A 126,153-nucleotide genomic window follows, 5' to 3' on the forward strand; every position below is an offset into this window, starting at 1 on the left:
CCTAATCAGGAGGAAGCCGATCCACAGTTGTCTCTAACTACATCACTGCCGTCTGTCGGTCGGTCACATTTTTCTCAAGCAAAATTTTTTACGGCCATCTACAAAAGACAAGAGAGAACCACGAGGCACTTGTTTGGGAACTGTTGATCGTGTTTTGCTGTGTGCGCTTGGAACTTGTGCGCGCAATTTTTTTTTTTTAAACGTGCGCGACTGAACGTACGACTGTCGAATGCCGTCAATGTGCGCAGAGGGTTCGGACGGAGAAAGTCGGGTGTCGCCTCGCGACGAAGACCTCCCTTTGCGCAAAGCGCCTACACCTCCACGTACATCCGCTCGTGCCGAGCCTTGGCCCAAAAAGAAAGGCGGGCGGGCCGACGCGACGCGACTTCAGTCTGATGACTTACAACTTTCGTGACTGCAGGAATTCATATTCTGTGGTTCTTTCGGTAAAGTCACGTAGAAGGGAAATAATAAAATAAAATATATATAAAACAATAAAATTCTCACGACGTTTCGATTGCGACACAAGCAATTTCTAATCACTTTATTTTTTCTAACTACGTGACTTTACCGAAAGAACCGTAGAATATTCATTCTGATGCGTAATTCCCACGATCGCGCCAAGAGTTGGACACATTGCGCCGAGGGCAATTTCGAGCGAAACGACATTGCGGGTGCGTGGCGGCGTCCTAGGAACGTCGATGGGGTTGCAACTGGTGAAGTAAAACCCGTCGCGAGCGCTCGCCACCCCCGCGCCGCGACTCAACACTTGCCGACAGAGTAACGCGAATGAATACTTTGTGAAGGTCAATGGGACTCTCTCGCTGCTCATTGCGAAAAGTGGCTTTCCGATGCAGCGCTGCAGCGCGACTTACAGAGGCTGCGTTTACAGGAAGAAACCGAAAACCCACATCTGCCAAGGATATCTGACAGAATGCTACCGGGAAGATTTTGAGGACCAGTCCTGAGGTTGATTTGTCTCGCTCTGAAGGTGTTTTACTTTTCGAGGTGAACAGGTCGATACGTTTGGCAACTGTCGCAGGCAAAGCGTGGGAGTTAATGGAGTTTGAATGTGGGAGCGCCGAGCGAAATTAGGTCCGGACATTTCACCGATTCGTGTTCGGGCTCACGACTTGCCGACCCACCCTGAATAATGACCAACCGAGACGACACAGCGGAGCGCAGTCGTCTCGGCGAAGGAAACGCGAGTGCGCGCGCGATGCAAATCTGTCCCGGATACGATTTCGCGGCACCGGCTGCGTTCGAAAGCCCTCGGAACGTTCGGTGGCACGCGCCTTGGCTGCATTTGCAGCCAGAAGAGCGTTTCCACGTTGCGTTGCAGCGGGCGCGCGGACGCACAACTCGCGGCCACAACCGGGCAAGACGATCGCGACCCGAGGGCAGCTGCTTGGAATGCCAATTCAGCGACCTCTTGAGAATCCGGGCGCCTTGCTCAGGGCTGAGACATTTGATCACGTGGCCAAACGTATTGTGTTTCAAGATACTTCCATGTATTAATATTATTACTTGCATACTCATTAAAGCCTCATTACTTTTTTTCAGGAGGGTCCTGACAAGGATTTGCAGTGGGTAGGGGGGGGGCGATGATTGTTGTGTAATTCCTATACGAGTAATTTGCGGGCAAATGTGGAGCATGACGGCAACACACAACGGCCTGCTCTTCTCGAACGACGTCACAGGATTAACCAGGGTGGCCGCTGCATTCAAACTGTACAAAAACCTCTGCACCGCGCGGCGAAAGAGCTACCGTCAGGCCGCGTCGCTCGATCACAAATGACGTTTTTATTAAAGTCACCTTGCAGGACACAAATTTGAAACGACGTGAATGATAAAATGCATCTGGAGTACAAACTTCCAGATGAAAATGGGTCATGTAGCTGCTTTCCTGATGTTCTGGCACATTGGGAGAATTAATAAAAATATATATTTGCCTTTTGTGTGAAAGCTTTGTGCGTTCCACCCCTCCCAATGTTCCCATCTCTCTCTCTCTCTCTTCAAACGATTAGAAACGACCGCGACAGCATTGCTCTTGAAAAACTTCAGTCCGCTGGCGCTGAAGCGTTAAAAGCATGCTCCGTAATCACGGCCGGGATGACACGTGCTGATAGCTGGTACAATTATTTTTGCAGAACAGCCCAGTGGTAAACAAAAGGTTGAAAAATCGGTGGTGGGGGAGGGACGGAAAAAATTGCTCAAATTGTTGACACTTTGAGAACTAATTACACCGTGAAAACCGTCTAAAAATGCTCTATTTTGTTGATTTTTTATATATATATATAAATCGTGAAACAAAATTCAACGCCCACTTGCGCACGAGAACGCGGTCTCGTTGCCTCCATCGGGAGCCAGAGCCACGGATCGGCTGTTGTAATTCTTGGCACAATCGACGACTCGCAACGTCATCGCGGAGGCAAATGAAACGCGACGATCGCAGAAAGCTGTAAAAGGCGCACGAGCGACGGGATCGCCAGCGACTGAACGGCACACACAACCGTGACGGGCAGCCGATCGACGAATACATCGAGTTTCGTTCGGCTGCCAGACTCCATGACCGATGGATCGCGAGCAAAGTTGGCGCAGTCGGAACGGTCGGAGCGCGAGGCGTTGAGGGCGCCATGGGCAGAGTGTGCGGCATTCAGAACGGCAGGTCCGCAGGCTAATTAAGCGGCACGCTTTACAACTCCCCGCTCTGATTCTATCGTCAGGGAACTCCACAAGAACGTGGCAGAGAATGGAAAGAGGCAAGAGAGTGTGAAGAAATATGCGCGCGATGATGCGCGCAGTGTGAGAGAGGCAAGAATCTTACTCAGAGCCGAGTTTTAACTTTGAACTATTTTTTATTTTACCAGGTAAGGCTCACCGAGCTCCATAGCTCTTTTTCAGAAGTGACCTGGCCACAATTCATAGCTCAACGAAGCGGCTGATCACGTGGAAATATATAGCAGCCAAATATTATAAACGCGCGTTTCTAAATGTGGAGGGAAAAACTGGACGACCCGGAGAAAAACCCACGTGAGCACGGGGAGAACATGCAAACTCCAAACATACATACGCCAGGGTCGGGATCGAACCCATGCCCTCGTCCTGTATACCAGGCGAGGTAGTCAACATCTCGCCACCACGGAGCCCTCACAACAACCCCGACCAAACATTCTCAAAGACACCTTGCGTGAAGACGACACTTTGCTGTCTCCGTGTGATCGTGCTTAAACAACGGTTAGCAACCAGACAGGGGGCTTCCAATTGACGCGAGCTCACCAGGCTTTTGTCTTGGACCTCGGAGGTTTATTTCGTCATCTGAGCCACGCGGACACAGACAATCACGCGCAAGCGAACTCCCCTCGGGAGTCCGGCTCAAGCACCGAGATGTTCGTCATTCGTGGGTTTAATATAAAGTGACAGCCACTCCACGACGAGGGCAGCCCAAGTTGGTTTCTCTTGAAGGACACGTCTCTGCAATTTCACCCTTTCCCAGACGTCTGCAAGTCGCAGGGTGGGTGGTCCCGTTCACCGCTGAATCTCGTGACGCGCAAGCAGTTAGCGTACATTTTATATAGAGGGGTGTAGTGCCGTAGTTTTTAAAGACATTGTACTCACCGCAGAGAACTGTCGTGATATGATAGCTGGTGCCAAACTGTGACACGCGCCCTCCCGCATGGCCTTTTGGGAGCCTCGGTCCCGATAAAAGTTATTTTAGTTTAGTTTTCATTCCGGCTCCGTTCCGATGATATACACGTAGGTAGACGTACGTGCACGTGCGTCATCGGAATGGAATCGGGAAGAAAAAAAACTGATGACGTACACCGTCGGAATGGAAAAAGGTTAAGGAGAGCTCCTTGTCTTGGTGAGAGCGACACGCAACAAGTGAGAGTGTGCTCGTGAGGATGAGATAGAAGCCTTAAAACACGGGGGCCCACATCCGTGTGAAGATAAAATGTATCTCGAGGTGGTGCCGCAATGATTAAAATGTGACTCACAATATACACTTACACAAACGAGTACGATTCGACGTTTTGATTTTCTCAGCGGTGAAAGGTCAACAACAACAACTACCGGGGCAAGACGAACTCACACGTTCTTCTAAGAGCTATGTACAAATAAAATGGGCGGATAGACGTTGGAAGGTCAATGCTGTCTCTCGGCCTCACGAGACCCGACGACGAAAGAATCAGAAGGAATTACGATTAACACGCATTTAAAAAAACATTAATATGCGATAGTAAAACTCTGTAAACACAACTTGCAATATACACTCGCGCCGACGCACGCGCTTGAACCAGCTCATCGTCCCGCACCAGTTTGCTTTGCCCCCCTTTTGCGAACAGCGGACGCGACACTTCATTTGGACGTAACAAAAAATTATTAACGACGACACTCGGCGTACGTGGAACTGAATTAGGGACGTTAAAGGATTGCAGCGTTGGCGTTCCGCCGCCAATTCCCGACACGCGTCAAGACATTGAGATCTCAATTTTCCACGGTGGCAAATTTCTGCGGCAGAATCGCACGTTTCCATTTGACATCGGACAGATTGAGCTTGCACCTCTCAGCCCCGCCGGCAACTGGAAATTAAGCTCCACCAAATCCCTCCTGCCGTAAATTACATTTTCGGGATCATTAATTTCTCGTCGAAAGTCTCCCCCCGCCCCCCCCCCCCCCCCCCCCCCCCACTTGGCTCCGGAGATGGCTTCTTTGTGACGATGGCTGCGTGGCGTTGCGCGTGCACGGAGGAGGATGGAGAGGGCGGCGAAGACGGGAGGCCGGGGTCGGGAGGGGTCGTCGTCGTCGTCGTAGCGCCTCACGACATGGCCGGAGGTTTCCTCGCCGCCGCTGCACTTCTCTCCGTCAAGAAGTCATAGTCGTACTGTCGGCGTGGGCAAGACGGGAAAAGGCGGCATTCATGTTAGACTAGCCACGGGGGCAGGGGAACATTTTACTCACCGAGGAGGTCGAAGCAGGACTCGCAAACACGAAACAAAAGTAATGGTAGCTCAACGGAGTGGCTCACGACGTGGGAATGTATTGCAACCAAATGCTCTAAACGCGTGATGTTTATTATTATTAATGCGGAGGGGAAAAACCAGAAGACCCGGAGAAACATCCACACGACCACGGGGAGAACATGCAAACTGCAAAAAGAGCTCATAGCCAAGCACGCTGTACCTGGTAAATAAAAAAAAGAATACATGAATACTAACAATTAGATTCGAAACAACGTCAAATTTCGCGATTTTTTTTTTATTCACCCTCTGGACCTTCAGAAATCCTCGCCGCGTTGCAGCAGCCCTGCCACACAAGTGCGCCATCTCAGCCTGAAGATAGCAGCGTCTAGACCACAGCGAGTCTACACCCATCTATGAAGTGTTATAATTCTTCGTGAGACATTACACCATTTGCTTGTGAATTCGTGTTGTTAATTCGTTCCATTTTATTGCAAAATGTCCACGCGGTGTGTATTATTAATTGCTTGCGTTTGCCTACGGAGCCGACCGTTGGCAAGGCAACCTTGACAATGAGACAGTGAATCTCCAGGGTTTAACCCTGGTTAAATAAAGATTAACAATAACAATGATAGCACGGTTGGAAAATTTCGTGGTAAATTGTGGAGTACAGAGAGGGAGAGAGAGCTCGGAGAGAGCAGAGAGGCACACGAGGACTCGGTGGGGCGGGGAGGAGAGCGGTGTTTGAGGAGGCAGTAGGAGCTAGGCCATGGGGCCATGAGGGATGGTTCACAACGGGTTTATGCTGGTTAAATAAACATTTACACGGTGAATATCGCTACCTAACCACGTCTGTTCACACAACGTTAAATAAATAATCGGGTTTCTTTTTGTACACCACCCGTCGTCACACCGCCCTTGTGAAATTAATTTCTCAGCAGCGATAGTTTCAATAAGGTGAACTCGGTAGCGGTTTCGACTTTCGGCCGTCTCATCGGCAGAGTCGTTGCCCTGCTTCAACCAATCAATGCTGGTGGACCACCACCTGATGTTTGTTAGCAAGGACCATTGCTGTAAAAGAAAAAAACGGGGCTTGGTTCGAAGCAAAACTGTGTGTGTGTTGTATAGATAAAATAACCACGTGAGTGTCGCTGAGCGGAATGTTAAGGGAGGCTTCCTTCCCATTGAATTGGCGTCACGGTGGCGAGATGTTAACTACCTCGCCTGGTATAAAGGAGGTCGTGGGTTCGATCCCGACCATGAAGCCTGTTGTATATTCGGAGTTAGCTTGTTCTCTTTCCCAGTGGTCACGTGGATTTTTCTCCGGGTCCTCCGGTTCTTCCCTCCACATTTTAGAATCAACGTCACGCGCTTAGAGTATTTGGCTGCTATAAACGTCCACTTCGTGTGAAGCTATCATTCGCGATGGCCAGCTGGCTTCTGAAAACGAGCTATACAGCTCAGTTGCCCTTACCTGGTTAAAATGAAAACCGTTATAGCCGAGTAATAGAATAACACAAAGGCATGCTGGATATAAAAAAACACACAGCAGTGGATCTCGCACACAGCAGCGAGCGTTTCACCAGAGGGCGCCAGACAACTGCCGCTTGGCAGCACCAGCCGCGCTCAACCCTCAGTCTTGCTGCGTTCTCTGTGGCGCTTCGTGTCGACGGAGGTGACGGCGGCGGTGGTGGTGGTGGTGATGATGATGATGCATCATCAAAGGCACGGGAGAGCAGAGCGCCGCGCCGGCAATTACTGCGATCGTAAATTTCTGACACTTGAACACTCTCACTTTCATTGCCCTCAACAGGCCAATTCCTTTTCTATCACACCGAGATTATGGCGTGCTCGCAGACCGCCCGCCCGCCCGCGCCCCAGGTAGGTGCGTGGGTAGGCGCCTTTGTGCGTGTGTGTGTGAAGGCATATTCTGACGTGTGTGTGCGTGAGCATTCACGTTTTTGTGTTTGTACATGTCAGTGTGTGCGCAAGTTAGTGTGTGGGTATGCATATACGCGTGTGCGTGAGTGTGCATGATAGTGGAGAGCGGTAGTGCAGTGGTTAGCGATACGCTGCGCTACGAACCTGGCGACCCGGGTTCGATTCCCGCTCACGGCCAACACCGGTGACGGTTATCCGAACCGGTCCTGGGCCTCCCCTAGGTCGACTCAGCCTCAAAATTATTATCAGGTGCGGCGTGTAAACATCGCTACTAGGGAGACAAAGGCGGCCGGGCGTGGTGCTGGCCACCCACCTCCCTCGTGTGCTTCGGTGCCGGCCTTCAAAGGTGCTACTCGCTAAACAGCGCTTGCCCCAACAGTCTGCTAAGGATCACCCACCTCGGACTCAATCTCTTTGAAGGACTTGAGCTGGATGTGTGGGATCTCGTACTGTCGGCGCACACGGGGAGAGAGGTGGGGGGGGGGGGCACAGGGTGGGGGTGGGGAGGCACTTCAATTAACTGCACCGCTCCCAATCCTCGCCGTGCGCTTACTCCGCCACGCAGCGCCGCAGACGCCGTTGCTGCAACTGCTGGTGGTGGCGGCGGTGAGATGTTAACTACCTTGCCTGGCAGACAGGAGGTCGTGGGTTCCATCTCAACCCCGACGCCTGTATATTACGAGTTTGCGTGTCTCTCTCCCCGTGGTCGTGTGGATTTTTCTCCAGGTCCTCCGGTTTTTGCTCTCCACATTTAGAATCGACATCACGCATTGAGAGTATTTGGCTGCTTTAAATTTCCACGTGATAAGCCACTTCATTGGGATATCATTTGTAGCCAGGTCACTTCTGAAAGAAAGCTAAATAGCTCAGTGGGCCTTACCTAGTTATAAAAAAAAAAGTGTTAAGTTTAGTTCTAGAATGCCACGCGCCCGCGACCCATTGCGAGTGCGGTCGGTGGATCACGCAGGTAGGCTTTCACGACCAATATTATCCATAATACAGATTTTTTATTGGGTTAGAAATACCACTCAGATTATAAATGTTGTGGATTTGCTCTCCAACACACCGATGTGCCGTACTAGTAACGAATTGGCACGCTCTGTTAACGTGACAAACCTTACTCATTGGCTGTGTCGGGTGGTGGCGGGTTTAACGACACATTTATATTTACGCGATCTAACCCAAAAAAAACCTATTATGGGTCACTCGTCTTCACATGCAGCAGCAGCAGCAGCGTGAACCTCAACTCACAGGGCTACGGACTGGGGAGGGGGCAGGAGGTAGAGTAAGGAGGCAATACAGCAAGCATGTTGTTAGCGCATTCGCGTGCATTTCTCAGCGTTATCTCCTGGAATAGGGTTGGCGTTCTCCGGCCCCCGTGGCTATCTGGCCCCCCACAACGCTCGGCCCCGTCCGAAACAAACGTCCGTCAACTTCGCTGGGTAATCGGAGGTGGCGATTATGCTGCTTTGCAGCTTCCGGTGTAAATAAAGACTGCCGTCGTGCAGAGGTAGGTGCGTGGAGCCGTGAGCGCATTCCCTCCGGCCGGGCCGTCGAAAGCGCGGGCAATGTTGCACCCGTGGCTACGTCACACCGACTGCCGAGAAAATCCTGCGAAACGAACTGAAAATCTTGATTTGAAGCTTTAGTGACTGCAGGAATCCATACTCTTTGGTTCTTTCGGTAAAGTCACATAGGTAGAAAATTAAATAAAATATTTTATTTTATAAAATATTATATTTTATTTTATAAAATATTATATTTTATTTTAAATTAAATACTCTTTGGTTCTTTTGGTAAAATCACGAAGGTAGAAAATAAAATAAAATATTTTATTTTATAAAATACAATATTTAATTTTTTTATAAAATAAAATATTTTTATAAAATAAAATATATATTTTTTATGAAATAAAATAAATTTTATTAAATAAAATATTTTAATAAAATAAAATATATATTTGTATAAAATAAAATGTATAAAATAAAATAAATTTTATAAAAGAAAATATTTTATTTCATTTTATACCTACATGACTTTACCGAAAGAACCAAAGAGTACGAAATGAAAATGTTATTCCTGCCGGAACACTGTTTCACGAAGCTGAAAGAAGACATTTGAACGTGAGTAAAATAGAGGTGTGAGGGAGTGGTGGTGGTTGTGCAGCTACTTGCACTAAGAACCAATTTGAGAGTTGGATTCCCAGTCACGGTGAACATCAATGGGTGAGTCGATATCCGTATCGGCTCTCCCAGTTGCCAAACGGATCACAGCGTGGTGAAGCCTGGTCAAACACTCCCCCACCCACCACCCCCATAACTGACACGGTGGTACGGAAGGACCATCCTACACACAGTGGTTTGAAATTACAAACTTTATATAGCTGTATTATTATTATCATCATCATATAAATTGCTTCACTGCCGCTAAAATTAATAAACATTTAAACTTAATTGAAAATGCTAAATGTAATGCCCTTCGCTCCAAACAATTAATGCTTTACCAACAACACCAACAACAAAAACCCCGCGTCAATTACATTTTCCAAGTCATAACAGCGCAGTGTTTCCATCGCACCGTTCACAGAAGAAGGTGCTCGCTTTTTTGAGAAAATCGATGTTTGATCCGATTCGAGTCTTTGTGCCTTTCGCTGCGTGTATGTGATGTTGAACTTCTTTCGCGCCATACGTAGCGCGCGCCTGTGTGTGCGTAACAGCAGCACTTGCCCCAGCGGTCTGTGAAAGCTATACGGGAGGCGGGGCAGGGGGGGGTCTTTGTCTTTTGTACAAAACAAATGCGCTCACCACCTACAGAACGTTTTTTCTTCGCGTCGGGAAAAACCGCAAAGGGCCCTCGCCACAACGGACGTCACGAGCGCGCGCGCGGCCGGGATTTAGTTTTGGAAGTAATGGAATATTAAATGACCCCGGCGAATTAAACAACGGAATCCCCCTCCCCCCCACCCCACCCCACCCCACACAACCCACACACAGTCAATGGGACTTGATGAACGTCAGCGATTTCAGTTGTGCAACGCAACTTGTCCGTACGCGTCCAAACTTTCGCGCTGTACGACATCCACGTTGCATGTTTATTTACCCTACCAGGTAAGGCCCACTGAGCTGTATAGCTACTTGGTTCAGAAGCGACCTGGCCACAAATGATAGCTCAACGAAGTGGCTTATCGCGTCGAAATGTATCGCGGTCAAATACTCTAAAGGCACGTTTCTAAATGTGAAGGGAAAAACCGAAGGATCCGGATAAAAATCCACGCGACCACGGGGAGAACGTGGAAACTCCAAATATACAGACATCAGGGTCGGAATCAAACGCACGACCTCCTGTATGCCAGGCGAAGTAGTTCACATCTCGCGCCCCACGTGCTCGCCACGGAGGTATTCGCGACCGCGCAGCGGAGCTCGGGCTCGGGATGCGCCGCGTGTCGCTCGGTACGTCTCACTCTGGTGTGCGGAGTGAAACGTCTGACATCGCATGTAAATATATAGACAAAAACAAAGATCCCCGGTGTAGCCTTTAACAGACGCTTGCGGCAAGAGCTGTCAGCGAGCACCGACGTAAACCCGGCAAGGCACCACGCCCGGCCTCCTTTGTCTCCCCAGTGGTGATGTTTACACACCGCACCAGGTACTCATTGAAGGCTGAGTCGACCTAGGGGAGGCGCCAGGATCGGTTCAGGTATTCGTCAGTGTTGGTGATCACGAGCGGGCCGTACATACTTCACCACGCTGGTCAGTGCGGATTGGGGAATGCAGCGAGTCCAGAGGACCATCTCGAAGTTGACACTCGCCGCCGTCGTTAGCCATGGACCGGGAATCAACACCCGGGGTCACAAACCTGACGGTGCGGTAATGGCTACCTACTACGTACATTGCACACGCACGTATAAATGCCACATTTCCACACGACACACATATACATACGCAGCGCGTGTATAAAAACTGCAGAGCGATCTACAGTATTCATAACGCGTTACAGATCAAGAACGCGTACAGGGTTCCTCCGTGCACTCGCCGGAATGCGGAGGAGCCTTCACCGAGGGATAAAGCGATGGATATTTACATATTTATTTGGAAGACTCTGCATTATTCATTTCAATACGAAGCATGTAATCGTGCCATGCCCGAGTGAAGCCTTATTTAAAATCGTATGCATAATCATTTCGTGAAGGTAGGCCCCCCTCGGAAAAAATATAAATACGCGTCCGGAGCGAATTCCTTTCATAATGTCATTTATTAACACGTCAATCTCTACCCCCCCGCCCACCCCACGCGTCCGGCCAGAGGGCCCCCTCCCATCTCACTTCCAAAGAAACCATCCTCGTCGTTTATCCGCCCCGAACTTCCGCAGAGGGTTCCGGCGCCGCACGGCGGCCGAAGGGACGCTCACCTGAAAGCCGCCGTTCAATAATGGACGCGGGATGAATGTTTAACGGCACGGAGGATTAATATTAATGTACGCACAACGCGGCGGTCGCAATTAGCCGGGGTAGCGCCGCGTCCACGCGGAGGCGGCGAGGAGCGAACGACGCCGGCAACGTCGACGATAAGGGGGTGCCACCCCCAACCCCCGACCCCGTGCGTTCGGGACACGGGGAACGAACGAGACCCGTCGGTAAAGAAATTTGACAACGGACAAGAACGGGAAGGGCGCTGCCGAAAGAGAGGACGCGGGCGTGCCAACGTGAAGCGACGCTCCGCCTGCTACGTGCCGGGTGCAGCGGTGAATCGGGGTTCGGTGGTGGGCGCCGCGCTGCTCCGTATTCATTTTGGTGGCAAATGTTTCCGGATGCATTTTGTCTCGCCATTTACAAGTGTTTGTGGCGGGACGTGCTCAACGCTCGTTGTGTTGTTCTGCCGAAAAAACACACGCGTAGAAAGTGACTCTCGACGACTTGTTTTTTTCGGATTGCACTTTTTATGAATGTTGGTAATTTGAATGTTTCTGTATTTATGCAGGAATTTAACCCGCGCCGCTCGGATTTCAGGGAACCGTGCTGACCGCTTCGCCATCGTTGGGCCCTCTTGAGATTTCACAACCAGTGAATTGATTCACGTACGATCAATACATACGTAAAAGGACATCATGTACAAAGATTCCCCATACAACCTCTCCAGGCTGTTTGGGCAAGTGCTGTTAGCGAGCACCTATAAAGACCGACAACACACCAGGGGGCGGTGTGGCCAGCACTGCACCAGGGATCCAGGGGAGACCCAGGACTGGTTCAAATATATGCCACCGATATTGGCCACGAGCAGGAATCGAACCGGGCTCGCTGGGTTCGTGGCATAGCACCGTCAACCGCCACGCCACCGCTCACCGCATAAACAGGATACGCGAGGGTACGCGTAACGCACACGCGGCACGTAAAAAAACATACGCGCAAGATGTACACGCATACAGACACACACTCACGCGCACTCGACTGGAGGTGATGAAAGAACCCTTTTGGAGGAGGAAAGAACCGAAGATGAGAGCTCGGCGCTGGTGTCAAATGCCAAGCCAGGCATCGGAAGCATCCGTACCAACAAAGGGAACGTCTATTTGACAACGATCGGCACAAGCAACATCGTATGATCAAAGCCGCCGCGCGAAGAGAAAACGTACGGAGCGTGGCACCAATTAAACGGAAGGGCAATGTATTAAATTGCGAGAAGGCAGCAGTGCTGCTTGCATAAATGAATTTGTGGCGGGTAAACTTAGCAGAAGAAAAAAGAAGAGCTGTGAATTAAATGTATTTACTCACATTGTTACTGTCTGTCGCGTATCGTTCGTGCAGCACAAAGGGTACGCCTTCCATCGCTGGAGGGGGATGGGGGGGGAAAACACACGCACGCACACGCGCGCAGACACACGCACACAAAATCCCTGCTTAGATTTGCCAGGTCACAACACAGTTCTTCCATTAAAAAGCTTTTAACATTCCTCGACAAAAGGCGGCGTACAACCTTTCGCTTCTCCGGAGTGTTTCTTTTTTCTTGGGAGAAAAACAAGGACGGCCATCGACCGCACACTTGCATCAGTCTCATTTCACCATCATCACCACCATCACCATCATCGTCGTCGTCATTATCATCGTCGTCGTTAAGTAAGAGCAAACAAAACATCTGTGCGGCATTGCACCGATTTCTACTGCTATTGGCCCCGTTGCAGTAACTTTATTATGTTTGTTTATATTTGGTGGCAAAGGGTGAGCACCACAGTGGTTGTGAGTGAGGGTCAACGCCTCGCTGGGTGGTGGTGAGTAGTGGTGGTGAGTGAGGGTGAGCACCTGTGCTGAGTGGTGGTGAGTTGTGGTGGTGAGTGAGGGTGAGCACCTGATGGAGTGGTGGTGAGTAGTGGTGGTGAGTGAGGGTGAGCACCTGATAGAGTGGTGGTGAGTAGTGGTGGTGAGTGAGGGTGAGCACCTGATAAGAGTGGTGGTGAGTAGTGGTGGTGAGTGAGGGTGAGCACCTGATAGAGTGGTGGTGTTTAGTGGTGGTGAGTGAGGGTGAGCACCTGATAAGAGTGGTGGTGAGTAGTGGTGGTGAGTGAGGGCGAGCACCTGTGCTGAGTGGTGGTAAGCATTGCAGTGGTCATTGCACTGCACGACAAAATCCGGTGAGCAGAGTTAGATTCCAGGCCACAGCTAAGGTCGGTGGGCCCGAGTGATATTTGAACCGGTGCTGACTCTGTCTGCCCCCTTAACCAACCTGGATTGAACAGCGTGGTGAAGCATGGTCAAATGACTATCCATGATCAACACGGCATGGGCAGGCATTCGTTCAGCGGTGGATTGACAAAGGGCTGAAAATTGTATTGTTATGTTCATTGATAACAAAGAAGCAAAGGCATGTACAATACAAATGTTTTCTAAAGTCAGGACACATGAGGTTATTTTAACACCAGCATTAAAGGGTTTAAATTGTTTATTCTTTAAGTCGACATTCTATTATCTATTATCAGTATTGATCTCTCTTTCTTCTTCCTTTGCAGATGACATTTACAAAACTCGATCAAGAACCCTGAATGAATTGAGACACAAACATAATTGATGAATGTTCAAAGATTACAGCTGTCATCTTAAAAGAAAGTCCTAATTCAATTTCAAAAGAGAATTCATGCATGCATTCACGTTAATGGAAGTCACATTGAAACATTTGTTATAATAAATGACATAACCCTAAGTAAGACCCAAAGAATATAACCCTAAGTGATTTATAAAAATAAATGTAATAACCCTGTATGTCTTGACTTTCGGGCCACTTGGATTATTTAATATCACACATATCTAATGTGACACTGCCATGGAGTTACAGCGGTGAGGAAGAACACATCCAGACTGCGGGGCCCGTGAAAGTTACAGCCACGCCTGCCGTCCCCTCTCTCTACCCAAATGAAAGTCATCGCCTCTACCATTGTTGTCTCAAATGCCCAGGAATTACCACGTCCCCGTCGCCGCCCCATCCGTCCACGAATATTTCACACATTCTCACGAAAACTACAAAGCCCTTGTATACCGATCGCTGCGAAACTTACGACGACAACTCGCCAATACCAATGGCACGACCCGTATCGATTTTGGGGCAAGAATAGCAGCTCAACACTTGAATGTGCGCAGCGCTTTCAGCGCAGCGTGCCTCAGAATGCGTAAACCGTTCACTCGTGGGGCACCGGGCAGGGCAGTCGAGTGAGTCGCGCAAAAGGGCAGCGGGCAGAGGGGCAAGGTGAGCGGGGGAAGGGATGCTGGGATGGAAGTCTCCAAGGTACCGTGGGGGCGCCGCAGTGGCGAGATGTTAACTACCTCGCCTGGCACACAGGAGGTTGTGGGTTCCATCCCGATTTTCTGGATGTCTGTATGTTTGGAGTTTTCGTGTTCTCCCTGTGGCCGTGTTGATTTTTACCCGGGTCCTCCGATTTTCCCCTCCAAATTTAGAAACATGCATGTATGCAGAACATCTTTCGCACTGTGCACAGCCAACCGTGCTAATCGGAGGTGCGGGGGAAGGATAACAAACTAAACACAAAAAGCTGTTCTAAAGAAATGAGTTTCCAATCTATTTCCACGTGATAAGCCACTCCATTGAGCGATAATTTGTGGCCAGGTCGCTTCTGAAGAAGAGCTCTATAGCTCAGTGGGCCTTAGCTGGTAAAATAAACATTGTTGAGTTTCGTTTTAGACATTGAGGGTGGGGTTCAAGATGAGCAGCAGGAAGAACAAAGGAGCGCCGGGAAGGAACAGGAGGAGGGGAAGAAGGAACTGCCGGGCAGAGATGTCCGGGATAATGAGATGGTGGTGAAGATGATGATAGTAGCAGAGGGAACAGAGAGAGAAGAGAGACGGAAGGACGGAGGAGCAGCGTCTGTTTTCAGAGGGGGTGGCGGGGAGACGGGGAGGGATTCAAAGTGGGTGTGGCCACACGGAAGTCACATGATCTGCAGGAGGGGTGGGTGCGTCTGTGCGTTTCCGCGAGCGTGTTAATTCGCACTAATTAAATTGTGTGGATTTGCTTATCCGGGCTCTTCTCAAGTTTCGTGACAGCGTGGGCAGGCGGGAGACCTGGGGGAACGAGTTCCACGGTGGCCAAGTTCACATTTCAAAACGTCGCAGCGGGCAAACAAAAACCCCAAGCGTGGGCGTGCACCGTACTGCCAGTGTAAACATTCAAGCACAGCTCAGAGCGATGCGCTTTACGCGAGCATGTTTTGCTTACGCGCGCGCGATTAGCGACGAGGGATGCGCACGACCCGAAGCTCCCGGAACGCGCCCGATCCTTACGGCGGAGACCTCGGAAGCCAAAGCAGACACGGAGCTCCGGGACGGTGCTTGGATCGGAGACCACCGGGCGCAAAACACCGGGTGCGGTCGCCGCTGCCGGCGGCAGTTGACTCGCGGTGCAAACTCCACCGTCCTTCTTCCTGTGCAACCGCATACCTTCAACTCATTTCTATTGAACCGCTTTTTTGCGTTGGGTTTTGTTGTCGTCCTTCCGCCGCACCACCACCAACGAGTACGGTCGGCTCCGCGCAGTGCGCGCGAAAGAAAGTTCAACGTACGTCGTACGGACGCGCACGTGCGCATACAAGCCGTGCCGAACGGCATGGTGAAGTACGGGGAGTAGCAAATGCGGCGTACGCATTGTGCGTCGACGAGGATCGATAGGGGGCTGGTTGCGGACGCGCGTGGTTCGATGCGGTGCTCCGCGACCCGGAGCGTTGCGTGCGCGCGTATCGGGCGTCGGTGTCACCGACCCCACGGTTACAACGGCGCAGGCTAAGGGACACATTAACGTAATGATCCTTCGATAATTAATTAAGGGCTCGCGCTACACAGCCGCAGGGCCCTGCTCCACCAACAGCGGAGGAGAGGAGCAGAAAGGATGACATCATCTGCTGCTGCTGCTGTGGGGTGTTCGCCGCACAGCCCAAGAAGTGATTGATTGGGAAACGGACACTAATGAACGCCGTTGCACACAAGCACGCGGTGGTACATGCATGTACACGTACAGAAACACTCGTCACGATATATCGGCAGGCGAAAGCACCACTAACAGAGGATATCCCGGCAAATCATGCGAGTATTGAGCATGCGTGTTTCACTAATTAACTGCAAGCATACCAAATACGCAGACAGCAGGCCTCCTTCCTAAATCTATCCCTCTACATAAAGGAGTACTAGCATTTTTCTTTAGACAACTCAACAGCAACACAACTTTATGGGAGTTCATAATATCATCAGCTGCATATTTGGCAGGAATGATTCACTCCACTTCTTTATAATTCCTTTTTTCTTCTTGGTTCTTTCGGTAAAGTCACGTAGAAGGGAAATAATAAAATAATAACAATTAAACATAATAAAATAAAATTCTCACGACGTTTCGGCCACAACGCAAGCAGCCGTCCTTAGGTGAAGAACAGGGCTGTCGAAAAGACAGATGCTGAAACGTCGTGAGAATTTAATTTCATTATGTTTAATTGTTATTATTTTATTATTTCTCTTCTACGTGACTATACCGAAAGAACCAAAAAGATGAATCCCTGCAGTCACGAAAGCTTTAATTCGAAATATAATTCCTTTGTTTAGTTTGTTGTCCTTCCCCAGCACCTCAAATTCGAACGGTTGACTACGTAGTTCAACAAACCTACTTACATCTTTCATCGAATGCCCATTTTAAGGTTGATGATATGACCGAGTCGATAGGTTGTATGTATGTTGAACTACTTTTGCACCGTTCGTAGCCAACCGTGCTAATCGAAGGTGTGGGGGAAGGACGAACAAACTGAAACACAAAAAGGAATTAGAAAGAAAAGTGCATATCTCCTTAATATCCGAAAGAAGAGCGTTCCAGGTGGCTGGAGAAGTGCATCTGAAAGCGCGCGATGCAGTGGCCATCTTTGTCCGATGGTTCACGCACCAACTGCCGATTGTGTGCACACACACACAATTAATATCAGTCCTCTACTCACCCAGCTCAGCCTTGATTTGACCACGTGATTATTGACGAAAGAATGTACCCAATGTACAAGGAGACACCACTTTAAATTGCACACGGGTAGGTCAGCAACCTACTTGCTTCGCTGCCTTACACGGGAACCTACCCTCGCCCGTGCCCATGCAAGGACGTCGCACACCGCAATAAGTCTCGATGCCGCATGACCGCGACGGTTTAGATCCGGGGTCGGCAGCGCCGCGGCTCCGGAGCCTGCGTGCGGCTCGTTGAGGACTGCTGCTTCGTCGTTTATTAAGGACGACCACCGTCTCGTGTTCACGTGCATTGCGGGCTCTTGAAACATTGACTATGGGAATCCATATTCTTGGTTCTTTTCGGTAAAGTCACGTAGAAGGGAAACAATAAAATATTAAAAATGAAAAACAATACAATTCTCACGACGTTTTGACTGCAACACAAGCAATCATCATCAGGTGTGAAAAACACAGCAAGAAAGTTTGAAAAAAGTGTGATCATTTTATTGTTTTATCATTTTATTGTTTCCCTTCTACGTGACTTTACCGAAAAAAACAAGAATAGGAATCCCTGCAGTCGCGAAAGCTTTAAATCAAAATTTATGGGAATCAAGTTCACCGTGGGAGTCCAGTTCACCATGGAAGTCCAGTTCACCATGGAAGTCCAGTTCACCATGGAAGTCCAGTTCACCATGGGAGTCCAGTTTACCATGGAAGTCTAGCTCACCATGGTAGTCCAGTTTACCTTGGAAGTCCAGTTCACCATGGAAGTCCAGTTTACCACGGAAGTCCAGTTTACCACGGAAGTCCAGTTCACCATGAAAATCCAGTTCACCATGGAAGTCCAGTTCACCATGGAAATCCAGTTCACCATGGAAGTCCAGTTTACCATGGAAGTCCAGTTCACCATGGAAGTCCAGTTCACCATGGAAGTCCAGTTTACCATGGAAGTCCAGTTTACCATGGAAGTCCAGTTCACCATGGAAGTCCAGTTCACCATGGAAGTCCAGTTCACCATGGTAGTCCAGTTCACCATGGAAGTCCAGTTCTCCATGGTAGTCAAGATTACCATGGGCAGGGTTTGGCAACCTGCTGCTTCGTGACGTCATTTATTAGGGACCACCGTCTCGTATTCACCACGGTGCATTGTGGCTCTTGAAATACCGTAATGTTTAACTGAATGTTGAAAAAATTGTTTTTTTCTTGTTATTTACATTTGCCGACCGCTGGTTTCGATTAAAACCAAGGTCAGGAGGTGACCACGGCCAATGTTGTTGATGCCAGCACTCACTGCCATCGATTCCTTTTGGCAAATCCTACAACTCTTGAAACAATCGACACCAAACCCTCCAAGATCCAGCTTCAGGTCTTCCCATTTTTACAATGGGCGAGACCTGTCTTCAAGGACCGATCCTACAGCCTCATCATCGTCACCACCACCACCACCAACCAGCACCACCAACCACCACCACCACAATCTGGGTTTGGCTCTTCACGTTGTTCACTCCCCCTTGGGTGGTGCGCCAATGCCCATCTCGGTAACCTGCCCTCCACCACCCTGCACATGTATCCCACCCATCACAACCTCCTCGTCCCGTGATATGCTCTGCAGAGATATTCTGCAATGTTCTGTTCTGAGCTGGCATGTCGCGTACCCTATCCTGTGCCGAGTATCCACGTACACGGGTGCTTACACCCACAGATGTGTCAGCTTCTACGCTCATATTTCAATACGTTGTATGTTTTCATATATCAAATTGTTCATATATCAATTCAAAACTGTTCATGTGGACTTCCTTCAAAGGTCTTAGAACATGACAGTGTAAAGTGTGATCTCCAGCTATGAATCTCTCTGGGCACTCTCTCTCTCTCCGTACTCTGATGAAGAGCCATTACTCACAATGCTGGACTCATATATACGGGTTTGTTGTAAGGCAGTGTAGGCAGGGAGGGGGCAGAGCAGTGGTGCAATTGTTAGCGCGCTGCACTACGAAACCGGCAACCCGATTTCCATTCCAGGACACGGCTAACATCAGTGGCTGGCGAGCGAGCGACATCTGATCCGATCCGCTCCACTAACCCAGCAACGGCCGACACGGTGCAGAGAATCCTTCATCGGGCAGCAGACCGACAGAGAGTACCGTACATTATTAACGTTCAAAAGGCGGCGTTAATGACGATCGCGGCAGAATTGTTTCATACTCGTGGCTGCGAGTTTAATTTAGACGCCTGTGCCCTGGGTCGAGAGAAGCAGCTCCGTACCGGCAGTGGCAGCGGAGGATGCGGAGGATGAGGAGGATGAGGTTAATGTGCGCGCGTGCGTACGTGCGTGCGTGCGCGCGCACACGTACGGACGGACGGGCGTATTACTCGCGCCGACGCCTGGCCCGCTCGCTGGAAATGACGGGCCAGCCGCTAATTGTGTTCGCACGAGAACGCGTCTCGTGCCAAGGACATCAAACCACGATATTAAAATCTTGGGGGTTTTCAATTCCGCCCGGCGTTTTAACGAGGCCTGCCAGCGCGGATAACGGTCTCGCCCGTTTCATCAAGCCTTCATAAATAATTATCTGGCTCCTTTTGAAAACTTCAGGCCCACAGCTCGGGAAGAAAGCCAGCTCACCGAAATTGTCTGTTCTGTAAAATTGCTGTCTTCTAACTAGGTCTCTCGTACACAATGCGTCTGTATGTATATATGTAGGTCAGGGTTTTCCGAAACTCCAGTCTTCATGACCCACCGACCACCACCACTCTACCCCGCGTTTACCAATTTACTCCTCCCCATTCAAATACAAACGTGCACACTGCACGTTGAACGCAGCACGCTGCACGCCCCCGATGATAGTTAAACGCATCCCCCGCGCGCCACGGCAAGGCCATTAATGCTGTCTGCGTTAATGGAGCCGATTGCTATTGAGGTCTCGGAGAGTGCGGTTTTTCTTTTCTTTTCTAGACGAGCTAGAACAATTCCTAAAAATGATTGCAGCTCAGGGACAACTCAGTAATTTCCTTAAAGGGCTTTCTCAGAGGTCGCCCCGATTTGAAATCAACTAAATTTATCGCCGGAGGAAGGGTCTCTCTGCACTTGAATATTTGCGACAGGCCTGTCCATTGCAGAGAAAACCCCGGAACACAAGCTCCAGCTTCACCCCCACCCCTCCCATCCGGCCGGCAACACCAGACAAGATTCCAGCAACCCAGCCCCAGCTAGAAACGTTATGGCCATGTCCTTAATTGGCTAAAACTTTTAAAAGATACATTTTATAGTAACGTAGAAGGGAAATAATAAAATAATAAACATAAAACATGACCTTAGGTTTTTTCGGTTGATTCACGTAGGTAAAAATAAATAATAAAAATAATATTAATAATATAAATAAAATAATAAATCACGACGTTTCGGAGGCAGCACAAGTCTCCGTCATCAGGTGGGACAGTCACAGCTAAATTTACTGTATCAACTGTATCACTTGATACAGTACATTTAGCTGTGACGGTCCCACCTGATGACGGAGACTTGTACGTCGTCATTTATTCTTAAATTTCTATTATTTTTATTATTAATTTTTACCTACGTGACTTTACCGAAAAAACCTAAGAGTATGAATCCTTGCAGTCACGAAAGCTTCAAATCTAGAATAAAACGTGATTTTACCGAAAGAACCAAGAAGATGAATCCCTGCAGTCACGAAAGCTTTAAATCGAAAAAGAAATTTTATATTTGAAATTATATGCTTTCTTAACTTTTTTCATTCATTTTTATTATTCGTTTATTTTTCTCTGACGTGTTACGTCTGACACGGAAACGGTGTGCGGTTTTTATTGACTAAACCCGACTTAAGAGCTCCTGAGCTCACAGGGTGCTGCAAAATAAATGGAAAATGATCGCGACGAGTGAGAGAGACCCTCACTACTTGGATAAAACTCGCCAACGCACCGCCGCAAGACATTCACGTCAGCAGCGGGGGGGGGGGGGTTGAAACAAGATGATAAAATACTACGTGCGAATATTTATCTTTTTGTGTGTGTTTGTGTTACACTTTTCATATGTATCGTGAAACTAACTATTCGGTGAAATGCATATTCCCGAGAGGAAGAAAGTTTAGTAGGAAGGGGGAGCGGCGAGCTCTGGGATGAGCAGGGCGACACGTCACCGTACCCGTAAAGGGTCTCTTCCCATGGACTTCTTGCGTTCCGCTCTCATTTTTTGCAAAGTTTGAATGCACCGCACGACTGCTGCTGCTGCTGCGGTCGGATAATTAAATAATTGATTGTGCTTTCTATCAATTAAGGAGACCAAGCACGCTCTCTGCACGTTGTCCTCCCAAGCCTAGGGGACACAAGCGCTCGGAAACAGCAGCAGCAGAAAGTGTTCGTACAAAACTTTTTTAAAATGTTAAATTTTAAAAAATCTCATTATACGCTGGCCTGCTGTGGTTTTACGTCCGCAGTATTGTTCTCGCTCGTACCGTGTGTGCAGCTGATTGCAGGTTGTTCCCTGCACCTTTGGTTTTGTTATTTACCCCCAACCCACCGCCCCCCCCTCCCCAAGGGTCTCTCTTTTACAGAGGAGACGAACGAGCGGCCCCCACGAGGTGCACGTCCGTTCACCAACCGCCACCAAGTTTCGCAGCCTGTTTCTTTTTAAATCACCGCATTGCATGCATAATTCTGTCTCTGGCCTACGCGGCAACGTACACAAGGCAATTACACAAAAGGAGTTGGCCCTACGTGGCGTCTGAATGTGAAAACTCAAAGACGCCGCGCAGAACCGGCGGGCCTATTTGTATGCACGCGTGTACCTTGAACTGCCTCCGCACCGTACGCAGCCAGCCGTGCTGATCGGAGGCATTTATTTTGTCGGCAGAGGCGGTCGGGCAAAGGCAGAGGGGTAAAGAGGAGCTCTTGAGCCGTGGACTTGAAGGTGAGGTAAAAGGGGGGGACACAGGGAGTCAACAGCACAGATGGCTGGGGGAAGGGAGTTCCGGACTACGAGGGCACAGCAGAGCCGAATGAATATTCTCCTCTGCTGGCTGACCTCTTTCTGTCGCAACAACGATTGGGCATTGCTTCAACCGTCGCCTCAATGTGTGATCCGCTGTACGAGTTTATACGACAAGTCAGCGTCGACACCCAGGTGCGGTGGGCACACCCGAAATCCGGCGCGTTGGAAGAGGGGTTGCTGGATCAAGCAGAGATTGCGTGTGATATTTTAAACCCACACCATTGGAACCTCCTTTGCCAGTAGAAAAATATGATAATTAGTTTTTTACCCTTTTATCTGGCAACAAAACTGACACCCAAAGAAGGTGTCAGTTTTGTTGCCAGATAAAAGGGTCAAAAACAAATTATCATTTTAAACCCACGAGGCTATAAGGTGGGCAGTAGATGGCAGTACAACAAGCGGGTTGCCGAAGCATACGTGTGAAAATGTTAGTTTCCAATCCATATGTACGGCTTTTCCACACATACACTGGTAAAAAAAACAAAAAAACTTGGTGAAAACATCGAGTGCTGCGTCAACCACAGGGGTTTGGTTGGGGATATTTTGCCGCGATGGTTCGTGGGGGTTGGCGAACGGTGACCCAGCGTCGTTTCAGACACACGTCGCAAGCGACCGACACCACCCCCCACCTCCCGTGCCACACACAAAGGTGATGCTGTGTGACCTGCGCGCATTTTTCTTTGCCCCCCCCTCCTCTTCACGATCGTAGATGTCACCTCAAAATAATATGAAGAAACGGCCACAAACTCATATTCTTTGGTTCTTTCGGTAAAGTCATGTAGGTATAAAATAAAATATAAAACAGTCTGCATCAGCAGCAGACCATGCTTTCCCGCCTGATGACAGACGCTTGTGTTGTGCCCGAAACGTCGTGATATATTTTATTTTATTTTATACCTACGTGACTTTACCGAAAGAACCAAAGAATATGGATTCCTGCCGTCACGAAAGCTTCAAATCAAGCTTGGGCCACAAAACTCCTCGAGCTAAAACTAACGCTTGTAAAGGACGCCTACGATTTAGTAGAAAGTAAAATAATAAATCCCACACACGGAGAGCAGCGGAGAACGGAGACGCTCCGGCCAGCCGGGCCACTCTCCGTCACCCCTCCCAGCCGCCGCTCGTCTCTAATCGGATATCGACGCACATTCCTGCTGCATCTGCTCCGCTGTTCGCGTTAAGAAGCATCAACGTACGGGGGAGACTCCATTTGCGCCCATAATTACGGTTTTCAATCGTCTTAAGCCACACGCTCCTGCGAACGAGGAAGGTGGGGGGGGGGGTCTGGGCGGGCGGGCGGGGCGACTGATGGCAATTACCCGTGGAGAGAAGTTACCAATACGGCTTCTGGGTTCGTGACAATCACGCGCGGCGCGTTGACAAGGTTTAAATATCGCACAGAGGGCTCAGGAAATTTCATTAAAAAAAAAATTCGATTGCAGCTTTTTTATTTACCTCCCTCCCGCCGACGCCCACGTTTTATTTTTAGGTCTCGCTCGCTTAGGGCAGATGGCAGTTAATAATTTTTAACACGGGGTGGAACGAACATATGCCGCGCAAGCGCAAATTTACCTATCGACGGCATCTACAGATGTAGCAAGACCGTGCGTGAGCGCCGATGTGTACGCGCGTATAGTCTATGCGTGTGCGCACGCGCGCGAAAACCCATGTAGAAATACATCCAGCATATCCCTCCTCAACGTAACGCCTACGAGACCGCCATGAGTCAAAGTGACATTCATTTACGCGTCAAATATATTACATTGTTTCTAGATTTGAAGCTTTCGTGACTGCAAGGATTCATACTCTTAGTTTTTTTGGTAAAGTCACGTAGGTAAAAAATGAAATTAAATTTAATTAAAATAAAATAATAAAAATGAAATAAAAAGTAATAATAATAAAATAATAATAATTAATATTTTATTTTATTTTAATTTAATTTCATTTTTTACCTACGTGACTTTAACCAAAAGAAACAAACCGTTCTATGCCGTACGCATGCATACACACACTTTGTTGCATTTCGTCAAGTTTAGCCTTCCCTGATATTTTGCTGCGGGGTAATATTGCTAACGATGAAACGATTTAAGCACCGACGCTTTTACGTTCCTGTTAAAAATAATGCTCAAGGGTTCGTAACGTTTCACGCATTCTCACGAGGCTACGAAGATCACACACGCACACACAAGTGTGTTTATACAGCACCCATGACAAACGAAGGGTAACTGCATTTGCCAAGGATGAAGTTCTCATACCTGCGCGTTCTCTCGCGACAGTAGAAATACGAATCTTTAAATAGAGCCCAATGAATATCTGATATGACAGAAGCAAAACCTACAGGGAAATCCCATTTTACGTCTGTTTATTTCTTATTAATCACATTTAATTAGTGTGAACGCACACACGCGCGCACGCACGCATCCAGCTAATGCGGTAAACAAGGGCATGTTTGGCAATCCGAAGCGAAGCGGTCGTGCACTACGGATCGCCGAGTTCAAACCCTGACCACGGGGCAAACACCGGCGGAGGGCGATGTCCTGAGCCGGGCTCGCGCTCCAGCTGGGCTCGTTAAGGCCCCGTCGAGCCGAGCAGTTCTAATAATAATAATAGTTCAATTTGTAACGCGCGCAAATTTGCAGACGTAGTGGCCGCAACTCAGAGGCATGGAGCCAAGCTCAGATTCGCTCGAAAGCATGATTATAGAGGTGAGTATTTAAGCCTTTCTTGAAGGAGGCGATTGAGGTGATGCTGCGAATGTGCAGAGGGATATCGTTCCTGACTGTTGGGGCTGCCACCGAGAAGCGGCGCATAGACATGACCATCCTGAATCTTGTTATCAAGAGGAGGTCGTGAGTTGCGCTGCGCAGGCATCTGCCGTGTGCTGAGCTGCAAGTTGTCAATAATGAAGAAAGGTACGGCGGGCAGGCAGATATGAAGGCATTGTGGCAGAGGCAGGCGGTCTTGTATGTGACCCTACTGGCGATGGGGAGCCAGTTGAGAGCACGGAGATAGGCTAGTGAGTCGAGACGGGGATGAGTGTGGGCAATGACGACGCGTGCTAGGTTGTTTTGTACTCTTTGAAGTTTCTTTAGTTCTCTCGCAGGGACGACCGTCGGCCACGGCCACGCCCCGACCACGGCCATCGACAGTGGTGGCAGAGGCAGGACCGTGCACACCCGCAAGCCTTCAAAAACCCGCATTGACCAGCGTGGTGACGTATGGTCAAACGATCCCCCGTGACCGACGGTGGTGTCGGCCGCGGGCAACCAACTCGCCGTACATCGGCAACCCGCTTGCTGTGCTTCCTCCGCCGATCGGCAAACCTCGCGGCGGGTGTCTCGTAAACAAAACAAAACAGGCGATGCGATCTTTCACTCACGTTAACTATAAATAATGAGAGTGATGCACGGACAGATTCAATGGACTCGTCGTCACGGTTCGGGGCGACACCCAAGACTCGCTGATTGACTTTTTTGTAATTTTGTAGCGTGCAGAATCCGTACGAGCTGACCTCCTTAAAACTACCACAGCGACACGACACAACACAATCCATCGTGGTCACACTTTGTACAAACTTTTCCCATGTACAGCCCCAGGTCAATCCACTGCTTGATGAGGGCCTCCCCAGCCTGTGCAGGTCATGTGGAGTTGAAGAAGGGAGGAAGGGAGAGTGAGCACAGACGTGGGAGCAATTAAGTACGGTACATGTATGGATGTTGCTGTGCCACACGCCACGTGCCGTGTATGTACAATGCTAAGCAGCGCGGATCATAAACAATCGATTCACATTCGCAAGCTTCTGCGCAGGCAATCGCCAGAGCGAGCATCGACTTTAATCGTTCGATCCTGGCCAGAAAAACACGCAAAAAACTGACGAACTCATTCAGACCGGGTCTCTGCAAACTTATATTAGCATGTGCAATTACGTCAAGGCAGCTACTGTTAGTTTCAAGACCGCTTGGCCATGCATCAGCGGGCAATGTATTATACGCGACACAAATAAAGACAATGATCCCCCGTTGAGCCCAGGCTGACTTCATGGGCAAGTGCTGTGAGCGAGCACCTATGAAGGCCGACACGGCACACAACGTGGGGGGGGGGGGGTGGCCAACACCACGCCCGACTCCATTTGTTTCCCCATTGGCGATGTTCACACATGGCAAAAGGTACATTTGAGGCCGAGTAAACCTAGGGGAGGCCCAGGACCGGTTCAGATAATCGTCACTGGTGTTGGTGGCTGTGAGCGGAAACCGAACTCGGGTCATAGCCGTTAACCGCTAAGCAAACACTCCCCATTACACCGGACAGAGATCCCCCGTACAGCCTTAACAAACTGTAGGAGAAAGTGCTGTTAGCGAGCGCCTATTATACCCGACACACACACACACACACAGTCCCATCGCCGGCAACGTAGCAACAGCACAGCGTATGACTTCACATTCCCCCTGCAAGCACAAAGGTGGGCGCTCCACTGCACTCTTTGTTCTTGATACCAATTAATGTGTCCTGCTCCCCCAAGCCCGGTTTGACTGCATTAAGAACAAGCGCCGATTGTCTTCGTGATGGGGCCTTTTGTACAATCGCCAGTGACTAGGCCAAGAGCATGAAACACGCTCCGAATGATAATTCGTTTAGCCCCGGCGATGACCCGGGGACTTGAACCCAGGAGTCTCGAGGGTGCTGGTTCAGTACTCGGACAAGGGCTTCAACCCCACGGCCACCTTGTCTTGGGCAATTTTTCAAAATAAGCATAATATATGCTAAACGCGGTTCATTTTCTGGACGGCAAAAAAAAAAAAACCCCTTCGAATGCTCTTTACGACCCTCTTTGTTCTGCAAACGCGCGCGAGCACGCACAGGCATACGTGTGCGTTTACCCGTCCACAAATACGCACGCACATATACTCGCATACATATATATACATACGCGCAAGCATGAAAATATAAATGACAAATATCCCCGGTTTAGCCTTTAACAGATTCTTGGGGCAAGTGCTGTTAGCGAGCACCTATGAAGGCCGACACGGCGCACGAGGGGGGTGCTGATGTGGCCAGCGCCACGCCCGGCCGCCTTTGTTTCCCCAATACTGTTTAGACACCGCAGCAGGTACTCATTTAAGGTTGAGTCCAGGAGCGTTTTAAATATGCGCGCAGATGTGCGTACACACACCGAGCCAAGAATGTCTGTGTGTCCCGCATGTGACGTCACTCCACGTCGGCCAGCCCCCCCTCATTAATACTCATAAGCAGGTGACGTCACTCCACATGTAGCACCCCCAACCCCCTAATTAATAATCATGAGCAGGTGACGTCACTCCACATGAAACAGCCCCCTCATTAATAATCGTCCTCCAAATGGACAACCCCCCTCCCCCATTAATAATAATTAGCGGGTGACGTCACTCCACATGGGGGGGGGCGAGGCGCCTCCTCCCCCCTCCTCGGCGTCAACTCACAACCCTCACTACACGTCACGCGATCTCTGTAACGCTGTTGAGACATCGAAGTAAAAAGGACGTCATGATGAACAAGGGATTATAACCTTTAAAATGAAATAAGTCTGTGTCACCGCGGCCTTACAACCTGCACACGCATTGATGCAACGAATATCACGTCGCGGTCTGCTTTTCGCTTGCAAGTTTCAGATTTACTGCAATACACCCGTCCTTAGACGGGCAAAAGGCTAGCTACTGAAGAGCTGCCCTCTTACAGGACGGTAAGTCGTGACAGGAGACCAATGCACAGTCGACCCATGAGGACGCAGCAAAGGGACTCTCTCACCGTGCTCGTGTTTACGCTCTTCGCCACGGCGTGTTGGGAACGCTAAAAATGTACCCGATGGCCCGGCCAATGAGTCGACGTTCCACAGCTTAAGGAAATGTGGTCGCGATCGGGCTGCATGGGCGCCACGCCGAGGCTCGTTTATACGGTCAGGATACAATTCTGAAATGTGCTATCCCACACGCGCATGTGCTGCGCAAGAGGGCGGGGGGGGCTAAACCCTTTGTAATAGACACCCACTGAGCATCAGACCACGCGATGGATTAGGTCGGCTCGGCCGTGACGCAGAGAGTTCAAATCCTGGCTGGGGGTAGACTCTGCCCATCATCTCTCTGGCAGTCGATAAAGTGAGTACCGCTTTCTGGGATTGAAAACCAATTTCTTTAGAACTGCTTTTGTGTTTAGTTTGTTGACCTTCCCCCCGCACCTCCGATTAGCACGGTTGACTATGTACAGTGCGAAAGAAGTTCAACATAAATAAAACAATGGTTGCCTCGCGCCCGCCATAGGAACGTGGAATTTACACCACTTGGCTCAGGGCTGTAAACGGGAGATGGTCACCGCCTCGATGATCGTTTCAGTTGGGAATCACCTTGACTTTGTTACCGATTCACAAAGTCGATTAAAATCGATTCTAGCGCTCACGATACATGCACTCGAATGGTGCGCATGTAAGATTGATTTGTTTACAGTGTATGCAAATGATACGCGAATCATATGCCGATGTGTTTTTAGCCAAATAGACTGAACACCACTGAAAGGACGACACAGACAGTGCGAATGAGACGGAACAAAAAAATATATATATATATATATTTTTGGCCATATATATGCTGAACTTCTTTCGCACCGTACGTAGCTAACCGCGCTGATCGGAGTTGCCGTGCTCTAACCACTGCTGGATGAGGGCCCTCCCCAGGCAAGTCACCATCTATCGCGGTCTCGCAACGCAACGTGACACACAGCTCCGGCACACGGGCCGACTTCATCGCTCCATCTCCTCGGTGGACGCTATGCTCGACCACCGGTCACCATCCCCCCCCCCCTCCTTTCAGCGTAACCACTACGGTACACTTGCGACGATTCAGAGCATGCCTGGCAGGTGGTTGCAAAGCATTACACGCCCGCGCAAAACACAGGTCTGCGGAGCACTCCGGATACATTTCAAATACACGCCGATGCACGTCCACAGCGCTGCACGCATTCATACCGCACCACGTGCACAGGTGAATGCAACGTTGATGTGTCAAACGCGCAATTCCACACCTGAGGCATTGCATGTATATGCATGCAGGTGAACACGGCCGTACACACACACACATATATTAAATACACACAGAGTATATTAAATACACACAGAGCATATTAAATACACACAGAGTATATTCCAATGTATGATCCTGAACATTGACACGCATTGACGCACGTATAATATATTACACATTCATCAAGTGCCGTGTTAGTGTGTAAGCATGTACACACTAACGGTGCGGTGGTGTAGCGGATAGCGCGCTGCGCTACGAACCCAGCCGCCAGAGTTCTATTCCTGCTCACTGCCAACACGAGTGACGAATATCTGGGCCTCCCCTAGATCGACTCGGCCTCAAATGAGTACCTGGTGCGATGTATAAACATCACCACTTGGGAGACAAAGGTAGCCATGCGTGGTCCTGGCCACATCACCCTCTCTTGTGCTGCTCCAGCCTTCATAGGTGCTCACTAACAGCACTTGTACCAACAATGCTTTTTTTTGCACATAAACCACAGGCCTGGATTCCCTTCATACAGACACACAAGCTGTTGGGGAAAGTGCTGTTAAAGAGGGACTGGAGTGGCCAGCACCATGCCCGTCTTCTCAGTGCAGATGTTCACACACTGTACCAGGCTCTCATTTGAGTCCGAGTTGACCTCGGGGATGCCCTGTGACAGGTTCAGATATCGCTTGTCCGACACTATCCACATCCCGGCATTGATCGTGGAGATTTTAGCACCACGAGCGGATCGCTCTCACCACCACCACCACTTCTTCCCGCACAATTGTTGCGCTACGACAAACCGCACGCGGGTTGACACACGAACATAAAAGTGCAGTCGAGTAAACACGTTTTTCATTTCTTTTCCCCCTTTCCTCAAATCTCTCCTTAAAAAACTTTTTTTTTTCTTTTATTAACGCGAGCGCGCGCGCGCGCTCGCTCTCACGCAGACGCCCGCTCGCCCCTTCTCGGGCGCCGTGTAATTTTCAGCAATCCACCAGCGAAAAAATGCAAAGGCATAACACCCGGCTACATTAATACTGTGACATTCACATAATGCGGGGCTCTCGGCACAAGGTGAGCGCGCGCGGGAGAGGCGAGCATGAATTAATGCATATTTAATGAAGCCGGGGAGGCCTCGACAGACTGGGCTGAATAAATAATGAAAGGAGCGCTTTTTCATATATCTGCTTATCCTCCGACATAATTTGTGCGAGCCCGTGTGCTTAGCTGGGCTCGTTAACCCGTTCCGCGGCCGTGGGACGGCCCTTGCTGCCGCCAGATTCTCTCTCCGTCTCTCTCGGCGGGCCGCCGATAATGAAGCCCGGGCGAGAGAGAAAAAAAACACGCACACACACATACACAGGGCTCCCGTTGTCGAATGATCGCTGGGTCGCGGGCGCTACCGCACCTGCAAATCCGGCCCATTGCAAGGCAGGGGTTGGGCAGAGGTAGTTGCGTACGAGATGCCCACCGCAGCACGTGTATGGTGCAGGGAGCAGTCGTGCAGCGGTTAGCGTGCTACGAGTCCGGCCACACGAGTTCGATTCCGGCTCACGGCCAGCACCAGCGACAAATATCTGAACCGGTCCTGGGCCTCCCCTAGGTGGACTCAGCCTCAAATGAGTACTTGGTGCGGTGTGTAAACATCGCCACTGGGAAGACAAAGGCGGTCCGGCGTGGTGCTGGCCACCCACCCCGTCGTGTGCCGTGCCGACCTTCATAGGCGCTCACTAACAGCACTTGCCCAAGTCGGTTGAGGCTACACGGGGGATCTTTGTGTTTTGTCTTTGTTTGGTGCAATCAGGTCCCCCATTAAAAAATGAACACTCATTGCCCAATGGGTTTCACTTGCGCCAACATAATCCTAGGAAATAAACCTCACAAAACATTCGGTATGAGGTCAATGTGGCGGTGGCTGCATGCAGATTTCCACGCAGCCTGCAGGGATTTTTTTGTAATTGTAGTCGGATGGTATTCATGGGTTTTTTTTCTCCAACATCCTCGCACAAGCTGAAAGACTAAGATAGGAACGAGTCTCGAGACTCACGTGTATTTCCTAGAAAAACAAGGGGCTTTGCTGCTGCTGCTGCTGCTGTTGTTGTTATTGCAAATATATTTTGACTACATTTATCCCCCCCAAAACTGCGGTCTAAAACCAAGGTGCCCTTGCAGGGAACATTCGTTAGAGCGATTCGCAAAAAACCCTCTTCTTTATTTTATCTTGTAAGGGGTGTAGGATGTGCGTGCCGCAGCATTACTCGTCGCTGTGCCATTGACAGATATGTCCGTCAGACAAAATGTAGATTGAACTCGTGCCGACGAGTCTGGTACCGTCTATCCATTATAATACAATTCCCGTACGATAATGGAACTCGTAGGATTTTAAATGAAAGGCGTCGTCACAGTTTCAGATGTGTCTGCACCGTCGCCCGGGCGCCGTCGTCGCGAGCTCGGGGGCCGGGCAAAATAACAGGGGATGGCGCCCCATTAAAATTTCAGGTGCGTCGCTCGCACACAAAGACAGGAGGAGGCCCACACGCACACGTGAACGGGCGCGCGCGCGCGCGCCCCGGGTTCTCCTGCAACGCGGCCGCCCTTAAGAGCGCGGCTGAATTTATTAATTGTGACAGCACTTATCTGTTGCCCACACCGCAGTGACGCAATTATCATCAATCACGGCGGTATTGTATCAGCCGCCGATGAGCGAGGCCCGGGCGCGAGTTCCGAGGGGCACGCGGTTCTGCTTTGCGCTATTAAGCGGCGGAGTGTAAAAATGAGAGACGCAGAAACGGCGAGCAGGAACGACATGTATACGTACGTTTTCAAATATCTCCCATACTGCTCCGCTCTATTAGAAATATATGTTTGTTGAGTAAAATACTTTTGGGGAAAAAAGTATATAACGACATTTTCTGTGACATAGGAAAAAATCATAATGCTGGCTTTGCCCAAAATGGTGTTGGGGGGGGGAGGGTAAATCCTCACATTGAGTTCAAAGGATGAGGCTGGAAATGAGAGCCCCAATAAATTAATGCATTTGCATGTTTTAATGGCTGGGCTGCCACCCAATGTAATTGGCTCTTGCGGGAATTAGCAGATGAAATCCAGGCTGGTCCCAAAACTGGGCGAGCTGAGAAGTGACATTTCAGATTTTTACTGCTCTTTATTATGCGGCGGGGGGTGGCGGGGAATGTATATGTGATTTAAATAATAAAATGAACTCGGATCCTGGTTTTGATGGAGACATTTGTTGCTGTAGATTAGCAAATCGACGTGCTCAACATTGTAACCTATCAACATGAACATTTGGAGGTTGCGTGGTTGTGGGATGGCCTAAAAATCTCACTGAAAATAATTGGAAATGCTCCCATCCTGACGGGTGTATTTGTGAAAATGCTTTGCTTGTGAAGTGTGAAAGCAGTCCTAATTCTATATAAATTGAGGAATTGCAAACTCACGCATCACATGTACGTTCATATTGAAGGGTCATATTATTTTTCTCTTCGACTTTCGTTTCCACGTGATATTTTTGCGTTTACGTGGTGCGTTAGCTTCTATTCATTTCGCACGAGTCGCACGTTTTGCTACGTTGCACAATTAACATTTGTACCGCGATCTCCTGCACATGTGTTTGTCTTCTTTGCCGTTTTCCCAGATTCCCCTTTTGCAGAAAAGAAACCTGGTCGTTTCAATAGGCTCCGGCCAGGTATTTAAAAAAACAAAAACACAAAAATCATCACCAGTACAGTACTTGTATTCCTCCCCCCCCCCACCTCACCCCAGCGTCATCATCGCCGTACATAGCCAGACACCCTCATCAAGGTCAATTAACGTTAAATGACGCCGGCGAAAAAGCGCCCAGCGCTACCCGTTGCCGTCCGATTAAATATTTAAGGGCGAGCGCGATCCGCTGCTAAGCTGGGCGATGCCGGTTAACCCCCCACCCACCCACCCACCACCCTTCTCCGACGAACACCCCAAATCAAAGTTGAGCGCTCAGACACAAGCAGAGCAGAGCAACTCGCAGACCCATGCTAGGCTGAGCGGCGTAATTACAAAAACACATTAAACCGCGCCAGCAGAAGGCAGCCAGTGCTGCTGACACCATAAAAACGCAATTAAAAGAAAGGTTCCTTTCAATGAATTTGTAACTATGAAAAATGTCGCAACACTTTGACTCATACATCAAGGAGCAACTATGGGTGGCGAAATGGTCTCTGAATATTTTTGTTTTCCCCCCCGCCCACCTCCCTCAATCCCCGTTCGCCGCCTGCGAAATGCTCCGTCGAACGCTGTGCGGGGGTAAGACGATTGTTCTGCTAAATTAAACACAGCGGCCCCCGCAAGGTGCCTGCAAATAATCAGACGCAATTAGTGTCATTGCCGACGTTGCGCTCGGTGTGGATTTTTTTTCTCTCTCAACACCACCCCCAAAGTCTCTGACAAAATAATTTGTGGCTTGCAGACGACCCCAAAAGAAAATGCGGATTCCCACCACCCCCCCCGCCACCCCCTCCCCTCCTTCCACTTTAGTGTGCAAGGCGGTGGTGACGGGTGGACAGCAAACGGGAAGCGGGCGCTTATTTTTTTTACTTTCCCACCCTCCCTCCCCTCTCTCTCAACTCTAATCAATGCAGCATAATTTAACACATCTGCCTATGCGGTATTTTGAGAGCTTGATCGTTAAGCCCTCATTAGTATTAACCCATTTGCCGGCGGAGGAGCCCGGAACAATGAAATGTGCTGGCGTTCTCGCACGATCGATTTTTTTTAACCTCCCCTCCGTAAGACTCTCGCCCCCCCCCGCCGCCACCCATCGTACAACCGGGACCACCGCACGCTCCCGAAGGGAACGTGTGGGCTACGCGGGTGATGCGGGCCCTTCTCCCGCCTCTCCCATCCCGTCTCCGCATCGCTGGCCGCCGTCCGGCAAGCCGCGGATGGGAAACGCAAGATGGTTAAAACCTAGTAATTTTTTTTTATTAAATTATATTTTCACTTTCCACATCATTAAAATAGCTAAATACATTTCATCGCAAACAAAATGTACATTCCAATAATGAGCTGTCATTAAAAAGACATCTCAAACGGGCTTCCAGTCTCGTGCGGATGAATCAAGCCCCAAAAAAAAAAAAACTCCGCAACATCGCACGAGTCAATCAAATAAACATGATTCATCCACACACGCGGTAGACCCACCGCCGCGCTCTAACGAGTCTCCTTTAATTGGAGGCAGAGCCTCGAGTTACGGGAGTAAAATGGGGCATTAAGAGTGCAATCGGCATTGAAATAAACGCGCCACATCGCTTTCGGCCGAGAAAGTTTTTTGACACCACTTTCAAAAAGAAAGCCTTTTGGTATCATCACGTGGGGGGGGGCGGGGGGGGAGCTCGATCCCCCGCACCCATCCCCGATGGGGGGGGGGGGGGCGAGGGGTAGGACGGAGGGGAGCCCCTGTGCCTTAAAGTATTGTCTATTAAATCAATACATATTTTGTTAAAATACGAAATAGCGTGAGTTGGACACTGGGAGTGGTGTTCTAATGTCGATGTTCAGAGCGTGTCGGTAGCAACGGTGTGAACAAACGACGATCTACCGATTGCGTCGCACCGCCGTGCGGCCCCATCTCGGGGCTGAGGGACGCTGATTATTCAGGCGCAATTACAAATACGAGATGTTGAGATGGAGCAAAAGCAGCGCTGTGCCGACCGACTGGTGGCGGAATGGACGCTGAAGTCCGAACTTAGCGGACAAAGAAACGCAAAATAACAAAGCCGCTAACGGCAGACTCTCGCAGCGCGACGTGCGTCGAGCGGTGACGGCTTCAAATCGATCTGGTGCGTGTGTATTCTGCGATGGCGTGCTCAACACGATACGACCGCACTTCATGAATGTGCGCGCGCGTTTTGTTATCGTCCGCCATGGTCAATCCATGGACGAAGGCCCCCCCCCCCCCCAACCAGCCAGCGTCTCTCACACAATCCCTGCGATGGAATAGAACGTACGTTTAACTGTTCGTTAACGTACAAAAGACAGCGACTCTTCCGTTAGTCATACGCATCAAAGGAGGGCTGTTAGCGAGCTTCTATGAAGGCGTTGAGGTCGCAGGCAGGGGTGGGGGTATGGTCACCGGTGTCTCTCCAGCTGACGCTGGAGGTAAACTCGCTGTGCTTGCTGCCCATTTGAGGCCGACGCAGCATCGGTTAGAAGGTGCCCTGGTGCCAGACTGAGATACCAATTGGCCACACAGGGATGTGGCACCACTATCAGGAAAACCTGAACCCTGAATTCGGTTCTACGGGATCGGAGCGCAGTGCAAGATCCGCTGCACCACTTTGTGCGCACACATGCACGCACCCACACACATGCACGCACGCACACACACACGCACACAAACACGCGCACGCTCGCACACAAGCGTGTAAAAAAGTCCGACGTGCGCGCGTGTGCTTTCACAAAACGCCACGCACGTGTGCGCGCATGCACGGACGCACCCACAATGCACCACACACGTGTGCACACGCACGCAGGCTCGCAGCACAAAGCACCATGCACGCATGTGCGCACGGGTGCACACACGCGCACGCACACAAAGCACCGCGCACGTGCGCCGTGTGTATGACCAATGCAAGAATCGTTGTCTTTTGTACGTGTAAAAATCCACACGTGCACGCAGACGCCCGCACACACAGGCTCTCTCACGAAGCGCCGCGCACGTGTGTGGCATCGTGTGCGCGTGTGTCAGAGGATTATAAAAAAGTTTTCCTTTCTGTTCACATTCTTTGCAGCCCACGCCTGATACAGACAGATAATGGCTGCTGCTGCCACAGACTATTTGCGATACCGATTTTTTTTCTCTCTCCCCCCCCCCCCGTTTTCTCTGAAAAGGAAAAGCTTTTATTTTCAATTGGGCGGAACTGCCGCGATGATTACAATCATTTGTGGAAACGCAAACCACCGCATGGCATTCGGATTTTAAATGCCCTTCCAATGTCGCACGCCGTTTGCATTTGCCACTCAAAGCGGCAATGGCTGCACTTTGAACCCCATCTCAATTTTGTAAAAAAATAAAATTAAGTCTCTCGGACGAAACGGGCCCCAACACGCACAGCGCAATAACAGTGCGGATATTAACGGAGGGCAGCTCCACCAAGTTAGGCAACCTCACGATAAAACATTTTCAGAAACCCGCTAAGAACGCGCACGGGGTGTGATTTTGAAGGTAATTATCTATAGTTTTCAAAAACACACGGATTGATAATTGTTTTTTTACCCTTCTATGTGGCAACAAAACTGACACCTTTTCTACAAGGAGTCATGTTTACATAGCCCACAATACCTGCAGTCATAATGCAAACAAAAAACATAACTCTGATAATGTGCACTGTCCTTGAAGTTGATTGGTCCACACCCGAGTCAGCTTTCCTTAGAGCCTAGTCTCACATGGTCACAACATCAAGGACAGTGCACATTATCAGTTATATTTTTTGTTTGCATTATGACTGCAGGTATTGTGGTCTATGTAAACATGTCTCCTTGTAAAAAAAGGTGTCAGTTTTGTTGCCAGATAGAAGGGTAAAAAACAAATTATCATATTTGTACTGGCAATGAGGTTCCAATGGAACACACGGATTGTAAAGCGAAATAAGACAACGGTTCGACGGGTGCGTGAAGCCGAACAAACCGTCACGTACCAGTGTGGAGGAATAATCATCTGGCTGTCGCCTGGCAAAACGTCGTACTTGGATTGTAAATGTTGTGGATTTGCTCTTACACCGGTGTGCTATACCCGTAATACTAGTGACGAATTGGCACGTTCTGTTAACGTGACAACCCTTACTAATTGGCTGCGTCGGGTGGTGGTGGGTTTAACGACACACATTTATATTTACGCGATCTAACCCGAAAAACCTCTATTATCTTCTTGGTTCTTTCGGTAAAGTCACGTAGAAGGGAAATAATAAAATAATAATAAATTAAACATTATAAAATAAAATTCTCACGACGTGTCGGCCACAACACAAGCAGCCATCCTCAGGTGAAGACAGAGCTGTCTAAAAGACAGTGCTCCAACGAACACTGCTAAGCTTGGCAGCGTATTTTAAGCTGGGTGGGAGGAGAAGAGCGCCTTGACAAAGGAGTTTACATATCAACAGAAGAATTTAGCATTGAATAAGCTGTGTTAATGTGAGATAATTAGCAGGATGTTAAAGTCAGAAATTAGCATGTAACTGGGAGATTAGCATGATGTTAATGTGAGGAATTAGCATTAACTTGTCACGGAAGTGGCTATGGTAAAGTCAGAGTTTACATATCAACAGAGGCATTTAATATGTAGTATATTCACCTGAGGACGGCTGCTTGCGTTGTGGCCGAAACGTCGTGAGAATTGTATTTTATTATGTTTAATTTGTATCATTATTTTATTATTTCCCTTCTACGTGACTTTACCGAAAGAACCAAGAAGATGAATCCCTGCAGTCATGAAAGCTTTAAATCGAAACCTATATTATGTTTTCAAGTGTGTCCGACAAAGTGGCATTTATGAGCATTTCTCCCCTAATCAAGAAAGAAGGACACACAATCTTGCTATCTGAACTACGTTCTTAATTGGCGGACATGCTACACAAAACTAAAAATCCACTTAAATTATTATACAAATGATTATTCGCATTTTTGAGTGTGTCTCAAACGCACAATCGTATAACCTTTGTTGTTCACCCTGAAAAGCCTCGAACCAACTTCACACACGATCTCTTCGTGAGCCACGTCCTTTCTAAAATACATCAGCGATCGTGGTCTTCCTTCCATTGAGCTCTGTCCATGATTATGTAGATTGGATACTCCCAGGTGCGGCATCCAATTGTTCAAACTGTTTACGTCACGTAATTTGTTGTCTTCCCTGTTATTGACCCACTCAAACCATTATGTACAAAGGAAGGAAACGGATCCCAAATCTACAGCTCAAGGTTAACAACCCACTTGCTGCACGGCCGTCTGTACGACACCTCGTAGCCCAGCATGTGGGTGTCTCGGCACGTGAGTGATGATCGTGCGGAGACGCACACATGTGCATGGTGCGGTTTTTGCCCGACCGATCGCCAGAGATGAATATCCACGGGGAATAGGGACGTTAATTCAAGTCTTTTTGCATTAACGCCAATCTTACGCGAATAAAGATGAAATACTTGTAATCGGTTTGCCATAAATATGGACATGTCCAACAATAACATGGCGAGATGTTAACTACCTTGCCTGGTATACAGGAGGTTGTGGGTTTGATCCCAACCCTTACGCCTGTATATTTGGAGTTTGCATGTTCTCCCTGTGGTCGTGTGGATTTTTATCCGGGTCCTTCAGTTTTTCCCTCCACATTTAGAATCAGCATGCATTCAGAGTATTTGGCTGCTATACATTTCCAAGTGATCAACCACTTTGTTCAGCTATTGTTTGTGGCCAGGTCACTTCTGAAACACAGCTATGTAGCTCAGTGGGCCTTTTAGTTTGTTGTCCTTCTCCTGCACCTCCGATTATGACAGTTCAACATACATACATTACCTGGTAAAATAAAAACAGTGTAGTTTAATATCACTTGGGTCTTTCGGTAAAGTCATGTAGATAGGTTAAAAGAAAATAACAAAAAAAAACTACGAAGTTTCGATTGTAACACAAGCGGTCGTCATCAGGAAAAGGGGGTTATAGCTTCTAAAGGAAAACTGTTGATAAAGGTTTCAAATGAGTGTAGCCCAAATGTCAGCAGCATGGGTTGGGCAGCTAATGTAAATGTAAGTGACGGGCAGCGACCGCGATGGCGGTGGATTTCCACCAATTAAATGTCACATGAACATAGCCACCTCAGTGCACTTGTCGTGGAGGCCGCTCACCGATCTCACATTAACATGCTCATTATTTACCTGGCAGCCCTTTCATTGGTGGAAACACACCACCAATCACGGTCGCTGCCCACCACTTACATTAACGTTAGCTGCCCCACCCATCCTACTGACATTTGGGCGACACTCATTTTAAACCTTTATAAACAGTTTGCCTTTAGAAGCTAACCCTCTTTTCCTGATGACGAACACTTGTGTTGCGATCAAAACGTGGTGGTTTTTTGTTATTTTCTTTGAACCTATCTATGTGACTTTACCGAAACACCCAAAGAATATGAATTCCTGCAGTCACAAAAGCTTTAAGTCAAGATTTAGTTTAATAGTTTATAGTAAAAGTCCCGCACTGCGCGTGCCCGCTTGAATGTACCGTATGGTGACCCATGAGCCCTGCACGCTGGGGTTTTGGTGATGGACGCAGCTCACAAAAATCGCTTCCGGAACGCGCCGCGTGGATTCCAACGTTCGCGCGAGCACACTCGCCCATTGCGCGATCGACGCTCAAATTGTCACGCGTTTGACAATCGAATCTGGGACTTTGGGAATTGATTAAAAATGGATTCTGAAAATGATTACCGACAAAAAAGAAAAAAAACGTACTCTGTTTTTTTTGGTAAAGTCACGTAGGTAAAAATTCAATAAAAATAAATAAAATTACGACGTTTCAGAGGCAACACAAGCTTCCGTCTTCAGGTGGCACCATCACAGCATAATTACCATGTGACTTTACCGAAAAAACCAAAGAGTATGGACCCTTGCAGTTACAAAACTTCAAATCTAGAAAGAAAAAAAACGATGACACAACCAATGCAAAGTTGGAAATAGGCAAAAGATAAAAGTGATCACTGGCTGAGTGGACCGAGTTAACTCGGTGTTACAGAGTTGTGACTAGGAGAGAGTGCGCACACTAAATTACACTACACTGGGAGTCGACACGTTCACGGGTTTAGAAATACTTAAACAGACCACATGCATTAAGACGTATTAAACGGATTTCACAGCCAATAACCCCGCAACTCAAATTACTGAAAGAGGTGGCTCCATTTAAGTCCTTCCATGTGCGAAAAAAGTTACACTTCGAAACGAAGTTTGAACAGGCGCGTCGCGAGAATCGGCTCGGCAGGGTGAGCGAGCGGCGCACGCGGCACAGAAATAGTCGCGACGTTTCAATGCCAAAGGAGACGTAAAAGAAGAAGAACATCCACTGCTGGCAATGGTCAGCGAACTCTTCTCTCTTTCCACTGCACCAACTGAGCTGTGCCGGGTCCCTCGGCCGAGCCAGCGCAGCACGGCTCCAAAGAGGCACATATTAATGTTTTACTCCTGAAAGAGCGTCACGCGCGCAACGGACACGTCCTTAGCATCGCCCCTGGCCCCGCTTGGCCAACCAGGGGGCAGATTTAGATGCGCTCGTGAAAGCAAAGTAGCACGGTTTGGTTCCGGCTGAGCCATGGGCTCGGCAGGTCGCCAGTGGAAAAACCACCCACACCGCGAGGGACCCACGGTGGCTCTGCTTGGATGTGCTAGTGGACAAGCGGTTGTGATGGATTATAACTCGGCCGGGTGATGTCATGGTGAGAGCGCTTGACTGCCAGGTGGAAGTTAGAATCCTGGTTTGGGCGTCCTCTCAGCTCACCATTACTCTGGGGTCGATACAAAAGCACTATTTTGTGGGAAGTAACGGTGGAGTGATTCCCACCCAGCTATTCTACGAATTATCATGATGTAGGATCGCAATTTATTGTTTTAGATTGCAATGAATGTTATCGCCTTTTGTTGGCTACAGGGGAGCCAGAGGCCTGATACACACCCCACACGTACCCATGATTCGATGAGTAACATTTTTGAGCTTTAAAATAATTGTCAATCGATTAATCGGTGCGTTGTTAGAACAGCGGACATTCTTTTTAAATACGGGGGTCTCACCATGAGTATGTGGAATTTACACCATGAAATTACCCATCAGAGTACCAACAAGTAAATACGAGTGCCAGGGTCCGACTCTAAATGTCACGCTCTCTGATCGGCGACAGTGTGAATAGTAGCCGCTCTACTAAAAATGTTGTATCTTTGACGGGCAAGGTGGCAGCAACACAGCCAATCATCTCGTGGAGCCAATAAAACAGGTATTACGTTGTGGGACACGCCGACAGCGTTCTGTCGTACAGGCGGAGAAACTGTCTTCAGGTGGAAGTGAAACGCTTTAAAAGGTCGGCCTTCGCCAAACTTCCCGGGCGCGATCTTGCGAGGTTACACGCGAGAACGCAGGGGGCCCTGGACAATCGCCAACGAGCCTCGCAGCCCGGGGAGATGTGCGGGCGTTGAGTTATGGGTCGCACACGGGCTCTCGGCTGCAGATGGATTGCCCGGCCGCCCGCGCCATTTGGCTAAAGCATCTGGGCTGGGTCTCACGCGCGCACCCCCCGCGGAGGCCCAGTGAAGGTAACGGAGGATGGGGGGGGGGGAATAGGTCTCGCCAAATTAACGAGCGATGAGCTCGTAGTAATGACCAAGCGTGCAACTTTTTTGCGTTCTATCAAATTCGCCAGGGCGCGGGAGTTAGTGGATCGCGAGGACTTTAATCATTGTCGTGTTGCCACAAAGTGGCCAGGAGATGGCAGTACAGCAAGTATGTTTTGTTATCCATCGGTGTGGCCATTATGAGAACGCTGCGGTTTCTGCCCGCGCCGAGCTTAAAAACACTCATCAGAAAAGAAATGGTCAAACATTTTAACCCGGTCGAAGGGCACAGATACATGCCCATAAGCATTACGGCCAATAGTTACAGCGAAATAATGCGGCAACTGAATATCGCTGCGAGGTTTCCCGGATATGGCAGTGGAGAAAGTAGGTTCGTTTGCGAGCACGTGAGTGCGGTGTTTTTAGGGCGCCATCCCCTCTTGTGTGTGGGTTTTCTCCGGGGTAACCTCTGCACACAAAACACCCCCCGCGTTATTGTAATTAGTCAAACATACCAAAGTGGAACCATCCTGAAAAAGGTCTTGATGGTGCAAGGGTAAGGCTTTCCTTAATAAATAAAAAACACATTCCGTTACGATCATTACTGTACGTCTGCGCGTGACAGCGATGGCCTCGTGGGGCCCATAATGGCCGTGTCAGAGCACCGAGTCAGCAGCAGAGATGCTGAGTCAAATCCAGGGGGCGCGGGGACCAGCGTGGTGTGGCTTTGCTGGGGGGACTGGCATTGCGAAAACGTTGCGAATTACCGCCGTACGGCCTCATTCCTTCCATTTGCCGAAATGTAACATTAGCATCTCCATTTACATACGATTTGCATAAATCACGCACGGATCAATTCTCATGGGTATGATTTGATGCGTGTGTACAGTGATCGCAAGTATCACCTTGATGAATCGATGCTTTGCTCACAGAGCACGATGGGAATGCGAGTGCCGACATAAATGTTACAGACAAAAGCGTTTTTTTTGTAACCGTGACCTCAAAACTGTTATTTATTTAGCTTATTTAAACTTGCGTGTGGACTCCCACGCTTGCTCATCAATTGGTGACAATTAAAAGAGAAGAAGGAATTTAGAGTGGATGGCAGAAACACAAGTCAAAATAACTTCCCTGCTCATATTTAGCACTGAGGTGGTGCTGCCCATCCGTTTACAGCCTTGCAGAGCCGGTGGAGGAGATTCCACTTTCATATGGTGGGGACGAGTTCGTCCATAAAACAACCACTATTAATCTGATCTTCTCCAGAAAGTGTGACTCTTATTACCGACCCCAACAATATGTTGAGCCACGTCATCCCCCCCCCCACCACCGAACCTGGATTTGAACTCAGATTTGAACAAGTTCAAAGGGCTCGCATAATGTACTTTCATTCATTAATCCCCCCCCCTCCCCCAGTGTGGTCACCACATCTACGCCTCTGTATAAGGAACGAAACAGGTGGAATTCTCCACAAATCTGGCTATCGCCTGATGAAGCTAGTTGTAATTCCAGGCAAAACATCGTACTCAGATTCTAAATGTTGTGGCTTGGCTCTCCAACACACCGGTTAGTGCTGTACTAGTGACGAGTTGGCATGTTCTGTTTACGTGACAACCCTTACTAGTTGGCTGTGCCGGGTGGTGGCGGGTTTTAACGACACATTTATATATTTTCCCAAAAAAACCTCTATTATGGATATTGGTCGCGAAAGCCGACATGTTAAACTGATTTGAACTCAGCCTTCTGACCACGGCTACTGTCCAGCTGGCCAACGCGGCGAGGTCGGTAATCGGCGTCCGTAGCAGCGAGGCTCCAGGCCGACGCTGCCGAGGCTAACGCCAAACCACAGGTGTCTGGGCAGAACGCCGCTCACTCGCTCTCTTTACCAACACCACACGTCAATTAGCTAATCCAGCGCAAGGAGCCGCTCTCTGCCTATTAACATTAATTAGGCTAATTAGGTTAAATCCACAGTAGGATTCTGGTTCCCCCCCCCCCGCCGCCCCTGAAAGCGATCTGTACAAGCTGCAGCGCAAACGTCGTCCGCAGTGCCACCGTGCCGCTCGCACGGTGCTGCTGCTGGTGGTGGTGGTGGTGACGAAGATAATGATGGTAGGGCTCGCTGCGTATTATTGATGGGAAGCCTTGCAGGCTCAGGGCTGTCTTACAGGAGGGTCTTGCTTGGGATGCCGGACCAATTGCGTATAAATAAATGTGGCATGCGAACTGAATAACTGGTGGCTAATTTTTTTTTCATCTATTGTGGGGATGAAAGCGATTTAACGAGAAGAATTTTAATGTACGTGATATAAGCCGAAATGTTAATTCAGGGACGATGTTTGCAGCGGTGTAGTAACGCGAGATGTACATCCTCGGCTATCTTCACCATTAACGCACACCGACTAAAACTCAAAATAACCCAATGATTAGGGGAGGTATGTGGGGTGGCAGCTACGGAGGTAGATACATGCGGCTCTATGGGTCAAGCACTCAGTGAGTGGATAGATGAGTAAGTTACTGTGTGCAGGTATAAACAGTTAGGTAGGTAGCCACCCTTTACTTAAAGGTTACAGGAGCAACGTGAGCGGCAGATCGGGATGGGCTTTCCCTTGTCAAAAACCATCAACTGTTTTTATTTTACAAGGTAAGGCCCACCGAGCTGTAAAAAGCTCTTTTTCAGAAGCGACCTGGCCACAAATAACAGCTCAACGAAGTGTGGCTTCTCATGTGGAAATGTATCGCAGCCAAAAACTCAAATCGCATGTTCATTCTAAATGTGGAGGGAAAACCAGAGGAGACCCGGAGAGCAATCCACGCGACCATGGGGAAAACCACACAAAATCCAAATCAAAAATATGTGTTGGGATTGAAACCCAAGGCCTCCTGTATACCAGGCGAGGTAGTTAACATCTCCTAGCCACACCGTGGCGCCCAAAAAATAAACACAGCCTCAACGACAGATCCCCGACCTCGACAATGCAAAAAAAACATCACGATGCCTGCATCTCTCAATGGGCTGTGACCACGGAAAATAGAGGGGGGGGAGGAGGGGGGGGGCATGCCCAATTAACAGAGCACGACAGATCAGACGAGAACCGAGAGCCTTTCGTCGCGGACTGCCGATCGGTTGCGCAGGCACCACCGTGCGCATTCGTCAAATCCGGGAGTGCTGATATCATACATCGAGCGCACGCCATTATACTTAACATCCCATTACTTGCAACACGAGGCCATTACGATTAAGCCCAATTACGCCGCTAACAAATGCCGCAAGCCCGCGCTGCATATAATCATCATTAATTATGCTAATTAGCATCTAATTAGCCGCAGCCACGGGGGCCCGCTCGCTGCTTATCGGCCAATGAGAATGCGACGAGAATTCGCCTCTGACTGGCTCTAATTGCAAGGCAGCGTCCCCACAACTTTGCTTTTCATCACCTGGGAGCTGGCTCCAATTACAGAAAGCGAGAAAACAGCTATTAACCGTTCCAAAACAGCCAATTTACCAATTACCACCCTTTATTGTTGAGCTTTCCAAAGCGAGCGGCTGGGACGGCTGGCTTTGGTGAGATTAATTCACTTAACACAAGGGCGCAGACCGCAGTAAGCCTCGCTCCCATCTGATCGCGGGCACCGCGCAAGCCATTACGCTTATTACAAAGGCGAAACGGCATTCGACCGCCGTTATGAAAAACCTCTTATTACCATTCTCCCCGAACCCCCTGCTCTTTACATATTGCTATCTGCGTTTCGCAGGCTATCGAAAATTGCGCCATGGCACCGGCGTTCATTTAAATGAGAAAAGCCGATCCCTTTGAAAGGTGAAGGCCCTTGAGATGCCTTAGAAATTAGCGATTTGAACGACCTTTATTATTGTGATCATTTTTGTTGTAAAATCCGTTATCGGTTTACGCGTTATATTTTTGTTCCATTGTCAATACGCCGCTAAGCGGCGGGCCTTCCCCCCCCCCCCCACGAATCGTTTCATCATACTTCGCCACGCAGGTCAGCGTGGGTTCGCGCTCGGCAGCGGCGAGTGCACTCCCCACCGAGAAGCACCTGGAGGACCCCAGTTCGATTCCCAGCCTCAGCTAACGTCAGCGACACGTGACATCCGAACCGCTCTTGGGTTTTCCCACTTCACCACCCCGTACTGATGAGCATTATGAAGCTACGGGTTAAACCCCCCTCCCCCCCAGCCAGCCATCATCAACTCAACGTGTGCGTGTACGTACGCACGTTGAACTTCTTTCGCACCGGACGTAGCCGATCGTTCCAATCGGAGGTGCGGGGGAAGGATAACGAACTAAACATAAGAAGCAGTTCTAAAGCAATGCGTTTTCAATCGAGAAGCCTTCATCCAGCAATGGATAAACAAAGGGACGTACATAATGTATTATCTCTATTCATTATGCCTCTTACTGCAGTGCTATTATTGATAAATTATGTGTGCATTAAATGAACCGCCAGTGGCATTCATCTTGTGCAGCATCACGCGTTCGCACCGAGGCAGGAAAAACAAGTGCAGGCCCATATAATTAGCCACTACCCCCACCGTCGTCATTGCTTCCTCGGAAACCGCGGGTTGGAGGGTTAATCTCTGCTGAAGTGTAATAAGTTCGCGGGCGCCTGAGCCAGAGTTAATTTACTGGAACACGCAGCAAGCCCTGCCTGCCTTTGATTAAAGTGGGTGGCGATGATGTGCATTTGCAAAGTCTCTTCGGGCACAATTTCCTTCCCTTTTATTTTCTTCTTTTTGCCTCCCGTGACTTTCGCGGCAGCTAAGTTCCCATTATTTGATGCAAGTCGAGGCAATTCAAACATTTGCATGCACAGCGCGGCTCCGACGACGCTTACGGGCAAAGCGTCTCTCTGCTCAAACGAGTATTGGACGGTGCTCAGCTCCCGGTCCCCTTTAACAGTTAGCGGTGTGTAAATTCTACGTACATATGGCAGGGTAGCAGTCGGTTCACATTGCAACCACTGTTGATTTCGCCGCAGTGTTGGTGTTCGCTTTAAATCAGCCCCGATGAGATGATGAGCTCAATCGAAACCCCGCCGGGAGGTGGTGTCGCGACCACCTTCTTGACTGCGAGCCGGATGACTCCGATGGCCACGCGCCACCGCGCAATAACGAGAAATTGGTTTCCCGCTGACAAATATCGCTCAGCGTTTCGGCCGGCCCCCGCTAAAGCGCCAACGACGCGTCGCTCGCTCAGTTAGCGTCGATCGCTCAGTTAGGGTTTCGTGGAACAAAGCGGTCGGATCGCGAGTGCGTAAACCCCGTGACTCCTGCAACCACTAGAGGCCGCTGCATCGCCACAGCGTCAAATGAAACAAATCCATTCCTGACATCTCAACGTGACCCTGAACTGCGGCGATTCGCCGAGTACCGGCGCCGGCAGGTGATTGGCTGTCGACCCCCCAAACTTCTACAGGCTAGGCCAGGGGGGGTTGACAACCAAAGTAACAATAAGGGGCACTTTTTTCGAATTCGGTAAAAAAAACCCTCAATATTTCAAGAGCCACAATGCAATGCGAATACGAGACGGCGTCACAAAGCAGTCCTTGAAAAGCCGCATGCGGCTCCGGAGCCACAGGTTGTGCCAACCTCTGCCCGTGGTAAAATGGATTTCCATCGTAAACTAGACTGCGATGGTAAACTGAACTACCATGATCAGGGGCCAGCAACCTTTCAAAGAAGAACAGGCAGGAATGCATTGCGTCGCAAAAACGGGGACCGTAAAGTGTCACGAACCGAATAAAGTAAATTGAGTTTTGTAAACAAAAATGGCTTCCCTCAAGAGGGCAGCCAAAGAGTCGCCATGCGGCTCCGGAACTTCCGATTGCCACCCACTGGGCCAGGCCAATGGCTGAACAGTGGGGCAATCTAAAAGTTGGAGCATTACTGAGAGCGGGGGATAAAATACATTAACGTCGCTTCGGCAAAGCCACGCGAAGCGCGCTCCCGATTGCGCTGCAAATTTCACGAGCGATCGAGCGTGGTCCGGCTTTTGTCCAAGCGCCTCCGATGGCGGCACCTGGGCGCTAATTAGCAAGGCCTACGAAGACGCCAAGGTGTGAATTAACAGAAGGCGGCGCAACGCAGGAGGCGCGTGCCATCGTCGGTGGAGAGTCCAGCGGCGAATGCTTTGAGCACGAGTGCCAAACGGGCTCTCGACTGTTCACTTCGCTTTAAACAGCTCGCGCGCTCACGCGCAGCGAGGTTCCAAGTTCATTTTCCCGGCCGACGTATTATCAGCCCATCACCATCATAATCTCTCCGGGGTTAACCGAAAAAAAATACAGATTTAGGGTGAATCAAACCATTGTTGTTGTTATGCAAAGGTAAAATGGGAGGTTTATTATTGTTTATTAATTTTATTATTTTATTATTTCCCTTCTACGTGACTTTACCGAAAGAACCAAGAATATGTAAATAGGAAGTCAAGGAACTGGCACTGACAGGAGTGGGCAAGAACCAATGTAATGTAGCTCATTCATATCTAACATTCAAGGCCATTCTTTAGATTTGCCTACTCCAAAGAATTGCCATTACCTACTCTGATGAACATTTCCATCAACCAATAATCCATAGCTAATTGCATATCATTTTTAGTTCTACAATGGTATAGGAATGTGTACTTTCCACTACAGGTCCATGGGCAGCAGAGATGAGCATCTCCCAACGCACGTTTTAAACACAAAGTCAAGTGTGAGAAATTGCAAAATTTGACCATTTTGTATACATGTGAGGTGGACAAACTTCCTGATGCTACAAGTGACAAACCAAAACACGCACTGGCCAAAAGGCGCAAGACTTGTTTGCAAGCGCCGATTCGCTGCTGTGTTCTTCATTTAGAAATCCACGGGAGCACTCAAGTAGTATTCACATCTGGCTCTACTGCCTTGGGGGGGCGGGGGGGGATGGTGAGTGTCCCCTGGCCGCTTCCGCAGATTTTTCCCACTTCTCTTAAAAGTCGCATTGAAAAGTTAAACGTTAGCTGGGTCTCCACTGAGCCGCGCTCAGAAACTGGCCTGAAGCCGCACGCGTCTTGCGAACCGTGGTTTGATCGCCCCCTGCTACGAATCCGCGCCGCAGCGTGGACCGCGCCGACGATCGGCGGGACGACCGACAAGCGAAGCCCCCGGCCTCGAGGTGACCACGCCGACGATCGGCGACCGTGGCCCGCACGTCCACCACGACGCCGGCGGCGTCTGCGGGTTCCGCGCGACGCCCGAGGAACGACGAACGGCCCGTCCCGCAGTGCTGTCACGCGGCCACGACGAAAATCCATCTCGCGCTCCGTTTAAGGGGTCAAACTAAAAAGCCACCCTTCTCCCGATTCTGAGTAATCGCTCGGGCTCCTTGGATACATTGTGCGCGAGCTTAAGTGGTCCCAGAGAGCCCATTTAGGGCAATAAGAGGTCGCAGCTTAACGCTTATCATCGCGAGCGTCGTTTGTTGTTGCGTACCGACAACGTCTCCGCGGCCATCGTCAGAGGCGGGCGCGCGACGATGGCGCGCGTGCGGGACTTTGTAAAAACAAGCGCAAGGCGGCAGCGGACACAGCGTGGGTTTTACGGCGCGCTCGGGACGCTGTGGTGAAGTGAGTTAATTATCGGCTGCGGGAGAAACCAGCAACGGCGAGTTAACCTCATTTACGGCTTTCGCCACCCATCCCCCCCCCAGCCGAGCAGCCCCCACCCTCCTCCCCGCCCCGGCCGCTTCCGCAATGAACGCTCAAATTAATTTGGAGAAGTGATTTTGTCATTATGATTACAGAACCCCATACTTCCTATTATATTTCTGCTAAGGTATCACTTTAATAAGCTGTAGTTCCGTCTCATAAAGGTGTTTTTTCAATATATATACCTTAAAATTTTTTTTTCCTGCAACTTTTTCCGCTGATGAAGCAAATAAAATGTTACCTCGAAATAAAAAAAATGCGTCTAACGTCCCCATCTAACATTAACACAAACATCACTTAAATGGGGGGTTTATAAAATATATATCTATATACGAATATGAAAATACACATATATTCGTTCGGCTGTTTTTCCAGAAAAATTAACTCAATTTCGTCGATTTCAAATTCCAAAGCGAGACCAGAATCCTGAATCAGTTCACGTCACCGAGCCTAACCTTGCGATCGTCTCCGACAATGGCCGAGTGGGGGTGGGGGGGGAAGTAAAAACAACCGTGAGGACGGATTTTTTTGCACACGTACATCGAGTTTCACTCGCGCACCGATCATCGCAGAGTGTCACTTTGTCCAATTAAATCAGTCATTTCCTTCAAGGAAATTCAGTTTGAGGGGACCTTAATGCTAGGCAAAAAAAAACTACAACTAAAAAAATGTGCACCGCTCCGACCGTTTAAATGGCAAAGTGAATCATTTAACTGTCTGCCCGTGCCGGGGCACCCAACGCCGATGGAGAGAAGGGAATTGGATTAACAGTCCTCCAAATCGGCAGCCGATAAGGAACGGCGGGGAAGCGAGACGTCGCGCAGTCAATTAAAAAAGTGCTGATTGCCGTGCGAGCGGGAAATTACGCCTATTAATAGATGGACGCAGCTCCCCGGCGGCGGGGCTGACCACACTCGCCGCCGATGCCGCTACTGCGTGACGGATGGCGCAACGCTAACTTACTCCGTTGCAGTCGGTGGGGGGGAGGGGGGGAGGGGGGGAGTGCGAGAGGCCACGGTGACGGAACGGGCAGGTGCGCGCGGCAGGATCTTGCGGGGCAGGCGTTTTTTCGCCGCGTGGCGAAGGCGGCGGCGGGGGGGAGAGAAAAAAACAAACGGCGGTGTTGGCCGCGGCCCACGCTCGCCGCGCGTGGCGGGCGGGTTTTCTTTTTAATCTCCCCCAGAACGCAGCCATTACAGACACGCGCTCTCGTAAATCACCGCTCTAACAAGGCGCCCCTGCCGAAGGACGTCTTCCAGCTTTTGCCATTTTCGCTCGCAGGGCCCGCTCCGCGTCCTTGCTTGGCCGATGAGGACGGCCGAGTTGACGGTTCAGGGGGGGTGTGGGGGCAAACTGTGCACTGGGCGCATGTGCGATCACCTTCAGACACGTGCCTACGTTGAGTTACACCGGGCCGCCTGACAGAAAACCGGGGCATCGCTTCCGAGGAAAGCACCTCTATTTGATGAGCGGATTATCCCGGGGATTGTGGGGGCGGGGGGGGTGCCGCCACTAACTCACTGTGAAGTCACCGAGCAGAACGTTATTTATGTGCACGCCTGCGAATTAAAAAAAGAATGACACCTATTCGTACGTAAAAAAGATTACGAACGGCCCTCTGTCATTCCGGTGCCGGATGAAGGCCCTCCGCGCGCCGTTGGCGATGCTTGTTTCAACCGTACTTCACCACGCTGGTCTGTGCGGGTTGGTGAATCGGGAGAAGAGTGATTGAAAAACGATGATATTAGCCGTAGCCTGGAATAAAACTCGCGCAAACCACCGTGCCGCCCACCACTCCACCCTACTCCTGCATATCGCAGTGCTTCCACGCCCGGCGACACAAAAACCACAAGCAGATTGTGCAATTACGTGATGCCCGGGCAATTAGGAAGGCATTCATAATTGATATACACCGTGACAAATGCCACAATTATTTTCAATTAAAAAGCTATCCAGGTGGGGTGGGGGGGGAGGTTTCGAAAGGCTCGTTACAAACGATCGTAGCCATGAAGACAACTTCGAGAAAGCGGGAAGTCACCGGAGGGCTCTCGCTGCTTCGCTTCCCCACGATGAACGTCAAACCGTTGCGCAACTGCTCGTTGCGGCCTTAGCGACGTTTCCGCGAAACGTCGCTCACGTAAACTTTTGTTTACGGCCGCCGTCTTCAATGCGGGGACCCCAAATGCAGAAGTTCATCAGTGACCGTCTCTCCACTGCTGGATGAAGGCCCTCCCGCAAGCCGGCCGCTACCGCCGCACGGTCCTGCAATGCCGCAATCCGTCTTGCTCATGCCCAGTGTACACACGCGTAGTATAAGTCAACGACTGCAGTGTGACAACAGCAGTTGCACCATAGATACTTGATCGGCAGGCTGCGTGCAGTGGGGTAAATCGTGGGTACTGCCCGCTCTTCCAAGACGTTTGACTGGCGTGGAAGAGTAGGCCAAAACTACCCACTAGAGGGGCTCTCGAGAGCTCCTTCTAGTGGAGGCCCTTCCGCCAACAGCGGCGTGAACAGGCAATTGCAGGGCTGCCCCATTATACTTTTGCTACAAGAATAAGAATACAAACACAGGTCATGTTTATGCAGGAAAGCCTCACCGATTCTCAAGACTCTTCCAGGAGGCTCCTCATCGGGATGGTTGACAAATTCCTTTTGTCAACGAGGGCAGCAGAAGGCATGGGACACGCGCGCTCATATGACGGGGCGCACAACTCAAAACGTCCACACGGATGAAGCGGTGGGGTCTAGCTTGGCTTAATAAAGTATTCATCAATTCCCAAGAGACCACAGCGACTGAAAAATGACAAACACAGGAAAACAGTTATGAGTGACGAAGCCAAAGGGCGTTCGGACAAGTTACGAGAATCATTCTGGACAAGAACCTGCACTTGGCAATTCACAGAAAAGTGGATGGGACCAGGAGTAGGGGAAGACAGTAAACTAGGTGGATAAATGCCACGGGGGAAAAAAATACCCTGGAAGAGAAGAGTTTGTTTGAAGAAGTGAAACTGGCTGAAGAGAGAGAGAGAGACGTGGCAGAAATTCACTCGGCTCCATCGTCGCTTATGAGGTGATGAAAGAGAAAGATGATGACGATGACAATTAAATTGCTCCTTCGATGGCTGCTCATTTGCGGGGCTCGACTGGGGGGGGGGTGCGACGCTAACAGAGCGCGGCGCGACAAGGCTCGGCCCTCTCGGTTATGCCTTTGCTTCAACAGCAGATGGACCCACAGCGTGCGTTTATGAACGCTCGGCCACCTCGAGGAGAAACCCGTTGCCAAACGAGCATTGCTGGGCGAAGCTAAAGAGGATAACGCAGCTACTTGCCCACCGAGTCAAACTAATGAAAGGGGCATCAACCCGCGGAGGAACGCCAGACACCCGGCAACGCGTTCGCAAGCGATTCAAATTCAGTGCCGCTCAATTAAAGTAAAAAAATTAAGCGATTAGTTTTGGGTGGTATATTTCGGGCCTTCGTGGCATTTTCCCTCATTTCCCCGACCACTTACAGCTCCAGAAACATTGGCTAATTGTTAAATTCAAATAATCCGTTTATTTAATTAGGCACTCGCATTCTTGCGGATGAAACCGATTTTGTTTGCAGGCTCCCCCCGGCGCCTGCTGTGTGCACCTACGAACATGCACACATTATTACCAGCGGTACCAAGCCTGTGGCAAGCACTGCCCAGTGGCAGTTTGGCCACACTTGAATATCTCTCGGCCACTAGGAAACCAATTATGAGGCAGGAATTTTATTTTTTTACTTCGCAAAAAAGTAAATTATTTCCTGCTGAAGTGAGCAGAGGCAGTGATGATCTCACATTTACAAACCCTGAAGCAGGGATGGAAATTCCATTTTCTTCGGGTGAGGGCGAATCTCTCCAGCGGACAACCACTGTCGATTTCCCCACACAAAGTGGTACCTATTTTATTCGCCCTGGAGGGAAGATGGACTGTGTCGATGCGCAAGCAAACTTCCGACCGCCAGCCGCTCACTCCCGTTGAGGCAGCCGGCCCAGTTTCACCGAGAGGCCTGTGCCAATCTACTGCTGGGTGGAGGCCTCAGCATGTCGTGTTGGTCACGAAGGTTGGTTTATCACACCTCACCACAACTAATCAACGCAGGTTTATCCACATTTAATTTCAGCGTGTCCGTACATGCATTTTAAAAAACTTGTCAAAGACGTTTAAATATACGTGCCGTGATAATGTTTTTAATTCAGAAGAAAGATATTTTGCATCGATCCTATCAACATTGCAAACCCTTCTTTCACCAAGATAAACAGCACTTATTTGAGCACAATGCTAATTGGAAACCAAGCAAGGCTGTACCCACAACCAGGGGCCGAGGGTACACTGCATATACATCGAGCTTGACGGGCTCATTAATTACAAGACCTATCGCTATAAATTTAGCACCGCAAGCTGGGCAATAATGCCTAGTTGCGGCTCCTGCAAAATCAAATCTCCAGCACTAATAGCTTTAAAGTGGCCGCCTTCGCACGGAAAAAAAAAACGGAGGAAACTAGCTGGTGGTTAGGAAAAGACACGATCTCACGCTTCGCTCGCAACGCCGCATTAATCCCGGTCTGAGAAGAGACTGCGTGAATAATGGGTAACATCATCATCAGCAGCAGCCACGGTCGATCCACTGCTGGATGAAGTGGCCACCGCCAACCCCCCTCCCCACCCTTGCGACGATCCTGCATTGCAACAATGCACCCAGCACGTGGAATGAATAAATCGCCCATCTCCTCGGCGAACGTCCCCTTGGATGTGACGAATCATAGTAACGAGTTTCAGGCAATGGCAGTAATTTACGGTTCAAAAATGTTCGTTTAAAAAACGTGAGGGGGCGTCGTTCTAAGCGTGTTTTCGAGCTGATGGGCCCCCTCCTGTTTCGCTCGATGAAGGACACGGGGTGTCTACAAAAGGCTTAATTCCATTAATAAAACAATTACCACAGAAGTTTGGGTCTATAAACCTCCACTCACGCTTGGCAGCGTGGAAGATTTTACTGCAAGAGTCTGCTCCGGGTTAGGCCTGCATGCGCCCGGCCGTGGCGTTGGCGATGCGCGTCGTCGTATTGAATGCGATCGCTTAAGGTGCCTCTGTTGTGCGCCGCTATTAAAGATGTCTCAAGATTTTTGCGGTTAACAAAAACTTGAGCGAGTCTGAAGATTTGTTTTTGCGCACTGTTACTCGTCCGGTCCATCACGAATGCGCCACACCGATCACACACAGAGTAAGCTCTTTGGAATAACAATACTCTGCTTACAGTCTTTTGCAAAACTGGCTCAGATTCAAGGATAGATCCGGAACATCTGCCGGAAACCGGGTCCAGGTCTTCTGGGCCCGGAGACACTGGTGAAACTGTGTCGGTCGTGTCAACGCACAAGGTTTGTCATGCGGCCAGCGCTGCCAGCAATTTCAACTGTGCGGTACGACCTGCGGTCTAATTATAATCATTATTTAAATGATAAATGATACCTTTATTTAAACACGGTACAGTTAGGATACTGTAGAATCTCCCCAAGATCCTAGGATTCCCAAGATCCCAAAGCAGGACCCTCTTGACAAAAGAGACATCACCACCCTCGGTGGGGGCTTAACGCAAAAAAAAACATAGTTTTTTAAAAAATTCAAAGCTAGGTAAATGTCAAACAATTATGTACGTACGTCGAACTTCTTTCGCATCGTACGTAGCCAACCGCTAACTAGGTGCAGCAGAGGAGACGTCAAGTCTGGCGAACAGCTACTGCGCCATGCCACCAAATCGCAAGCTCAGCTACTCGAAGAAAACCAACGAGTAACAGCGTGAAACAAACACGTTCAGCGAGGCGGCGTTTATTCCAATGAAGTTGAAATCGGCCCCCAAAAAACCCCCCGATGAGGTTACATTTACAAACCTGGCACGCACGCACGCACGCACGCACTCACGGAGGAGGAGAAACACGCACGTTGCAAACAATCGGGTGATGGCGCGGGTGGAATTTTATGAAACGTCGCACGGCTTGCCGTGGATTTTTTTTTTAAAGCCCATTACCGTGGGCCCGCGATAGATCGTGCGAAGGGACAATCTACAATATTCCAAGGCGGTGGCGGCGGCGGCATTACATTCCGTGCGAGATTACCTGTTGGACAAAAGCGCGCTGCACATGTAAATTAGGGCACCTTCCGTGGAAGCTTCGCCCGGTGCAATTTCCCCACGTGCCATTAACCTTTACGCTAAACCCAACGCCCAAGTGGGAGTAGCGGTCAAAAAGTTTTGAGAATGAGACTCTTCAAAAAAATATATATAAAGGTCGCAGGAGGCGAATGCTGGCCTCATTTACACCCCCCCCTCAACATCCTCCCACCCCCCCCTGCCCCCCCCCCCCCACCTGCCCCTCCCCCTGCCCCCCCCGCACCTCTATGTCAAATTCCAATTGAGTATCTCCCCCACCCACCACATTCTCAGTTATTCACCAGGATTCACGGAATAATCACAGAGTCTCAAGATGCTGTTTCAGGAGGGTCCTGCATTCGAAAAATGTGCTTTTTTTTACAGACATAAACACCGAGCTCTTGCTTAAGGTCTCCCGCGCCCTACCTCCCCACCCCCCCTTCTCACGTCCTACGGAGCGCGTCTAACAACCCGGCTCAACGTAGCCATAACCAGCACCGTGCTTGCTGAGCGGCGCTCCTCCGTAGCGGCACCCATCGTCTGGAACTCTCTCCCCGCTTCACATTCGCTGCATCCAATCACCACCCACCTTCAAGCAGCAGCTCATGGCTCTCACCTGTTCAGGGCCTTCCCTTGTCCAGGCTCTCACTTTTCCAGGCCCTTACCCATCCAAGCTCCCACCTGTCCAGGTTCTCACCTATTCAGGCTCTGACCTATCCAGGCCCTCACCCTATCCAGGTCCTCACCCTAACCTAGCCCTCACCTATCCAGGCCCTCACCCTATCCAGGCCCTCACCCTCACCTATCCAGGCCCTCACCTATCCAGGCCCTCACCCTAACCTAGCCCTCACCTATCCAGGCCCTCACCCTATCCAGGTTCTCACCCTATCCAAGCCCTCACCCTATCCAGGCCCTCACCTATCCAGGTTCTCACCTATCCAGGCCCTCACCTATCCAGGCCCTCACCTATCCAGGCCCTCACCTATCCAGGCCCTCACCTATCCAGGCCCTCACCTATCCAGGCCCTCACCTATCCAGGCTCTCAGCTATCCAGGCCCTCACCTATCCAGGCTCTCACCTGCCCAGGCCCTTACATATCCAGGCCCTCACCTGTCCATGTTCTCACCTCTTCAGGCTCTCACCTGTTCAAACCCTCACCAGTCCATGTCAGTTACCTGTTGCAGTGGGAAGCAGTGGCATTGCGCTCTGAAACCGTCTCCCCCGTGAGTTCTGTGCTCCGACCCTTGAGCCGAGCGGCCACCTATTGAGGCAGAGTTCTTCACTAATTTTCCAAGGAGGGCCACTTTCGCTGTGAGGGCCACCACACCGCCCTGCAAGGGGTGTTTTCACTCGTTTTGTGTATCGTCGGGGGCCGCACGTCAGGGGCCGCACTAAAGGCCACCAGGGGCCGCCAGTGGCCCGCGGGCCTTGCAATGAACACTGTCTTCAGGTGTTGCAGCTTGAGACGGTGCTCACTAACAGTCTACACACTTCAACGAAGGAGCATTATATTTGTGTGTGTGTGGGTGCAGAGAGAAAAGTGGATTCTTATCTGTACCAACCTGACATGGCGGACGTGTAGATGGCTTGGCTCTGATAGCTGGTGTCTAACCGGGCATCGAACCTGCTGGGCAACACCGGGAGAGGAGCCGAGTCTTGCCTGTTGAATAAAACCAACAGTGCAAACAATCGATCAATCACTTTCATTCGGGAAGCAGGCAAAAGCTCATTGGGCCAGTGACCCCATCACTGAAGATTTCTGTTAGAACTATTATTACCATTACTGTTGTTCTTACACTCGTCAACCCAGCAAAGCCTCACCACCGAGTCTCGTGACTCTTTTGTGGGGAGGGTCCTGCCCAGCTTTTATGCCCGGTCTCATCAGAAGTAAAAATCTACGTAAGGTTTGAGCCTCGACAATGCTTGTACGAGTGACCACTAAGGTATTCTACAGGTTCACTGGACTGCAGCGCTATATTGTCAGCAGACGGCAGTATAACACGACCGTCGCTGGACTGTACCTCTAGGCTCCCATGCCCAGGCTCGCCCCCGCCTTCACCAATCTGCACCGACCGGCATGACGAAGTACGGTCAAATAACCCAGCACGACCCCGCGGTTGTGTCGTTGAGGCTTCTCACTCAAATCCAGCAGCGGATTGACAAAAAGGTGCCGTGAAACATGCACAAAAGCCCGGCGAAAGCCACAATCGCCAGGTCAAAAAAAAAAATCACAGTGCCAGCAAATGGCACGACAAGCAATTACAGGGGCCGCCTCCTCTTTATCTCACGCTTGCGAGCTAGCGGCGATGCCGTCGGCGCACACCTCTTCGCTCGACTTCGCCGGCTTCTCACCGGCAAAATGTGAAGGCTCGTAATTACGCACGCCGTTACCCCCCCCCCCCGCTCCCACCCATTGAGCTTTTGTTCTTCACGCAAAAAATATTCTTGCGCACGCTGCCCGTATCGACGCAAGAGAGGAGGTTTGCCTTTTTCATTTAAATATTAATTACTTGTCTCGAGGTGAGATGATTATTTTTTTTTGCGATTGACATAGCAGCAAGACAGAGGTGGAAAGGCTTTGAAATTGAAAGCAATTTTGATAAAAGCTAATAAATTTAATTACCCTCCTTTCTCAGCATTAGAGTTAGTACACACATCATTTTCACTGTGGTAATTGCTCCCAAAGAGCATTGTTAGACCCTGGTTGCAGTCCTTCAGTAAGCGGCTCCTCGCTAACGCTGAGAGGAGTGCTTTGTGTAACGTCACGGAGTCTTCCTGCAAAATCCAGGCACGCTCCACACGCCGCATCAGAAACTTCATTCCATTGCCCGATCAATCGGCGCGAAATGGCGGTGCAGCTGCGAAGCGGAAACTGCACTCCGATCCCAAACCGCCCCGAGTTTGATTACCCAACGTGGCTAACATCACTGGCGAGAGACATCGAAACTCAAACTAAACTATGTTAAAGCCAACGGAGATATCAGCCCTTTTGCAGAGGCGACAAGGCCACACATGACAGCTCACCGAAGTGGCCGATATCATAGTCACGCGTGGGAATTCGTGTTGTTTCTACATGCGGAGAGGTGCCCAATCGGAGGGCCCCAGAGAAAAATCTGCGCGACCACGGGAAGAGAGATAACACACGGAACTACAAATTTAACCTCATGGCGGGACCCCAGGGTCCCATAAGCCCCCGGCTCTCGCATAAACTCCTTTGCGACGTCATTATACGTCTGTTGAAGGCGAACGATACGGCAATCTATTCCTCTCGACGAGCTCTACACGATGCGCAAATCAAAGTTTCAAAGTTTAGTTTCTTCTGCGCATTCGTCCTCGCTGCTGCGCTTGGACGACACGACAACAGAATGGACCGCGCCAGGTGGGTCGCGGTGTTTATGTGCGCGGTGGGACGAGTTGGCAAAATGTAATTAATTAATTGATATTTTGGCTTCCGTTTATTCAGGACCCCGGTGTCCCGCCATAAGGTTCAAATATACAACAGGCATTGTTGTCAGGGTCAGGATCGAACCCACGACCTCCTGCATACCAGGCGAGCGAGATAACATCGCACCCCCGTGGCGACCCCTGACATCTGAACTTTGACATAGCCCCCCCCCATCATCCACGAACCTGTACTGAGCAGCATGGTAAAGTATGGTTAAACAGCTCCCACAACCTACATTTAGTGGGGAGGTGTTCATCCAGTGGTGGATTGACCAAGGGCTGTAAATGATAAATGTTATTCTTTAACATGTAGGTCCTTGCAGCCAACATTACGATTCACAATTACATTTTTGGTGAGGCCACGTTATGATTTGGCCAGATCTGTGTCGCAAGGCACAGCCAAACAAATTACATTGTAAAGCGTACCGGCATTTAAACGTTCCGATACTTATTGTTTCAGCTTGCCAGTGAGTTCAGGAAATAAGACGCCCCGGAATATATAACCCAACCTAAATATTTTCCCATTGTCAGTAATGCCATACAAAGACAAAGATCCCCCATATAACCTGAACTGACTTTTGGGACAACTGCTATTTGCGACCTCCTATTAAGGCCGGCACGGCACACTAGGAGGTGGGTGGTCAGCAACACGCCCAGCCACCTTTGTCTCCCCAGTGGCGATGTTTACACACCGCACCAGGTACTCCAAAAACGCACCACCAACCTTTGCTTCACGGCGTACCAGAGGAACGGAATTACAAACAAATGGGACAACAACAACAACAACAAAAAGACAACACAACTTCCCACTTTGGGAAGAGTGTCCACAATAGCATTTCAACTACAGGAGGGAGACAGGAATATTTCAGAGCCGCCAGCTCGCGACCGAGCTGCGCAACGACAGGGGGACGATGCGGTCGCGCGCGTAGAACTTTCACCGCTGGAGTACGACCACGACGCGGCCCGCCTGCCCGCGTCGCGTGCCGTGGCAGGGGTAAGCGAGATGGGTGGTGGGGGGGATAACGAGAAAAGGAGGGGACCGAGCACGCGACTGCAGGGGGAGCGGCGCTTGTCACTAGCCTCGGGCAGACCCCCTGGGTGACACCGAGATCAACTTGGCCAAAAGGATCACCGCCAACCACTCCCAATCCCCTTGAGCGGGGGGGGGGGGGGAAGCGTGGCAAGACGCGACCGGCAAGAGGCACGGCCGCAAGGGTCTGGAACGTTATGCTGCACGATGTGCGTTGATGCAGTTTTGCATCTGGGAGCGTGCTCCCATGCTGTGCAGCAGAGAAGCAAACGGCGAGGAACGCTTCATGTTCGTCGCCGTTTGCACGGCTGACTTAGAGAGGTTGCGGTGCACAAGCAGCAGCATTAAGGGTCCGGAACAATGTACTGCACGATGTCTGTGCATTTTGCTGTTGACCTGCCGTGCAGCAGAGAAGCAAACAGGCTACTATTGTTCAGTGCTAATACACAGCTGACTAGACATTCAGAATCGAAATATTTATTTAAACCGAATAAATCCATTGAGTTACAAAGCTCTTTTTCACAGATGTTCAGTAGGGGCTGGTCAGAACGTTACAACAAAACAAAAACACGAAAAGAATTGCATAAAATATTTACCTATATTAATCAAACTAAACTATGTTTAATCTTACCAGGTCAGGCCCAATGAGCTATTAGCTCCTTTTTCAAAAGCGACCTGGAATGCAGACACAGTTCCACGGCAGCCCATGAAACCTGATGGCGTGTTATTCAAATGATGATTTAGTTTAACAGCCGTCATTTCTACCAGTGGAGGCCAATTCTTTGTTTTACCAAAGAGATCCCAATAATGTTGGCCAAAAGACGAGGCTGGTAAACAGAATGGCAGCCAATTGAGGGAAAGGATGTGCGAGAGGATGACCACTGCGGAGACGGAGCAATGAGATCAGCTCATGCGCAGGAGTTAGATGGATGGCAGCAGGGGGCGCTGCGGTGGCGAGATGCTTACGACCTTGCCTGGTATACAAGAAGTCGTGGGTTCGTGGTCATGGGTTCGATACCGACAATGACGCCTGCTGTATAATTGGAGTTTGCATGTTCTCCCCGCGTGGATTTTTCTCCGGGTCGTCAGGTTTTTCCCTCCAGATTTAAAATCATGCGTTTCGTTTAATTACCTGCTATAAATTGGCACACGATAAGCCACTTCGTTGGGCTATAATATGGCCAGGTCGCATCGCAAAAAAAGCTACCTGGTAATATAAAAAAATAGTTTGTTTGCAGCACTGGACTATGAGGAATGCAGATGGCAGTTCAGACATTGCTTGCTTAAACAAATGATGCTTGGTAATACAACTGTAGAAAGCCAATAGGTTAATGAACTAAATATGTTTTATTTTATAAGAATTACTCGCCTCTCCCATAAGAATCACCATCAGCCGTGAGCAATGCTGGATGAAGACCTGTGGAAGCTGTCGCCATTCCTCAATGACTCTGCGATGCACCGTACATCTGGTACTTACACACGTGCACAGTTTTCACTGCTCCATCTCCGCGGAGCAAGTCCTCTCAGATACGTTCTCTCCTTTGACCGCCACCCAGTCGTTCAACACGACCACCGGTCAAATCTTCCCTCCTAGCGGCGTTGGCTGCCCAACCCAACATACTTTCTTTTCTTTGGAGTCAATCCGACGTCAGTAACCTGCGTGTGCTCTCCAATCCGTCTCTTCCTCTTACAGCCAACTCGGCGCAATTCCAAGCACGCAACCTCCCCGTGCATCTTTGCGCCGTTCAGTTTTTGTCCCATTTTCTTCATCGACCTTTTCCGTAGGAATGCGCGGCTAACACCGGCGGCTCGGTGCCACAAACGCAGATGAGCACAGGCCAGCGCTTGCGTGGGCGCGGACACACCGGTCGTTCTCGACTCCAACCACCAGCGTGAGGATTCCATCGTGAGAGGAAGGCAGTGTTAGCGCGACTGGCACAGCAGTGGCATCCACGGAAGGTCAGGTGTCAACAACTGTTCAGATCTGGCAGAGGGAAGACAGCGACGGCGAGGTACGGCGACGAAAACGGCACCGGCTACAATTATAATCGTAGTCGGTGCCAAGGTCAAAAGGTCAGAATCAGGTAAAGAAGTAATTACTTATTTAGCCGATTGTGACCTCTTGACCTTGGCCCCCTAACCCTGAATATATATACGGCAAGGAGTATCGACGGCCGACTTTGACTACAGCCGGGGAGTTTTTTCAGGTGTCACATCTCGAACCGTCCCAGAAGGCCGACGCCCCAAACACGACGAGCCTGGCCTAAATTATTCAGCGGTCCCGCTCTCAAAACAAACGGCACGGCCGCGACAGATCCAGCGGAAATGGCCATTTGGCGGCGGGAGTGTCGTGGCGGGAGAAACAATGGCAGGAGGAGGGGAGGGGGCGGCAGGAAGTGTCTGTGAAACGACCGCGACCCATCCGCTCCCCACGGGGAGGGCTCGGCGGCTTCCTGAGTGCAAGTGACAACTCCCGCTGTTCGTGGACTTTGTAAAAAAAAGAAAACTCCTAACATTGGCACCAGCAATGGTCCACCAGTGCTCCGACTTCCCAATCTTTGTGATGAATAACAGCAGTGCCTGTCATAATCAAGGTTTTTGGGTTTGATCGCGTAAATATTTAACGTGTCGATAACCCACCACCACCCAACACGGCCAATGAGTAAGGTTTGTCACGTGACCAAAACGTGTCAATTAGCTATCACTTCAGCACGTCGGTGCGATGGCGAGTAAACCCACGACATTTACAACCGAGAACGACGTTTAGCTGGTGATTACAAACATCTTCATCAGGCGATTTGCCAGAATTGTGAAGAAGTCTTCCTGCTTCCGGTCTTTTGATGAAGCCGGTTGTAATGAATAGCGAAACGCCGTACTCGATTGTAAATGTCGTGGGTTTACTCGCCATCACACCGATGTGCTGAAGTAGTAACTAATTAGCACGCTTTGTAACACGTGACAAACCTTTATATTCACGCGGTCTCATCCAAAAAACCTTTATTATGAATAACATTGGTCGCAAAGGCGGTTCTTTATTTACTCAGGACGGGTGGCGCAGTGATGAGTACATTGCAGCGATAAACGTCGCGACTCGAATCCGATTCTCGGCCATGGCTATTATGAGTGGCCAGTGATATCTGAATCGGTCCAGGGCCCCGCAACTTTATCAAAACCACGCTCACCAGCGTGATGAAGTATAGTCGAACGACCCCCATGACCGACACCTGGTACAACATGTACCGATGTATCTATGAGATTTAAATTAATTCCCATGCTTAGGATAACAGACACCGAATCGTACCAGAATCGTTGACTACAGTGTACGCAAATTGGATGTTAATCGTGTTCAAATCGTACGCTCACGAAAGTCGTAGAATAACGGTGTGAATGTGACTCTACAAACGAGAAGCAATGCAAACGAGACGCTGCAAGAAAATAAATAACTTAATCACAACCGGAGTCGCGGTGGTTTGGCGAGTCACCAGGGAGCGAATCGGTGCAGGTTTACTTTAAGAGCACGTACAGCGGCAGGCGCCGATTATACGCAGCGCAGTCTACGAACCACAGCACCACCACTCCCATTGCACAAAAAGACAAATAATCCCCCTTTTAGCCTTCGTGCTGCGAGCGAGTACCTATGAAGGGGATGGTGTAGTCGGCACCACGCCCGGCCACCCTGGACTCACCAGTGCCTATGTTTACACATCACACCAGGTACTCACTTAAGGCTGAGCAAACCTAGAGGTAGGCCCTGGACTGGCTCAAGGTTCAGACTGTCCACCAATATTCGCTATGCCTTGGAATCGCAGCCAGGCCCCTGGGTGTGTAACTAAGTGGCGGTGGCGTCTCCACGGCACTTGTGCCATGCGAGGTGCGCAAACAGACAAAGATACCCCATATAGCCCTAACAGACTGTTGGGGCAAGTGCTGTTAGCGAGCACCTATGACGGCCGCCACGACACACGAGGAGGTCGGTGGCCACCACCATGCTCGGCGGCCTTTGTCTCTAAAGCGGCGATGTTTACACACCGCACCAGGTACTCATTTGAGGCCGAGTCCACTTAGGGGAGGCCCGGAACCGGTTCAGATAATCGTCACCGGTGTTGGCCGCGAGCGGGAATCGAACTCGCGTCGCTGGGCCGCAACGCCAACGCTCCTCTACGCGAGGTGCACACGCACACAAAGACAAACGCGAACGTATACAAGTGTCCAAAACCAAAACAAATGAGCAGCAATCCATAGGCATCAACCAAGGGATTGGATGAACCGGCATTCAATCACGCGCACCTAGGCTGTGCATCACGGCGGCGGCTCAACGACATCCTGACCTTCCAGCAAGGCTGCAGCGCAAAACTCCAGACCATCTGCCTATAATTACCCACAGAGTTTAAACTGCAGAAAAGGCAGGAACGGCGAAATAGATGGTGTGTCCTGCCCGCATCGACATCTGCACGCATTAATCAAAACAGTGCTCGCGTGTTTACTCTTTGAGAGAACCAAAAACAAAAATCGGCCGTGCCAGCGTAAGTTGCAATACCCTTGGATGGATATTCTCACCGCTGGCTGTGAGCAGCCTCGTAAGGACGCTGGCACGATCGGCGATTCTCGCTCAACGAGCTCAGTCCAGCCGACAAGTGACGATTATTTTCCCCGATGGTTAAATTAGTCCTTACGATTCAAGGTCGAGATTTGATTAGGGAATCAAATGGGTTTTTTTTCTTCCCGATTCACGGGTTTCGTTAGTGAAGTTACTCGTCCATTCCTTCTCGTTTGTAGCGTGTAGAGTTCTCTGTTAGTCAGTCGATGCGTTAACGTTAGTCTGTAAATTACAAAGGTCATACATTCTCAAGTATTTACGTGTGCAGTTTCATTGTTATTGTATCGTCAGCGTAAGAACATATTTCCATTGATGAATATTTAGTTTAAAGTGCCCTAGAAAGTCAGGTATATCTGATCGCTGTAGAAATGTAAAATATCAATGTTAAAATAAACTCATTGTCTTTAGCAAAGTGCAGATTTGTGCCAGAAAGGCACAAATCATGTAACAACATTTTTTATTTACTTGACAAAGGGATAGTTAATAGAGTGCAAAGAAACAATAGCAGAAGCACAAGAAGAAAATATGGAAACCAAATGAAACGATAATACAAAAAAATAAACACTAACACTACATGCAATGCAAACAAATATATACTTGTAAAACGTATAGAGTAAAACCTTGGATTGCGAGCATAATTCGTTCCAGAAACGTGTTTGTAATCCGAAGCACTCGTATATCAGTTGTGATCACGTGACGCTCGGCTGACAAAGCGTATACACGTACTACTCGTATTGCAAGACCTCGCTCGTTTATCAAATTAATATTTACGTAAAAAATGTGCTCGTCTTGCAAAACACTCGCAAACCAAGTTACTCGCAATCCAAGGTTTTACTGTATTTCTACAATTTCTGAAAGAGCGCATTCAAAATGATCATCATTCCCTTTGCATATAAACTCAAAATAACACTTCGGAGTTCATGTACGGCTGAGGTCAGTGGTTCCCAAGCGGTAACCTGGGTACCACTGGTAGTTTGGAAGGGCATGCGACGTGGTCCCGTGGAACGGTTGCAGGCACAACGTCTTTCGCCAAGCGCGGCGAGTGAAACCTCACAGCCTTTTTCTGTGGGTTTCCTCACCGCGGTCCGAGGGCCCCGAAACCACTGGCCTGGGCCACGTGCACCCTCGTTAAGGGCTGTGAAGCCAACGTCAAAGTGGCGCGAAGGAGCTACGTGTGGCACTCATTCCCGCTGGCGGTCTTGCGCCGGCAACGGAAAATTCCACTCCATTCACTGTTAAGGGCCCAGTTCTTCATCGGGGTAATGCTAATGACAAGCCACAAAGTGGTCCTAGTTATTTCTACCCCGGGGGGGGGGGGGGGATGATAGGTTGAGTCAAACCACGACCGAGATTTGAACTTGCAACGTGCATATTGTTAACTCAAGCGCCCTATAACCACTACACCACCTGGCCGGAAGTTAATTAGGCTCATGATTAATATTTATGAATATCATTACGGCTCAGTGCGTGCTTGTAGCAAGCCACCACAAACCGATAAAGGGCGCATATAAACAACATTGTATACACAACGACCAAAAACTTGCTTCAACAAAAGGCAACAACATCAACGAACACAGCAACGCAAAGGGGAGAAAAACAAAACCCGCGGCAGAGCCCCGTGGCGCGGGAGTTGGAAGACGCGCACGGGGGGAGGTCGGCAGTAAATTCCCGCGCGGCTCGCGAGCTGCTACCGCATCGTCGCTTTGGCGAGCGTAAATCAAAAGCCTCGGAGAGTGGAACGCCGGTGGAGCGAGGTGGTCTGGGCAGCGGAGGTATCGATACGATAAAGACAGACGCGCATCGGCTACTCGCGGCGGGCCAATCCGTCTCTCACCCCCCCCCCACCCACTCTCGGAAAATTTGAAAATCTGCTGCAACCGCGCTTGTCAATCGATCCATCGGAATGCCCTCTGAGAAAGGAGGAGAGAGCTAGGAGGTGAGAATGTACGGCAATGGGGGGGGCACCAACGGACGTGTGCGTGCCACATCCCTGTCACCGCTGTTGCTGACAACATGGTAACACGGGAGAACATGAACACAAATATGGGAGTGTCTGGCTGGGAAAACTATTTAAAACTAAACTTTCGTGACTGCAGGAATTACTCTTTGGTTCTTTCGGTAAAGTCACGTAGAAAGAAAATGTAATTAAATAATAGAACACTTTTCGATTTAAAGCTGTCGTGACTGCAGGGATTCATATTCTTGGATCTTTCGGTAAAGTCACGTAGAAGGGAAATAATAAAATAATAAAAATATAACATCATAAAATTCTCAGTGAGAATTTTATTATGTGACTTTACCAAAAGATCTAAGAATATAATAGAACACTATTTTATATTATTTAATTTATTTTTATATTATTAAATAGTTTTTTTCTTTTTCTTTCTACGTGACTTTACCAAAAGAACTAAAGAGTTAAACTAAACTATTATATATTGAGCAGGTAAGGCCCACTGAACTATTAGCTTATTTTTCAGAAGAGACCTGGCCACAAATGATAGCTCAACGAAGTGACTTATCACGTGGGAATTTACAGCAGCCAAATACTCTAAACACGTGTTTCTAAATGTGCAGAGAAAACCCGAAGGAGCCATAGAAAATTCCACGCGACCAAGGGGAGAGACACATGCAAACCCCAAATTAACAACAGATGTCACAGGGTCGGGATCAAGCACACGACCTCCTCCTGTATACCAAGCGAGATAGCTAACATCTCGCAACCGTGGTGTAATAGGTTTGTCCACGGTAATGATCGGCCGAGTTAACAGCGCCCGGGCAAACCTCTCGACTTGCCAATTTAAGTCGAAGCAACCAGCAGGCAACGTCAAAGAAAGTTGGTCCCCTTTGGCGTGCGGGGGAAATTTTGTACCCAAGTACCGCCCGGCCACTTTTGAATTCCGACCAACAACCCCGTGCAGGAGGCCCAAACGTACACCCAGGTGCAAAAGTTGGACTCTAGTCAGGTTGCGTGAAATCATGGAACATACCCACAAGTCCCTGCAGGTCATAGCAGCAACGGGGGGGGGGGGGGTGGGGTTACCCACCGCCATCCGATTTAAGGCACACATTGAAACAGGCGACGGTATGGATATATTAAATGTCAGTGCATTGGAAATTCTGCAACAAGCATTATTTTGCTCGAATGTTGATTTACAAGTGCCAATGTTCGAGTCCAAGTCAATCTAGGGGAAGCCCAAGCCAGATTCAGAAAGCAATCGCCAATTACCACCAGGCGACTAGCCATGTTAGCGGGGGCTCAGGACAGATCTCGCATTGCCACATGGGCACCGGGCGCTGTGCATCACGGCCAGACGGCCACGAATTGGACCAACATTGTGTGCTTTAGGATGTAGTGTGCGCTGCACAGTGATCTTATGACCTGCCATCACTGCCACTTGCCACCACGCGGCCGTGACATCACAAATACACGCGTGTTTGCACGCACACACACACACACAAGCGTGTTTGCACGCACACACAAACACACATTCAGGCTGACACACGAGCTAAAACATTTGCTGGAATATCATGCTTTACCAACTCCCTTTATCGCAACGTTTTATATGCAACAAGAGAGGGGAGTTAATTATTTATATGTGAAGCAGCGGCGCGCAGTGGGCAGCTCAATGCACTACGAACCCAGGGGAGCCGAGTTCGACTCCTGACCACGGCTAACATCACTGGTGTGTGATGAATCCGAACCAGCCCGGGCTGCCTCCCTCCTTCACCAACGCAGCGCTTGCCGGCGTGGTGAAGGACACTCAAACAATCTCCATGACTGACAAGGCGTGGGGGGGGGAGGGCTTCATTCAGCGGCTTGACAAAAGGCAGTGAATTATTATTTTAATTTTTTGTCATTACAACTAAAATCACAAAACCCACCGACAACGACCGATGACACAAACAGTTAATTGGCAGGAAGGGGACAGACATGGCGAGGGGAGGGGGGGGGAGTGTGCTGGGGTCCCTGACGGTACTTCCCGCAGAGCAACCTTTAGATGAAGCTAATCTGTATGCGGGTGGTCGGCCTGTCTCGCTCATCAGGCCGGCAAGCGAGCTACGGCTCCCGGGCTCCGGCGAGGGGACATTATTAGGGTAATTAATCTGCCATTAACCAACATCGGCAGCCCCCCCACCCCTTCCACCAAAACTGGCACAGCGGTACGGCCGGCCGTGTGACGGGGACGGGCGCCGACCGTGGGGGCGAGGGGGGGGTGAGGGCATTTATCCTAAAAATAATGTACAGCCACGATCTATCCACTGCTGGATGGAGACGACGTCTAAGTCCCCCCCCCCTCCACAAAGCCGTCTCCGCCGCTTTCTTGTGCTCAGGCTGTGGATCTCCACGGTGGAGGGACCCCTCGTGAACATTCCCTCCCTCCTTTGGCTGTCACCCCGACGCTGGGCTTGACCACCGGCCACCGCCCCAATCTGGAGACGTGTCCTGCCCAAGGCACACCTTTCGCTTCTGAAATATCCTTTTGAAAAATAATTGTACTGCAGTCCAGTATCCGAACGCAGGAATAATTACGCTTTGCCCGAGCGTAAAGTGGATTACAAATATTTTTTTATTTCCTAAATTGTTTGGTGCTGCTACAAAGGCAGCAAGGCAGCAGGGCACAAATAATAACAAAACCTCAACACGTTCGTCAATAACACTACGTGTGACGTTTCAGGTAAAGGTCCTTCTTCATAGCACGTAACATTTGATGTGCTAAGAAGAAGGCACCATGTGTTGAATGTTCTTGCTATTTAATTAATATCTACAAAGGTAGAACGATTGCGTTTCATCGCTGAAAAGGAAATCACATTTAATTCATGTTGTTCAAACAAAAATAACCCCTGGGCCAGTTTTGATTGTATCGAGTTGCATCAGAGAGGCCATTCTGCTGCCTACAAATTAACATTTAATCAAATTTCACCAACAATAACTTTTTTGCGAGTGCCAAAGCACGCTCGTGTGAGCGAGTGAGTGAGTGAACGGATATTTAACGTGAACATTGATTTGTGATTTACTTGTCTGTGAACTCGCGCTTTAATCTCTCGCCGGATCATGCCGCACCACTTCTAAGCCGTCACTTGATTTTAATGAGCGAGCGTTCACATCGGCGGTCACTGTCTCATTAGCCAAAGTGGTGTAAAGTCCTGCCACGACCTTCACTTGACACTAGGGGGCGGGGGAAATAAATCTGTCAACCCATAAAAAATATGATAAATCTCTTTGAAGTGCATGCTACAGTAAAACAATGTAACTCAGGTTGTTACAAACATTGGTTTTTATTCATTTTCAGAGCGCTTTACACTTACGCGATGTACATCAACATAACTGCGCGACCCTGCTCATTCTGACAACATGATCTGACGATTGCTTGCCTGCTTGCTGCTGCTACATTGGCATGTGGTGCACAATTAACAGAAAGAACTCAACACGTTCATCAATAACACGGCGTGTGTGGCCTAAACAGGAAAACATATAACAGGCGACGTTTCAAGCAATGGCCCTCATCTTCCTAGCATGCAATAATTTTTATCGAGTATTTTTTTAAATTTTGAGATTACTTATAAAAGTGCATAAATACCCCCATTTAAAAACGGATTCCTGCGCTCACGATAAATGCATTGAATCGCGAATGTAGCGGATCAACTGCTCTCCATTCACACACGTGCTCCCCAATCATTTTATGTCAACCCTGCGGCCACTAGAGAGAGGCGCTTCGATACATTACGATGGCAAAAAGAGGTTCGATTCTCGAATCGAAATGCGGCCCCCAAATCGAGACACTTAGTGGAGCCACGAGACAAAAGGCGAATTTTATAAAGTCATGTCCTGCATGCTCCGAGTTGGAAGTACCTTTCACCAGCGAGCCATCTTGTCACTGACAGAGCCTCATTAGAACAAACGCCAAAATCCTCCAAAGCAGAATGAATTACTCTGCACAGAAATTGTTCACGAGTAACAGCGAGTCGGCAAAATAAACTCGCTGATAAAGAGATCGGGTTGAGACTCGAGCAGGAGGAAGCCAAGGTGTGGACTCAAGAGGAGTTCACCATGATCATCTTTGCTTCATTGGTGTACTTTTGACCATATTTGGTATGCTTTTGTAATTTAAAGGACCCAGGTCACACTTGCAAATGAAGAGTCCTGCTGGTCTCGTGAGATCTCGCCTGGCTCAACAAAATCAACTTGAATGCCATTCGTGCCACTGCACACCTCGCCACATTTCCCCCTTATCTTCTGCCAGATCTCACAGCTGTTGTGGGGGAGTTCACACCCGACCCCCAAGGTCTGACCCCCAAGGTCTGTCCCTCACAATCTGTTCAACCACAGAGTCTGGCTTCCGTGCTCGGCCACGACCTCTGGGTGCCACTCCAATTCCCTGTCTCGGTGACCTCACAAGAGCTCTGGGTGTAACGATCTTCCCTCCCCTTCTCGATTCATCGCCGCAATTCCGTCCAAAGAATTGTTGCCATTTCATTTACATCGTGGCGAATGCAGCTGCCGCTAGTGGCTGGAGAGATCAGGTGAAGTCATTACATGCAATGGAAACAAACTGAAAAACACTCAATCTTCAATACGCCATTTCAATGCGTGCATAATAAGCTTAAGAATCAATATTAACGGGTGAACAGAAGCAGGGTTACATTTGTAGTAATAATAATAAGTGTCCTTTTTTTACCCGGGGGCAAGCCTGAGCCTCAAGATACGTTTTTTTCAGGAGGTTTCTGCACTGGGATGTTCGGCCAATTCCAATAATGAGGGCTCTGCATGCGGGAGGAAACTGGAGTCCCTGCAGAGAATCCACACATACGAGGAGATATTCACTCAAATCTTCACACAGATAGCTTCAAGAATCAATCTGCTGTGTACTGACACCTCCTGGCCACCTCGCAGCCTAAACCTGTGATCCACCAAAGCTTGCCACCTATGCCATTTCCCAGCCATCAGACCCCGCTCTTGCCAATTACTGCTTAAGACCATAATATCGGTTTTTTTTGTGGGTTACATCGCGTAAATATAAATGTGTCGTTAAACCGGCCACCACCCGACACAGCCAATTAGAAAGTATTGTTACTAAATCAAGCATGCCAATTCGTTACTAGTACAGCACACCGGTGTGTTGTGTTGGAGGAGTGTAAACCCACAACATTTACAATCTGAGTACGGTGTTTCGCCAGTAGTTACAACTAGCTTCACCAGGCGACAACCAGATTTGCGGAGAAATCCTCCCGTTTCTGCTTAAGGCGTTAATCACCCTTCTAGTGACACCTGCTGCCCATGCAAACTTACTTTTTGTTAACAGTCAATGAGATGTCTCTAACTCGGGGACCACAAGAGATGGTGATGGCTTGGGGAAGAGGCCTTCAGCCAGCAGTGGACTGATCATGGCTGGCCATGATGATGCCCATCTCCCGTGACCAGGATGCGTGGTGGTGTGGATATAACGAAGACGCAAGAGGCGCTGGATTGGGCCATCGCGCAATCATTTTTTTTCCCGCACAGCCTTTTAATCTGGCAACCAGCACACGCTTCCCGAGTTTCGGAGCGAGGCGTCTTCTCTCCCTGGAAATCTCAGAGCCCTTCCCTCGCGTGACCACGAAGCCACGCGCGCAAACATACGACGGCTGCCACCGCACCGTCCCAGCACGCCGCAATTACCCTAATTGCTTCTCGCACATACAGCGGTTATTTATAAACTGCTTTCACTGCAAAGCAATTTTCAAACCGTGCGTGCGCATGCCCCCCACTTTGCATCGTCGCTTCACCTCCCCGTACGCCCACCATGCCCAATCAACCACGCCCCCCCACCACCATCTCCGCCAATCCTACCCGCAAGAGTCTGTCGGGCAAAGCTACGCCTCTCTAACAGTGTGTTGACGTAGAAGAGCATTAGCTAACTTACAAGGTGTGAAAATAACTTTGAGTTTTGGGTTGCCCATGTGGCAACACATTTAGTATGTTCTAGCCATATAATAATGTTTGTGTGGTGAGATCGCCCACTATGCGTGGAGACCAGGCTGGTTTGTTGAATTTCAAGGTTAAGATGATGACCCAGCGATGGGATTTTCACCAGCTGCATGGAGTTGGTCAAACGGGGCAGTGAAATCACACTAAAGTGGGTAAAATTGTGAAGAAGTCTGAAATCCGCTGTGTTATAGTAATTATCATTTACAGATCTGTAACCCCTGTCTTCCCGACATCTCCTGCTGCTGTTGCTGATTTCATTGGGGATGTGCAAATTATACAGTAATAGAGTACACAAATACTGTGCACGTGTGTGGGTGTACAACCCTTTGTCAATCCACTGCTGATAAAAGCCCCACCCGAGCCACATCAGTCACGGGGGGGTTGTGTTTGATCAGACTCCAACACGTTGTATCTATGTATGTAGCACTTCTTTCGCACCATACAAAGACAACCATGCTAATCGGAGGTGCGGGGGAAGGACAATGTTGCTTCGCATGGAATGATGGGGGGGGTGGGGGGGCAAGAGAGGTTCAAATATCACTGCCACTGACAGAATCCGTGACCGAGAATCGAACTCGCGTCACCGCGTACGCAACGCAGTGCGCGCTAACCGCTGCGTCTAGCGCTCCCACCCGTACAAACACGACAGACGCTATTATATTTGGCAAGTGTAGTTCAATCCCACGATGGTTCCCAGGTTTGCCCACAGTGACGTTTAACGGTGTCGCCCGCAAACGCACCACCCACCCCCCATCGCCTCTTTCCGCCGCTCCGTAAAAGCGGCGGAGCTGAGCAAAGAACTCCGAGGAGAAGCGTAATTTTTGAGCGCTCGCGCGCGAGACCCGCCACTAAAGATCTAAAAGTTCCCCTTTGCCTGCCGCGCGCGTTCCACCAAGGCCCCTGCATGTTTTTGGATCGCGCGCTAATTGCGCCGCGCCGCAGTCGTGCGCCCAAACAGAGCCGCGCCTGCGCGCGCCGCGAGTACCAAAGGTGCAGGCATTAAGTGGTCTTTGCTGCCAGATGGCGGCTGCACACAGGGCTAGTTTAAATTAGGCGGAGGAGACGCTGCGATCTGCCCCGGGAATCCGCGTTCGTCACAGCCAGCTGCTCGCCGCCGTATAAGAAGACGTGGGCGCCGGGTTATTTATTTAACGAACCCAAGTCGTTTATTAGAATAAATATTTGGAACGGGGAGGGGGGGGGCAGCTTTTGGGGTCAGGTCTAATTATCCGTACGGCCTTAGAAGCTTCTCACAAACAAACGAATAGCATAGACGTGCTTTGATGCAACAATTAGCAAATATCAAAACACCACAGGCACGATGCACTGTGTATGTATTTGGGTGATTTGTTTATCTTTCTTGTACTTTGCACTACAATTGTATTGTTTGTTGTTGTAACGTTCTTACCTGCCCCTACTGGGCACCTGTGATAAAGAGCTTTATAGCTCATCGGATTCCTCCAGTATAAATACATATTCTGATTCATTGAAACTATTTATAAAAGTTAAGTGCCCTTGGGGGCAGGATATGTCACCAAAAGGGTTGATGGCTGAAGGGTCAAGAACAATAACAGAGTGACAGCCACAAAATCGAACACGTCCGAGATGAAGTCCACTGGAGAGATGGAGCGACGAAATTAGTTTGTGTGCAAGTGCGGGGTGGATTGTTACACGCAAAATCATAAGAGAGATGGCGGCGGCTTGGGGAGGCCTTCGTCCAGAAGCGGATTGACAAACAAGCTGGGAGCCAAGTTGCTTGAGACGCGTCAATTTCTCACCTAGTTTATTTATTTCTGTGGAAGGGAACGTGGAGTGGCCAGAAACCCCCCACCCCTTACCCTCTACACCCCCCCAACCCCCCAACCCCACTTGCGGAACTGGAAGTCACTGTAAACCCATTCAAAAGGCATCGGCAGAGGTTCTCCAAACTCTATGCACCCACAGAGCCACTGCCCATCCTCAACAAATATCTGCAGACCGCCGTGCAAGTCAAAAAGGTCAGATGGTGTTTTTTGTGCAACAAAACTTAAAACCATCTGCAACAGTTCCGCGGACCACTTCCCGCGTGCGGCCTTGCGGAGGAGCACCAAGAGGCCCGCGGACAGCAGATCGTAAACAACCGCACTACCGCACAGATTCACCGACCACCGTCGTCACAGCTCTGCTGGCCCGGTGCCTATACGATCCACCAAGCACAACTCCCCAAAGCACTGAATTTGAGGCCCTCCATCCCGACAGAGGTGGCAAGTGAATGAGGGGGCAGTTGAGAGTCACGTACCTTGGGGGCATCTTGGGTCTGGGGGAGGGCGTTGGGGTTGGCAGCTGGGGGGCGCTGGGCCCCCTGACCATGCGGAAGGGAGACTTGGGAACCCTGCCTAGCTTGAACCACAGCCCCATGCTGTTCAGCTCCCTGCAAAAAAAGGTATCAAAGACAAAGATCCCCCGTATAGCCTTAACATACTTTCGGGGTAGGTGCTGCTCACGAAGGCTGGCACGGTACGCGAGGGGGTGGGTGGCCAGCACCACACCCGACTGCATTTGTCTCCCCAGTGGTGCTGTTTACACACCGCACAAGGTACTCATCACACTGACACGTACCCAACCACATTTAGTTCTAAGTATACGTACCGAATGAGAGCACAAAAAACCATCGAGTTATAATTAGGCTAATTTCCAACTAAAATATCAATGCGATAAGGTAATAATTTCTCTCCATAGCAGGGTTTGAAAGTGCGTCCCTTAGTATGTGGATAATAAACGTCACTTGATGGGACATTGGAAGTAGTTCTGTGAAATCTGGTTCAGCAGGCTATTTTCTCGCCCACAGCTCTGTCGTACTCAACATTTCCAAATGCACATGACTTGGTGATGCTGCGTTGGCAATGATGCAAAAGCACAAATAACAAAAAACCTCAACACGTTCGTCAATAACACTGCGGGGCCTTAAAACGAAAAGAATAGAATAGGCGATGTTTCACGGCAATGGCCCCATCTCATATCACAAACAGAGAGAGGCCTAAGAGTGCGTGGCTAACAGTTGGTGACGGCAACATGAGGCCCGATACGCATTAAATTACAACAATATATTCTGGTGAACCATTATTTTGTATTGGCATATGTAGGTTACTCCTGTTCCAAACAAGGGCCATTGCTCGAAACGCCGCCGATTGTACACAGTGTCATTGGAAAACAAGTTGGGTTTCTTTAATGTTCGCAAACGATATAATAAATCTCAAAGCAGTCGGTGCAACCCCGACGAACCCACTCTGTACAGCCAGCCAACTCGCGTACGGAGCGGCGGATAGCGCGAGTGTGCCCAGCCGGCACCCCGTGCCCCGTGCCCCCCGTACCCGATGAAGGTGTAGTGCGGCGGGGGCTGGCGCGCCCGCCCGTTGACCTTGACGTCGCAGACGGCGACCTCCGTGGAGTCGCGCGGGATCAGCTTCACGCACAGGCGCTTCTTCTGCAGCGCAGGCTCCTCTGCGCGGTGCCACACGCACAGATACAGAGATGCACTAAGACAAAGGTCCTCCGTGTAGTCTCTAACACACACAGTTGGGGCGAGCGCTGCGAGCAAGCGCCTCTCGCGCTCGGCAGGGGGGGGGGGTAGTGACCGAGTACAGCCGCCTTAGTCTCTCCCGCGTTCGTGTCGACACACTGCACCAGGCACTCGTTTCAGGCCGAGTTGACCTAGAAGAGGCCTTAGCAACTGCCAGGATAAATGAGTGCACGCCCCAATGTTAATTCAAGCAGACACACTCTGACAAGTTCAACTCCCGGTTCTGGATCAAATAAGCCCATCATTTCCTTGGAGCCGATTAAATTATTAACACTGTCAACAACGGTTGTCCTATGGGATGACTGTAGGAACGTGGAATTTCAACCGGTGGCTCGTTTTTCCATTCCACGTCACCACCCGCTTAAACTAAGCGCCGCTGGCAGATGACGTGCACGTGGAAATGCGCCGACCGCCAAAGTTGGAAGAAAAAAAAAGACACCTTGAGTAAAAAAAAACACCCGGTGACATATAAGCTGGGCGATGTGCATTTCACGACAGCCATTTACCAACAACGATGAAACGCTGACGTCCGTTTGAATATTTCCCGTAATCTGGTGTGACGCACGCAAAGGTGGAAGAAAAAACCATCACAAACAAGCCTACGGTAGCGGCCCACCGAGGCCATCGGCTAGAGTATACACTGTCTAAGTACCGGACGTGAGCCGACGTTTGCGACGGGTGAGAGTAAACACATTCATCTTTCCACAGTTAGGGTCCGCGATATAGTCAAGGGCACAGCGACGCGAGCGCGCGTGGGGCCGTCGCGTCAACAGCACAGGTGGCGGTGCGTGGGCCGCGCCGTCGCGTGCAGAGCGCGTGACCTTGTCGAGGGGCTCAAAATAATCACGCGGGCGTCACCGCAGAGGATACAAAAATCTAAATAAGCAGACCATTTTGTCTCTTTTATAAATCCGTCTCTGCGCGTTAAAAGAAACAAAACGGATTTCTTGCACAACTCATCAGCCGTCACAGCCTTCCGGGAGTCCATAATTTCGGCAGAATTATTTCCAGACAAGCACCCTCTGTACCGGTTTTGACGTAGTGTATCATCAAGCAAGCCTGACTCTGCCGATAAGAAACTGCATGTCAAAACCGGCCCAGAGTTCGGGTTAACTGAAATGAAATACTCCCAGAAGGCCATGCAGCTGATGGGTTGTGTAAGAAATACATTTATTTTTTCATATGGAGAGATAGATACATGAGGAAGACATATTGTCTGATTATATATTTTGTCGAAAAGTAGAAGCCTGTCAGCAAGTAGACTGCTGGGGTCAGCTTCATAAAACAACTGAAGTACAAAATGCCCCCCTTAGCTCCTATTTAAATCAGTGTCTTTTCAGGGAAATTTTCATTTAAGGGGTCTGACATAACTGCCCACTGAGGATTTGTGTGGGAGTTCACAAACGAACTCGACCGAAAAAATCGCCAATGTCATACGCGGGCCACGATTCACTGCTACCACTGTTGCCAGGCGTGTGTGTGAGTGTGTCGTTCGCAAAAAAGAAAACACACTGTGCGAGGAGAGGTGTGGCTTGGTGGCCTGAGGGGTCACTGGGACCATGGTTGGAACCGCTGAGTTTCTGCGTTAGAATCTGGGTTTTTTGGAAGCCCACTATTAAGCCGGGTGCTCAGCGGTAATGAGTTGATGGGTCTCGGCCCGGTCACAAATGCTCGGATAAATAAAATCCATCGCATGTGATTTGGTTTTTTACTTCAAGCCGCCACGTTCAAACTCTCAAAATTACAAACGCCAGGTTTACTGTCAAGCAATAAACATATCTGTGAGCAGCAGGGTGTGAGAGAACCACACCCCGATTGTGATGTTCTTGTCATTCAAAGTCCCCATTCCCGGATGGGATTGGCTGCTCAGATTTTCTTTCTCCATGAGCTTAAATTCTGCACCTCTTCTCTATTCCCAGCCACTGTCCTCGTATCTTGTTCCACCGTAGCCTCCCATCCCACCCTCGGTCTCCCTCTCCCCGTTCTGCGCTGCACCGATGACAACTCCACAGCCCTTTTAGACGATGGGTCTCTGTGTGAGTCTGTGGCTCTCTAATCTCCACAGCCCTTTTAGACGATGGGTCTCTGTGTGAGTCTGCGGGTCTCTAATCTACACACCCCTTCTAGACTATGGGTCTCTGTGTGAGTCTGTGGGTCTCTAATGTCCACAGCCCTTATAGTTGCATATTTTTTTGTCCCTTCTCAACAGGTGCCCAAACCATCTCACCTCTGTCACCTTCTCAAGAAGATTAGCAAAAACCCCTTGCTAAGGCTCCAAATTCTGCATCATCCCTCTTTTCCCTTTAAGATATTCCCAAACATTCTTCTCACATTCTCATCTCTGTCCTGGCAAGCAATCTCTTTCTCCTCCTTCCTTACTTCATTCTTTGTGTCAGCGTTTCTGCACCGTGTACCAGCACTAATCACGTCACTCTTCCAGAGTGATCGTTTCACTGTTTACAGTATTTGGCTGCTATACATTTTCACATGATAAGCCACTCCATGAAGCTATCATGTGGCCAGCTGGCTTCTGAAACACATTCCTGCGGATGGAGCTGGTAGGAACGTTGGGTTGCTCGGTCAATGGCCAGGGTCAATGGCGGCGTGGTGTATTCCGCAAATATGCCCGACTGTGAGGGCGGCCACAAGCCGGCGTGAGTAGGTTAAACGTTGAAGGGCACCACGGGGTGACCAGCCCCTCCCCACCCAGCCCCCCACCACCCTCCCCACCCAGCCCCTCCCGACCCCTCCCATTTTTGGATGCACGACAGACGGACGGACACAATAATCCCCTGTGGGCTGGTGTAACCAGGAGGTTCCTACCAGTAAAAGAACTACATAGCTCAGTGAGCCTTACCTGGAAATACAATACATTTTCCCTTCCAGTCTCTCTGGCATCTTTGCATCAAATACAACTCCTGAACCCTCAATACATGTAATCTGTCCTGCTTCAACAAATCACTCGTGACATGACACTTACAGCACCTTTGGAATAGAAACGTGAAAAAATAAGACTAACTAATAACACTACACGATTTCGTTTCGTTCAAACTAATATATCTAAATCGGCTTAACCAGGACAAGGAAGTAACGGTGTGAACAGGATGGATGAGGGCAGACAATGCAGCTTCTTTCACTTTTCTTGACTATGAATTCCAATGTGGGGGTATTGATATGAAAGTGGACAGGAGACATACAAACATACTCTTTGGTTCTGTCGGTAAAGTCACGTAGGAAAAAAATTAAAAAATTAAAAATGTTAAAAATAACGAAATCACGACGTTTCGGAGGCAACACAAGCTTCAGTCATCAGGTGGGACAACCACAGTAAAAAAACATTTGCTGTGGTTGTAAAAATTATTTTGCTGTGGTTGTCCCACCTGATGACGGAAGCTTGTGTTGCCTCCGAAACGTCGTGATTTAGTTATTTCTTTATTTTTTTTCACCTACGTGACTTTGCCGAAAGAACCAAAGAGTACGGATCCTTGCAGTCACAAAAACTTCAAATCTAGACATACAAACAATGAATGTACATGTTACCAAGGCAGCCATTTTTAATGGACAGGTTTACTGAGACACATAATTGAATGGATTGGTGACAGACGGACATATGAATGGACAGTTAACAGACAAACATTGAATGGACAGGTTACTGGTGAAGACATTCCAATGGACAGGTGACAGACAGAAACAATGGACAGGTTACCGAGACATACAATCCAGAAGTGGGACACTTTATCAGCAGACCCTGGAGATACGGTTTTGCCTCTGCAGCAGTTATGGAATCTGGCATGGGGAAGGCAGAAAGGGTGAGATATCGTGGCATCACTGACTGGCATGAGCTATGATGACCTCATGATTTGTGAATAAATAAAAGCTATGCCCAGAAAAAAATAAAAGTTCTCCCAATAATTTTGATGTTTTACCTACGTGACTTTACCGAAAAAACCTAAGAATATTCTCCCAATAGTTCCCCAGTAGAAGATATAATAATCAATCTCAGGTGTACTTCACCTGCTTAAATAAATCACAATTAACCGAATTACATTTTGATTTAACGCTTTCGTCACTGCAGGGATTCATATTCTTGGTTCTTTCGGTAAAGTCACGTAGAAGGGAAACAATAAAATAATAAAAATATAAAACAACAACATTCTCACGACGTTTCGATGGCAACATAAGCAATCATCATCAGGTGTGAAACCCACAACAAGAACATTTTAAAAAGTGGCGTTTTTTCTTAACGAAAAAAACGCCACTTTTCTCATTTTTTCTTGCTGTGGTTTTCACACCTGATGATGATTGCTTGTGTTGCAAAACGTCGTGAGAATTTTATTGTTTTATATTTGTATTATTTTATTGTTTCCCTTCTACGTGACTTTACCGAAAGAACCAAGAATATATAATCGAATTACATTACAGGAAAGGTTAGGGTTAGTTTGAGTTTATGGGATTGCTCCCTTTTGCAAGTGTTGCATTGATAAACGCTGATACACACGAAGAATTCATGCATTTGCGCATATATCACATTTATACGGTTTCACAGACATACAAGCAATCATTAATATAACGGTCCTCTTTACCGTCACAAAAATGTCCTCGTGTGATTAACAACTTGCTTCCCAGCTTTAGCAAAGCCATTACTTAAAACTTGAACAAAATAATCGTGCAGTAATTACAGCTTTCTGAAAATTAATCTTCAACAGCAAGGTAGGGTTTTTTTTTCTGATAAATGTGTTCAATGTTGCTCTGCCAGATGCTTAAGCGGACAGATTAATTTGCCGCGCATTATCAGAGCGTTCTCCAAATTCAGTGACACACACAGATATTGCCTTTGCAAATTTCCGATACACTTCCATCATCTGCACAAAAATAGTCTCACCATTAAACAATCATTACATCCAATTACGCAGACGTGTACAATTGTATTTGATGACTGTCAAATGCCAAGCTTCTCAAATGGGCAATAAGATTTATAAAAGTCAAAAGCACCTCTGCGCAAATGAGCAATGGTGCAGTGCTCACCTTCATATCTTTATTGGTGGCTCTGAGCTAGTGGTGGAAAGTCCACATTTTTCAGAACCAACCTGGCCACAAATTGTTGCTCAACAAAGTGGCTTATCATGTGGAAAATTATAGCAGCCAAAGAACGCGTGTTTCTAAATATGGAGGGAAAACCCAGTGGACCCGGAGGAAAATCCACGCAACCACGGGGGGGGAAACATGCAAACTCCAAATAGACAGGCATCAGGGTCAGGATTGAACCCACGACCCCCTGTATACCAGGCGAGACAGTTAACATCTCGCCACCATGGCACCGAAGCAACCACCAAAATAAAGCAACATCGTAAGGGTGCATTCCCGAATTTTCATAATAATCTGAAAAATTCTGAAATCAGGCCCAGATATGAAGTTTTTGGTAAACCGAAAAAAAAATTGTACGCTTGGATTGACACTAAAGTAAGATGTCACGTAAAATGACACCGCTTGTATTCTGTCATTTCCCCAAATGATTGGTATCATCTTCTTGGTTCTTTCGGTAAAGTCACGTAGAAGGGAAGTAATAAAATAATAAAAATAAAACACAATAAAATAATTCTCACGAAGTTTCGGCCACAACGCAAGCAGCCGTCCTCAGGTGAAAACCAGGTCCGTCGAGGCGACAGAGTCTGAATGAAACAGCACACGAGCTTGGAGCATATATATAAGCTGGGCGCCTTGACAAAGGAATTTGCATATCAAGAGGAATTTAGCATATTTATGGGAAATGCAGGAATGTGATTAGTACTACATATGCATGTGCATTATGATTGGTATCAGCCGACTTCACTGTAAACAGAGTGAAGAAACTGTGCTGATGCTGCTGCTGCAGGGGCAGTGGTGTGCAAGAACAATTAACAAAAACAACTCGCATTCATCAATAACACTGCGGCCTTATAACAAAATATATATTAGGTGATGTTTTGGACAATGGACCATCATCATAGCACAAATATGTTAGACTATTAAATCACATAAACAATCCAAAACATCTGAGATAAGATCCAAAATGTCCCTTAAAAACCGTGTATTTTTTTAAAATCTGAATCTCATCCCGATGTATACAGCTATACATTTTTTGCACTTAAACATTTCAAAACAGACATCCTATTAGGATGCATTTTGGTGAAACCTGGCAATCTAATTATCCTCAAGTCTCTCATTATACAAAGTTAATAACTGCCAGAAATACAACTATTCTACAATGCATTGATGCACTCGTTTAGAGCAATTCATTACAATCCCATCAAACATTCGCAAATAAGCTCGTACACACACCACCAACTTAAAACTATCCTTCACGTCCCAATTTAAAGCCTAATTGATTTTCAACAATATTTCTGAAGGATCTTGCCACGTGAGATGTTTACCCAATCATTTTGTTTGGGTGGGTTGGACTGGAGTGCCCAGAGAAACCAACACATGTGTGAGGATAACAATGCACACATGGTACAAAAAGGTTCCATAGTAAGATTCCTTTCAACTGGAACTTTGTTTCCCCTATTTACATTTGTTTGCGGAATGCGTTCGACGGTGGTTTCATAAATGACATATCATCCACCAAACCACCACCAAACCGCTGCTACACAGACGTGCGTCAAGCAAGGTGCGCGTCATCATGGTGACATTTACATTACGTCCGCAATCCCTGGACCTGAAATACAGGGTGGATCAAAACTTAACTGCAGTAACCTTGAACTTTTTACGGACAGAGGGGCACCACAGTGACAAGATGTTAAGTGCCTTCCTCGGTATACAAGAGGTCGTGGGTTCCATCCAGACCCCGACGCATGTTGTAAATTTGGAGCTTGCATGTTCTCCCCGTGGTAGTGTGGATTTTTCTCCAGATCGATCAGTTTTTCCCTCCACATTTAGAAACATGCTTTTAGAGTATTTGGCTGCTATATATTTCCACATAATAAGCAACTTTGTTGAGCTGTCATTTGTTTCTTCTGAAAAAAAGAGCTATATAAGTCAGTTAGCCTTACCTGATAATAATTAAAATATAAAAAAATAGTTTAGTTTAACTAATTTCACAGGTGACCGTGAGACATTTGGATGGACAGCTTACTGGGACAGACATTTCATTGACCGTGTTAACCATGAAAACTTGGGAATTTGTGTGTGGTGAAGAACAACACTTGACTGCAGTTATGCTTGCATACATCGAGTAGACAACCACTGCAGCGGCACAGCTGGACGCACGCTTACATACTCGAAATACAATTACAGCGGCATTCTAAATATATATGCAGCACTAAGAAGTGATGAAAACACGCAAGCCCTAAGAAACCAGTCTGGTAGCTGTGGCTGGCGACATGGGCAGAACACGCAGCGATAAACAATTAATTTTGTTATCACTGTGCCACTACCATAACACATTAAGCGAACTTAAACTCTCTTTCATTTATCTTTCTTAACATTGAAGCAGGAAAGGGCCTATCAAGAGAGACCACTGTTTACAAGGAAGGCCTGGCAGAGAAGAGGATGATTCCAATAGTTTTTGTAGTTTAGTTGCCTACTTAATTTTATAATATGTTGTTCTGGGCTTTTAATATCACCACTCAATGATATACTCTTGCGAATCACGTCACGGGCTTTTAATGGTTTACTTTAAAGCCTACAGGGTGTTCCCGTAACACCCTCTACTCATACAAATCAGAAGCAATTGACATTTCACATCTGCTCAAACCGGCTTAATTACAAAGCCTTGTCCATTCAATCTGTGTGCTTTATAACCCAGCAGTCCACCGAATCTTTCAAGGGAGACTTGGGTCAAGCCCACCACTCATCAGGCAAGTCTTTGGGACATACAAGGACCGGCAGAGGAGGACCCTCGATTCAGGACCACGAGCCGGGCATGGCATTCGCGTGACTTCATTTAAACTGGGCTAGCGGTCCCGGATGGAAAATAACAAAACCTTGAGCACCGGTCATCGTTGCCTTGGGGACCGGTAAACAAAGAGCGGAATGGCAGCTTATGAGCACACTGCACGGATCAGTGTGCACATACTAGAGGACTGAAGTCACGGGAGATGTTATTGCCAAATGTGCAGCTTCAAGCAAAAAACTGCCCTGAAGTCCCTTTTTTTTGTAAAACTTTGTCGGCGGTTTGTGGCTCTCCTTGCCGTGACCCGTGCCGGGCAGGCACCAGGCACGCCAGGCTTCTTTTCCGAGATCGGGCTCTCGTCTTTCGCCTCCGCTGCGGGAAATATTATCTACAAAAGAAGCAAGGGTGGAATGACACTTGAAAGGCAAAGCCGGACGCGGCCGGGTCGTTCGGGATCGCCGTGGCCACGTGAAAGAGCACCGAGCCAGCACCGCCGAGGCCCTGGGTGTGAATGCCGGGAAGCGGCCACCTGAGAACAGACCGGGTTTCTTACGTGCAGCAAGTTTCACCGTCTCAGCATGAACAACCATTGGCTGCAAGCACATTAGAGCTTGTTGATATGTTGCGGGTTCACAAACCGTGGAAATATTGGGGGGGAGGGGTGGTCAGGAGAGAAGGGGGACAAATCCATGGGGCTGTCCATACCCATGTAATACGTTTCTATGGGGATTCTGGTCAATAATCACCACCTCATTTTGGGGTCAACCATCGGCACCACCAGGGACTACCACTAGGACCACCAGGACGACCACACTGAGACCACCAGGGCTACTACCACACTGGGACCACCAGGGCTACCAATGCCCAGTGTGCAAACTTCGCCTGACTCCACCCAAACCCTCAGCTCATCATCCATCATCCCTCCAGGGTAAATAAAACGAGTGCCACATTGTGAGGAAGCCAACAACGCTTGTCCTTTGGATAGACTGACCGCCATCGTAGGATTGTGGAATTCTACCATACGCTCACGGCTCTAACAACGAGCGACAAATACCGCCTCAATACTTACTTGGACAGGAGAAAGAAAGGGCGGCTACGTGGCACTTGTAGCCTCGGCTACTGCCAAGCGTCTGGCATGTACACAGGGCGGCTACGTGTCCACGGTATGACCTTTGCTAAACCCTTAGTGCACTGTGCTTCAGAGCAGCGCATGGGTAAGGAACATGGCAAGGTTGACCTACACTGGATGGCACGGGCCCTCCCATCTAGCCCGAATGCCACGCTGGACTCCGGGGTGGAATGGGACAAGATCCACTCTCGAGGCATTGCCGATACATTTCAACGGAGGTTCTGTCCAGCTGAAATTGGTGATGCTTAGCTATGATAAGCCGAGCATGGCCGAAGCTTACTTAGGTTAGATTTGATAAAGATTCGAAACAAAATCCCTTTTCTATCACACGAATCTTCCATGGCAGAATCCCTGTTAAGAGTTCCATTCAAGCGAATGTAGATTCCAACACGGAAATCAGAATCTTTATTTTAGAGAAATACGATGAGTTATGAGGCTCTTTTTCACAGATGTCCAGCATGGGCAGGAATGACTGACAATAAGATAAACAAAAGAAACTAGAAACGTGGAAGAATCTCAGCTCTACCGCACATTGAAAAGAAAACGTTACATTTTGGATGTGCATCTCTTTAAGCTTCGCCAAAAGAGGTTGTGTGGCAGATTGGACAGAGTGATTGCCATTGCCACATTTGTTCACAACGGGGGAAAGATCACAGGGAGTAGAGGTTGTGTAAGATGTACAACCTCTAAGAATGTCAACAAAAAAATGTACGCGTCACTGTCAGGCCATTCACACGGGATGTTTACACGTGCTATCATAGTAGCACACAAACTTACAGCACAACTGTGATATAATAAATGACAGGTACAAAAGCTAGACACACATTGTAAAAGCTGTTAATGTGTACAGGGCGCAGGGCACCATTCAGCAGTGGATTAACAAAGGGTTGAATGTGAACAGCGTGTAAATGGATGCATTTGAAAAGATTGAAGATTCTTGTTCAAAAGCACAAAGTTCGCACGCCTTTGCTTGATAAGATCGGGACACGGTGACCCTGGACATTGGTGCTATTGCTAAACATAACACTACCTCACCTCCGATTGTGCAACACACGTGTGTTCTTCCGGGAACCCAGCGAACGCCATTTAAAAAATAAACTATTTTTTTTATTTTATTAGGCAAGGCTCACTGAGCTAATTGGCTCTTTTGCAGAAGCTACCTGGCCACAAATGATGGCTCAACGAAGTGGCTCATCACATGGAAGTGTATCGCAGCCAAATACTCTAAATGCGTGTCATATCTAAATGCGGAGGGAAAAACCGGAGAACCCGGAGAAAAATCCACGCGACCACGGGGAGAACACGCAAACTCCAAATATACGGACGTTAGGACCGGGATCGGACCCACGACCTCCTGCATACCAGGCAAGGGAGTTAACATCTCGCCACCGCAGCGCCCCAATTAGCCAATGCCTCACAAAATTATTTGGCCTCGTGGCAAGAGGTGGACCGAACACGTTGTATAGGTGTTGCACAATTCAACCGCAGCTGCAAACTAAATACAAAAAAAAGCGTCACTTGACCTTGCTCGCAATGTCACGTGGACTGTGAAAGATAAGCTGCAACTTGACTTGAACACAGGGATCTATACATGTTACACTTGTACACTCTCACCTACCTACTATTCACATATGTGCCCCCCAGGTTTTAGTGAACAGTGGCTGAGATCGGGGGTGACCAGAGTCCAATTCCTGGACATGCATAACATGAGTGGCGAATACCTAAACTGGTCCTGCACCTTCCCTAGGTTTACTTGGTCTTAAATTAGTACCTGGTGCAGTGTATAAACATCAGTTACTGGGGAAACAAAGGTGGCCGTGCATGATGCTCGCCACACACTGCCCCCATCTTTCGCCATACCTGCCTTAATAAGTGGCGGTTGCTGACAGCACTTGCCCCAATCGCTCTATACGGCAAGAGGGAAATCGTTGCCTTTTTGCATTGAACATTAACATGGACAGTTAGTATTAAACACAAATGACAGCCTAGTAATACAGTGGCTCTGGCATCACGTAATTAATGGGGCCACTACACAACACGGCAGCCCATTATCATTACTTTTGCAGAAGGCTAATAATCCGGAAGGGCTTGAGTCAGCAAAGACGCTTGCGCATAGCGGGCTCAGTCACAAGACTGATGACAGAGGCAGTGCACAGACACAGCCCAGAGACCCTTGCGTGCGACCCACCCTATCTCTGGCAACGTCTAACGCCAGCTCAGTCTGGCGAGGAGCAGATAAAACGGCCGCGCATACCCCACACACAGGGGTGGGGGTGTGCGTAGAGTGCCCGGCGGTTTTCCCAGTGGGATGGGTATCCTCGAAAAGATGTTCAAATGTATGGTGATAAGCAGCATTTACATACGATGACCAATGCTTCGGCTTGAATGCAAAACGTGTATTGCATTGGCGAAGGACTGTGAATGCCGGCACGGCGCACGATGGGCAGCGTGTGGTCAGGACAGCACAGGCGGTTCATTTTTAGTTGAATTAGGGAAATGTCCCGCTATTGCGTGACAAACAGCCACTAAACATCCACTCTCAATTAGGGTGCACGCATCAACACTTAGCCTCGAGCATACAATCACACAAATCAACAGGGGAAAGGGCCCCCCTGTTTATCACTATAGACCAGAAAGGCTAGAGCTGTTAGTGAGCATGTATTGTGCCGATACTTGCTGTTTGTATCGTGAATGATGTAACCATGATTGTAACTAACATCTGTACTGTACAATATCTGTACTGTCGCAGGTCATCCATGAAACAGAGCCTAACAGCACATTGGGCCCTTCCTCCTGAAAAAAAAAATGCCCTATCTATCTTCATAAAACCTGTTAACCCAAACCCACAGCTTAAGTCTAAAATATATGTACCTCGGCTGTGTTTTGTTTCTCAGACCGTCTCATCGTGTAAAACTTCATTAAATTATTTTTAAAAACACTTCCAAGTTATTACTAATCATGTCATTATGGTACTCCAGTGATGTTGCCAAGGTGTCATGAGAGTACATTTTAACACATCGATGGAGTGACGCGACTTGAGCGATATGGTAAAGTGCCAAATTGAGATTTTAAGATCGTTGTTTCTCATGAATGAAGCTTTCAAATTGCGTGCAACAGTCTGGAACACAACAGCCAGGTACGCATCCACATCAGCTGTTTTCGGGTTGAGTCGTCATCCGGACAGGTGGCTCAACGGTCGAGCAAGCAGCTCAGTGCGAAAGGTTGCGGAGTTCAAATCCTGGTTGGCGATCGACTCGGCCCATCATCCCTCCGGGGTCAATCAAATTAGTAACGCTGTGTTGGAAGTCAACTCTGGTTGTCCTTTGGACAGACTCGCACACCCCGCCGTTGGAATATGGAATTCCGAACACCTACTCAGAGCTGCGAACGGGCAAAGAACACCGCCGCAGTGCTAATTCAAGCAGGAAATCACTGACTTCACTTCCTTTAATGGCACAGACATTACTAATACACGGGCTGTGACATATCCATAAACATTTACGAGTCTGCCATGCAGCACAGTAGCCTGTGATCATTACTTTTACGGGTTAGTGCTCCAGTCATTAATATGACCATATAAACTTACCGCATATGCATATATCTTAACAGTTATTGGGGTTGCAATTCACATTTTGCTCGAATAACTACCATTAACTTGATTACGTAATTATTTGAAAAATCGATAGGGCATAATGAGCACCTGTATTGCCCGTTGAAGAGAAACAATTCCATGTTGGAACAAACGTGCGTGACCATTGAGGCCAAATCTCCGGTAACCGTGCCCCCATCATCACATCTCAGAAGCTGGATAACACACTTGGATGGGCAACCACCAGGCAAATCAGGTTGTTTGTAGCCTGCTGCGGGGCTACGCGTTTGCCAGCAGAGTCTAGCAAATTGTCGCGCTGTACTCATTACGCTTCGCACCTTCATCGGACGCAGCACTCGCCAGCGTAGTGAAGTACTTCAAAGGCCCTCAACCAGCAACGGATTGACAAACGGGCCGCACGTGTGCAACCGGAATATTGTAAAAGTTATTCAGCTTTATGTCTTCCGGTTACACGTCCACGCTTATTACTGTACCCCCCCCCCGCCCCCAGTGAGTGAGTGTGTGGCTCTGTGGCAAGTGCATGCGGCCACTAGGGCCCTCGGGGGCTCACTCGTGTCCAGGGTGTCCTGCACGGCCATAAATCCCACGGGCAGCGTCTCCTTCTCTCCCACCAGCTTCATGTCCACCACCACGTTGTCGCCATGTCCCTGCGGGTCACACGCACACGCATCCACCGATTAACCCCGATACGGCGGCGGTAGAGCAGCACGACCTGTTAGCGAGCGCCTATTAACCCTTTCCCATGATTGGTACCGAGGCCCCCATAAGGCGATCGTGTCGCTACAGTTCTTTGCGGCGACTACAATGTCTTTAAAAACAACGGCACTACGTCTCTATAAATAAAATGTAAGCCGAGGCCGTTAGCGCATTCCGAGATTCAGCTGCGAACAGGACCCCCTCCCGCACCCTGCAACTTGCAGACATCTCGGAATGGGAAAGTGTTCACGGAAATGGCATGCCACAAACGAAATCAAAATCAAACGAACGCCGTTGATTTTGTACGATAATATCGTACCGAGACTGTCTGTCCTGGGCTGTCCAAAGTGAGTGGTGATGTTTCGTTTAATAATGGGGGGAGGGGGAGGTGGGGAGAAAGAAAAATACTTTAACATTATGGTCTGGCCCATCATTATGGCACTCCAGTAATGTCACGGCGATATCATTACTGCAAGTTCTACGATGTGAATGACGCGAAATCAGTCGAGGGCCACGGAGGAGTACCTGCCGAGAATGTCAAATGTTTTTTCTCTCATTAAGGAAGCTTGAACGACCCAGGACACAGAGCATCGTTATTCTTCTTGTCACGACAATAGATTGATTCATCGATTAAAATCGAATCTCGTATTCAGTAAACATCTACCAATACATTGTTTACAATATACCTGTATGCAAATGTTACATTTCAGAAAAGCGAGCGAAGCAAGGTGTATGAATGACACAGGGACAACTGGAAACAATACCGACGAGATGGCAGAAGAGACCAAAAATCTATTCTTCAATCGATGAAAACTGTGACCCCAATTCGAGAAAAACCCACGGAATCATTGGGGGAGCAGCGGTGGTGCATCATTGCTTATTTTCTAAGCACTATTTATATCAAGGGTGGCACGGTCGGGTTTTTTTAGAATCGGGTTTAATTGTCTTTTTATATTAAACCCGATCATCTGAGATTGGGAGATATCCGGTTTAATTGGTTCTAATTGCAGAACCGCACTTTGCCAACGATGCGCTTCATCCATTCCAAGCTAAGGAACTCACTGGCGGTGCCCACGATTGTGGAAAAGCTCGTGTTCATCAAGACCAACCTGCCCGCCGCATTCTACGACTACCCCGTGCCCGACGGCCCCGAGTACGATAGCAGCACCGACGAGGAAGCAGCCTAAGCCTTGGATCAGAGTTTCGTATTCATTACACCAGGTTTTAATTCCCAGAAATCGGGTTTAATTGTATTAAAGAAAAAACCCGATGCCTGCCGCTGGAAAGATCGGGTTTTTTCCACCCATGATTTATATTGGCATCGTTCTCTAAGGCTGGCAAAGCAAAGGAGGGGGTGGACCAGCAACATACCCTATATTTTTTTTATTTTACCAGGTAAGGCCCACTGAGCTGTATAGCTCTTTTTCAGAAGCGACCTGGCCACAAATGATAGCTCAACCAAGTCGCTTATTACGTGGACATTTCTAGAAGAAAAATACTCGCAATGCATGTTTCTAAATGTGGAGGGAAAAACCCGGAGGACCCGGAGAATAATCCACACGACAAATGGGGAGAACACACAAACTCCAAATATACAGGCGTCAGGGTCGGGATTGAACCCACGAACTTCTGCACACCGAGCGAGGTAGTTAACATCTCGCCCATGTGGCACCGCACCCAGCCACTGTTCCCCAGTACTGCTGTTCACACACCACACTACGGGCTAATTTAAGGCCGAGTAGTTCTTAGGATATTCCCCGGACTGGCTCCAGTACCATGTGTCAATGATGTTGCATTGCAGTACACAATGCCTGACACACACAAACATCGACCACATACCGATTTTTTATTTATAATATACACCCACATTGAAGCTAATAATAATACATTTTTATTACGCATTATATAACCTAGCGTCGAATAGAACCCATATCTAAAATGGGTCTTTGCCACTAGCATCTTGGCAGCTGACCATCACTGCTTAAAGAAAACCTGACTGCGTATATGAAACGCTGTATGTTGAAACTGGTCCAGAATTTACTTGCACCGAATCAATGCTGCTGAATTATGCACTCCCAGAAGTTTTAGTGATTGTCTGCTTATCTGTTTTGTGACTAGATATGTGGCTTATATGTATGTAAACACGATCATGCGTTTCTGTGGAACATTATGGGTACACACAAAAAATAAGCTGCAGTATATTCTGTATCTCCACACATTAATTGTTTTCTGCTTATATTTACTTGTATCTATACGCATGCTTGATTGTCCGGAGAATTCATCTTAAACTGCTCCAGTAATTTGAAGGATTGAGGTGACATTGGAATGATGATATGTAGATTACGTGAACAAGTTCGAAATGACCAAAAAATATGACCCTTTGACCCAAATGATAATTTGGATATCAACCCTCACACTCGCTTATACGCGTCACCATTTACAATAGGGCGGCACGTGACAAAGGCCCCGTTTCTAAATCAAACAACGGATAGACAAGTTCCACTGGAGAGGGATGTGTTGACACGATAGTTGTTTGCTACAAATAATGTTCATTTTAAAAAGTTAGAAATTATTTCTACATTTCGGGAGAACTCCCGACAAGTAATTTATAACCATTACAACTCAACTGGTTTCCCACCAGCTCAACATACGCAGGCACAAGCGCAGGCTGGAGAACTGAATTTGCTTGCTACCCTCTGCATCATCACTGCGCTTAGTGATGGAAGTTCGCACACTTGACACAGCCACGTTCACACTGCTGATCAACCATGGCGTACCCACTCTTTGGTTCTTTCAGTAAAGTCACGTAGGTATATAAAAAAAAATATATATATATATGGCGTATCCATTAATAATGCCGGGTGGACAGAGAGGCCGCGTGGAACTTAATAAACCTGCCCAAATTGTTTCAACTGCCTCGCCTGGAGATCGAACCGAGGGGCTCTGGATCGTAAGTGCAGTGTGATAACCATTCCACCACGGCAGAGTGGTTACAGCAGTATCCACTCTGTGGGGTAACTACTTCAAAGTGTTGGCCACACTCTGCAGCAGCTTCAACATAACTCAGGCGAATATTTCAAACGCCTCGGGCTATTCATGCCCGCGTATGATCACCCCACCCCCCACCCCCCTAATTCTTTAATTGGATTTTGCAATGTCCTTTATGTGACCTTTATTTAACGAGGTGAAAGCCTAGTAGCTGGGTACGATGGCGCATGCCTCCCACCAAGAATAAAGAGGCAGGGGTTAGTGGATCGCATTGTGATGAGGGTGTACCTGAAGGAGTCTGACCTCGCTGTTAATCTACTGCAGCGTGAACAACTCCGGTCCACATGATGACCCCTCCCCATGGTCCGGCTTTCCATGATTAACAACAATCAGGTGCAGGCAAGTCAGCAGCGCCAGAATTTGCATACGAATAGAAAATATTGCTAATCACGAAAATGTGGATCGCAAGGGCTTCGCAAGGACTGGAGTTGAGAAACACTGATCTACACAAACACATTAAACTCTGGAGTGATACTCATACATTGGGACAATGTTCTACATTATGTTGAAATTATCACATCTACGGAATAAACATAAATGGTTATTGTTTGGACCGGCTTGCGCAGGTTGGACCCATCAAAACAAGACTGATAGTTTTACTATCGAATTAAACAAATTATGCCGACGGGTTTTGCAAAATAAAGTCTGGGCTTTCGAGTGTCTACTCCTCCTGCCTGCAATTATAAACATCAGAGAGCACCGTTCTTTCATGTTAATCCGAGTTGGTGTTTAATAGGTCAGAGTATCCCCTAATATGCCTCCTGCTGCGTCTTGACGCCATGGAAGCACTTTTTATCTTCAATTACCCTGCCAGGTTCTAAAGCGAATTGAATCAAAGATTAATATATTTATCGCGTGTACGAGAGGGCTTGTGCACGCCCACATGCACGCAGAGAGCGCATGCAACGATGCCGTATCGTACACATTGCCTGTGCTTGTACACAAGTGTCCATGACATTATCACCCATTTCAACTAATTATAAATAAGGCAGCTCTTTGAATTGTGGCAAGTTGAATGTCAGGTTAAATGTGAGAGAGAAAAAAAACTCAAACGCTTCAGTGACCTTTGACGGCGGCGCGTAACAGAAGCCGTCGCAAAATGATCACTGCTGAGAAGTTGGCGAGCGCCTGCGACTGTTCTCGAACAGAGAGATGACGACGACGAAACGCTTCGCCCACACCACGACGGGGCGCGCGCGAAGGTTCAGCCGGACCGGACTCGTGCGATAAAATCTCCACGCTGCCACGTGCGAGTGTGTAGCTTTATCGACCCGGCTCACACCGCCGTGCAATTATTCCTCAATCGGATTACGAAATTACTCAATTGGAATAGACACAAGCGATCATTGCTCCCGACTGAATAAGCTTGGCAGAACCATTATTAAAAAGAGTCCGGAGACTCTCAGTGAGGCTTTCCTGGGTAAACAAGCGTATAAATCATACAATCATTTATAATTCTTTACTAAACGGATGACACCTTCATGGGTGCCCTGTATTACCTAATCATCACCAGTAATAACGATGGATATAATTACAACGTACGTTATATATTATCTTGTCTGTAGGTGCTGTGACAAAGTATCCAACTCACAATCAGGTCACGTGTCCGCACAGCCGATCATCTCTCCGTGGTCATTAAAATTAGTGCCACTTCGCATTAAGTCAAGAGCGGTTATGTTATGGATAGCCTGGCCCCACCGTAGGAATGTAGAATATCTACAAATGAATCAGGACTGCCAATGAACATGAGAATGGCTCAATGCTTTATTGAACAGTCACTGATTGACCGATCCACACACACATGACACACACATGACACAAACATGGATGTGCAGCCTCTTTGTCAATCCAATGCTGAATGAGGACCTTCCTACGTTGTGCAGGTACACCCACACACTCATAAATAAATAGTAACTTGATTGAGAATGCCAAGTATAAGCCCAGTCCAAGTCTGCAATATTACACACTCGGAAATAGAAGCTATTGACCTTGAAATGATGCTTGCCAAAGGTTTCTAAGTTAATCAAGTTTCCTTTCAGTTGTGATTTATTTATTTAATCTTACATATACTCTGTCGAATTAAAAAAGTCAGCGTCTTACTTATCAAGTTAATCATTCATATCAGTTAGTGGCCCTAAGCCACTGACGGGCATTCCACATTACCATGGCAGGGGCATAATTTTGTGATGTCCCATGAGTTGGTACTCAGGAGGGATGCGCCGATTTGACCACCGACCGGGATTCCAGCTCACGACATTCCCAGTCGTAATCGATACACTTAAAAATCTGATTGTGCCATTGAATGTCGTGCATAATTATTAATGAATTACAAGCTGCATTGTTATCCACTGCTGGTTGAAGGCCTCCTCAAACCTCGTCGGTCAAGGGCTTTGTTGGACCAACCACACTGCCCAGAGCGGGTTGGTGAAGGGATGTCTCGGACTAGTTCAGACACCAATCTCGCTGATGATGTGAGCCATGCGCTGCCAGGCTGATAGTGCAGTGCGTGAACTTCTGCACAACCCCAATGTATTGTATATGGAGCACACAACAGAATTAATAAGTGCTTCCCTTGACCACCGTTGATAGAACGTACTCATTCTCTGCAACGTTGAAGTTTTTGTCTTATTGTTTTCAGTGCTGCTGTGCTCATGCACCACGGATCTCCATTGTAAACTGACCGGGTAACTGGCTCAAATGGAATCATCCTTGTACCAAATCACAATAATCGTAATAAGGCGACAGAACAATTTCGAAAACAGCTAAACAAATCTCGATATTGTTGAATGTTTTCACCTAAAAATGATGGCACTGCAAACTGGTATGCAAACTAGTACAGAAACGTGTCTATGTTCAGCTAAGCTGGACATCTGTGAAAAAGAGCTTCATAGCTCATCGGATTCCTCCAGTCTAAATAAATATTCTGATAAAATAAAGATCATAAAAATTTGCATTCTCATATGATGTAACCCGGGTCTGCGCACCGCTTGGCCCAGGGTGATCACGTGTGCGTGGTGTGTACATATGGAGGCAAACACGGAGAAGTTGCAGAACTAGTTTGTCTGTTTCGAGCCCACAGACACAATACAGAACAAATTATTTCGCAATCACAAAAATGCATGCCAATGTCTTAAGCGGAGCCCGTAACATTAAATCATGTTTACCGTTTTTTGATGGCCTCAGTCTAATCACTCCATTCATATTATATTCGACATTCACGTGAAACGATTAGCCGATTGCCATACATGCATCGAATCGCGTGCATAGGAATCAATAACCTTAGATTTATGGAAATCAAATGCTAATTATATGCAAATCATATGCAAGCATGTGACTTCAGGCCCATGAAACCAACGGGTTAGATAAAGGCAGAACAAACAAGACAAGCAACACGAAGGAGTCCGTACAACCGAGACAAAAAGAAAACAATACTTTGATTCGGATCAGAACCCCCAACTATGACAACCACAGGCAAGTAGAATTTCCAGCACTGCCTCAGGACTACCAAGGGAGGTGAGCAAGGTGCAAAACAATCATTGGCAGGGAAAAACTTTGACCTGATTATCAACAAACATAAATCAGGAGTTATAATCATTAGAATGCACAACGGATTGCCATCTTTTGGTGGCGGTGTTTAGAGTGCTGCTGCTGCTGCAGCTGAGCTGGCAATCGACGCCGTATCAGCTCTGTCGTCAGCAGGGAGTTACCGGAGCGGAGGCCTCTTCGCCTTGTGTAGTCACTCCCAGAGTACAATTGGGCTATAATCGATAACAAAACCCAAAAAATATATATTTTAAAAAAAATCTCACTGCAACTCATTCAAACAATGAACATAACTGCTTCATTGTGAACCAACACTGTTCTCCAGATGCCATTGCTTACCCAACAGAGCAAATGGGCCTTGCCACAGACACATGGAATATCCAGAGGATCAGGGCCGCCGCCTAAGGAGATGCGGACCGCTCAAAGCTCATTTAAACAGAAAAACTGGTAGATTTTTGTTTCCTCAATTGGTAAACGGCAGTGGCAGGTAATGTGCATGTCAGTGAGACGGACTTCCTAATCTGGTAACACCCACCACCCCCTGCTACGAAATTATGGCTCTGCAAACAGCGTTACCCCAATCATCTCTTCCCGAATATGTAAGACTCCGTTGCTGTTAACCTCAATTTCCTAAAACAACACAGACAGCTCAAAGGGTCAAAATATTAGTTCCCTCTCATTAACGGTTAAAAAACTGAAATTCATAATTTATATTGTTACTTACTGTTTTTGCTCGCCAAAACAGCAATTTAAAAACTTGCTTTGCATTTCAAGTCAGCACTTAAGAGATCTGTTTGCTCCTGCTGATTACCACGTGCAGACCCACAAGTGGTGCAGCCCTGCAAATGCCTGCTCATGCCACTACTGGTAGTAGGGCCAACACTACAGGAAGCTCTGGAGAAGCCCTCTACTGGGTATTTTTAGCCTACTCTTCCAAACTTTCCAGATGTCTTGAAAGTGGTTGGAGTACCCACACTTTACCCCCACCACATAAAGCTTGCCGATCAAATGTGGTGTACACATTTATACCGCAGGGTGTACAGAGTTGTGGTGGAGAGAGATGGGGGGGAATTTATTCAACTTGCCCCATCATTTCAACGGCCACGCCGGGAGATCACGTCTAACTGGCAAACTATGGACTGCAGGTCCAGTGTGCCAAGCATTACATCGCAGCAGCAGCATCCCATATACCAATAAGTACCAGTGTAAGATACGAACAGCCACGACTCAAACGCAGCTCTCTGACTGGACTGCAGTTCACAAATCTTGATGCCACCACCCGGCGTGCCTATAACCTGCGTAGCACACGAAGCACGCACACGAAGCACGCACACGAAGCACGCACACGTGCATGCACACGCTTTAATGCCCGCGGCAACGACAGGCACCCACTTTCCGGGTGACGCAGAGGTAGCGCTTTGTCTTCGACTTGAACATCTTGTCTTTCCAAAGGTCGGCCTCCACGTTGTCGTCCGAGTTTAGGATCTGCAAGCAATACGGCGACACGAGCGAGAAGCCATCAAGAAACAAATACAGGACCAATCAAACATCACCAGCGGTTGATGTAAATTGCCCGCTGGTTCCCTTGACGTGGTGAGATTTTTTTGGAACCGCGTTCACAAACGCACGGCCGCAGGTCGAATAGCACTTTTAAAAACTGTTGGCAACACGTGTTCACACACCCCCCCCCCCCCGCCTTACCCAATAGTAAGACAAATAATGAGGGCTTACATTTGTAGTGGATTAACGCGCGCCAAGAGGGGAATTGGAAACACGTGTGGGTTATGGACATTGGGGTCGCATCAAGGCAAACAGGTGTTGCTGGGAGGATAACGGCCGAAGAGACACACGGCTCGTTAGGTGGTTATTGGATGCAGGGCAGTGATTGGCCGGTTGTTGTTGTCAGGGGCAAGGTGGCGCCAGCAAGTCTGGGGATGGGAGCAGGTGGCGGTGGGGCCGCGGGGGCGGGGCGTCGGTGGGGACGCCGGTAAATTAATTGGTAATTAATGAGGACGGGGATATATATGGGGGCGTGAGAGAGGGACGAGGAGTTGTTGCTGGGAGCTGGACGGAGACAGTCGGGGAGAAGAAGATATGAGAGATAGAATAGGTTAGCAGTGGAGCAGGAACAGAGAAGATATACGAGAGGGAGAGAGACAGTCGGAGTGAGATGGAGACGCCGAGAGTGAGACAGTCGAAGCAGAGACAGGCGAAGCAGAGAGGAGAGTCGGGGAGAGAGTGAGCCGGAGGAAGAGAGGGAGAAGACGGACCGAGCGAGGCAAGCGGAGCACGGCGAGCGAGCTGAGAACGCGCTGAAGTCACGGTTGTGGAATGTAAAGAGTTTCGTAATAAAAAGTGACGACGGAAAAAGGAGAAGTTGTCTGCGTAAAGTTCAGCACTACACATTTACCAGTGACTCCGTGTACAAAAAAAAAAGAAACAGTGTTGCCAGGTTTCAAACGTGTGCCTCGAGTACACGATTAGTGCAGCCGAAATGATTGCAGTGATGGACAAATATCGTTTGTGGGCCGTTTCAAAACGGGAGGCCTCATGTGGCAGCAGGTGATATCCAGCCCATGAGCAATAGGGTTCCCCACCTCAAATCTAGAATAATAACAAGAATAAACTACATTTCTACCATACTATTTGGCATCAAACCTCACTATAAAGCACCTTCCTACATTGTGCAAGAAGCTCAAATTACAGCTATTCAAATTCACCCCAGTACCGCATTCCAAGGCTGACCTCACATAGACATCCAACTCACAATGCGGGGTGTGACAAAACGAAAGAGAGGCATCACCAAAACTTTAATGGCAGATGGCTCCATGTTTGAAAAAATATGTCACCAGTGCCAGCCAGAACAATTGGACATGACTGTAAGGAGATACAATTCCAGTGGATCAAAGTGCCCAACATGAGTTGTACACAGTCCAATGAGTTCAGTCACGTATACAGATTATATTTAGATGTGTGATTAAAAAGCTATATTAATATAGACTAAACAAAAGTAGTAATTGCGAAGATACGGCTGTGGCGACGCAAGCCTATAATCTAGTACTTTGGGGGAAACGGTTGGTGAATCACGCATCTATAAATAGTTTGAGATGCACGAAAACTCAGTGGGGGCTGCAAAGGTGGCCAGGTGATGAAGTAGCCAATCATCCCAAACATCCCAACAGAGATCCTCCTGAATAGTCTGCTGAGACTCGGCGAGGCTTTCCTGAATAAATAAATGACAGTACCATTATCACTGGGGGAGCAGTGTTGCAGCAATTTGCACACAACATGCTATGAATCTGGTAGCCTGGGTTCTAATTTCTGGCCATAGCTAATATCAGCAGCGAGCGATTACCTAACCGGTTCTGTGCCTTTACACCACCCCTCTACAAATGACCGGCATGGTGAAGCATGTTCAAATAACCTGCACGACCAGCAAGGTGTCGTGGAGCCTTTATCCAGAGACTGATTGGCAAAGGGCTGCGTATTATACCGCGAGTATGATTACATTCACTGATTTGGCTCTTCGTCATGTTGCTGTCTCCCTATGACCGAATCATCCGGAATGTTGCTGATCTCGTAAGATCTCAGAAGGTAAGCAAGTCTTAGCCTTGAAGGTGCTTGGATGAAAGTCCAATATAATAACAACGTGTGATAGGCATATTGTGGTGTTAAGTTTAAGGCAGCAGAGAGCAATGTGGCAAAATCCATAATTGTATCGTACTATGCTTCATCATGGGACCTCCTTTGCCAGTACCAAAATATGAGAATAGGTTTTCCCCTTTATTCTGGCAACAAAACAGGTGTTAAGATGTTAAAACACCAAAGTGAAACCTTTTACAAGGAATCATGTCTACATTAACCACAAAGACAATGCATATATTATCAGAGTATGTTTGCATTCTGACCACAAGCATTGTGGTTAATGCAGACATGATTCCTTGTAAAAGGTTTCAGTTTGGTGTTTAAACATCTTAACACAGCTGTTTTGTTGCCAGAAAAAAGGGGAAAACCTATTCTCATACTTCTCTATGCTCTCGCACCTATGCTCCCTACCTTCACCCACTCGTACTTACCACCGTGGTGAGGTATGATCATATAACTCGTATGGCTGGCACAGCATGGGGAGGCCCTCTTCCAGCAGTGGATTCCCAAATCAGCTGTCTGACATTTTTAAATCCTTTATATTAAGTTCACTTGCTTGCTTGCTTGCGCGCTTACGACCGTGCAAATCTTTCGGTCGCTTTTAACCCACTTCCCGTGATCCAATCGAGCTGACATTTTGCACACAGACTCGTTGTGCGTGACAATTTATTTTCGTGAAATTTTTTTCCCAAAATTTTCCACTTTTTAGGGGGAAAAAAAGTCATATTTAATGTAAAATACCAATGTGATAAAAATGAAACTCTTACTCAAGAAAAACAGAAATGAATAATAAAATAAAACCGATGCCACACATATAAAGGATTTATAGTGAAAAACTTTGTTTTTACAGGTTAATTTTTTTTCTACTGCAAGCGTGACACTCAAGGATGGCCTATCTGACATTGGCTGTGCTTGTCAGAAGACTGGAAAGCGCTTTGAAGGAGGCAATGGACGGATGAGGAGAGACCGGCAGCACTGAGTAAACTGGCGATTGTGGATTTGTAATTAAAACGAGGAAATAATGACGATGGCGAAAAGACAACTGCGGAATGAACGCACCACCTCGTATCCCTGTGGAGCCGAGCCGCGGCTGGCCACCATGCCGATGCCCGTGATGGGAGCCTGGGACATCTCTGGCAGGGCTTCTCTCAGCTCTCTCACCTCCGGCATCGCCTGACGAAGCACCAGCTCCTGCTGCACACACACAAGCGAGGGGCGGTGATCACTGGCTCGTTACACAAAAAACGGTTCACATGACAGCTCACATTGCTGCAAAAGCCAGTTTGGTGATTCTATTATCTGTAGAATGTTTAACGTCATCTCCTTATCACTCTTCTTCCCTATTAAGCAGATTATTTGGTGATGCTGCATTGACAGCAGTGCACTAGCACAATTAACAATAAACTCAACACAATTGTCAATAAGAGTGCATTAAAAGGAAAATATATAAAAGGTCAAATTTCAAGCAAAGACTCGTATTTTAGAGCACATATCCCAACTAACATGGCGATTGTTCCTGTGAACTTCACTCATTGATTCCTCCATCCATGTGGAGGTCACGGTCTAGCAGACTCAAAGTTTCTTCTCATTCACACCGTTCAATCACCACACTTTTTTTGTTGTGTTTAGTTTGTTGTTCTTCCCCCGCACCTCCGATTAGCACGGTTGGCTACGTACGGTGCAAAAGAAGATCATCATACATACACCGCAGATCACGACACTTCTCTGTCTGCTCCTTCCCTCACTGTCCAACTGCGGAATTCCCTCCCATAGTCACTTTTCTCAAATTCCTACCATAACCTTGCTCAACTCCAGAAACCGTTTCACTATTATCTCTTACACCTTCACTTGTGTGGTTTGTTGCCTATGGCTTGGCATTTTGTCTCTGTGCTCGGCAAACAATGCAAGAGTTGGATTTTTGTTCTGGCCTGAAACAAGGAAGCTGGAACAAAATGTGTGGAGGTTGAGTTATTTTCCTCGAACTAAGGTGTGGGGTTTTTCCCAAGGTACAGTACTACTGTTTTTTGGGAATGCCAAAAAGAAATCCATGCTGCCCCCAAAGGAAAGTCAATAATTTACAAATTAAGGACCCTCCAGAAAGTGTATTTCAAATAAATCATGAGTGAAATGTTAAAGATGTCACGTGAAGGACTATTTTATGTATATGCTTACCCTTGAGATTATTTCTATTTTCAAGTTTCCTTCATTAATAATGATAACCAAAGTATGCAGCCAGCAAGTTTCTTGAAAGGACAGTACAAAGAGCAGAAGAAGCTAATGAAAATGGAACTGCTGCTAGACTTCCCTTCATATTAAACCTCCAAGACGTCATCTGCATACCCTTGGTTTAAAGGATAAAAAAAACGCTTTACCAGAACCAGCAAAATCCCCAGTGCCCTTGCCTCAGTCAAATCCTGGATGTGTCACCATGACTCCAATAGGTGCTCACTAACAGAATTTTGCACAGCAGTCTAAAAGTCTACACGGGTAATCCTCTGGCATTTTGAGAGTTGGAATTTCACTTTGCATATCTTTAATAATTAAAAGGCCACTTAATGCACGTAGAAGGCATCTCAAAATGTATGCACTTTCATCTTAGGGAACGGCATCACGTTTCTGAATTTACATTCGCTAATCGGCACATAATAGGGACTTTTGAATGTTGCATACAAGGGAAGTATTAAATGACACGGGGACATTTCAAAGAAATATTATCCTCGACCTCACGGATCTCGCAGATACACATGGCTCCCTCTGAGGTTTCGATCACAATCACGAATGTAGACCTTTTCCAAGGTGCACAGCTGAAGAACTTGAAAGCAACATATTGATGTGCATGCCGCACACATACACGACATTATACTCGGACCCGTATTGTCTTGCTGAAATACCGAAAATTTACCAAAGGTTTCTTATAGCTTAAAGTAAAATCCCACCCCTCTACAAATAAAGGAAACTTAAAAACGAAACAGATGAACACACTCTCGCATAAACATGTGCAAACACGCACTGGATATTACTGCATGACTTGCTCGCGTGTTTTGTACCATGCACATGCTTGTAAATGCAGTATTTATACTAAATGTCATGATGCTGCGTTATTTATTTTTAAAAACAAGCAGATCCGAGTTGTCTATTGCCTCTGCATTATCACTGGCTAAGTTGACTATATAAAAAAAGAAAACGTACAAGACAACAAAGGAAGAAATATGAAGATTTAAGTTGGTGTATCCTGCATTATTAAAAAAAACAATGGACAAATATTTACAGAGCGTGCAAGTTGCGAGTGAGGCCAGTTCCAGCCCAGCTCGTAGCTGTCACATCTGGCTTGTATTTGCCAAAAGATTCACTCGCTGGGTCACCACTGCTAGCAATGCGAGACCACACTGCGAGACTGCCCTCCAGTATGGCCCCCCGACTGTGTTATTCCTGCACGATAATGCACATAAACATAGCAGCCTGCTAAGTCTAGTAAGGGAAGGAGTAACAGTGGTTTTAGCTGGGCTCCAGAAGCTACTGTTAACTTGGCATAGTCCCGATATCCCCAGCCGGGTGGTGGTGGTGCTGATACGGTACAGTGCTTGGCAAGTTAAATTATTGGTACGAAGTTGACTCGGCCCATAACCCCATACGGGGTTAATGAAGTACAAATTTGTGGGACATCAACAGTTGCCTTCCTATGGAGGAACAGGCCCTGGCCAAAGGAATACGCAATTTTCATAAATAGCACAGGGCTGCCAACAGAGATGAGCAGAGATCTATACTCATTTTACAATTATACCCTTTTAATGTTATTGCAAAATACTTTTCGGAAACTCTATGGATTAAATCTTCTTGGAAAAAATACACCATAAACAACAGCAGTCCTACAAAGAAAATTGCAGCCACTGAAGTCAGGTATATCAGACCATATATTTGTATTGTGTCACATGGAAAGCAAATATTAGTTATAGTAATAGGTTTTTACCCTTTCAACTGGTACAAAAACTGACACCTTTATACAAGGGATCATGTTTGCAATAACCACAACACAAGCAGTCAAAATGCAAACAAAAGGAAACAACTCTGATAATGATAATGGCGTCATCTGGTCCAACACCAATGGAGACTAGGCTCTAAGAAAAGCTGTCTCGGGTGTGGACAAATCAACTTCAAGGACAGTGCATATCATTATCAGAGTTGTTTATTTTTTTTTGCATTTTGACTGCTTGTGTTGTGGTTATTGCAAACATGATCCCTTGTATAAAGGTGTCAGTTTTTGTACCAGTTGAAAGGGTAAAAACCTATTACTATATTTTGCCACTGGTAAGGAGGTCTCATAGTGCAAATATTAGTTGTTTGACAAGTTAGTCGACTTTGTTTATTCTCCACCATACGTTATTAGGGGTAAAGAACTGACGTTGAAGTCAAGACTCCTCAACCCAACTGATACCAAGTTACAGTGAATTACACACATAGCTAAATGAATACGTTTTCAAAATGCATGCTGAACTTTAAAATATTAACCCATAAAACCCTCGGATGGGGAGACACTTAAGCAATTCATTTTCTATTGTTAGAGTTTGTTCAAAGGTTGTTCCATGACGAAAGCAGTTTCCGCAACTTACTATTATCTTGCAGATTGATCGTGAAGGGGAAAAATATTTAAATATCTCGTAGAGCCTTGTAGACATTTAACACTGCAGGTTGTGGTGCGTCTGCCTGTATGGGTGCGAAACTTTGGTTTGCAGTGGCATAGTGGTTCATACACAATAGGTCCGTATGTTCAATTCCTGGCCACATACAACGTCAATGGAATATGATAGCTGACTATAGAATTGACCTTCCCTATACAGTGTTAACTTAGCCCTCAATGTCATAAGCAGGTAAGCATCAGCAATGGGGAGACGATGGGACAATTAAGCATAATACTGCAATAATAGGTGTATGGGGTTGTTTGGAAAAGCTCCCTCGTGTTTGTGATGGCCTCAATAGGTGATTGCAAACTCCACTTTGGCTGCATGGGGGATCGTAATGTTTGGAAGAGTACAACCTGAAGCAAGCCATACAAATTCCAAATACAGAACCATCATTCAACTTAACCATAAATCAGTAAAACTAAAAACTACGAAAAAAGAGAGTGGAAACCTAAAAGTACACAACTTATTTTCCCCCATGTAGCTATGTGGAAGCTGCCAATATTATGCAACTACACAATGTTTTATAGCAATACCTGATTAAAAACCTCAGCGATTCTCAATACTTTCAGCCAATGTGACCAATTATTTTCCTCGTACCTGGGAGTAAGAGCCAGGGTACTTTGTGAAAGAAAAAAAACCCACACAGAACTTGTATACACAATCAAATAAGGATATATTGCTTATCAAAAGAATCTGCAGGCACTACATATCTCAACATTCACCGACTGGCAAATTTCGGTCAAATAGTAATGACATAACTGTGATCAAAAGTGCTTGATTTTTAGATGGGGAGGTGGGTCAAGAACCACCACTTTGCGGGAGTGCCCTTCAAAATTAGGCGAGGTCTCACCACGTTGCCACTAAGCGTCTGCTTTATGATCAAGTTGCGCTTAAGGGCACTTTAGTGGCTTGAGCCATTGCTCACAATGTCTAATGGATTTGCGCCCAACCCTGTCTTATATATACAGCATATATAACGTATAAGAGTTGTTGTTTTTTAAGACACACTGCTGCCTATGTCATTACAACACGTTACTTACTGTTCGGACGTGTTGAACTATGCATATTGTTAATTAAACCACGCTCGTAAACACAACACCGACTCAGCCCTGAAAATTCACCAACACACATGTTAGAAGAGCACTGGTCAACACTCGCTTCTGAGTACGCCAGCGACAAACACATACGAAGACAGCAAAGTATAATCTTGAACAGACTGTGTTTCGAGCACCTACGAAAGCCGGCACGGCACCATGAGGGGGGTTGGGGTGGCTAGCATCGCGTACGACCGCCTTTGTCTCCCCAAAGCTGATGTTTTTACACACCGCACCAGGTACTCATTTGAACTTGGATTGGGAATCGAACTTGGATTGCCGGGATCGTAGTGCAGTGCGCTAACCACGGCGCTACCGCTCCCTACCTCACACACTTGCAGCACACTTTACCTCAGCACAACACATACAATTGACGCACTAACAGACGTAGCACACAACACACTGGGACAACACACGCTCAACCGCACTGAAGATAAAATAGAAATCACCCCGATTCCTATCAATAACAGTACCGTACACAAGCGTAATCAAGCATTGTCGATCAGCACCTTTGGCTACGTACGTTGCGAAATAAGTTTAACACGCACACACAGAAAATAATCCCTTCTCCGATAATAAACACTCGTTTGCCAATTCCCTCCGCTAACATCAACAATCACCATCACCAAACGCCGCCACCATCGCGCGCTGAAGATATACAACGCACGCGGCCTAGCGACTACGGGGATCCCCGAACTTTCATAAGCCGCCCTACGGGCCAAAGTGTGCCCCCGCCGGCAGAGACGCCACACGCCGCCGGGGTGCAGCCGAGGTAAGAGAACTCGACCGCGACACCGGGGCGCCGCCAGTGTCTCGATGCGTGGATCGGCTCACCTTGCGGGGTGGGAGAGACACTGTTGCCTGCTGTTGTTGCTGCTGTTGTTGTTGTAGTTATTGCTGTTGTTGCTGTGACCCAGGTGGGACAGCTCTCATAGAGACCGAACACGGGATGAAACTTCCTTCTGTGGGGCGGCATGGGGCGGCCCACGTGACCTGCTTAGCCCTGCCCCCCCCCGCCAGCCCCCACCCGTCAGCCCCCACCCCGCTAGCCCCCACCCCACTAGCCCCCCCCCGCGCCATCCCCAACTCCGCTAGCCCCCCCGCCCGCCAACCCCCCCGCCCCGCCCCGCGATTTTCTCACCGAATTGTAGTTTGTAGTGACGTGTGAAAAGCATTTTTCAATATCGCTGCCTTCAAAGTAAACCATCGATATCCTATAGACCAGCAGGGGTGGGGAACGTCTGGCCCGCGGGCCGTGTAAGGCCCCGCGAAATCATTTGGTGTGGCCCTGCCAAGGCAACCGCAGGCGGGACTCGAAATTCAATAAATCTAGGAGCAAACCTGGAAAAGCAGTTGCGAGTAGCAACATCATCAATACTAGCAGCTAACATCATCACACGCCTCACCCAAAGAGAAGCAGTTCCAGCCATGACATTAGGGGTGAGTTAATTAAATGTTTGACCAAGTATAACAGGCTAATTTTTAAGTTCATAATTTTGTATGGACCGCGAATGATGTTACAAATATCCAAATGGCCCTTGGCACAAAAACGGTTCCCCACCCCTGATCTAGACGATGATGTTGTGGGAAATGGTCCTCCTTCATAGCACATATGAAGAAGGGTCTGAAAAAGGGTCTTCATATTTACGTGCAAAACTCATTTCCCAAAACGCCGCCTATAATGTTTTTTTTTTTAAGGCCACAGTGTTACTGACGAATGGGTTGATGATGTTCGATAACACTGCCAATGCAATGTTACGGAATGATTTGTTAAAGGGGCGAACTATGATGGGCTGACACGTCACAATGAAATGTGTGACCTGTGTTTCATTTATTTTTTTGCGCAACTATGTGGACAAAGCAGTGACGATCCACTTGTGTGATTTTGGTTGCGCAACTGATCGCTCAGGTTTTAATGGTTACGACTTTATTGAATTACTTAAGCCAGGGGTGTGAAACCATCAATTGCCTTGAAGAGGGCCGAATAGAGCTTTCAATCACTATTGGCCAGAGGTGTGGACTCGAGTCATGTGACTTGGACTCGAGTCAGACTCGAGTCATGAATTTGATGACTTGCGACTCGACTTGGACTTGCATAACAATGACTTTGTCCCACCTCTGAGATGTGGACTCGAGTCATGTGACTTGGACTCGAGTCAGACTCGAGTCATGAATTTGATGACTTGCGACTCGACTTGGACTTGCATAACAATGACTTTGTCCCACCTCTGCTATTGGCAGGTCTTGCTTTAGTTTAGGGGCCGTCCATAAATGACGTCACGCGATTTTGGACGATTTTTGACCCCCCCCCCCCCCTCGTAACACGGTGTCACAAAAAGTCAGACCCCTTCTCAAATGACGTCACAAAGCTCTACCCCCCCCCCAAATAAAACATGCTTCAAATCGCTTAAAACTATTGTCATTGTAGTGCGTATTTAATGTGGCGCTGCACTCTGATGTTGTAGGAGAAAACATTTATTAAAAAGTCTGTTTAATTAAGTAGAACGTGCTGTCTATATTTATTTAAAGTTGCGCATTTTTACGTGACGTCACATTTCTCAAACCCCCCTCCCTCGTCACACATCGTCACAAATGTCTGACCCCCCTCCCCCAGGTGCATGACGTCATTTATGGACGGCACCCTATACGAAACTTTGATGTCACTGGAACTGTATAAATTGCATGCATGCTAAAAACTACTTGAAAAACAACGGGTGACTTGAGTGTTGCCAAGTCTAAAATAGTCCCCTTGAGACCCTATCGAGACACGAATCTGAATGTATTTTGTCCAAAGACTTAATCAGAAACCAGTTTTTCAGTCTGTTGTCTAGAGACTCCGTCAAACACTGGTTGGTCAATCACTTTCTATCGTACTGTAAAGATCCCATTAGCATCTTCTGTCAGTTCACTGTCAATAGATCCTCTCAGAGACTCATGTCAACCTATTGTCTAAAATATCCATCAGAGACAGGTCTTAGTCTAATGTCTAAAGACTACATTAGAGACTGTTTGTATTGATTTGAAGCTTTCGTGACTGCAGGAATTCATACTCTTTGGTTCTTTCGGTAAAGTCACGTAGGTATAAAATAAAATAAATCACGACGTTTTGGGCGCAACACAAGCGTCCGTCATCAGGTGAGAAAGCACGATCTGCTGCTGGGGCAGACTGTTTTAAAAGGTTTGAAATGGGTGTAGCCCAAGGGTCATAAAGAAGTGACCGGGGCTAGTGATGTTAATGTGATAAATTAGCATGTAAATGTAAGATCGGAGAGCGGCCTCCTCGACGAGGGCACGGAAGTGGCTATGTTAATGTGAGAGATTAACATGATAATGTAAGATCGAACAGTGGCCTCCACAAGGCAAGAGCGTCAACGCAAGAGAACCACCGCAACAGTGGCCATGCTAATGAGACACAGCCTATAACACAGTAAGAACCAACGATACATCGAGGCTAAGGGAGCAGAAGTGGCCATGTTAGTGAGACCCCAGCCCGTTAATGCAAACGCATCCCACAGGGCAATGCAACTCAGAGAGTCGGAGATAACAGCCAAACGGCAGGAAAGATGGAAGCATCACAGCGAGTTATGACTTTACCTGGTTAATAACGTCCTGCGATTGTGAGAGATGGAATGTAGGTCATGAAAGCATGAGAGTGCAATCCAAAGGACATTTGAGCATGAGATATCTAAGAGAGAGGCATAGAGAGAGAGAGAGACACACACACAGAGTCGGAAATAACAGCCGACATAAGTAGGTAGGATGGAAACATAACAGTCAGTTAAGACTTTACCTGGTTAATAACGTCCTTCCAATGATTGCTCAGTTTGTACCCATCTTCTCGGTTGAAGTTGTGTCTCTGTTTGTATAGATGGATGACTTCATGAACACATCTCTGAAGGTACTTGGTAGGTTTGCAGAGTACCTCTGTCTTGGAAAAATCTATTTCGTGTGAGCCCACAGCGTTAAAACAATGATCAGCAACGGCAGAGGTAGTGGTCCTACCGTGTTTCAGATCTGCCTTGTGTTCACGAACGCGGTCCGAGACATGTCGTTTCGTTTCCCCAATGTAACTGCTGCCACAACCACAGCTCAGTTTGTAGACACCAGGGTATTGCATGTCAGGAATCACATCCTTTACAGATGGGATTAAATCACGGATTTTGTGAGCTGTGTTGAAACGAACCTGGATCTTGTGTTTGTTTAAGATTTTGGAAATCGTTTTGGTAACCCCTGCTATGTATGGTAAAGTGATGGTTTTGGTTGGATCCTCAGAAGGTTGTCTCCCCATGGAGACAGCTTTGCGGATTGTACAGTCCGAGTATCCGTTCATCCTGAGGGCTTGGTGTACGTGCTCCAACTCACTACCGAAAGAACCAAATAGTATACTGTTTGTATCCGTTGGGTCTTTCGGTAAAGCCACGTAGATACAATTTTTTAAAAAATAATAACAATTTACTTTTTTTTCTATCTACGTGGCGTTACCAAAAAACCCAAAGAATATGAATTTCTGCAGTCACGAAAGCCCATTTGAGACAATGCTCGTGTCAGTGTATTGTCTCAGTCACCAGAAATGCATGGTCACATGTCAGATTCAATACAAGTGAAACATCTGTTGAGATGCTTCCTTTGAGCGTGCATGGATTTTAGATTTAAAAAAAATATGTAATATAAATCGCGATCAATTAAAAGTTACAGTGTCACGATAATGCCTGCAAATTTACACATTAACACATGCCTCTGCTAAAACTTGCATTCTGAAATGCAGGAGGCTCATTTACTTTCCTGGCTTGATCAGCCTGGAGGCTTTTTGTTTACTGCATTAGACTAGCTCGCCTCATTATTGTGATCAGCAGCGGCTCAGTTCATTTCCACCAATTACTGCTCTGACCTGCCTTCAACTCGTGCCAAGCAAGCGTAAATTATCAGCGTGTCGGAAAGATAATTGCTTCATTTTCAAAATTGTCTCCCAAGCACGGCTTCATTCCGAATACTCCACGCTTTCTATAATTACCAAATTAAACGCTACAGGTAAATTCACGGCTGCACACTTGATGTGCCTTTTATTGACCCCTATTATGATTGATAATTTGTTCTGAAATGTGCCATTCCTAACCTCTACCATTTACTCCATTAGTGTTATCCAGTAATAACAAGACGCGTTCTGTATAGTAGAGAATCACACGCCAATAAGAATGCATAAAGCTCGTAATCGGGGTAGGTGGATCATGCAGAGACGGAGCATGCGTGACTTCCCAGCATGTAGTGTCATCAGATGACACCTCGACAAATCGGTTGCTAACATGTTTGTATGCACGTGTCTTTTTACACACTTTTAATATTACACACTTTCATTATCGTTACACACTATGATTTTCCCACACTTTTATTGCACTTGTAGTGTGTCTGTTCATATTTTTTGTAATCTTTGACGCTTAATAACTTCGGGTCTACGAAGCCTAACGAGCTGAAATGTTCTACACAGACTCGTCTCGCTTGACAATTCCATATTTCATTTAAAAACAACCAGTCCATCTCCCGCCGATCCTGGCCCTATTTATTATTTTTTTAAACTTAATTTAAATAATTATTTCTCGTTCATTTTACCCCCCCTTTTTTAAAATCTCGAATGGTCGCGCCCAACCACGAGGGCAAACGTCTCGTCCAATCAGAGCGGCTGTTGGGGGAAGCCCCTGACCAATGAGGGGCACGCTTACACCGCCGCTCGTCATGGCGCCGGAGCAGCCGCTGTGTGTTCGCTCTTAGTGCGAGACCAACAATTACAATAATAATTATTACTACTACAGTATTGCTATTGCTAAAATAATTGCGTAGTTATAATCTTAACAAATAGCATCATCGTTTGATTTACCACGCCCGTTCCGACGCGCGGAGGGACACACGGTTGTGCTGGAAGTGGGTGGCTTTCATGAAGAAAATTAAACATCGAAAGGATTAATCTTGGTTCTTTCGGTAAAGTCACGTAGAAGGGAAGTAATAAAATAATAAAAATAAAACATAATAAAATAATTCTCACGACGTTTCGGCCACAACGCAAGCAGCCGTCCTCAGGTGAAGACCAGGTCTGTCGGGGAGACAGCGTCTGAATGAAACACCACCACGCTTGGAGCGTATATTTAAGCGGGGTTGGAAGGGGGGAAGGGCACCTTGACAAAATAATTTGCATATCAAGAGGAATTTAGCATATTTATGGAAAATGCAGGTATGTGATTAGTACTACTTGTGAAATGCGTAGGAGGTGGGCGGGGGGGATTCAAAGTCATTATGCCCGTGCATTATGCAGAATTAGCAGCATCAAAGGGAGGGGATAGGGGTAGCATTAATAAAGGGAAGGAATGTTAATAGTATGTAGCTGCAGTAACTAAACAACCACGTAAAAAACTAAAGTATAAACTACATAGTATCATCAGTATACTAAATATACTCTCCAATAAGCTGAGCTACTAACAGTAAGTAATACATTACGATTCTATGTCGCAAAAATATAATATGCTTCCAGCTAAACTTTTTTCCCTTACATCACACGGGTCTATCCCATACTATATGCTGTCATAGACAAACCCAACATTAAATTATATACTGTACTAGCGGAAGTACCCGGCTTTGCCCGGGTGAAAAATATATTTCTTAAAAACCTTACATATATATACACAGATACTAAGGTATTGTCAAAGCCCGGTTGGTTGTTTGTACATTTCTCCACCAACAAATATATAAGAGGCTTTCACAAGTCCAAAAAGTTGTAGAAAGTGTGGGGTAAATAGTTGATGTCAAAAGGTTTCCGAAAATTGTGGTCTCCCCCCCCCTCAAAACATATCTTTACCCCTCGTAGGTATATATACTAACAACACCTCACATACAACAGAGGAAGTGGTATATATTGACTCTGTAGTAGTATCTACTGACTGTACCGTAGTATCTACTGAGCCAGTAGTAGCTACTGACTGTGTAGTAGTATTTAGTGACTGTAATAACTACTGACCATAGTAGTATTTACTGGGCCTATAGTAGTATCTACCGACTATATTCTCGTAACGACTAACTGTATAGTATCTGCTGACTCTATAGTTGTATCCACTGACTATAGTAGTAACTACAAAATCTATAGCAGTATCTACTCACTCTATAATAGTATCTACTGACTCTAGTAGCTACTCACCGTGGTAGTATGTACTGGCTGTATAGTAGTATATACTGACTGTAGCAGTATTGACTGACTGTAGTGGTATATACTGTTTTAGTATTTACTATAGCGGTATCTACCAACTCGATAGCAGTATCTACTATCACTACAGCAGTGTATACCGACTGATGTCGTACCTGCTATCACTACAGCAGTGCATAGTGACTGGTGGTACCTGCTATGATTACAGCAGTGCATACTGCTGTGTTGGTACCTGTTATGATGACAGCAGTGCATATTGTGGTGGAACCTGCTATGATTACAGCAGTGCATACTGCTGTGGTGGTATCTGCTATGATGAGAGGAGTACATATTGTGGTGGTGGTATCTGGTATAACAGCAGTACATACCGAGTGTGGTGGCACCTGCTATGACAACAGCAGTACATACTGTGGTGGTACCTGCTATGATGACAGCAGTACATACTGTGGTGGTGGTGGTACCTGCTCTGATGAGAGCAGTACATACTCTGGTGGTGGTACCTGCTATGATTACAACAGTGCATATTGAATGTACTCATCATTCACCCTCACCACTCACAACTCACCCTTACCACTCATCCTCACCACTCACCACTCCCACTCACTATTCACCATTCACCCTCACCACTCACCAATCACCACTCACCCTCACCACTCACCCTCACCACTAACTCTCACCACTAACCCTCACCACTCTCCCTCACCACTCTCCCTCACCACTCACTCTCACCATTCACCCTCACCATTCAGCCTCACCACTCACCCTCCCCACTCACCCTCACCACTCACCGTCACAACCACCACTCACCCTCACCACTCAACCTCACCCTCACTACTCACCATTCATCCTCACCAATCACCACTGACCAATCACCACTCACCACTCTCCACTAACCCTCACCACTCAACCTCACCACTCACCCTCAAAACTAACCACTCTCTCACCACTCACCCTCACCACTCAGCACTCACCCTCACCACTCACCCTCACCACTCACCCTCACCACTCACCCTGACCACTCACCACTCATCCTCACCAATCACACCCTCACCAATCACCACTCACCCGCACTGCTCACCCTCACCACTCACCACTCACCCTCACGACTCACCCTCACCACTCACTCTCACCACTCACCACTCACCCTCACCACTCACCACTCACCCTCACAACAACCACTCACCCTCACAACAACCACTCACCCTCACTACTCACCACTCACCACTCATCCTCACCAATCACACCCTCACCAATCACCACTCACCCTTACCACTCACGCTCAACACTCACCCTCACCACTCATGCTCACCACTAACCCTCACCACTCTCCCTCACCACTCTCCCTCACTGCTCACCACTTACCCTCACCACTCACCCTTACCACTCACCCTGATCACTCACCACTCATCCTCACCAATCACACCCTCAACAATCACCACTCACCCTTACCACTCACGCTCAACACTCACCCTCACCACTCATGCTCACCACTAACCCTCACCACTCACCCTCACCACTCACTAACTAATCACCTCTCACAACCGTCACTCACCCTCACCACTCACTCTTACCACTCACCCTCATCACTCACCCTCACCACTCACCCTCACAACAACCACTGACCCTCACTACTCACCACTCATCCTCACCAATCACATCCTCACCAATCACCACTCACCCTCACTGCTCACCCTCACCGCTCACCATTCAACCTTACCCTCACCACTCACGCTCACCCTCACCCCTCACTAATCACCACTCACAACTGCCACTCACCCTCCCCACTCACCCTCACCCTCACCAATCACAACTCACCACTCACCCTCACCACTCACTACTCACCCTCACCACTCACCCTCACCATTCACCCTCACCACTCACCATTCACCCTCACCACTCTCCCTCACCACTCTCCCTCACCATTCTCCCTCACCACTCTCCCTCACCACTCACCCTCACCACTCACCAGTCACGCTCACCACTCACCCTCACTACTCACCACTCGCCCTCAACACTCACCCTCACCGCTCACCACTCACCCTCACCACTCACCCTGACCACTCACCACTCATCCTCACCAATCACACCCTCAACAATCACCACTCACCCTCACCACTCGCGCTCAACACTCACCCTCACCACTCATGCTCACCACTCACCCTCACCACTCACTCTTACCACTCACCCTCATCACTCACCCTCACCACTCACCCTCACAACAACCACTGACCCTCACTACTCACCACTCATCCTCACCAATCACATCCTCACCAATCACCACTCACCCTCACTGCTCACCCTCACCGCTCACCATTCAACCTTACCCTCACCACTCACGCTCACCCTCACCACTCACCCCTCACTAATCACCACTCACAACTGCCACTCACCCTCCCCACTCACCCTCACCCTCACCAATCACAACTCACCACTCACCCTCACCACTCACTACTCACCCTCACCACTCACCCTCACCATTCACCCTCACCACTCACCATTCACCCTCACCACTCTCCCTCACCACTCTCCCTCACCATTCTCCCTCACCACTCTCCCTCACCACTCACCCTCACCACTCACCAGTCACGCTCACCACTCACCCTCACTACTCACCACTCGCCCTCAACACTCACCCTCACCGCTCACCACTCACCCTCACCACTCACCCTGACCACTCACCACTCATCCTCACCAATCACACCCTCAACAATCACCACTCACCCTCACCACTCGCGCTCAACACTCACCCTCACCACTCATGCTCACCACTAACCCTCACCACTCACCCTCACCACTCACTAATCACCTCTCACAACCGTCACTCACCCTCACCACTCACTCTTACCACTCACCCTCACCACTCACCCTCACAACAACCACTCACCTTCACAACAACCACTCACCCTCACTGTTCACCCTCACTGCTCACCCTCACCACTCACCCTCACCACTCACGCACACCCTCACCACTCACCCCTCACTAATCACCACTCACAACCGCCACTCACCCTCACCACTCACCCTCACCACTCACCCTCACCACTCATCCTCACCAATCACACCCTCAACAATCACCACTCACCCTCACCACTCACCCTCACCACTCATGCTCACCACTAACCCTCACCACTCACCCTCACCACTCACTAATCACCTCTCACAACCGTCACTCACCCTCACCACTCACTCTTACCACTCACCCTCATCACTCACCCTCACCACTCACCCTCACAACAACCACTGACCCTCACTACTCACCCTCACCACTCATCCTCACCAATCACACCCTCACCAATCACCACTCACCCTCACTGCTCACCCTCACCGCTCACCACTCAACCTCACCCTCACCACTCACGCTCACCCTCACCACTCACCCCTCACTAATCACCACTCACAACTGCCACTCACCCTCCCCACTCGCCCTCACCACTCACCCTCACCAATAACCACTCACCCTCACCACTCACCCTCACCACTCACTACTCACCCTTACCACTCACCATTCACCCTCACCACTCTCCCTCACCACTCGCCCTCACCACTCTCCCTCACCACTCTCCCTCACCACTCACCCTCACCACTCACCAGTCACGCTCACCACTCACCCTCACTACTCACCACTCACCCTCAACACTCACCCTCACCGCTCACCACTCACCCTCACCACTCACCCTGACCACTCACCACTCATCCTCACCAATCACACCCTCAACAATCACCACTCACCCTCACCACTCGCGCTCAACACTCACCCTCACCACTCATGCTCACCACTAACCCTCACCACTCACCCTCACCACTCACTAATCACCTCTCACAACCATCACTCACCCTCACCACTCACTCTTACCACTCACCCTCACCACTCACCCTCACAACAACCACTCACCCTCACAACAACCACTCACCCTCACTGCTCACCCTCACTGCTCACCCTCCCCACTCACCCTCGCCACTCAACCTCACCAATCACCACTCACCCTCACCACTCACCCTCACCACTCACCAGTCATGCTCACCACTCACCCTCACTACTCACCACTCACCCTCACCACTCACCCTCACAACAACCACTGACCCTCACTACTCACCCTCACCACTCATCCTCACCAATCACACCCTCACCAATCACCACTCACCCTCACTGCTCACCCTCACCGCTCACCACTCAACCTCACCACTCACCCTCACCACTCACCCCTCACTAATCACCACTCACAACTGCCACTCACCCTCCCCACTCTCCTTCACCACTCACCCTCACCACTCACCAGTCACGCTCACCACTCACCCTCACTACTCACCACTCACCCTCAACACTCACCCTCACCGCTCACCCTGACCACTCACCACTCATCCTCACCAATCACACCCTCAACAATCACCACTCACCCTCACCACTCACGCTCAACACTCACCCTCACCACTCATGCTCACCACTAACCCTCACCACTCACCCTCACCACTCACTAATCACCTCTCACAACCGTCACTCACCCTCACCACTCACTCTTACCACTGATGACAGCAGTACATGCTGACGTTTTGTATGTTAAATGTAAAAGCTAAATGTATGAATGTGTGTGTCGGAAATGTTAAGGGCGATCCTAAAGTAATCTACAACCTTCGATTAGTCCTTTGCGCGATTCATAGAATCGATTCCTTGCATGTTGGGGGTTTACATTTTGAATGACAGAGTTTTATTTTCATTGGTATGTTATGTTTTAATGTTTTCAGGAGTTTTTAATTACATTTTTGCCCCGGTCAACGCCGGATATTTCCCGTTTGTAGCAGTTCATATCGACTATAACCAACTTATAGTAAACGGGAATCGTCCGATTCTAAAGGAATCTACAACCTTCGATTCCTTTGCGCGATTCAGAGAATCGATTCTTGGCGCGTCGGGTTTAAAAGTAATTACACAGTTGTATTTTCATTGGTATGTAATGTTTTAAAGTTTTCAGAAGATTTTAAATGGATTTTCCCCCCGGGCAACGCTGGGTATATCGAGTTTATACCACAAAGTCGTCGCTTGACACGTGTGGGGTGTCGAGGCCTAGTACCGTGCAGAGCCTCCGGCCTCGCCTAGATTGCCCACCCGGCTGAGGCTGGGTACTGGGGCCGTTACCCCCCCCCCCCCCGCGCTACAATAATACTGTCTAATCGCTATAATTGTATTATCTACCGACCCTATAATAGTAATTGCACACATTGGGGTGGGGGGGGGAGTGAAGAGGACGTGAAACTTTGATGAATTTACCTCAGAGTCGCGTGTTAATGCGTGCGCATATTTTTAACGGGAATTAAAAATGGCGTCCACCCCGCAGCGAAGGCGTTGCTACCCATTGCCAGGGGCAACCGCCGTGGTCCGCGCCGGTCGGCAATAGTAAATAAATAAAGAAAGAATTAAATAAATAAATAAAGAGAAATCGCACTAAATCGATAATCGGTCCGATTTAAAGTTTAGAGACGAAAAATCGGAAATGCCTAAGTTTACCGCGGGGCCGGGGGCGTGCCCACCTGCAAAATTTAATCTCGGCGAACCCCACGGTCCGAGAGCTACATCCCCCGCAAGGGAGCGTACGCAGACAGACGGACAGACAGATAGACAGACAGACAAAAAATGAATTATATAGGTTAGATTACTATACACCACCCTATACCTTAGAATAATACATAGTGTAATATTACACTATGTATTATTCTATCCACCCTACTGTATATCACACTGCTGTATATTCACTATACAATTACGATACTATATATTGCCTTATACATTGTATTAAACATTACAATTTTATACTATGTATTATTATACAATCTGCTATACACTATACCATTGACCGTCGAGTGAAAGATACTAAGAGGAAGCAACGAAATATGTCAATGGAAGAGTGGTAGGAGGAGACTTGCAGCGGAGCAAAGAATCCATTCCCTGCGGAGAATACAAGATATATAGTCATGCCAAGTTCAAGTTCATTTATTAGGTATAGCCCTGTGAGCCATTCGGGTCTTGAATCGAGTGGAACCACAACAAACAAAAAACAAATACATGAACAAAAACATCTTAAAATGAATATGTGACTAAGTGCAAACAGAAAATCCAAGAAAAGACAGCAAAATATTGCAGAAAAAACACCGTACACCAACGCTGTGTGCAAAAATCCCAGTGGGATGCAAGTCAAACAACAACAACCACAAGACAACTTAGATTAAGGCCATCAGTCTAACTCTGTACTACAACAAACAAACATAGCTAAACCAATACACTTTTCTAAATCACCAAAATAAAGCCATGAAAGCAATGAAAAATCAATCATAGGAACTGTGACGGAATTTTCACAATAAATGGCATAAACAACATGTACTACCAAAACTCTGCAGCCATAGCTGGCTGCATGAGTCACTCCACAACAGCAGGAGTATCAATCGTCGTGATCTATTATTGCTTTTTCTGCTTACGTGACTTTACCGAAAGAACCAAAGAGTATGTATGTTTCTTGTTTAGAACGCCAGGCAACTCGACGCTATTTGTTTAACAGGACACAATCATTCTAGATTTGAAGTTTTCGTGACTGCAAGGATCCATACTCTGGTTCTTTCGGTAAAGTCACGTAGATGAAAAAAAATAATGATAATAATAAAATGAAAATGACTCAATTAAATTGCGACGTTTCGGAGGCAACACAAGCTTCCGTCATCAGGTGGAACAGCCACAGCAAAATTACAGCAGTTTTGCTCACTACAGTAATTTTGCTGTGGCTGTTCCACCTGATGACGGAAGCTTGTGTTGCCTCCGAAACGTCGTGATTTAATTTATATTTTTTCATCTACGTGACTTTACCGAAAGAACCAAAGAGTAAGGACACAATCCTGCTGATGAGACTCCGGAGTACTGCGGGTTAAGCCGATGGCAAAATTGGCTTCGGAGGCACATGAGGCTGATGGACCCAAATACTATTTTGTTTGTGTTGAAATATTCAATATCCAGTAATTTGTCTTCATAATTAGTTCTGACGAGTCCTAAACATGATCGGTGATATTTTATTACACCCGCTAAATGCCTCACTCCAGTCAGTGGAGGCTCTTCCGCCCGTAGTGGTGTGATCAAGGAATTGCAGAGCTGCACCATAACTACATTTTATTATTTAAATTCTAACACACCAACCAGCATGGTGTATATATTGGACTGTTAAGACAACCGTGAGCTACCGTTGATTTGACAGAATGCTATGCTCCACGCCAGCGATTGGCTTTAATGTACACGTAACATCCACAATTTTTAAATCCTTTATATTAAGTTCACTTGCTTGCTTGCTTGCGCGCTTACGACCGTGCAAATCTTTTGGTCGTTTTTTAACCCACTTCCCGTGATCCAATCGAGCTGACATTTTGCACACAGACTCGTTGTGCGTGACAGTGCATTTTCGTGAGAAAATTTTTTTTCCAAAATTTTACACTGTTTAGGGAAAGTTTTTTTTTTTATTACCAATTGTTTAATGCTGCCAGACAATCATCTGACCCATAGGTGGCAGCCATCTCAAGCCAGAGGACGAGAGGACTCTAGCCGCCCCGATGCCACGCATATAAAGGATTTATAGTGAAAAACTTTGTTTTTACGGGTTTACTTGTTAATAATATTGACCTATACGTTTCAATTCAACTAATCCGATTCAAGTGCGTATGTTTCGGGAAGCACCTGTGATGTAATCACAAATGAAGCAATGATTGAGCGTTTCAACCAGCAGTTGGCACCACGTGTGGTTGGGTTGACACTTGTCTCAGCTGATGCAGAATTTGAATGCAGATCCTTAAACACAGCACATGCTGGGGTTTGACATAGGGTTTTACACACGACAATCTGAGTAGAGTTTGGGTTTAGGGGCCGTCCAAAAATGACGTCACGCGATTTTGGACGATTTTTTACCCCCCCCCCCTTCGTCACACGGCGTCACAAAAAGTCAGACCCCCCACCCTCAAATATGACGTCACAAAGCTCTGCCCCCCCCCCCCCCCAAAAAAAGACATGCTTCAAATCGCTTTAAACTATTGTCATTGTAGTGCGTATTTAATGTGGCGCTGCACTCTGATGTTGTAGGAGAAAACATGTATTAAAAATTATATTTAATTCAGTAGAACGTGTTGTCTATATTTATTTAAAGTTGCGCATTTTGATGTGACGTCACATTTATCAACCCCCCCCCCCCCTTGTCACACATCGTCACAAATGTCTGACCCCCCCCCCTAGGTGCGTGACGTCATTTATGGACGGCCCTTTAGATAGAGGTCCCTGCACTTGCATAGCCATGGCTATTGAGACCTTCAAAACTCGGTTCGTCACTTGAATTTAGAATGTTATTTTTCCAAGGGAGACGTGGTTTCAAATACAGTACAACGAATCAGCAAACACATTTCAAGTTCATTTATTAGGTATAGCCCTGTGAGCCATTCGGCTCTTGAATCGGGTGCAACTGCATCAAACAAAAAACAAAAACAAGAAAACATCTTAAAGTTTGAATGTGTAAATAAAATTCTGCACAAAAGCTACCGGGCACTGGGCGTCAGAGTTGCTGAGGCCATGAAGCTCACTACATCGCGCAAAGAACTCCAGTGTGGCTGTATTGCAACGGTGCTGCAGCTGAATGACTGACTTAAAATTATTTTTCTCATTAACACAGCTTTAAACTTCTGTTTGAGCAGCTTGAACACAAATCCTAGCTGTGCGCCAATAACAGTTTCCATCTTTACTCTTTGGTTCTTTCGGTAAAGTCACGTAGGTATAAAATAAAATACATTTATTTTATTTAAAAAAATTAAAGAATTTTAAAATATTAAAATAAATAATTTTGAAATATATAAATACATTTAATTTCTTTTACAAATAAAATAAATTTATTTTATTTTATACCTACGTGACTTTACCGAAAGAACCAAATAGTATGGATCCCTGCAGTCACGAAAACTTCAAATCTAGATGAGTTTCAATCCTTTTTGTTCCATTGGATCATCATACAAATTTTGGCCGTGGAATACAGGTGTATGATGAAAATTCTGGAACTTTCATGACAGGATAAAGTAAGCCACTTGGAAATACATAGTAAAATGTACTTTTTCGTAGATGTCACAAAGAATAGCTTTATGATCACGGGTGAAACACGTGCCAGATAGGGCAAGGTTAATGGATTGGCATTGGAGTTTAATACTGGAGGGTGGGCAACCAAAGCCAATTAGAAAAGCATGATGGTGGTGATAAAACTATAATAATAATAAAATAGAATATTTGCATTTAAATGGTGCTTAAGTTTAAATTCAAAGTGCTTTACATCAATTTGCATCTCAAATATTCAAAGGGCACCTCCAGTGGCAGCTGTCTCTGTGCAACACAAGGTGACTCAGCACGAGCCGGCAAGTGGGCATTAGTCTGCCAGTAGGGAGCGGGGCAATGAAAACTACGTGGTCTCGCAATTGAGTAATTAGAGCGGTCGTTGGGAGGATGTTCCAACTGTAAAAAAGTAACCCGTAAAAACAAAGTTTTTCACTATAAATCCTTTATATGCGTGGCATCGGTTTTATTTTATTATTCATTTCTGTTTTTCTTGAGTAAGAGTTTCATTTTTATCACATTGGTATTTTAAATTAAATATGACATTATTTTTTTCTAAAAAGTGGAAAATTTTTGAAAAAAATTTTCACGAAAATAAATTGTCACGCACAACGAGTCTGTGTGCAAAATGTCAGCTCGATTGGATCACGGGAAGTGGGTTAAAAAACGACCGAAAGATTTGCACGGTCGTAAGCGCGCAAGCAAGCAAGCAAGTGAACTTAATATAAAGGATTTAAAACTGAGACAACCTCCTGCCAGTTGGTGGATATCTGTAAACAATAAGAGTAGACATTGTGGTGTCAGGTGTCAATGTGAAACAGCTCGGGGTATCTCACACAATAGTTGGCAAGGTGCAGTGGCACGAACATTGATGCTCACGCTTTCCCATGCATAACAACATCATTTTTTACAAAAAAGTAAGGTTCACTTTCAAACCTGAATATGTCAGAAAAGAGCGCATGAAAGGATGTCACGTTGCTGTGTGTGTAGCTAATGCTCGGCAGGCTGTCACACAGCTTCACTCGCAGCTGCAAACGCAGAACAAAGCTACACAGTGTATTTCTTGACACTGTTCATCAATGTCAAGAATGTCCATGTCAATTACAACCAGCATTCACTATCAAGTCTGTGTTTGGACAGACGTTTTGGTTCTAGTAAAATGATCACATTAACTCACGGCATACGCTTATGTAAAATCGAATGTGTTTCCATTCAATACACTTTAGAAAATGAAACTAGTTATGTGGTAATGCTGTGACGGTAATGGTGCACAAAGCACAACTAACAAAAACGTAACACGTTTGTCAGTAACACTGCCTGAAAAGATACGAATAGGTGATATCTCTGGCAATAGCACAACAACTCAAGAAGGCAGTGTTCTTCATGTATGTTGAGTTGTGAAGCAAATACATATATATTTACACATCCAATTTGTTTCACACAACACACAAACATGTGTATCACACACTCCGCCTTTGTGCGGCGTTATGCAATAACCATCAACAATGCACAAGGGCGGAGTGATTTGTACACGTTCCGGTGCGTTTAGTTTGGTAAAAGACGCGGTTTATCGGCAAATCACCGGTTTGATAAATCATCAGCGACACGTACTTTCTGAGAATGAGTAGTCTCAGTAGCAATGGTTCAACAGTCAGTGTCTCATCAGCAGTCAGGCTTGCTTCAACAGATGTTCCAACACCTATGGAATTATGAAAAGTAAGAATAGGGTTTACCCTTTATGGCAATAAAACAGGAGATGTTAAGATGTTAAAACACCAAATAGAAACCTTTTGCAAGGAATCAAGTCTGCATTAACCACACACACAGTACTTGTGGTGAACCTACAAACAAACATGCTTTGATAACACTGTGGAACATTTTTTTTTTCCTGGGTAGTAAGTGTTATTTCCTAATTGCTTATGCCTCTAAAGTACAGAAAATGGCTATTATTCCCCACAAACTTTGCTTTTGTGACCAGGACAGTGATATTTTGAAATTTACCTATTTTCAATGAGAAAACGGGCGAATTTGTGTCTTTTCGTTCACATAAAGTCAGAAAAAACAACATATGAATCAAAATTTACATGTATTTATACTAAAGTGATAAAAAAAATACTACAAAAGATTTAGACACCAAGGCGCACTACCACAGGCGGGACTGGCCACAGCAGACCGAGTTCTCTGTGGGGAGGAACAACGTCAAGTGGGAGCCACTGGTGGATCCCCGGAAGGTGCTGATGCCACCACTGCACATCAAATTGGGCCTTATGAAAGAATTTGTCAGAGCTGTAGATAAGGAGTCAGCAGCCTTCAAGTACCTTCAAGACTTCTTCCCTAAGCTGTCTGAGGCAAAGGTCAAAGCCGGTGTCTTTGTCAGACCACAGATGAAGAAGATCCTGGAGTGCAATGAATTCCCCAAGAAGCTCACTAGTAAGGAGAAAGCGGCTTGGGACAGCTTTGTCGCAGTGGTTCGTGGCTTCCTGGGCAATCACAAGGTCGAAAACTACGTGGAGCTGGTTGAGACTCTGGTGAAGAACTACGGCACAATGGGCTGTAGGATGTCCCTCAAAGTCCATATCCTTGATGCTCATCTTGATAAATTCAAGGAGAACATGGGACTGTACTCGGAGGAGCAAGGCGAGCGATTCCACCAGGATATACTGGACTTTGAATGCTGCTACCAAGGACTACTAACGAGAACATGATGGGAGACTACATTTGGGGGCTGATTCGTGAAAGTGATTTACAGTATAATTGTAAATCTCGGAAAACTACTCACTTCTAAATCTTTTGTCGTAATTTTTGTATTACTTTAGTATAAATACATGTTCATTTTGATTCATATGTTGTTTTCTTCTGACTTTATGTCAACAAAAAGACACAAATTCGCTAGTTTTCTCATTGAAAATAGGTAAATTTCAAAATATCACTGTCCTGGTCAAAAAAGCAAAGTTTGTGGGGAATAATGGCAATTTTCTATACTTTTTAGGCATAAGCAATTACGAAAAAACACTTTCTACCCAGGAACAAAAATTGTGTTACATAGTGTGTAATGCATGCATTGTCTTTGAAACTGATTGTCCTACACCAGAGACAGCCTTCTGTCGGGCCGAGTCTCACTACCAGTGTGAGACCAGAGAACGCCAAGAGGCAAACAGTACAAAGACAATGCACTATCAGAGCATTTCCTTGCAGAAGGTTTCTATTTGGTGTTTGAACATCTTAACTAACACCTATACTCTTTGGTTCTTTCGGTAAAGTCACATAGGTATAAAATAAAATAAATGTAAAAAATAAAAGAAAATAAACCAAATCACGACGTTTCGGAAGCAACACAAGCTACCGTCATCAGGTGGCAAAGCCACAGCAAGAAACAAATTGCTGTAGTGGGCACAAGAGCTGCTTCTGACAAGAGACTATTTAAAGTAAGAGGGGGCGGAGGAGCCAGGGAGGAGAGATGGAGAGGGTAGGGGGGTGGCGCTCTGCAAAACTGTGCAGTTAATACTGCTGTTGGTGCGACACCATGCCGAGGCTGGGCAGTGAGCGGGCCTGGGGTGGTAGAAGGCTGAAGAAACTGGTGATGCGGAAATTCAAGCAAACTATAAAGCAATTAAGATTTCATTTTACCTGGTTAATAACATCCTTCCAATGATTGCTCAATTTGAATCCATCTTCTCGGTTGAAGTTATGTCTATGTTTGTATATCTGGATGGCCTCATGGACAAACCTTTGGTGGTATCCAGACGGCTTGCAGAGCACCTTGGTCTCGGAAAAGACAATATCATGAGAGCCCACAGCATTGTAGCAGTGATCAGCCACGGCGGAAGAATCAGTTTTGCCGTGTTTCAGATCTGCCTTGTGCTCGCGAATACGGTCCGATATATGTTGTTTCACTATGAGACCTCCTTTACCAGTGGCAAAATATAGTAATAGGTATTTACCCTTTCAACTGGTACAAAAAAGAAAAGCTGTTTCGGGTGTGGACCAATCAAGTTCAAGGACAGTGCATATCATCATCAGAGTTGTTTCTTTTTGTTTGCATTTTGATTGCTTGTGTTGTGGTTATTGCAAACATGATGCCTTGTATAAAGGTATCAGTTTTTGTACCAGTTGAAAGGGTAAAAACCTATTACAATTTGTTGTTTCGTTTCCCCAATGTAACAATCACCACAAGTGCAACTCAGTTTGTAGACTCCAGGGTATTGCATGTCAGGAATGACATCCTTTACGGATGGGATTAGATCACGGATTTTGTGTACTGTACTGAATTGGACCTGGATCTTGTGTTTGTTTAAGATTTTGGAAATATTTTTGGTAACACCTGCTTGTATGGTAA

At 47.7% G+C, this 126,153-nt stretch overlaps 1 protein-coding gene across 3 annotated transcripts; it reads right to left on the reverse strand.

The window, feature by feature from the left end:
* Nucleotides 1–4,679: 4,679 nt before the first annotated feature.
* MVB12B (multivesicular body subunit 12B) lies at nucleotides 4,680–106,522 on the reverse strand. 3 transcript variants are annotated; one of them, XM_078865584.1, is made up of 10 exons: nucleotides 106,363–106,522; nucleotides 100,815–100,946; nucleotides 97,503–97,595; nucleotides 89,374–89,470; nucleotides 76,006–76,135; nucleotides 74,934–75,065; nucleotides 57,181–57,278; nucleotides 12,667–12,722; nucleotides 7,301–7,351; nucleotides 4,680–4,885 (listed from the first exon to the last, which is right to left on the reverse strand). In XM_078865584.1, the coding sequence occupies exons 2-10, from the start codon at nucleotides 100,923–100,925 to the stop codon at nucleotides 4,820–4,822; spliced, it is 834 nt and encodes a 277-aa protein (XP_078721710.1). In that variant the 5' UTR covers nucleotides 100,926–100,946; nucleotides 106,363–106,522; the 3' UTR covers nucleotides 4,680–4,819. The 3 variants fall into 3 exon arrangements, with proteins under 3 accessions (XP_078721710.1, XP_078721712.1, XP_078721709.1); XM_078865586.1 differs by having other exon boundaries at nucleotides 100,818–100,949; XM_078865583.1 differs by having other exon boundaries at nucleotides 100,815–100,949; nucleotides 106,363–106,521.
* Between the last annotated feature and the right edge of the window lie 19,631 nt (nucleotides 106,523–126,153).

The sequence above is a fragment of the Lampetra fluviatilis genome, chromosome 20 (genome assembly GCF_964198595.1).
Source record: "Lampetra fluviatilis chromosome 20, kcLamFluv1.1, whole genome shotgun sequence".
NCBI classification, from domain to species: Eukaryota; Metazoa; Chordata; class Hyperoartia; order Petromyzontiformes; family Petromyzontidae; genus Lampetra; species Lampetra fluviatilis.

Excerpts from the sequence above, each read along its gene's own strand:
- MVB12B (XM_078865584.1), bottom strand. The coding sequence starts at position 100,925 with ATGCCGGAGGTGAGAGAGCTGAGAGAAGCCCTGCCAGAGATGTCCCAG. Across the intron at positions 89,471-97,502 it reads ACCTCTGCGTCACCCGGAAA|GGACATGGCGACAACGTGGT; the intron begins GTGGGTGCCTGT and ends TGTGACCCGCAG. Across the intron at positions 12,723-57,180 it reads CTACACGTCCGCCATGTCAG|CGATGGAAGGCGTACCCTTT; the intron begins GTTGGTACAGAT and ends ATCCCCCTCCAG.